General features: G+C 47.4%; 1 long non-coding RNA gene across 1 annotated transcript; it reads right to left on the reverse strand.

Moving 5' to 3' along the window:
• Positions 1-15504: 15504 nt before the first annotated feature.
• On the reverse strand, positions 15505-66559 carry LOC122551871 (uncharacterized). The gene is made up of 7 exons (XR_015752262.1): positions 66451-66559; positions 62913-62996; positions 59698-59767; positions 54742-54846; positions 46872-46954; positions 37745-37851; positions 15505-16051 (listed from the first exon to the last, which is right to left on the reverse strand). It is a non-coding gene; the product is annotated as an uncharacterized LOC122551871 (long non-coding RNA).
• Positions 66560-144179: the final 77620 nt, after the last annotated feature.

Raw genomic sequence — 144179 nt, forward strand, 5'->3', positions numbered from 1 at the left:
AAAATTAATCAGATGTTTTTTGTAATTATTTGAATGGGAATTAATTGCGTATTTCCTGTGTGTAATGAACTGACAAAACGAATTAATAATTTACAGTAATAATGTAACAAAGCAATAATGACTTTAATTAAATATGAATCTCGTGATTAATCATGATAAGAAAAAACCTAATAATTTGATCAGTGTACACTGATGAACGAAACTCAATCAATCAAATAGTTCCATATGTTCAATGCAGTTTGTCACAGAATGAAAAGAAAATTAATATGCATTTGCAACATAAATGATTAGGAAAATAAATGAATTAGTCACTCAATGCGACTATTCATCTGAAGAAAACTCCCCTTCTGTCCAGAAATGTTCAACTTCCCAAAGTTTAAAATGTACTGTGACTATTTCATGAAACAATAAAGAGATGTTAGTTCCTTTTGTTGTACTTCAAACAGTCATAAACATTTTAAATGATTTTGTTCCATGAAAAGTGATTAACTTGTATTGTGTTTATAAATACAGTAAATGTTAATATTGAAGTTGAACATAATTAAATCAATTCAACTGTTTCCACGGTTAAAATAAAAATTGATATTCACAATGCCCACTGCAAAATCTTTATTTTATTTAATTTATGAGGCATAATTTCGTAGTCATACCCTGAAATATATTGAGCAATGATTAGATAATAGCAACAATTGAATTGTCAAAATTATATAATTTCATTTAAGAATGCTGAGAAATCTCAGTTAATTATTTCACTGAGCAATGTGGAGAAACGACCAGGAATTATTCTAATGAAAAGAAATTACACTTCTCTGGATGCTTCAGGCTGAGATTACCGCGATCATTCAAATGAGCAATCAACAGATATTTACAATGAGGCATCGAATGAGAAGTCATTGGTTCCATTATGGGATCGTTGACCTGAACAGTAAATTGATTTTTATGTTGTAGTGTTCGTACTAAGAAACAATTGATGCAATTAAAATGCGAATAGCACTATATTTGTTAGAAAGACTAACTCCAATAATTGTGCAATTATTGTCATGGCAGTGACTGGAAAATTACGTTGTAATCTAAAAAAAATTCAATATTTTAAAAGCACTTTGTTGTGATGATGATTGGATATTCATTAAGATCGGTAAACTGATAAATATAATATGGTAGCTAGCTTTATGATTCACAAAAATGAGCCATTCAGTGATTATTCAGCAGAATTGCTTTTGGTTCAAAAATGCAGGATTACAAAAATTACATGTTTCCATCCATTGGTTTGTTTTTTGAGATGTAGCTTTAATTTACAACTTTTTGTTCATGACCAATGTTTAGACATTCATGCCAGACGTAGGAAGTAAATAAGTAGATAGTGAAAGTGCATATTGCGGTGAACATAAGATACAGGGATCTTCCATAATTTTGTGATTATTGCACATCGACAAATAACTCGGGAGTAAAAAATAATTAGAAATCAACATGGAAAGCAGTTTTTTTTCTTATAACAAATTGAAACAAATCCTTATGCGTTGCACATGGTTTGAAAACACATCAGTCACAAAAACACCAGTCAGAAATAAAATCAAGGTCATTAAAAGCATCTGTTTAAGACAATAAGACCCTTATGAAGAGTATTCTGCTCAACAGCAATTAGAGGACCTTGGTCCATATCCTTCCAAATTATCGAAATGAACATTAAAGAGCCTTAATATATCTGCTTCCACCACCAACCCTGGAAGTTCATTCCAGACACCTACCACTCCCTGTGTAAAAACAAATTGCCCCTTACATGCCCCTTGAACTTTCCCTCCTAACCTTAAACGCATGTCACATAGTTTTTGACGCTTCAACTCTGGAAAAAAACTTTCTGACCATCAACCCTATCTATTATGATTGTACAGACTTCCATCAAGTCTTCCCTCAGTCTCCGCTACTCCACAAAAAAGCAATCTGAGGTTTTCTCGCCTCTCCAAATCCAGGCAGCATCCTGGTAAACGCCCTCTGTACCCTCTCCAAAGCCTCCATACCCTTCCTGGAACATGGCGAACAAAAGTGAATACAATACTTTAAGTATGCCTTCACCAAAGTCTTAAAAAGTTACAACATGACTTCCTGACTCTTGTAACCAGTTCCCTGACCAATAAAGGCAAGATTGCCATTTGCCTTCCTAACCACCTAATTACTTGCATGGTCACTTTCAGGGAGCCATGGTCTTGAACGCCAAGATCCCTTTGAATAATAAAGCTGTTCGGGTCCTGCCATTAACTATCTACTTTTCCTTAACATTTGAGCTTCCAAAGTGAAACACCTCACACTTGTATGGATTAAACTTCACATTTAATTACTCTGCCCATATCTGCAATTTATCTTTTTCCTGCTGCATTATTTGACAACCCTCTACATTGTCCCCAACTGCACTGAATGTTATATCATCTGCAAACTTATTAACTCACCCAATTACATTTTAATCCATGTCACTTCTATATAATTGTATCGCAAACAGAAGGGTTCCAGTACAGATCCCTGTGGAAAAAAGACAGAAAATGAGGGGAATGCAGAATTCTTGAAGAAATGAGGTTTTTTCAATGACAGAACAATTCTGATGAATAATCTTCTAAGTGTGATTTTTTAAAAATTAACCCAATATTTTAATTCTGAGTTTACTGATCTTAATGAATATCCAGTACAAACTGCTTTGAAAATATTGAATCATTTAAGTGTTGCGTTCTCACATTAAATATTATTTAATTGTCATTTCAATTATCACACCATCATGAGATTTACATTTTAATTCAATCCATTATTTATTAGCGCCAGTATCATAATGAAATATTAACATTCTTTTCAGGTCAACACCTGCAATCAACCAAAGTTCTCTCACCCAACAATCATTTTAACTCTCTCATTCTCTTTCATTTGAATTCTCGTATTAATGGAAGGATCATTTATCAGTCTTATCAATTAAGAGATGGCGAACTATTTTTCACATAAATATTTCAGATTTTCCCAACGTATTGCACAATTACATTGCAATAAGGGTTTTCTCATCATTCTTAAATTTGTTATCAGCCATTTTAAAACTAATTATTACCAAAATCTAACCTGTAATCATTGTTGAAATCCAATATCTCCAGTTGTAGATGTGGAACTATGTCTCTTTACATCAACTGATACAAACAATATTGCACTCTACAATCTCTTAATCTTAGCAAAAATAATTTTAAGTATGGAATCTTAGCTGGATTGAATTGGTTGTGAGAAAAAGTGCAGTCTGAAGAAAGGTCACTGGGCCCAAGTATTAACACTGATTTCTCTCCACAGAGGCTGCCAGACCTGCTGAGTTATTTTCCAGCATTTACTGATTTTGTTTGTGATTTCCAGCATCCACAGTTTTGTTTACATTCTTGTATTGTTTGTATTTCACTTCAATTCTAACATTTCTACATTTCTGATTATTACAATAAGAGCCAAGTATTTTTCATGTTAAGCATTATTTAAATTTCACGTGTTCCTTGTGTAAATAAACCACAATTAACAAATGTTTGTTCTATGCTTTTACAATAGATCTTGAATTCTTAGAAATCGCATTTTTTTGAAAACGAGGGAAGTTGTCTTTCACTGAGTAGTCACATTGAATGACTAATGCTTTATTTCCAATTCATGTGCATTATAAAACAGGTTAAATTTAATTTATGCAGATGAATAACTGCTTCGAACAAATTGACTTACTTGATTAATCTGAGATTTATGTTTATTTAAGACCATTGTTGCTTCGTTCCATCATTAATCGAAATTACTAATTCTTTTTATCAGTCCATTACACACTGGAACTGTCTAATACAATCCTAGACCAAGTATAACAATAAATATCTGAGCAGTTTTCCCTGTGAATAAACAAGTAAGTATGTGATTATAGTCCTGCCCTTCCTGCATGGGAATATTATGGAGGGCTCTGGTAATGTGTGTACTAGTAGACCAGGAGCCATGGGTTCAATTCCCACCTTCAACAGAGATGTGTCAAAACACCTCAGAGTTGATTAGAAAATATCTAAGTGTCTATTGAATTGCTTTTCAACCAACATTGTCCCGCCTTGTAACTGTTGTTCATTATAATGATCACAACATCTTGAATTTATTTGCTTCACATCACTGATTAAAGTATGAATGTTATTACGCTGCTTCTAAATACCTCTCAACTTTTAATAACTTTGCAGTCTTAAAGATTCTACGGTGTAAATAATATTTAAGTTGAGGGGGAAAGATTTAAAAGGGGTCTGAGGGGCAACTTTTCCACGCAGTGTGTTTCACATATTGGGATGAGCTGTGAGAGAAAGGGCAGTGGCTGGTACAATTACAACATCTAAAAGACTGTTGGACAGTTTATTGGATAGAAAACGCCCAGAGGTATATGGGACAAACACAGGGAAATGGGACTAGTTTAGTTTAGGAAACTTGGCCGGAATGGCAAGTTAGGCTGGATGGCCTGTTTCTGTGCTGTATCAGTCTAGCATTCTACATTTCAAACTTCACTGTGATTGGTAAAGGAAAGAACAAAAGGGTGTTAATTCTATTTTGTGTCCATAAAAAACTGACATGAATTTAAAATATTTTTTTCGCATGAAATAGTTCGCTCTTATTGTGATTAGAAATACAATGAATGTGAGCATTGAAGTGAAATATAATTAAATCAATTCAACTGTGTTTCCATGGTTAAAATAAAAATTGATATTCACAATCATTGTGAGTTTGTACATTGCAATATCTTCACATTACTTCATGTACTGAGCCATTATTACAGATTTATACCCCCTACTGAACTGAACAATAATTAGATATTAGCAACACTTAGATTTTCGAAAATCTACCAGTACACTTAGAAGAAGGATAAATTTAATTTTGCTCAATGACTGTGCAATGTGCAGACATGAACAGGAATTATTGCAGTGAAAAGTAGTTATAGTTCTCTGAATTCATAAGGCTGAGATTACTGTGATTATTCAAATGAGCAAAAGTCAGTTTGCAAAGCATGTTGGATGCAAAATGTTGGTTCCACTGTGGGATAGTTGACCTGAAAACAATAGCATTGTTGCAATGGATTAAATTAAAATATGGATTAAAATAATATATGGATCTGACGATACATGTTAGAAAGACAAACAAATTATTCTGCAATTATTATAAGGATAATGAATTCCTAATAAATGTTGTATTCTGAACAAATAAATTGACTCAATATTTAAAAAATACTTTGCTCTGATGTTGATTAGACATACATTAAGATCGGTAAACTGAAGACTGAAATATAATACAATATACAATAGGTGCAGGAGTAGGCCATTCAGCCCTTCGAGCCTGCACCGCCATTCAATATGATCATGGCTGATCATTCCTAATCAGTATCCTGTTCCTGCGTTATCTCCATAACCCTTGATTCCTTTATCTTTGAGAGCACTATCCAACTCTTTCTTAAATTAATCCAAAGACTGGGCCTCCACTGCCCTCTGGGGCAGAGCATTCCACACAGCCATCACTCTCTGGGTGAAGAGGTTTCTCCTCATCTCTGTCCTAAATGGTCTACCCCGTATTTTTAAGCTATGTCCTCTGGTTCGGCACTCACCCATCAGCGGAAACATGTTTCCTGCTGCCAGAGTGTCCAATCCTTTCATAATCTTATACGTCTCAATCAGATCCACTCTCAGTCTTCTAAACTCAAGGGTATACAAGCCCAGTCGCTTCAGTCTTTCAGTGTAAGGTAATCCCGCCATTCCAGGAATTGACCTCGTGAACCTACGCTGCACTCCCTCAATAATCAGAATGTCTTTCTTCAAATTTGGAGACCAGAACTGCACGCAGTACTCCAGGTGTGGTCTCACCAGGGCCCTGTACAGCTGCAGCAGCACCTCTTTGCTTCTGTACTCAATTCCTCTTGTTATGAAGGCCAGCATGCTATTAGCCTTCTTCACTACCTGCTGTACCTGCATGCTTGCCTTCATTGACTGGTGTACTGCCCCTTTACCTAAATTGATTTCATTGAGGTAGTAATCTGCCTTCCTGTTCTTGCCACCAAAGTGGATAACCACACATTTATCCACATTAAACTGCATCTGCCATGCATCTGCCCACTCACCTAACTTGTCCAGGTCACCCTGTAATCTCCTAACATCCTCATCACATTTCACCCTGTCACCCAGCTTTGAATCATCAGCAAATTTGCTAATGTTATTGCTGATACCATCTTCTATATCATGAACAATACCTAGATTGATGGATTGAGGACAATAAATGAGCCATTCAATAGTTATTGAAAATAATTTATTTTTTTGTCAAAATGCAGACAATACAGAAGTAATGTATTTCATTCAATTAGTTTACTTGTAGAAACATGTGTTTTTAATTTATGTAATTTTATTCTGATCGATGTTCAAACATTTGTGTCTGAATTAAGAAGAAAATAAAAAGATAATGAAAGTGAATATGAGAGTGACCACAAGATACAGTCCATGACATTTGATAGAAAAAGGAATTTGCATAATTTCAAGACTATTTAATGTTAATAAATAATTGACTCCTCAGGTACTGAAGCAGTCCAAGTCCAAGTACAACAAGATCTGGACAATATCCAGGCTTGGGCTTACAGGAGGCAAGTAACATACATGCCACACAAATGCAGGCTATCACATATAAGTCATAACCTAACCACCATCCCTTGACATTCGATGGTGTTACCATCACTGAACACCCGATATCAGCATTATCCTGTGGATAATCATTGATCAGGAACAGAATTGGTCTCACCACATAAACACAGTGGCTACAAGAATAATTCAACTCCTGGCTCCTGAAATTCTGTCCAAACGCTACCAGGCACAAGTCAGGAGTGTGATGGAATACTCCCCAGTTGCCTAGATGAGTGCAGCCCTAACAACACTGAAGAAACTTGATACTTTCCGGAATTAAGCAGCCTGCTTGATTGGCACTGCTGCTACTGAGCATCAGTGGTGGTGAGGGTGGATGCTTGTGGATGTCCTAGCTGCAATCTCTGCATCTTCTTATTAACAAAGATAAAAGAATCTTACATTGCTCAACTTTCTCATCAAAACCGAGTACAGTATTCACCCCAGCCCTCTTTTATACCAACCAGCAGCATTTCTACCACCAAAAGCAGCTCCTCTTAAATATTTTGTCAGTAACTTGTAATTAACTGGTGACTACAATTACAACTGAAAATGTGTTGCTGGAAAAGCACAGCAGGTCAGGCAGCATCAAAGGAGCAGGTGAATCGACGTTTCGGGCATGAACCCTTCTTCAGGAAGGTCCTGAAGAAGCAGTGAACCAAATTTTGAAATGATCTTTCTGAGGGAATCAAGGAAGCTGGATGAAATAAACCTCTCCCGACGCAGATCACAGATATGGCAAAATATATTCAGATATGGGGGTGGGAAACTATGGAAGGGACCACTCTGAGAGTTGTCAGTTTAGAACAGTTAGGACCAACTATTGATGTAGAGACACAAACTGTAATATGGGAATAACCTGGTCAGGCCCGGGACAGGAAGCAAAGGAGAGGCGACATCTCCAGAGTAGTTACCTTGCAGGGAGACTGGAACAGTCAGGGAATCTGGGGAGTTATAGCTAGGACCCAAACAGCAGTGCGGGTAACTTAAACAGGAATGTGGGTTATTATCTGTAGATCCTGTAAAGATCGAGGGCCCTCTCACTCCCCACACAAACAGAATCCCATCAAAGCTGGGGCCAGGAGGCAGTAATTGTGACAGTAACAGATTGACAGAAGCAGGGAATAGTCAGACCGACAGTATGCCAGACTAACTCACAGAAGCCGGACGGCTCATCCCACCTCACTATTGAGTATACCTCGCTCAGGAAATCCGCCAAAAAAGAGTATCCTACGTTAGCGAACCACACCACTTTATTTAATGGATTGAAATCACAGCAGGATATAGCCTCAGCCCTTGATATTGTGAATGGGTTCTGGTCCATACCTGTGGACCTGGAATCCCAGAATAAGCTGGCATTTACTGTCTGAGGAAAACAGTACACCTGGATCCAGTTACCTCAGGGATCCCACAATATTCCACTATATCCCACCGATATATGGCTGATGGAGTTAGTCACATTGATCTTACCAACACCTCATTACCTCAGTTGGTGAGAAAGAACATATCCAGATGTTAAACAGAATATAGGGTCAGGTCAGGCAGGCCGGCTTAAAATTAACCCACAGAGAGTGGGAAGGTAGGGAGAGATGTTCCTGGGTCATCACATCAGGGAGATCAAATCAGGAAGGGAGAGGGGACATTCCCAGCAGAACGACAGACCATGATTTCAAAACTATTCACCCCCACACCGTGAAGGGGGTAAGGCAAACTTTAGGATTGTTTAATTACTGTCGGAGCTTTGTGGAGAATTCTCCAGAATTGTCAGAACCATCACAAGCCCTGACAGAAGCACTGACATTAGACAGGGGTCAGGGAGTCAGCATATACACAGACAGTCAGCATGCCTTTGGTATTGTTCATGACCATGTGTTCTGGCCTGTGCTCGGTGAGGGTACATCACCCTGTCTGGGGGCCACATAGAGCACGAAGTACAGGTCAGAGAGTTAGTGGGAGCAGCTAACTATCCCAGTGAAGCAACAATAATGAAGATTAGAGCTCACAGGGAAGTAGATACCCCAGACCAATGGGGCAGTAAGTATGTGGGTAAGGCAGGTGAAATACTGACTGAAACAGGGCAGGCATTTGGGGAAGTGGCAGTGGCAGTAGCTGCAGAAGTGAGTAAGGAAAGTTTAAAGACCTTCGCAGATACAGCCCCACAATTGAGATAATTTCATCAATAGGCTTATAATTCTAGATTTGTATTGAAATCAAATTCCACATCTGCGGTGATGGGATTCGAATCAAGGTCCCCAGAATATTACCGGGGTCTCTGGTTTAACAGTTCGGCAACAATACCACGAGGCTGTTACCGAGCTGCAAAGGGACGGTTTTAAGGGTGGAAACCAAAACCTTGATCAAACAGGTAGAAATTAAGCAAAGCTGATAGAATGGAAGAGGATTGAAGAAAATGGGGGAAGAGAATGACCAAGTTTAGGTTCAAGGCAGCTGAAACTAAAGCCACCAACAGGGAGGAGAATAAAAGAAGAAACACTCACACAGCTGGAATTGGATAAATGCAGATACCTCAGGGAGGTGTGGAACTACACAGGGAGGACAGGGTGAAGGCCCAGGTAGGTTTAAAAGCAGTGAACCAAATTTTGAAATGATCTTCCTGAACATAATATAGATCAGGTTAAAATTGAAATAGGTGTCTTACACAACTTGCTACAAGGACACAGACAGTAGAACCTGAAGTAATCATGAGTATATGGAGGTAGAATGTGGGAGACAAGCTGGGACTGTATTGGAGTAGTCACTGTGAGAGGGAACAAATGCTGGATGCAGGGTTTCAGCAGCTGATAGACTGACGCTCAGGTGAGCCATCGGAAACTGAGCAGGAGACCACCATCTAATAGGACAGAGAAACTGATCCATCAGCCTGAAACTGACTGACCACGTGGCTGTCAGTGACTCCAACACAAGTGAATGGAAACATTGCTCAGAGCCTGTTTCTGTAACCAGGAAATAGAAAGTGAATAATTAGCTGAAAACAAGGCCACTGCTCTGTTAGAGTCAAAACCATTCAATGTTCAGTTATTGAACATTATTGACTCTCAGAATATTCTAACCTGCAGAATCACAGCAAAAGGGGAAAGTAAACAACATTCTTGGCAAAGACTTAATGAACCAACTGCTTGTATAAAAACAGCTCAAAACAAAGAGGCTGAATCCTCCACAAACTGACAAACACAGGTACCATCAGTTTATAGATAGACAATGAAATTCTTCAGAAAAACACTTCCCTGCTTATGGTGTGTGGTAGCCACCATTCTCAGTGAGAACTGCCACTTATTTCCTTTGAAAAGAATCTGTTTCCCCTCAGGAAAGCAGGTGTGTTGGGCACTTCCAGACTGACTTACAGACAAAGGAAACCTGATCTAAGACTCGCAGGTTAATTAAGCTATTAGTGACAGTCCATTGCACACAACAAGAGCTTAGATCACAACAGATTCTAGTGAAACCAACAATGCAATGAAAAAGGTGAATTAGTCTTTATAACCATGCAGCCTCTCTCAAGCAAATAATCCCAGTCAACTTCCAAACATTTTTAAACTTTTAATACCAATGTATACATATTTATTTCCTTTCCTAATTTCCTGCAAAAAATATATCTGACTATTCTCTTCAAAATATATTTTAAATGGTCAATTCATAATCACAATTCATTTCCAATTATTCTTCGTACAAAACAACTTTCAAACTAAAATAGTTTTCATGTTAATAATGACACTGGAAACTTTGTTATGTAGTTTACCCATATTTCCAAATATTGTTTTGGTTCATTATTACAGTGAAGCTAAAATTAAAGTCTATTTATTTTCTCTGATATCCTTCCATTACTTTATTCCCTAATAACAAAGCCCATGGTGTAATGGGTGACAAGCATTAAATAAAATTGAATTTTCATTGCAAGAACTGGAACAAATAATCACATATTATTCAGTTCATTCATTGTCGTTGATTATCAGGGTTATTTTCACTGTATGATCACATTAAATGCACTTAAATAACCACAGTACAATTCTCACCTCTATAGATATGTCGAGTGAATGTCAAATTATTCTTATTTCAAGTAAAACCGAATTTACATTTTGTTCTGTTTTATTCCAGGAATGATGGAATGTGTTACATTATTATGGGAAACAGGAACAAGTGAAGGTGGTGCCTCTCAGACGTGGGGCCTTAAAGACAAAGGGCCAGGTGGTAGTTACAGTGGGGGAGGTACCTTGTGCCCCGCTCTCCTCAGAAGGCAGTGAGGATGGTGACAGTGACTGGAACAGGTTAGATGGTGAAGCGCCCACGTATGGACAGAGGGACGGCAATGGGTGGGATGACCCACCGCCCTGTAAGGCCCAGAAGGCCGTGTCTATGGCACCGCTCGGCATCAAAGCTCAACTTGGACAGACAGTAGGGAGCAACAAAGGGAACTGACAGAAACCAAACCTGAACCGTTCAACGGCTGAATGAAAGATGTTGGTGAATTAACACTCAGCCTGACAGAGAAATGGTAATAATGGGCCTTATTGGGACAATATGGATTAATTAGTTGAGGTACAGTCTCACCGATGACGAAGTCAGGTCAAGATCTTTCAGGCCAAGATGCCCCGACGTGTACAGCAGAACCTGTCCCTGCAATGAGAGGATGGGGGTGCGAGCCGGTTCCCCCCAGTGCACAGCCGATCGTGTCTCCAGGCATTTACAGATATTACAGGGACACACTGGGGAGGGGACAGGTTGAATGGGCTAAAATAACATTGGTGACTCAGGGACCCAAGGGTAATATAGAGGATCATACAGAGAGGAAGTCTGAGGTGTATAAGGACCACGGGGGATTACTAAACCCCAGCCTGTGATGATGAAATCGGTTTGATTTAAAAGATGACATGGGACCCTATTTCACTGTAATTATAAACTTGGGACTCCCAGCGGGACATAATTCTAACCACATTCTGAATTGGGCCATGAGAACTGAGGCAAACACAGAAACACAGGGGAATAGCTGCAATAGAGGGAGGGTAACCAGACCGGCAATGTTACAAGTGAAGCAGTAAAGGGCACATAGCCAAGGAACGTAGGCAGAGAGAGGGAGATAGATGTTCACAATGTGTGTGGCCTGTGTTCACGTAGGCACATTCATAGCCCATGAATATTTATTGATGCTGTGTTTGCTGTATTAATAAATATTAATACAGGAGCAGCTATATCAGTTACCGATATGGATTTGCGCCCACCCTCTCAATTACTAAAATGAGAGCAGTTGGAGAGGGAATCGAGGAAGGTGGATGAAATAAACCTGTCCCGATGCAGATCACCGATATGGCAAAATATATTCAGATATGGGAGTGTGAAACTGACGAAGGGACCATTCTGGGAGTTGCCAGTTTAGAACAGTTAGGAGCAACTATTGATGTCGAGACACAAACTGTAACATGAGAACAACCTGGCCAATCCCGGGACAGGAAGCAAATGAGAGGTGACATCTCCAGAGTAGTTACCTTGCAGGGAGACTGGAACAGTCAGGGAATCTGGGGAATTATAGCTAAGACCCACTCAGCGGTGTGAGTAACTCAAACAGGAATGTGGGTTATTACCTGTAGATCCTGTAAAGATCGAGGGCCCTCTCTCTCCCCACATAAACAGAATCCCATCAAAGCTGGGGCCAGGAGGCAGTAATTGTGACAGTAACAGATTGACAGAAGCAGGGAATAGTCAGACCGACAGTATCCCAGGCTCTTTCACAGAAGCCGGATGGCTCATCCCACCTCACAATTGATTATAACTCTCTAAGTAAATCCGCTACTAAAGAGTATCCTGCAGTAGCGAACCACATCACTGTATTTAATGGATTGAAATCGCAACAGGATATAGTCTCAGCCCTTGATATTGTGAATGGGGTCTGGTCCATGCCTTTCGATCTGGAATGACAGAATAAGCTGGTGTTTAAACAGTACATCTGGATCCAGTTACCTCAGGGATCCCATAAAATTCCAGTATATCCCACCGATGTATAGCTGGTGGAGTTAGTCACATTGATCTTACCAACACCTCATCACCTCAGTCGGTGAGAAAGAACATATCCAAATATTAAACAGAGGTCAGTCAGGCTGGACTTAAAATTAACCCACAGAGAGTGGGAAGGTAGGAAGGGACGTACCTGGGACATCATGTCTGGGAGATCAAATCAGGAAGTGAGAGGGGACAATCCCAACGGAACGAAACACCATGATTTTAAAACTATCCACCCGCACACCGTGAAGGGGGTAAGGCAAACTTTAGGATTGTTTAATTATTGGAGGACTTTTGTGGAGAATTATCCAGAATTGGCAGAACCATCATAAGCCCTGACAGAAGCATTGACATTAGCCAGGGGTCAGGGAGTCAGCATATACACAGACAGTCAGCATGCCTTTGGTATAGTTCATGACCATGTGTTGGTCTGTGCTCGCTGAGGGTACATCACCCTGTCTGGGGGCCACATTCAGCATGAAGTACAAGTCAGAGAGTTAGTGAAAGCAGCTAACCTTCCCAGTGAAATAGCAATAATGAAGTTTAGAGCTCACAGGAAAGTAGAAACCCCACAACAACGGGGTAGTGAGTATGCGTGTAAGGCAGGTAAAATACTGACTGAAACAGTGCAGACATTTGGGGAAGTGGCAGTGGCAGTAGCTACAGAAGAGAGAAAGGAAAGTTTGAAGACATTCCCAGAAATAGTCCCACAACAGGAGAAACAGGACTGGGAAAAGGGTGGGGCAGTAACAGGACAAGACAGCGTCTGGATGATCCAGCAGTGCCATCACACTGTATAAGACAAACATTATTAAAAACATATCATGGGCAGGCCCATATTGGGCAGGATACAATGCAATATCAGGTGATCCACTACAGGGGTGGCCTGGAACAGGGAGAGAGACACATCAAGATTTTGTCGAAGGTGTGTAGTCTGTACACAGTGTGAGCCAGGGAAAAAAATCAGGATAAAATAGAGGCAGCGGCAGCGACTCAGGGCCTCATGGGAACAAATACTGATCGATTTTACCCACACCCCCATCCCAATCCCAGGGAAGGAAATCCTGCTGGGTCTTAATAAACAGGCTTACTCAGTGGGTGGAAGCATTCCCCTGCAGATTCTGACCAAGGGAACGTAGTTTAACAGCTATTTTGTTTGTCCTGTTTAATACTGAACAGAAATACCATCCCCCATACCACCCCCAGAGCTCAGGTACAGTAGAAGGAATGAAGCAGACACTGAAAGCTAGTCTGACTAAAGCCCTGACAGAGACAGGCAGGGATGGGTTATGATTTGGAGATGCCGGTGTTGGACTGCGGTGTACAAAGTTAAAAATCACACAACACCAGTTTATAGTCCAAAAGGTTTAATTGGAAGCACACTAGCTTTCGGAGCGGCGCTCCTTCATCAAGTGATAGTGGAGGGCTCGATCGTAACACAGAATTTATAGCAAAAATTTACAGTGTGATGTAACTGAAATTATACATTGAAAAATTGATTGTCTGTTAAGCCTTTCATCTGTTAGAATACAGAAATGGTTTCACTTCTTTCATATGTAAATCACAAAACCCTTTCGTGATTTAGACATGAAGTGGTGGGTTAGTGTACTCCCCACCATCCTAATGAAACTAAGGTTCAATATAAATATATTTAGAAATATATTTATAAATTTCTAAATATGTTTGCAAATATTTTTATAAATCTATAAATACCTAACACTTGTTAGGTATTTCTGCATTTTTGAATTCTTGTTTCAAAGTGTTGTGCTTTTGACCTGTGTTCAGGTTTTGATGTATTTGTAAAACAATGGTCCCAATTCAGGAAGGATTTTAAGCTGAGAAGGAACAAAAACCCTGTTTTATTTATTCATTCTTGACATGCTTTGTTGCCTACTCTAGCATTTATTGCCGATCCTTAAAGGCCTGGACAAGGTGACAGTGAGGTGCCTTCTTAAACTACTGTCATCCTTGAGGTATAGACAAACCTACATTGCTGTGAAGCAATTCCAGGATTTTCACGCAGTGATATCCAAGTCAGGATATTGTGCAACTTGGAAGGGAACTCAGAGAATGATGTCTCCATGGTCCAGCTGCCATTGTCCTTCCAGGTGGCAGAGATTATAGTTTCGTGAATTGCTTTTGAAGGAGTGTGGGGAAGTTGCTGCAATGCATCGTGTTTTTCATACAAACTACTACCACTGTCCATCAATGATGAGTGAAGTGAATGTAGCAGGTGGCTGATGGAGAAAGATTCACATGTTGTGCAGTGCATAAGGAAGCCATTTGACCATTGTGTCTGCATCAGCTGGCACCCAGTGCAATCTCCTACCTCCTCTCTCTTAATCCGTACATTGTTTACTGTAAAGAAACAGTCTAATTCCCTGAGTGAATATCTTGATTCATGTACTCAGATTATAGGGTCTGCTTTGTGTTGGATGGAGTTGAGTTTCTTTAGTGTTTTGGAGCTGCACTCATTTAGGAAATATTCCATCACATTCCTGACTCATGTCTTGCGAATAGTGCAAAGGCACTGAGGAAAACTGTTAGGTTGTAATTGAACATGTTTGCTTGAAATCATAAACTTCCTGTGACTGTGTGCTTCCATCCACTTTACCTGATGAAGGGACAGCACTATGGAAATTTGTGATTTCAAATAAACCTGTTGGATTATAATCTTCTATCGTGTGTCTTTTAACATTGTCCAGCCCTGACCAGCCCTGGCATCTCCACAATCAAGCTTTGTGGAGTCACTGCAGATTTCCGAGCATCTGACCCCTTGTAATGACAGAGTTGAGATGGCTGGTCTGGTTCAGGTTAAAGGATAATGAAAACAACAAGATGTTGGCAGTGGTTGATGCAATGATGACAATGCCCTTGAATGTCAATGCGAGATTATTAGATTCTCTCCTGTTGTAGATGAACATTGCCTGGCAATTAAGCGCAATCAGTCCCAGGTTGAATCTTGTGAAGATCTTGCTCCACGTGGATATAGACCATTTCGGTGACTGAAGAGTAGTAAATTGTACTGGGCATTGTACAATGATCAGAAAATGTCCCCATCCCCAACCTTCTGATGTTGACAAGTTCAGTGATGAAGCAGCTGAAGATGTTTGGGTCTAAGACACCATCCTGAGGGATCCCTGCAGTGATGTTGCAGGGCTGAGATGATTGGACTCCAGTAACCACAATTATCAAGCTTCGTGTTAAGGATGGCTCCAACTATTGACACTGATTGCAATTTCGCTCCTTGATGCAATACTCCATCCAGTGCAGCCTTGATGTCACAGGCAGTTACTCCCCAGCTCTCTCCCAGTGTGACAAAACTGCTGTGCAGTGAGTTGAGATCAGTTTGAACCCAGTCCGACATTGTGCATCCTTTCCTGCAGTCAGAGGAATGTGAAGTCACTCTCGGCTGTGACAAGTCAGTGAATACCCAGTTCAGATAAGAAGACAAGTCTCTCCCATATTCCTCGTGTTTACAGGATTTCCCACCTTTGTCAGTGTATTTTGGTTCTGATAACACTGAATCATTGTCCATGTGACCGGTCTCTGCCCAATGGGAACAATGATTTTTCCCTGCATGTTCAAAATTCAGGTTACTATAAACTAGCTGACTGTCAGATTCTAATCTGCTATTTGGTTTGCAGTTGGGAAACACAAACCAAATCATCGATCCCCTATGTGCAGAAGGAGGTCACTCGGCCCGTAAGGTTTGCACCAACCTATTGAATAACATCCCAAACAGACACACAGCCCCCTACCCTCTTCCCATAACCCTGCATTTCCTCCTGACTAATGCATCTAACCTGCCCATCTTTGGACTGCGGGAGGAAACCCACACAGACACGGGGAGAATGTGCAAACTCCACACAGACAATGGTGGGTGGAATCGAACTGGGATTCCTGGTGCTGTGAGGGATTCCTGGTGCAAACTGCTGATGGAGTAACCCCTAAACCCTGTAAATATCCCATGCAGTTTGTTAATCAGATATCAAAAATATCATCAAAGGAATGTGGGGGAACATACAAAAGCCCAAAGTCATGTTGTGAAATGGAGCTGAATGAAACTGGAAATGTGTGGGGCTGGTTGGAGCAGGAAGTCCTCATGAAAGCTCCTGTATTGTCATTAAAACCCCGACCACCCATTCAATCACATTGGTTGGAAGACCAACCACACCCCTCATGTACTCCCAATGGCCCGAGGACCAGCTCCATCCTCGTTCGCTCCCATTGGATGGAGGACCTGCCACATCCCTTCAGTCCTCCCACCACACCACACATTCACTACCAAAGCCTGGACCAGGCCCCACCAGCTCAGTCCTCCAGGCCCACTCCTCATTCACTCTCATTGGCTGGAGGACCAGATCCCACCAACTTGGTTCTCTAGCCCTTACTCCCCCCCCCCTCCCAAATTCACTGCCAGTGACTAGAATTCCTAATTCATGGAAAGGATTTGGAGGTCATAGTGATGAGGGTGGACAAAATCACACAACAACAGGTTACAGTCCAATAGATTTATTAGGAAGCACAAGCTTCCAGGGCACTGCTCCTTTGTCAGGTGGATACCGGAAGCTAGTGCTTCCCAATTAACCTGTTAGACTATAACCTGGTGTTGTGTGATTTTTAACTTAAATTGAAGTTTGTCAGGTACTTGGGTGAGCTATGGGGGGGGGTGGGGTTGTTTTGACAACAAAGTGCTGAACTGACTTATGTAAAAACAAGGACTGCAGATGCTGGAAACCAGAGTCTGGATTAGAGTGGTGCTGGATAAGCACAGCAGATCAGGCAGCATCTGAGCAGCAGGAAAATCGACGTTTTGGGCAAAAGCTCTTCATCTGGAATAGAGTCTGGGTGCCTGCAGAGTGGAGAGATAAATGAGAGGGGGTGGGGTGGGGAGAAAGTAGCATAGAGTACAATAGGTGAATGGGGGTGGAGATGGAGGTGATAGGTCAGAGAGGAGGGTGGAGTGGATCGGTGCAAAGGAAGATAGGCAGGTAGGACGGGTCATGAGGGCAATGCTGAGCTGGAAGGTTGGAGCTGGGGTGAGGAGGGGGAAGGGGAAATGAGGAAACTGGTGAAATCCACATTGATACCATGGGATTGAAGTGTTCCGAGGTGGAAAATGAGGCGTTCTTCCTCCAGGCATCGGGTGGTGAGGGAGTGGCGGTGGAGGAGGCCCAGGACCTCCATGTCCTTGGCAGAGTGGGAGGGGGAGTTGAAATGTTGGGCCACAGGGCGGTGTGGTTGATTAGTGTGGGTGACCCGGAGATGTTGCCTAAAGCACTCTGCTAGGAGGCATCCAGTCTCCCAAATGTAGAGGAGACCACATCGGGAGCAACGGATACAATAAATGATATTGGTGGATGTGCATGTGAAACTTTGATGGATGTGGAAGGCTCCTTTGGGGCCTTGAATGGTGGTGAGGAGGGTGGTGTGGGCGCAGGTTTTGCAATTCCTGCGGTGGCAGGGGAAGGTGTCAGGATGGGAGGGTGGGTTGTTGGGGGTGTGGACCTGATCAGTAGTCATGGAGGGAACGGTCTTTGCGGAAAGTGGAAATGGATGGGGAGGGAAATATATCCCTGGTGGTGGGGTCCATTTTGAGGTGGCACAAATGTCTTCGGATGATATGGTTTTTGCGAAGGTTGGTAGGGTGGAAGATGAGCACCAGGGGGCCTCTGTCCTTGTTACGGTTGGAGGATTGGGGTGTGAGGGCGGAGGTGCGGGATGTGGGTGAGAATCGTTAGAGGGCATCTTTAACCACGTGGGAAGGGAAATTGTGGTCTCTAAAGAAGGAGGCCCATCTGGTGTGTTCTGTGGTGGAACTGGCCCTCCTGGGGGCAGATATGGCGGAGACAGAGGAATTGGGAATACGGGATGACATTTTTGCTGGAGATAGGGTGGGAAGAGGTGTAATCCAGGTAGCTGTGGGAGTCGGTGGGTTTCTAAAAATTGTGAGTGTCAAGTCGGTCGTCATTAATGGAGATGGAGAGGTGCAGGAAGGGGAGGGAGGTTCAGAGATGGTCCAGGTGAATTTAAGGTCGGGGTGGAATGTGTTGGTGAAGGTGATGAACAGCTCAACCTCCTCATGGGATCTCGAGATGGCACCAATGCAGTCATCAATATAGTGGAGGAACAGGTGGGGAGTGATGCCGGTGTAATTACGGAAGATGGACTGTTCTACGTAGCCAACAAAGAGTCAGGCATAGCTGGGGCCCATATGTTCTCCTATGGCTACCCCTTTGGTCTGGTGGAAGTGGGAGGATTCGAAGGAGAAATTGTGAAGTGTGAGGACCAGTTCAGCCAACCGAATGAGTGTCAGTGGAAGGGTACTGTTGGGGACGTCGGGAGAGGAAGAAACGGAGGGCTTGGAGGCCCTGGTCATGGTGGATGGCGGTGTAGATGGATTGAATATCCATGGTGAAGATGAGTCATTGGGGGCTGGGGAAACGGAAATTTTGGAGGAGGTAAAGGGCATGGGCGGTGTCTCGAATATATGTGGGGAGTTCCTGGACTGGGGGGGTAGTACAGTGTCAAGGTAGGTGGAGATGAGTTCGGTGGGGTAAGAGCATGCTGAGACAATGGTTCGGCCATGGTGGTCAGGCTTGTGGATCTTGGGAAGGAGGTAGAATCTGGCAGTGCGGGGTTCCCGGACTATGAGGTTAGAAGCTGTGGGTGGAAGATCTCTTGAGCTGATAAGGTTCTCTATGTTCTGGGAGATGACGGTTTGGTGATGGGGGATGGGTCATGGTCGAGGGGGAGGTAGGAGCAGGTGTCTTCGAGTTGGCATCTGGCTTCAGTAGTGTAGAGGTCAGTGCGACAAACTAACACTGCACCCCCTGTATCTGCTGGTTTGATGGTGAGGTTTGGATTGGAGCAGAGAGTGTGAAGGGTGAGAGTTGTGAGGGTGAGAGTTTGGAGTGGGGAAGGTGGTAGACAGGTTGAGGCAGTTAATGTTTCAGCGGCAGATGGCAATGAAGATATCTAGACTAGGTCATAGGCCAGCACATGGTGTCCAGGTGGATGGATTTTGTTGGAGGCCAGCAAAGGAGTCCTCGGAAGGTGGGCGGGAGTTCTGATTGGAAAAGTGAGCTCGGAGGTGGCGGAAGAAGTTTTTGACATCACGGCGTGTATTAAATTCATTGATGCATGAGGTGCTATTGTCATGGAGATAATCCTGATAGACAGCCACCATTCAAAGCCACAAACCACCGAGAACTTTTTCCAGTCACACTGACATTTGAAATATTGATCCACAGATGGAATGCACACCCTTCCTTCCACATGAAAAGGCCAATGATATTCAGATGGCACAAGAATTAAGATCAGATGTAAGGTTTTGAGACAGCGGGAGATGAGCAAGTTTTTCTGCTGACTGTATTGGCTAGAAATATGCACAATATGCTGCCTATTATGGTGGTGCAATGATTGATAAAACCAAGATCTGAGGGAAATAAACTTGTAGAGTGTAGGGGACATATGGAGAATGAGAATATGGGACTGTGCTACAGAGAGCCAGCTTGGATTTGATGGGTCCCTTTCTGTGGTACAATGCATTTTATTTGTACTTGCTTAACTTGCTCTGGTCACTTGCCTTCAGGAATTAAATTATCCTTGAGATAAATCTGCTCAGTGTGCCTACTCAGACCAACACAGGCTGTCTTTCCACAGCAGGAGATGATGTTTATTGCTTTATGCTGGGTTGTTGGGGGGGGGTCCCCAGTTAGGTTACAAAGAACTGAACACCTGCTCCAGGGTGGTCTAACCAGGATTGTTATTATCTCCGAACATTTCGACCCACACCAATACATGAAATGCTTTCTGACAGACTGAGGAAATAAACTATGTTCCTTCCACATACAGCAGGGCAGTGATATCCATATCCTGGTACACGGAGTGACTGCACAATGTCTGTTTGGGATTTACAAACCCTTCCCGTTTCATAGAGACATGCCTTGGACTGTCCCAATCCTGGGAAGGGCTGTGTCAAAGGATTCAGACAAAACCACATCCAGCTCTGACAGTCACTCTGTTTATCAGTGTCAAAAAGTGTGGTGCTGGAAAAGCACAGCAAGTCAGGCAGCATGTGAGGAGCAGGAGAATCGACGTTTCAGGCATAAATCCATCATCAGGAATGTGGGGAGGAGGGTCCCACGGTGGCTAAGAAATAATTGGGTTGTATGGTTTATTGGAACCTAATTATCAAAAGGTTTTCAACAAGAAATAGCAGCATTCAGACTGGGCAGTAACACACCTACACGGTGTGTGTAACTGTCTGCCAGCATTTATCTGAAATGGCAAAACACCAGTGCAGCCACACCAGGGAGAAGCTGGGGAAATATGGGGAATGTCAGAAGGGAATTCTTTACCTATCCCACCTGGAAACGGGCCAAACCAGTCGGACTGGGGAGAAGCTGTCACCTGCTCTGTGTGTGTGTGTGTGTGTGTGTGTGGGGGGGGTGGAGGGGGTGGGGGGAGGGATTCACTCAGGCATCCATCCTGCTGGGACACCAGTCAATTTACTGATAGCCACAGTTGAAGGATTTTTTTTCTCTTGTTCACACCAAGGAATGAACAATGGTTTTGGCAGTTATAATGTTAATAAAGTTACGTATGTGGAGAACTTAGTTTTGGAATTTGTTCTCACCATCGTTGAACATATCCCGATTCACACTGGGTAGAGACTTTTATTTTCCTTTATTCATTCACAGGATGAGGGTGTCACTGGCCCAGCAGCATTTACTGCCCATCCCTAATTGCCCAGAGGGCAGGTAAGAGTCAACCACATTGCTGTGGGTCTGAAGTCACAATGTAGGTCAGACCAGGTAAGGGATGGCAGCTTCCTTCCTGAAAGGGCGTTAGTGAACCAGATGGGTTTTTTCTGAAAATCGGTTAATGGTCATCATTAGACACTTAAATTCCAGAGCTTATTTTTATTGAATTCAAATTCCCCCATCTGCTGCAGCAGGCTTTGAACTCAGGTCTCTAGAACGTTATCGGGGGCTTTGGATTAACTGTCGAGTGACAATACCACTCGGTCAGTACTTCCCCACATCGCTGTCCATCTGCACAGAGTGAACAGTGATTTTCTGGGTCATCAAGACTAGTTAATCATGCGTAAGTTTGCTGAATGATTGCAGGAGTTGGATGTTGATTGGCTATTGACATCCATCTCTGAACCATGTATTCTGGGGTTTGTTTCTGATGATGATTGGAAACCAATCAGTCTTGTTATCTTTTGGGGATTAAAAACAGTTTCCGTTAGCTTTCTGTTAAATTCATGGCAATCAAGCCGATCCCATTACTCTCAGGCAGATTAGTTTCTGTAGAAGGACTCTCCATCTCCCCAACCTCCTCCATCCTCACCCCCAACAGTACAATAATCTCATAGAGTATCTTTATGACTATGAAGGAGACAATCTGATCAGCTGCTTCTTTCCTACTCCTATGTCACGTGGCTCTGAAACTCCCCTTGCTGCAGTTGTGATCCTGCATCATTGTACAGTGTTGCTCGTATTTCCTGTCTTGGCCTATCAGTGTTCATGATACTGCATATAGCTTCTTGTAAAGGGCCTAGAGTGTAAGAGTTTAGCACTTTCCTTCCAACAACAACAGTAGAGTTGTACTCCAACAAAGCTTACAGAATCACGGCCCAGCATGCCCCCAACTTACCTCTTACCATCAAACCACAGGATCAGCCCTCCTTCAACTGAGAGAATTCAGGAGGGCATGCCAGTAACAGCAGCATGAATACCTAAACATGAGGTGTTAACCTGATGAAGTTACCAAAGAAGACTACTTGTGTTCCAAACAGCATAAGCAGCAAGTGATAGACAGAGTGAAGCAATCCGGGAAACAACAGAACAGATCTAAGATCTGCAGTCCAGCCACATCCAGTTGTGAATGAAGTCAGAGCACAGCTGGAGTTCTGAGGACAGTTCTTTTCAATATAATAACCAGCAAGAATGTCAGACACATGGTGGGGAATCCCAGTCCCATGGAGTGCACATCCTGTTCCATGTGGGAAAACCAGGACACTTCTTGTGTCAGCAACAACCACAAGAACACAGAGGTCAGCAACACGGCCAACACACTGCACTCAATTCTGTTCCCCACAGTCCAGGGTGATGTGTTCTCACCAGAGAGGATTGATCAGAATGTTTCTCCAATTGGAGAATTTCTGCTCTGAAGAAGGCTGAACAGGCTGGGGATGATTTCCAAGGAGGATGAGCTGAGCTTTTATTGAAGTGATAAGATGCTGAGGAATCCAGATCGAGTGGATAGGAAGGAGCTATCCATTAACAGATGGATCAATAACTGGAGGTTTTAGATTGTAGCTAATTCTCAGAAAGAAGGGGAGGGGAGAATGTATTTCACTCAGAGATGGTGGGGAACAGAAACTCACTGATGGGGTGGTAGAGGCAGTAACACGCATCACATTAGTATAAAAGGACATGAATGTAACTGAAATGCTGGAACATGCAGGGCCAAGGATGAAGGTCTACATAATAGGATCATTATGATTTATTTGACATTTCTCCAGAATATTAAACTCCAGTTCAATTTGAGAATTTATGAACATAATCAGACCTGAGCTCCAAATGACAGAATAAATTTATCAGCAAGGTACAGCACAGATTAAGGCCACTTGGCACATCCTGCATGTATTGGATGTGATAGAACTACCCAGGCTTTACTTCGTTCTGTACTCACCAATGACAGCAACAATTTCAGACTGTGAACTCTGCCCTCTATGTTGTTATAATCTGTTTTTATAATATAAAACTTTGATAGCTGCACACTTTGTATCGTTGTTTCTTTCCCAGCCCTAACTCCATTCCCGTGGCCTTGAGGGACTATCATTCCTGCTGTTTAATCTCTCCTGCCTTCCCCGTGTGACAGACTGACTTTTTGTCCTTGTCGCACTCCACCTTTCTCACAACCTGTTACATTTCTGATGGTTCCCAGATCTCTGTAACTTTCACTGTGTCCCCTGGGTCAATGGCTCGAGTTTGGAATTCTCTTCCTTCAGAGATAATTGGAAATCTTTCTGGTTGCAGTTTCCCCCAGATTTTATTTTCTAAAACACAGCACTTGCGTCAGAGAAATGTATTTGTGAGCCTTCATCGACAATCCCAAGCATTTGGATGTAATTTGTGACCCTCCCACAGACGTGCAGCACTACTGGAATGGCCATGATAACATGGGCGGTGGTGTGCAAGTTAGGTAGTTTGGGTTAACCATGGCTAATGTGGGTTTATGTGGGTAGGGTGGGAGAGCAGGTCATTGCAGACTCTATGGGCCGAATTGCCTCGTTCTGCACCCATGGGATTCTGTGACTCTAACTAGGTTTGATTGTCGTCACGTTTTCCTCATGCCAGGTTCATTCAGCTCAGGTACACATGCTTCCTTTATGTTTCTGTGGGTGCTCACTCACTCCTTTCCTTCTGTTTTACAGCAATTTCACACTGTACATGAGGATAAGAATGAATTTGTAAATACAAATACTCCAACCAAATCCCCTCACAGATCAGGACCTGTTTCTGCTGTTGACATAACTCACAATGGACAGGAAAATAAAGGTTCAGTCACAAACCTTATCGGAACACAGAGGTTGTAATGACCAGGAAAGGCTAAACAGCTTAAAACTCTTTTCTTAAGAAAAAGAGGAGACTGAGAGACAAGCTGTCACAAGTAGGAAGCTTTGTGCCTGTGTTTTCAGAGAGTGATATTGAAATCATTGGGTTGGAAGCATGTTTCATTGCCCCAGGTCATCAAAGGTGCTATCCAAATATGCATCTTTCTTTCTGTCTATCTGTCTGAGTTAACAATCAGATGGACAGGTCAATGTCTGAGTGTTTTCCCAAATCCCCGATTGAATCTGCCTCCCCCACAATCTCAGGTGCCTCACCACTCACTGGATCACGGAGAAACTCTGCCGTTACAATGAGAACTGTCTTTGCTGTCGCCTCTCCTCGTGCTTCCGCCTAACCCCGACTTCCCTTCATTAAATCCCAGCTGCCTCTAGTCCACACACATGGGCATGTTGAAGAGCATGACAGGAGAATGGATTGAAACCGAGAATTCAATAGACAGAATGAGAGAGGAAGGAGGAAATAAACGGGTTTTGTGGATCCCAGGGGATACAGATCCCAGGGGATACAGACTCCAGGCTGAGTCCTTTGTGGGCATTCCCGCAGTAATACGAGAGAGAATTCCATGATGAGAGTTAAACCCGGGTGGCAAGACAGGGAGCCACTGAACATTAGCAGGTTTAGTTCAAACACAGGAGGTTTGTTCAGTCAGTAACAGTGTGTTTGACATGGAGGTGAAGTGAGCAGTGAGGGGAAATCTTGCCACAAGCTGCAGATGGACAACTTTCATTGGAACAGGAAGCGGCCATTCAGCCCCTCAACCCTGCTTTGCCATTCAATGGATCATGGCTGATTTGTGGCCTAACTTGCAGTGTTCAAACCTCTCCAAACTCATCAATAAACTCCTCTGCAACAGACAAGATCAATATTGAAAAATCTAACATCTGCAAATGCTGGGAAATCAGGAACGAAAAGAGACATTGCTGAAAAAATTCAGCAGATCTGGCAGCATCTGTGGAGAGTGAACCGTTGGGTCCAGTGACCGGTCAGGTGACCAGCTGCAGCTGACCTTTCTGCCTTTTCTGTAACACTCTCTGGAACAGGTTCTGGTGCGAGGGGAATGAGACTGTCAATAACAACTGATAAAACAGGAGGACGTGCTCAATCAGAATAAAACCCATTTTGGTCTTTCACTTTTAAATCAACTGCAAACATTATTCATTATCATTTCAGAAATAAGATAATAGGCCAGAAATCAATTCTTCGTGTCATTGGGTCTGGGAAACTGTATTAATTCTGACCTTGTCCAGCCGACATGTGAAGACACTGAATAATGGGGTTGATTCTGAACGATCTCTTGAGCAGTTAGAATGGATGGCAAATGCCCCAGCAAGTGATGCTGTGATCTCATGAACAAACAAAACAAATCTGATCGCTGTGGTTAGTTGTGAACTCGCCAGTGTTATTGGAAGAGGACGAATGGGAAGGTTTATGGGGTAAAGGCAGAAGAATAGCATTCGGTGAGGTGATCCTTTGGAGAGCTGATCAGCCAATCAGCCTCCTTTCGTGCAGTAACAATTCTGTGAATATTTCATTCTGAGCCCTCGAAGGAAATATCTGGGCAGAGTTTATAAAGAGGTCAGATTGCATGAGTGTCTCGGTGAGCACAAGTGAGACATAGGTTTTGGGATGGATTAAATTATATTTTATACATTTGCATAGTCATCAACATTACAGTAGTTAAAAGTGGGATTGATCAAGGGAGTGGAATTAGAGCAGCAAATAAATCTTAAACATTTATGCAGCTAAAGGGGATGCTGGGTAAAGATACCGTAGATAGTGCTTATTTTATTCCAGGCACTCCAGCCAGTGAGCACAACCTCCCTGTATCTGTCTTCTCGAGCTCTTGAAGGTTTTTGTTCATTTGAAGTGTTTCATGTTTAGATACTCCAGAGAAGACAGCTTCAAGCTCCTCAATCTCTCCTGCCAGGGCATGTTACTGGCTGCTTCATGGACTGGAACTGGCAATTGAGACTGAAAGGTTACTGTATAAAATATCTTCAATGGTATTGCCAGACGTGAGTGGTTTTAGGACAATGACCTTGACTTACGGGCATTGAGTGTCAGAGCACTTCCTGTTGTGGGGCATCCTGTTTAGATACAATCTATTGATAACTATTAGAACTGACTTGCACTGGCTCCGTCAAAGTGGTCGGATCATTATGGCTGTCATCGAAGCTGGTAACAAACTTCCCATGGGTTAAAAATCGTAAATAATAGAGTAGGTACGAGGTCTGATGGCACTGCTGGAGTATTGATGTTGCTGTTAATCACATTAACTCGGCTGGAGTTGACTGAATTTATATTGTCTCTTTATGAATCTCAGGATGTCTCTCTGGGCAGTAAGTCTCCACAAGTAGCAACGTGACAGTGAGCAGGGATAATCTGTTTTGATTTAAGTTGTGATTGTTGGAGTCCAGCCTTGGTCAACAGCCTGTGTGGAGTTCCCACATTCTCCCCATGATAGTGTGGGTCCCCTCCAGGTGCTCTGGTTTCCTTCCACAGGTCAAAGATTTGTGGGTTAGGTGGATCAGTTGTGCAAAATTGTCCACAGTGTCCAGGATTGTGCAGACTCGGTGGATCAGCCATGGGGAAATGCAGTGTTACAGGGATGGAGTGCTCCAGGTGGGATGCTCTTTGGATGGTTGGTGGGGTTTCATGGGCCAATGCTCTCCTGCCACACTGTCGGGATTCTATTCTATGATTGAGGATAAGGGCTATACTGCAGGGTGTCCTTGGCGAAGGAGCATGTGGTATGTATCAATGCTCTCGATGCCTTTAAATAGAGGTAGGCATCCCAGGGGATACCGTGCTTTATCTCCACTGCTGCCCCCTCACCCCTAACTCTACTTTGATTTGGTCCCTTCCCACTCTGTCATTTGTAATGGTTTGCTTTGCCCATAATGGGCTTTGTTTGTAAATATTCAATTGTTTACACGGGTGGTTTACTGCTGGTGATTGTATATTTACAAAAGCCAATATGGTGTAATGATGATTTTGATGGTGGGAAGGTTGCTGTGATAACACTTCTGGGAAGGAGAAATGGGGGGAAAAAGAACACTTCACAGCTCAAAGAAGGAGAACTGAAAAGCAGTTAAATCAAACCAAAGGTTCAGACAGGGAGGGAATATTTCCCTGGAGTGAGAGTAACTGGAAAGTGATGGTGTCCGGGAATAGACAGGATTTTGTTTTACAGGGCGTTTGAAATTTTTAAAAACTGTTATATTCAGATAGTTTCATTTATTTTCTTTTAGTTTTATTTATTGTGGAATAAATAGCTACAATATTTTAAAAGCAAATTCACAAACCTTGTGTTAAAGACAAATGTTAAATAAATCCATCAAATCATCCCTCACTGAAAACTGATGTGGAAGTGCATTCGCCTGCAGAATCCCTGCCCTGCCTACTTCTTCCTACCCGGGCTCCATGGCTATATACATACCTGGGAGATAGCAGCAGGAGGCCATTCGGCCTTTCAATCCTGCTCCACCATTCGATGGGAAACAGCTGACCATCTAGCTCAGTCTCCTGTTCGTGCGGTGTTCGAATCCCCTTTCATGACTACCTCAAAGAGCTATATCTAAGTCCTCCTTCGGCTTCACTGCCTTTTGTTCCAGTGGCGTTTCTGTGTAACTGTGTAGGTATAGGCAGGGGTAATGTGATGGTGCTGCCTCCTGGAGGATGCACTCAGCGTCCCTCGTCATCGTACAGTAACATCAATTGGGTTTCAGCAACTCGAGATAGAAACCGTTTCCAGGATATGGGCATCACTGGCTCAGTCAGCATTTATTCCCCATCTCTAGTTACCCTTGAGAAGATGGTACTGAGCTGCTGTCTTGAACCATTCACAGTCCATTTGGTGCAGATAGACCGACAATTTTGGGAGGGAGAGTGGTGCAGGATTTTATACGAGTGATTCTCCATCTTTGGTTCTTCAAATGTTGTTAATTTAATCACGATCTGCACATGATTTTGAGATTTTGGTCCGTAAATCTTCACCATCTAGCACCCAGTATAAATGAATATGTACAGATTAGAAATTCAGAGCAGACAATTCTAGTTTTGCTGGGATATCTTTTCCCCCTTTCTTCCCCAAAAACTTCCCCAGCCCACTTACTCTCTCCCACCATTCTGACTCTGCTACCCCTAATGTACACCCTTTCCATTCTCATAGAGTTACTGATAAACAGCTCCATGCCACCACTTCCCGTCCCTGGTTCGATTCTGCACCCTTTCTGGGCTCACTTCCTTTCCCTTCAGTGGCTGCAAGTCAATAATGTAACAGCAGAATGAGACAAATGGAAACAGACAGGGAGGTGACAGATCCTGGACAGAAGAGGAACCTTCAGTCTGGGAGAATGGGTCACATCCTTCTTTGTTTCTCATTGGTCGATTCCAGTGTTATGACAAGTTGGGAATGGAACTTGGTCCCATGTGGGTGTGGTGACACTTTGACCCTCTAACAGATCAATACAAGCAACTACGTTCCTCCTCCAGACAATCACAGTGTGAAATACTTTCCACTAGTTACCCCAAAGCACACGCTCCAAAACCCACCAACATTTTGTACGTGTGCAGTGCCGGGTTTCCCCACAGACGTGCGGTCCCTGCCTCGGAATTTGGGAGTTGCAGTCCCCATGCAGCCACTGGAGCTCTGTCTCTGGAACGTGAATGAAAAGTGTGGGGTGGAGAATGTTGTGCATTGGATTCCCATTCAGACACATGGGACATTTGGGCCGTCACTGGAATTTACTGAGACATCCACTTAAACAACCTGATTTCTGATGTAAGGAACATAGATTCAGCCAATTGGGGGATAGGGAGGTTAATAAGGCACAGTAGGTTTTAAGCAGAGGTGGCTCAGTGGCTAGCACTGCTGCCTCACAGTGTCAGGGACCTTAGGCGACTGTGTGGAGTTTACACATTCTCCCCATGTTTGCATGGTTTCGTGCAGTTCTCCAGTTTCCTCACACAGTGTAAAGATTTGCAGGTTAGATGGATTTCCCATGCTAAATTGCTGATAGTGTCCATGCACGTGCCGGTTAGACAATTAGCCATGGGAAATGCAATGTTACAGGAATGAGTGGGTCTGAATGGGATGCTCATCATAGGTTGGTGTGGACTCGATGGATGAATACCCTGTTTCTGCACTATAGGGACTCTATTCTATTCTCATGAGGAAGAATGTACTTGTCTCGATGTGTTGTGAATCTGTGGAATTCCCTATTCAAAATGCGGTGGATGCCAGGACAATGAGTCAATTTAATGAAGAGATACAGATGTTGGAGATAATGATTTTGCAATTTCAATATGAGGGGAGACTGATTTATGGTTTTAGATTGTGTCGTACATTCACAGCGTCCAGAATACTCTGTTGTGAATATCTATCCGGCACTTTATTACAAAGCCAAGGTCACTGACAATGAAAACCAAAACACCCAGGAAACATCGTCTCACCTCGTAATCTAATAAAAGACTTCTGATCAGTCTGGTTGAATTTAGAACACAGATGGAAAACTGGAAGATTAGATCCAATCCCAAGATCCTGTGCTTAAACAAAGGAGACTACAATAGGATGAGGCAGAAGTTGGCTAATATAAACTGAAAACAAAGACTTTATGGTGGGAACGTTAACGCACATTGGGGGAATACCAAAGCAATTTTTCGAAGTGCTCAGCAAAAGTATATATCAGGGAAAAGGAAGGACTGTAGGAAAAAGGAATAATCTGCCATGGGTGGCTCAGGAAATAAGGTAGTCTATCAAATTGAAATAGAAAACATACAAATTGGCAAAAGCCAAGGAGAAACTAGGAGATTAGAAAAAAAAATTAAAGATCAACAGAAAACAAGATGGGATTGGGGGAGAAAAGTGATAAGTAGCTATCCCACAGGGCCAGAATAGCTGTTTACACTGTTTGAGGGGAACTTATTGTGTGGGGAACATATGGCCTCTGTAATTGTTGAGGCATTTAACTGTTACCATAGAGATAATCCTGATCAAGTGAAAAATCACAGCACACCCCAAAAGCTTGTACTGCCAAATAAACCTGTTGGATAATAACCTGTTGTGTGATTTACAACTTTGTCCACCCCACCACCGGCTCCTCCACATCAGAATTCTGATAGATAACCCACTGAAACTGAAGCATCTGTCAGATACTTGAGGGAGCCACGGGGGCGTGGGGGAGGGGTGTGTCCTTTAACCACAAAATGCTGAACTGAACTAGACTTTCTAACTGACCGTTGCCATGGAGATAATACTGAGAGACAGTCTCTATTCAATGTCCCAAACCACAAAGGTATAAGAATGGGAGTGGCACATCGGACAGGCGGGGAGTTACCTGATGCTGCCTGGAGGTGTTCTGCATGTACATTATCCAGGTAACTGCCATGTCTCATCAATAAAGACTCAAAGAAGACCACTCAGAGTTCTGTGCCTAGTTATTCCTATCCAGCAGGGTTCAGGAATATGAGTGCACAGCAGTAGGTCTTCACCGTGGAGGATACGAAGAACATGGCAGTAATTGATAAGGAGACTAAAGAAGGTGAGGACCTAGATAATAACCATTATCGTGAAAGAGTTAGAACTGGGCAAGCTAATGGAGCTAAAGGTACACAAGTCTCATTGCCCTGATGGAATACATCCCAGGATACCAACAGAGTTAGTGGGAGAAATAGCAAATGCACTTAGAGTTTTAGAATCCTACAGCAGAGACAGGCCCTTTGGCCCACACTGGCCCATGCAGACCAGAATGTCCATCCACGCTAGCCCCAATTCCCTGCACTTGACCCATTTGCTTCTGACCCCTTCCTATCCATGTATTTGTCCAAATGTCTTTTATCTGTTGGGAGTGTTCCTGCCTGAACCACTTCCACTGGCAGCTCATTCCATATACATACCACCCTCTGTGTAAAACAGTTGCCCCTCAGCTTCCCTTTTATTCTTTCTCCTCTAACCTTAAACTGATGCAATCAAGCCGTCCAATCCTTGAGTTCCTGGGAAAAAGACTGAGTGCATTCACCTTATCCAGGCCTCTCATGGTCTTATACACTTCTAGCAAAGAAACCCCTCCGTTTCCTCTGCCCTAAACATCAAGTCCTCACTTGTCTAACCTCTCTCTATAACTCAGACCCCTGAGCCCTGGCAACATCCTTGTAAATTGTTCTGCACATTTTACAGTTTAATAACTGAAATCTACATTACATTCATCATATTTCCAGTATTTCCCCACAGCGCTGGAACCGACGTGACAATGGCAATGGATTACAATCCATGATCGAGAATGAACTCCTTTACAACAATCCCGTTTTCATAGTGTTTCCCATGGTGCAGGTATCCTTGTGTCTTTCTGGTTGCATGGTTAATAAAAGACTTGTCCTTCGACAAAGCAAAGTTGTGGCTTAATTGTTCGTGGGAAATGTGCCATGATTTTTCAGAATTTCAAAAACAAATGAAACCTCTCTCCCCAGTCACCATGCTGACATGGACTTGGCTGTGTCTCAGTACTTTTGCAGTCACACTGAGATTTGAAATATTCGCTCACGGACAGAATGCACACCTTTCCTTCCAGATGAAAAGGCCAATGATATTCAGATCGGCACGGATCAAGTAACTATCACATCTGAACATGAAGTTCAATTTGAATTTCACATTTGCAAATCCACCCTTTCAGTACCAAACAACATAGCACCCAAGTTACCACTGTTAATACAGGATGGAAATTCATAAGACAATTGTAGTATCAAACTGTAGTTTCCTTGTTCCCCCAAAGCTTTAAGCCTCAGTCTCACAATTTCTCTCTTCTGTGAACTAAAATCCAAACCAATCCCCTCACTCCTTTCCTCCACACCCGGTTCTCACACACTCTCTCATCGAATTCAGTTTCCCAGCTCCTGATGAGAACTATCCTGCATACACTGCTTCCTGCACATTGTGGCCATGACCCATCTTACTAAAATGAGCCAAATTAGAATTCTAATTGCAGGCCCATTCTTGTCCCTTTCCGAAACAACCCTGAGTCTTCACAAAAGAGTTTTGATAACTTTCTGCAAAATGCTGCACCACTGATAGTCTGATCACATGTCAGGGTAGCAAGAAAGGGGCCATTCCCCTGGGTCCTGCTCCCAGAGGGATGAAGCTGCTAATGATAGATTAATCCCTCACACCCACAGCCTCCTTCCCAGGCACTGACCGATACTGCGCATACTCCTACAGTTGCCAGCACTGCACCCATGCACTGGTCTCCCCTCCGACAGCACGTGCTCCCAATTATACAGGAGTCTGGTTGATTGACAGCAGCTACTGCCCAATATATCAGAATCCCTACAGTATAGAAACAGGCCCTTCGTCCAAACAAGTCCATACTGACCCTGCAAACAGTAACTTACACAGACCCATGCCCCCCTCCCCCCCACTAATGTAACTAATACTATGGGCAATTTAGAATGGCCAATTCACCTGCCCTGCACATCTTTGGATTGTGGGAGGAAACCCGCTCAGACACAGGGAGAATGCGCAAACTCCACACAGACTTCGCCCATGGCCAGAATCGAACCCGGGTACCTGGTGCTGTGAGGCAGCAGTGCTAACCACTGAGCCGTCTCTATAGGGTGGAGGTGGCTTGGCTGGAGGACTGGGACAATGGGATTGTGAACAATGAATGAATGTGGAGGACACTGGGGGATGGACAGGTCAGTGAGGGACAGGATCAGTGCAGCAGCAGGAGGGGATCCTTTACAAACTGAGCAATGGGAGAGTCTGACAGGAGAGAAACTACAGGAAGATTCTGTTTGGAGGCTCAGGCAGGGACAGCAGGGAGACAGCATGGCTTGGGCAGGTTTACTAATCAACCTCTTCAAAGATGCTGTTACTCAACTCTGAGCCCGATCCTCCTAGTCCAGAGGTAAGGACATTTATACTCTTTCTTGGTGGGCAAGGGACACAGGGACTAACTTTCAAAAGGAACTCACCTGTGTTGGTGACATTAGCAAGACTCAATACAGACTCACTGACAAAATGCTGGCGTACTTGAACTTCATTCAGAATATCAACACCTTTTACTGGGCAACGCAGACCCCGATCTACAGAGTTAAATATTGGATACTAATGATAGCTTTGTGCATGGGAAATCATATCTCATGAATTTAACTCCGTTTTCTTTTTGAAGAAGTAACAAAGAGGATTGCTGAGGTTAGAGCATGGACATGATCTACATGGACTTCAGTAATGTGTTTGACAAGGTTCCTCATGGGAGACTGATCAGCAAGGTTAGATCACATGGAGTACAAAACTGGCCCGAACTTAGAAGCAGAGGGTGCTTTTCAGGCTGGAGGCCTGTGACCAGTGGAGTGTCACAAGGATCGGTGCTGGATCTACAACTTTTCGCCATTTATATCCATGATTTGGAGATGAACATAAGAGGTATTGTAAGTAAGTTTGCAGATGACACCAAAATGGGAGGTGGAGTAGACAGTGAAAAAGATTACCTCAGAGTACAAGAGGATCTGGATCAGATAGGTGAATGAACTGAAGAGTTCAGTTTAGAAAAATGCGAGCTGCTGCATTTTGGAAAAGCAAACTTTAGCAGGACCTATCCAGTTAATAGTAAGTTCCTGGGGAGTGCTGCTAAACAAAGAGTCCTTGGAGTGCAGGTTCATAATTCCTTGAAAGTAGAGTAGCAAGTAGATAGGATAGTGAAGGCAGCAGTTGGTCTGCTTGTCTTTACTGGTCAGAGCATTGAGTGTAAGGGTTGGGAGGTTGTATTGTGGCTGTACAGGACATTGATTCGGCAACTTTTGTAATATTCCATGCAATTCTTGTCTGCTCCCGATCAGACTGATATTCTAAAACATGAAAGGGGCCCGAAAAGAAGTACAGGATGTTGCCAGGGTTGGATAGGCTGTTTTCCCTGGAGCGTCAGAGGCTGAACAGTGACCTGAAAGAGATGTTTAAAATCAGGCCGGTCATGGATAGAATAAATAGACAAGATATTTTCCCTGCGGATAGGGGAGTACAGACTAGGGGACTGGGAGGGGAGGGTAGACAGAGAAGGTGTGGGCGGAGGGTCAGAGATGGTGGCTGGATCGAGAGGGTTGGGACAGAAATGGGTGGGGACAGAGAGGAGGGATAGAGAGGGGAGGCACAGAAATGGATGGGGACAGAAAGCGGGATTTGAGAGGAGGGGAACAGTCGGGGGGATAGAGGGGGCGACCGATAAAGAGGGGGAACAAACTGAGGGGGGGGAACCGACGGAGGGGGGAAAGATACGGGTGTGTGACCGACAGGCGAGCGTTTGACAGAGGGGGGACAGAAAGAGGAGGTGACAGATGGGGGGACAGACCGACAGATTGTGGGATAGACCGACGAGGTGAGGGGGGCGACAAAGGACTGACAGACAGAGAGAGGGGAACCAGACAGAGTGGGGGGAGACGGGGGGGAACAGAGAGGGGGAAGATGGAGAGTTATTTTATAGATCTACAACTCAACCCTGTTCTCGCTTTCTCCTCCTCACCTTAATTCCCTCTGAAGGGCTCAGAACAACTGCATAGTTCCTGGAAAGTGGAGTTTCAGGGAGATCAGGTTCTGAATATGGCATTTGGGACACTGACCTTTAATAGAATGCACTGGTCAATAAATGGACACTGGTTTGATTCCACTGTCTGTGTGGTGTTTGCACATTCTTCCCGTGTGTCTGCGTGGGCTTCCTCTGGGTGCTCAATTTCCTCCCACAATTCCAAAGACATGCAGGTTAGATGGATTCGCTTTGGGTCATGGTAGGTTACAGAGTTAGGGTGGAATGCTGTTCCGATGGTTGGTATGGTCTCATGGGCCGAAAGGTCTACTTCCACACTGTGGGGATTCTGTCACTGAGTATAGGGATTAGGAGGTCACGTTGTGGCTGAGTAGGGCATTGGTGAGGCCAGTTTTAGAATACTGCATTCAATTGTGGTCTCCATGATTTCAGAAAGATGTTACCAGAATATGACTCAACCTATTAATGGCAAGTTCTTGGGAAGTGTTGACAAACAAACAGACCATGGAGTGTGGGTTGATAGTTCCTTGAAAGTGGGGGTGAAGTTAGATAGGTCAGTGAAGGTGGTGTTTGGTATGCTAGCTGTTATTGGGCAGTGCATTGAGGATAGGAGCTGGGAGATCATGTTTCGGTTGCACAGTTTATTGGCTTGGCCACTTTTGGAATCCCCAGACTGCTTTCAATTCCAGTCTCCCTGTTACAGGAAAGATGTTGGGAAACTTGCAAAAGTTCAGAAAAGTTTTACTAGGGTGCTGCCAGTATTGGAACATTTGAACCACAGGGAGAGGCTGAATAGGCTGAGGCTATTTCCCTGCAGCACTGGACAGTTTAGGTGGCTTTATCGAACTTTATAAAATTATGAGGAGCAATGAAAGGGTGACTAGTCATGGTTTCTTTTTTCCCAGGGTAGGGGAGACCAAACAAATATGAATCTTTATTCCAAAGTGGAAATGACAAATTCTAGAGGAGAGATGGCAAGTAAAGAGGATATGAAAACTGAAACAACTGAAGATGCTGTAAACCAGGAAGAGAAACAGAAGTTTCTGGAAAAGCTCAGCAGGTCTAGCAGCATCTGTGAAAAGAAATTAGAGTTAACGTATCTGAGGAAGGGTGACCAGACCAGAAACTTTAACTGATTTTTCTTCACAGATGCTGCATGACCTGCTGAGCATTTCCAACAACATCTGTGCAAGTTTAAAGGGAGTTGGTTGAAGTATATACCTGAGAGTAACTTTATAAAGTGCGAGTGAGACCACATCTGGAGTAATGACAGAAGTTTTGGTCCCTTTATTTTTGGTCCCTTTTTCGTCATTTCGTCAGATACATTTCACAAAAGAGTGACTGGGATGATCCCTGGTTTGCAGGGATTATTTTTTAAGAAATGACTGAAGAAAGTGGGATTCTATGCACTGGATTTGGGAAGAATGCGAGGGGATCTCATTGTAACATGCAGGATATTTAAGGAGTTTGACAGGGTAAATACTGAGAGGATGTTTCCCATCATGATGGAGTCTGGAACCAGATTCTGGGATAGTCGCGGAATCACGAGCTCTGTTGTGGATTCGACAAGTTTAAGGCAACACCGACATGAGTCAGGGGTTTCAGTAGCAATGGAGCTGGAATGAGGTGGAGATAAGCAACATTCCAAGAGATTGGAATTCCTAGTGTTTGTGATTGTGTAGATGTCTGATCAGAAGATCAGCTTGGGGTCAGATATGAGAGCAATATTGTGAAGAGTGTGGTTCTGCCTCAGACAGTTCCCAGGGAGAGGGAGGAGCTTAGCAGTAAGGGCAAGTGTTTTGTAATAGCAACTGAAGGCAATGGGTTTAATCATTGCAATGTTCCATTGCAGGAAATTGCAGCCAATCGCGTAGTGGCAGTGTGATGAGCAGCTTGATAACTGAGTAATGGAGAGGGATTATGGTAAGGGAGAGCTGGGCATTGTCAGTGTACATGTGAAATCAAACACGGTGCTTTTGGACAACGTCACCTCCTGGCAGTATATAGGTGAGAAACAGGAGGGACCAAGGAGAGATCCTTCAGGGACACCAGACACAAGGAATTCAGAAAGGAAAGCGAAAGTCGGGATGGAGCAGGTTTTTCCAACAACGGTGGGGTCAAATATTAGTTTGTAGCAGAATGTGAGAGAAGGACATAACCAGAAAAGACAGACGGGTAGAACAAGGAACAATATCTGTGAATTGGGGAGGGGGAGCCCAACTCCAAAAGCATTATTTCTATATTAGTGACATCACCCAACTCCATCCTAGCCTCAGCTCATTTACTGAAATAATCGTCCATCTCTGTGTTATCTCGAGACTTCCTTGTACAAACACACTTTTGGCCAGCCTCCCACATTCAACATACATGAAATCTCAAGAGTATCTAAAACCCTACTTCCCAAGTGCTCACTTGTACCAAAACTTGTTGATCCATCAAAAGGCTCCTATTAACAAGCAACAATTTAAAATTCTCAACCTTGATGTACTTCCTGGCTGTGAACATCCCTGTCTCCCTGCACCGCACAACTTGTGAGACCCCGACAACTCATTTTCTTTCAGACTCAACGATGACTTTATTCATTGCTTCACCTGTCGAGCTGTTTCTACTGTTGCCAAGGCAACACGGTCTGGAATCACCACCCCCCCCCCCCCCACCCCAACGCCCTCAGACCTGCTTTCCTCCTTTAAGGTCTTCCTGAAAACCTGCTTATTTGGCAATTCTTTTGAGCACCTGACATAATATCCCCATCTGTGGCCTTATGTCAGAAGTTCTCAATAGTATTTCTGTGGAATTATAAACATATAAAAATAAACAAACTGTCATTGATTTGCACGTAGATTGCCAACTCTTCAATGTTGCTGAGTGAATAATCTAAAACAGCTCTTACCCAAACACATTGTGGGAGCACCTTCACTACACGAACTGCAGCTGTACAACGAAGTCAAACATCACCTTCCCTATAGGCAATGGGGCTTTGGCACCGATCACTGGTATCTGTGGAGGTAGAAACAGACTGTTGATATTTCAGGGAGCGCAAAATGCATTATAGGGAGGGAAAATGGTGCAGAATTTGGATTTTCAAATTTGTGTTTTAAAATGTGCACTAAGTTCTGTAAAACCTCTCATCCCATACCGTGAAAATTTCCTCCTCTTCCTGATCTATGTCTTTCCTTTCCCCTGCCCTTTACCTTCACACATTTCCAATGCCTTGGCCACAACAACACTGTGCTGTCAGTGAAGTTTATCACGTGGTTGAGTATTGTCCCGCCCCACACTCACTCCGATTGGTTGAAGGACCAACTAGCACCTCTAGCCCCCGTTCCCCCACTCTTATTGGTCCGGCGCTGACATCAATAATCCGAGGCCCATTGTGGGCTGGAGCATGCTGTGCTTCCTGCTTTTGCTGCTGTTCATTTGGTATGAGAGAGAGAGGGCTCATCCCTGTTTCTCCTGATGTCAGACAATAACAACAACTACCTGCATTGTATGGAGCCTTTCACACTGAAAAATCTCTTAAAATGCTTCACGAATGATGGGAACGTTGATGAAAGAGAACGATTTTTAGATAAATCTTTAAGGCGTAGAGGGGGAGTTAGGGAGGATATTCCAAAGGTTTGTGTCCAATCGTGGAATGATATAGGTGTGGACCAGCTTATACTGGAGACAGTTAGTGGCTAACCATAGGTTAACAACCTCATGTCGTAGCCACCTACCCCACACACCAGACCTTGTTCTCACAGCCTGCCATTACACACTACCTATGGTTAGCCACTAACAGTCTCCATTAACAGCTAATCACCCTCCCCCAGCCAGAACATTATCTACTCCTTTACCCAACTGTTCTTCTCACTCTATCCCCACCCATCCTTTACTCCTTTTTTCCACCCCCCACACTAACTTCTGCACATAAACTGACTTTTTTTTCTCAGTAAGATCTGTCCTGAGGAAGGGACACTGGTTTGAATCTTTACCTGATTTCTCACCACAGATACTGCCAGACCAGCTGAGCTTTTCCAGAACCTCCTGGTTGTTGTTTCTGATTTACATCTTCCGCAGTTCTATTGGTTTTAATTTACCTGGAGCTTTTAATTCAGGTCCAACAGCCTCTGTCCCAGTCTCTGCTGTCTCTCCCAACCCTATCCAGTGACACTGCACCCGCACAGCTCATGGACATGTGTTGCCGTGCTGGCCGCACCCCTCACTCACTCCCATTGGCTGCAGGATCACACAGCCTCTCCTCCTATTGGTCTGGAGCTACCGTTAATTAAGCCGGCGCCGATTGAGAGGTGAGTGGTTGGCTCCTCCCTCTCTCTGCCCTGAGATGAGCTTCATCATTCACAGTGTGTGGGGCAGTATAACACAGCACAGGGCCTGGGGGCTATCAGCCCATTAGGGCTGTACTCTCTCCCTCTGGTGATGCTGCAAGTCTGTCCCAAGTCCCTTCCCATGTGCCCACAGCCCCCCAAATCTTGCCTTAAAAAGTAAAATTCTGTGTCTGTTTCAGAATACCTGCTGAATCTGTGTCATTCAGACTGTTCCAGATGCTCAGAACTTACTGAGTAAAATAGTGTTCACATTTTCACCTTGTATTATTTGCCAATTACTTGAAAGTAGTTACTAAACATTGTGACAGTGCTAACAATTCCTCTCTCTCTCTCTCTCTCTCTCTGCAATTTCAAGACTTTGGAACCAAATCTGCACCAGGTCGAAATCACTCCTTCACCTTCTCAGCTCCGAGGATAATTATCTGTGCTTCAGCTAGCTCTCCACACAATTTATTAAGATCAAAGAAACAGACCTTCGGTCCAATTCGTCTGTGCCAACAAGGAATCCTAAACTAATGGATTCCCAGTTACCAGCTATTGGCCTGTATCCATCAAAACACTTCCAATTCATGTACCCAAATGGAAGCTTTTTGAATGTTGTGATTTTTCAGCCTCCACTACATCATCTGGTAGCCCCTCCCATGCACACACTGCACTCAGCTTGAAAACGTTGCCATTTAGATCCCCTCCCTCTCAACTTAAACCCAGGTGCACTAGTTTTGGACCCACCTAATCTAAGGAAATCGGACCCCGGCTGCTCACCTTATTCACACCCCTCGTGATTTTATAAATCTCCATGAAGTCACCTCCCAGTCTTTGACTTACCAGAGAAAATAGTCCCAGCCTATTCCGCCTTTCCCAATAGCTCAAACCGTTCAACCCTGGCAAAGTCCTTGCAAATGTTTTCTGAACTCTTTCAAGTTTCTCAACATTATTCCAAGAACAGGGAGATTGGAAATGAAAATAGAATTCCAGAAAAGCTGTAATCAGCTCCTGTCCAGCCACAATATGACGTCCCAGCTTCTGTATTCAATGCATTGACCAATAACAGAGAGCGTTAGTGGAGTCCCATTTGCCAGCGTTCACCTTTATCGCTCTAAAACCTTCCTCTTCATATATGCAATCAGATGCCTTTTAAATGCAGCAATTGTACTAGCCTCCACTCCTTCCTCTGGCAGTTAATTCCATACTTGCAATGCCCTCAACATGAACAAGATGCCCCTTAGAACTCTTTTAAATCTTTCCCCTCTCACCTTAAGCCTGTACCCTCTAGTTCAGGACCTACCGAACTTGGGAAAAAGTCTCTGACTGCTCACCTTATCCATAACCTTCATGATTTTATAAGATCACCTCTCAATCTCCAACTCTCTAGGGAAAACAGTCCCAGCGTATTCAGCCTTCTCCAATAGCTCAAACCGTCCAACTCTGGCAAAGTCCTTGCAAATGTTTTCTGAACTCTTTCAAGTTTCTCAACATTATTCCAAGAACAGGGAGATTGGAACTGAAAACTGAATTCCAGAAAAGCTGTAATCAGCTCCTGTCCAGCCACAATATGACATCACAACAGCTGCATTCAATATATTGACCAATAACGGGGATCATACCAAAAACTGCATTCACTCCCCTGCCTCCCGGTGACTCTACTTTCAAGGAACTATGAACTGGCATTCCAAGGTCCCTTTGTTTAGAAATGTTCCCCAGGACTTTACCATTAAGTGTATACGTCCTGCCCTGATTTGCCTTTCCAAAATACAACAGCTCACATTTATCTAAATTGAACTCCGTCTGCCATTCCTTGCTCCAATGGCCCATCTGATCAAGATCCTGTTGTATTCTGAACTAACCCTCTTCACTTCTACTACACCTCCAATTTTGGTGTCTTATGTAAACTTACTGACCATACCTCATATATTCACATCCAAGTCATTTATTTAAGGGCCCAATATCTATTCTTGCAGCACACTGCTACTCACAGGCCTCCAGTCCGCAAAGCAACCCTCCATCATCATCCTCTGTCTACTACCTTCAAGGCAGTTTTGTAATGGCTTGCCCTCCCTGCGTTCCATGTTATCGAACCCTGCTAACCAGTCTGCTTTGTGGAACCTTGTCGAATGTCCATATAAACAACGTTCACCACCTGGATTAATCAATTTTCGTTGTCACTTCAAAACACTCACTCAAGTTAGTGAAACACGATTGACTATCCCTGGTCATTCCTTATCTTTCTAAATAGATGGATATCCTATCCCTCAGAATCCCTTCCCAACAACTTGCGTGCCACTGACTTCAGGCTCACTGTTTTCTTGTTCCATGGCCTCTTTTTATCACCTTTTATAAATAATGGTACCTCACCTGTCACTATTAACGATACAAATACCTCAGGAGAGGCCCAACAATTACTTCACTAGAATTCCAAAAAGCTCCAGGATAAACCTGATCAGATTCCAGGGCTTTATCCACCTTGATGCGATTTAAGATATCCGGTACCACCACCTCTGTAGCATGGACACTTTTCAAGTTATCACTGTTTATTTTTCCAAACTCTTGAGCTTCCATATACTTCTCAAGTAAAAATGATGTGAAATATTTGCATATCTTTCGCACCCCCTGTGGTTCCATAGACAGCCTTGTTGACCTTTAAGGGGTCCTATTCTCTGGTCCAGTTAATCTTTTGTCTGTGATATATTTGTTTAATCTCTTTGGGTCTACTCCAGGACATCCCAGAAAGGCCTACTTCACGGACCGTAATTTCCCTCTGACTTGCTCAACAATGCCCTCCAACACATGCTCTCTACGTCGCGCACCTCCGCCTTTACCCCACCCCTTCAGCCACAATAAATAATAAAACCCTGCAGTCTTCACTAATCTCCAGATAAAGCAAATTAACCTGTTATTTCTGCTGCCTAAAGTCAGACCCCACCACCAGAGACATATTTCCCTCCCCAACCCTATCTGTGTTCCGCAGAGACCATTCCCTCTGCAACCCCCATGTTCGGTCCACACTCTCTCACCAACCCACGCTTCACACACTTGACCCTCCCTTGCCGCCATGAGAAATGTAAAACGTGTGGCCACACCTCCCTCTGACCAAGACCTCAAAAGGATCTTTTCACATCAGGCAGAGATTTGCCTGCAAATCCCAAAACCTCATATACTGCATCTGGACACTATGGGAAATTTAACATGGTTCATCCAACTAACCTACACATCTTTGGACTATGGGAGGAAACTGGAACACCCGAAGGAAACCCTCACAAATACTGGGGAAAATGTGCCAACTTGAACACAGGTCAGGTTTTGTTCCTTCTCTAGTCGGTACATCCAACAAACAATCAGAAATGTTCTCGTACACACTGAACAAACACCTTTCCATCCAAGTCCTTAACACTACATCACTCCGAGGCTATGCTGGTAAAGTTAAAACCACTTATCATTGCATCCATATTATTCTTATAGATAACTGAGGTCTCCTGGTAAAATTGTGTCTCAATTCCCCGCTGACTATTGGCAGAGAGCCTATAATACAATCCCAGTAAGATGGTCATCCCTTTCTTATTTCTCAGTACCAACCAAATAACTTGCCTGGATGTACTCCCAGGAACATCCTCCCGAAGCCCAGCCATAATGTTATCTCTAATCAAAAACACCTCTCTGTTGGCCCCTTTCTATCCTTGCTATAGCATCTATACCCTGGAACATTAAGCTGCTAGTCCTATCCATCCCTAAATGATGCCTCTATAATTGTTGTAATATCCCAGTGCCATGTTCAAAACCATACCCTGAGTCCACCTCCCTGACCTGTCAGGACTATTGCACAGAAATAAATGCAGTGCAACTGGTCCATGGCACCTAATTCTGTGGCTTGGTCTTGCCTGCCTTGACAGTCTGACTGGTGAACAGTACCAGCCTCAGACTCACCTCTTTTCTCACTATCTCTTTAGGATTACCCCGACTCCCTCACTGATTAATGCCTCCCGAGTGGCACTAGCAAATCTCCCTGCTCGTCGGGACCCCATGCTTTCCCCTTCCTATGCCATTGGTACCAATGAATAATGTCCTCCCACTGGTTATTTTCCCTTTTGAGAATATTCTTCTCCCTCTGTGAGACATCCTTGACACTGGCACCAGGGAGGCACCACCCCATTCTGATGTCTCACTGTCAGCTGCAGAAATGGCAGACTGTGCCCCTGACTAGAGAGTGTCCTATCACCATCGATCGTGTGGAACTGGATATACTTCACATTATGTTAGAAGCCAGTCTCAGTACCAGTAACTTGGCTGTCAGTGCTACATTCCCCTGAAAGTCTATTACCACCTACATTTTCAAAAACAGTATACTTGTCCGAGATGGGGATAGCCACAGGAGACTCTTGCAGTTCCTGCCTACCCCTCCTAGCTTTCCTGGCGGTAATCCATCGACCTGACTGTGTCTGCAGTATCCTGATTCCTGACACTGCGACCTATCACAGCCCCCGGCTACTGTCAATTCCTCACTGCCTTTAATCACTCCTCCACCAATCCATGCGATCCAATAGGATTAGCAATCACACTTCCTGCAGACAATCAGCAGGATCATTGAACCTCTCCCTAATCTCCCACATCCGACAGGAACAGCACGCCACTCTACAACAGGCCATCTCTCCGCCTTAACAATCTACAGACCAAGACAAAGGCACAGTCTTACTGCTCGAAACATACTGCCCGAGAATAATTTAATGCTTACGTTTCATATCTTAAACATTTAATCAAGAGACCATAAGACATTAAAAATAAATCCTCACCTTACTCACTATTGTAGATTGAATACAATAAAACCGACTAAGAGTGATATTTGAAGAGACTGAAACTCACTGAGCTGATCCCCGGCTCGGAGTACTTCCAAGGGTGAGGTCTCTCTGAGGGCAGCTGTGAAATGTCACTGTTTCTCTTCTCTGCCCACTCCATTTCCAGAGAGGTTTTTAAACTTCATAGCAAGTCAGCTCAGAGAGGTCACTGCTTGGCTTTATTCACTGGAGGTTGCCTTTGCTGCCCAGACCAGTATTTCTTGGCCACCTTTACTTGTCTTGGAGAAAGTGGTGGTTAACCGCCTCCCTGAAATGCTGCAGTCCATGTACACCACAGTGATGTTTGGACAACAATCTCCCTCTGGCCCCACAATCCTCCCTGTCTCTGTAATCCCCCTCCAGCTTCAGAAATTACATGTCCGTGGCATAAGATTTTTATTTGGATTCATTTTTGTTCAATAAGCCCCCCCCCAAAAAGTGAAATATTTCCCCCCAAACAAATTTCTGTTGATTGACCTTTTGGAGAGGCTGACATATCGACGTTGCAGTATTTTATCTCACATTGTACACGTAGAATGAAGGAACTTTCTTTTAAACATTGCTAAAAAGGGAGGCAATAGCTTAATGGTATTCCTGCCAGATGAGTGACATGTGCATTGTTCCGAGGATTAGGGATAGAATCCCAACATGGCTGATGGCGGCATCGGAATTCAATACAATCAAGAATGAAAAGGAGATGATGACCATGAAACTATTGTCGATTGTTAGAAACCCACCTGGTTCACTAATGTCCTGCAGGGAAGGAAACTGTCATCCTCACCTGGTCTGGCCAACATGTGACTCCAGACCCACAGCAATGTGGTTAACTCTCAACTGCCCTCAGGAAAAATACTTTAAAAACTATTAACAAATACTTTGCAGGTATCACTTAAAAACTGGCTGTTCCCATTGGGACCATGTGAATTTCTGAAAGGCCTGGAGTGAAACTGGACCCCATTGTGAGGTCAGTGGTGGGATCCTCCCCCTTTTTCTGAATCAAACCTGGAAGGTGTATGGATGGTGTCAATCAGGAACAATAAACAGAAGGTGCTGGGAAAGCTCAGCAGGTCTGGCAGCATCTGGGAACAGAAATCTGTCCAGTGGCCCTGCCTCAGAACCGATGGGAGCTGGGAAAATTAGGATCCTGACAGTATGGAAACAGACCATTCGGCCCAAAAGGTCCCTCCGAAGGGTATCCCACCCAGACCCATTCCCCTACCCTATTTCTGTATATTTCACCTGACTAATGCACCTAACCTACGCATCCCTGAACACTATGGGAAATTTAGCTTGGCCAATTAAACTAACCTGCAGATCTTTGTATACAGGAGATAGGGGTTAAACAGTAAATAATAGGCAGGGACAGAACCCAGAGAGAGACTGAAACTTTTGGAAAGACAAAGGAGTGGATTACGTTCTGGCTGGGAGGGTTCATAGCTGTTAATGGAGGGGACAGGAACTGTGTCTGGCAGCATCTCAGTTGCCTTGGCGGAAATGGCGACAGATGATCTACGTTCTGCTGCAAAAACAGACCTCAAGCTTCCAGCTGCCTGCCACTTTAACACACGAGCCTGTTCCCTGGCCAACACCTCTGTCTCATGCTTACTTCAGTGTTCCAGTGAGGCCAGAACATACCAAATGGCACCGGACTTCAAGGACTGCAATTTCCCCTCCCATGTGGTCAATACCTTCCACTATATCTCCTCCACTTCCTGCACCTCTGCCTTTGAAACCCACACCTCCAACGAGGATAGGACACCCCCCACCAAGTCCTTAGCTTCCACCCTGATACAACACATCAGCCTCTGCCATTTCCACCAGCCACAATCAGACTGCACCACCAGATTCTTAAGGGGTTTGACAGAATAAATACTGATGTGTCTAAACCTAAATACTGAGAGGGGAGCCTGAAACCAAATTCTGAGCCAGTCAAAGAATTAAGGGTTCTGCTTTGGATTCGTCAAGTTTAAGGCAACACAGACACGGGTAAGGGGTTTCAGTCGCAATGGAGCTGGGGTGAGGAGGAGACAATCAATGTTTAAGAGATTGGAATTCCTGGTGTTTGGGATGTGTAGATGTCTGATCAGAAGGTCAGCTTCGCGTCAGATATAACTGCAATACTGTGAAGAGTGTAGTTCTGCTGCATAGTTCCCAGTGAGAGGAAGGGGCTCAGCAGTAAGGGAAAGGAATTTATCTGGCAACGGGTTTAACCACTACAATGTTTCATGGGAGGAAACTGCACCTAATCGAGTAGTGGGAATGTGGTAAGCAGTTTGATAACTGAGTAACAGTGGAGTAATGGAGAGGGACAGCCAGTGAACTTGTGAAACCCAACATGGTACTTTTGCACAATGTCATCTCCTGGTAGTATGTACGTAAAATCCAAAAGGGACCAAGGACACTAAATGCAAGGAATTCAGAAAGGAAAGAGAGAGTGGAGATGGAGCAGGATTTTGGGAGAGAAGGACATAACCAGAAAAGACAGAACAAGGAACAATATCTATGAATCGGTGAGGGAGACTGATGATGATGAGGAGGAGGAGGAGGAATGAGAGTTAGAAAGTTTATGGTTTAGTGAGATTGGGGGAAAAGGTTAAGATGAGCTCTGATAAGGCTTGACATGAGGTTGGAGAAAGATGCAAGTTTAGGACAAAAACCGGGAGCACCACGTGAGGCAGTTTGACTCACTGGGCTAGTGGGAGGGAGGGAAGCAGCAGATCAGATTATCTCAGTCTTAGTGACAGAGAAACTCCATGTGTTCCAAACTCTTGTTGTTGGAGAGAAGGATGGAGGAGACAGGATGATAGACAGTGTTTTACAAAGAAACAAAGCTTGGGTAAGTGATATTTAAAGTGAGTGAACAAACCTAATGTATTTAACTTTTATCCAAAATATTAAGACAAACGACTGAAGTCCTGGTTCGAATCCCGTCTTGGCAGATGGTGGAATCTGAATTCAAGAAAAAAATAGCTGGAATTAGGAATCTCCTGATCTCCATGGAACCATTGTCAATGGCGAAAAACATCCTGCCAAACCTGACAGTGTCCCAGCAAGCTAGTCACTGCAAAGTTTCAACAAAAGAATGAAACTGGATGGACCACTCGGCATCTAAGAAGGCACCAGGAAATACAACCACAGAATCAGCCCTCTTGATGGTGCAACGCCTTCCAGACTAACATCTGGATTTTGTTGCCAAAATGTGCAGAAATGTCTCACAGACCAATCAAGGAACAGCCTGACACAGTCATACTCATGAAATCAACCCTTACAGACAATGACCAGACACCACCATCAACATCCCAAGATATTACGTTTGTGTTGATGGAAAAGCGCAACAGGTCAGGCAGCATCCCAGGAGAAGGAGAATCGATGTTTCGAGCCTAAGCCCTTCGTCAGCCTGACCTGCTGTGCTTTTCCAGCACCAGACTCTTGACTCTGATCTCCAGCATCTGCAGGCTTCACTTTCTCCTGAAATCTCTGAATATGTCCGGTCCCACCGGCAGGACAAACCAGGCAGAGATGGTGGCACAGACAAGAGGATTTGCCCTTGGATTACTCAGCCTTGACTCCGGACACCAGGAAATCTTATGGCTCCTGCTAATTACCACGTATTGCCCTCCCTTGGCTAATTAATCACTTCTCCTCCATGTTGAACAACAATTGGAGGAAGCACTGAGGAAGTAAAATGGTGTCAAACGTACTCTGGGTACAGGATTTCAATGTCCACAATCGAGACTTGCACTGCAACAGGATCACTGACTGAGCTGCCCATGTCCTAAAGGACATAGCTGCTCAACTGAGTCTGCAGTGCGTGGTGAGGGAACTAACAAGAGGGAAAAACTTACTTGATCTCATTGTTATGAATTGACCAGTTGCAGACACATCTGGCCATGACAGTATCGGTAAGAGCGACCATCACACAATCCTTTTGGAGACAAATTCTTGGCTTAAAGTTGAGAAAAATCTCCATTGTGTGGAGTGACACTATCACCGTTCTAAAGGGGACAGACTTTGAAGAGTTGTAGGATCTCAAACTGGGTATCTATGAGGTATTGTGGGACATCAACAGCAGCAGAACTGTACTCCAGCACAATCTGTAATCTCATGCGTTTGTAAGTCTGGCACTCGCCCATCACAATGGACAGTAAAGGAGGGCATGCCAAGAGCAGCACCAGGCATACCTAAAAATGAAGTGCGAACCTGGTGAAGCTACCAAACGGGACCATCTGTATTTCAAACAGCATCAGCAGCAAGCAACAGAGCTAAACGTTCCCACAACCAATGGAACAGATCGGAACTCAGCAGTTCTGCCACACCCAGTTGTGAACGGTGATGGACAATTAAACAACTCACTGGAGGAAGCATCACAGAAATCCCCACCTTTACTGATGGAGGGGCCTCACACATCCATGCACCAGATAAGATGACAGCATTTGCAGCAATCTGCAGCCAGAAGGGCAAAGTGGGACGATCCATCTCCGCCTTGTCCAGTGGTTTCCAACATCACAGATGTGAGTTTTAAGCCAGTTCGATTCAGTTTTAACAACATCAAAAAATGGTTAAGTAGTGCAAAGGATACGGGCCCTGCCAACATTCTGGCAATAATACTGATGGCTTCGGCTCCAGAACTTGCTGCCCAACAAGCCAAGTACTGCTCCAGCACTGGCATCTACCGGTAACGTGGAACATTGCCCAGGGAGGTTCAACTCAAAAACACAGAGCAATCCAACCCAGGCAATTTCCATCTCTCAGTCTACACTCGATCAACAGTAAAGTGATGGAAGATGTCATCAACAGGGCTACCCAGCAGCAGCTGCTCAGCAACAGTCAGCTGAGTGACACTCATTTTAGGCTCCACCAGGGCCACTCTGCTCCCGATGGTGTTACCGCCCTGATTCACAATCTGGCAACCAGCTGTATCCCAGAGGTGAGGTGAGGGTGACAGGGCAGTCCCACTCCAAGATCCCTATTTCTAGCTGATTCCACCCTTGTCTCAGCTCATATACTCTCATCCACCTTGTGTTATCTCCAGACTTCATTTTCCAAACATACTCCTGGCCAGCTTCCCACATTCAACCTCCCTGTAATCTCAAGAAAAACTAAATCTCTGCTGCACAAGTACTCTCTCGTACCAAAACTTGTTGATCCATCAAAAGGCTCCTATTCATAATCAACAACATAGAGCCACAGCGATGAACAGCATGGAAACAGACCCTTCAATCCAACCTGTCCATTCTGACCAGATATCCCAACCCAATCTAGTCTCACCTACCAGCATCCGGCCCACATCCTTCAATTTAAAATTCTCACCCTTGATTTAATTCCTGGTTGTGATAATCCCTAGCTCCCTGCAGCACACACCCTTTGAGACCTCGACAAACCATTCTGTTCGAGACTCCCAATGATTTGTTAATTCATTACATCACCTGTGTGGCTGCTTTTACAGTTGCCAAAGCAACAAGGTCTGAAATTCGCAGCCAAAACCTCACAGGTCTGCTTTCCTCCTTTAAGACATTCCTCAAAACCTGCTTATTTGGCAATGCTTTTGGTCACCTGACCTAATATCATCCTTCTCTGGCCTTATATCTAAAGTTCCCAATAATATTTTTGTGAAATTATAAGCAGGATAATAAAACTACAAACTGTTGTTGATTTGGACATTATCTTCAGATCTTTACTGTTGCTGAATGAGTACTCTGTAATGTCTCGTACCCAACCACACTGTGGCAGCACCTTCACCACACAAACTGCAGCTGTACAAGAAAGTCAAACATCACCCTCTCCCCAGGCTACAGGGCTTTGGCATTAATCACTGGTATCTGTGGAAGGAGAAACACAGTTGATGTTTCAGGGAATGCAAAATGGATTACAGGGAATGAAAATGGTGCAGAATTTGATAGTCAGAAATGGAAGCAAAATACACTTGCTTGTTGGAAAAAAGAATTCTTGACTGTCAAAAATTTTCCAGACACAAAATTAATAAGCAGCACATGGTCAGGGGCTGGGCGAGAGTGAAAAATCAACTTACAAAAATGTCAGAAACAGTAATAGTAAAATACTAAACAGACCAAAAATACACCCATTGTTCGAGACTGAGGAAGCTAGATATTGACAAAGTGGTCATGAGGGAGCCCAGAGATGAAGAAGAGCAGTATAAGCTGTTATGATCCCACAGTAATAGAGATGTATAGCACCGACACAGACCCTTCCGTCTAACTCATCCATGCCAACCAGGTATCCGAACTTAATCTATTCCTATTTGCCAGCACTTGGCCCATAACCCTGTAAATGCTTCCTAATTACATCATGTGTCTATTTAGATGCCTTTAACATGTTTTAATTGTACCAGCCTCCACCACTTCCTCTGGCAGCTCATTCCACCCACTGCATGAAAGAGTTGTCCTTTCGGCCCCTTTGAAATTTTCTCCGTTCACCCGAACGCAATGCCCTCTACTTCTGGACACCAACACTCTAAGGAAAACACCTGGTTCATTTACTCTGTCCATGCCCCTCATGATTGTATAAACCTCCATAACATCACCTCTCAGCCGATGGCACTCCAGGGAAAACAGCCACAGCCTTCTATGCCTCACCCTGTAGCTCAAATCCTCCAACCCTAACAAAATCCTTGTAAGTCTTTTTTGAAACCTTTCTAGTTTCACATCACACTTCTGATAGGAGGCAGGCCAGAATTGCACCCACTATTCCAAAAGTGGCCTAACGAATGTCCTGTACAGCAACACGACCTCCCGCATCCTATACTCAATGCTCGAACCGATAAAGGAAAATACACTGAACACCTTCTTCATCATCCTATCTGCCTGCAACTTGACTTGCAAGGACTATGAATCTGCAGTACAAGTTCTCTTTGTTCCGCAAACGTCTGCAGGACTTTGCCATTCATTCAGTGTATAATGTCCTGCCCTGATTTGCTTTTCCAAAATGCAACACCTCACATTTATCTAAGTTAAACCCCATCTGATCAATATTTTATTGTAATCTGAGGTAACCTTCTTCATTATCCACAATACCTCCAATTTTGTATGATCTGCAAACTCATTTACGATACCAAATCATTTAAATGAATGACGAAACAAATCCAGAAATAAACATCCGTTTCTCTGAGTTTGAATGTGCTCTGTGTAAATCCTGCCTATTGACTCTGTACCAGAGAAATGCTGCACATGTGCCTGGCTGCACCTTCCCCCCTACAAAGCTGGCGGCTCCGCAGGTGTCCAATGAATTCTTGCCCCGAATAAAGATGGCGGCACGCACTCATGACTGCAGCCACACTGAGGCAATTCCCCGTTTACTGAAAACACGAGACTGGGACATTCAAATGTGTGTTTTCCGATGTGCACATTTTGTTTGTAAAACCTCTCCGCTCTTACAGAATAGCTCTCACCTCCTGCAGTTCCACAGACAGCCTTGAGTTTTGCTGGTATCTATTCTCTGCCCGGTTACTCGTTTGTCCTTAGTGTATTTGTACAATCACTTTGGATTTTCCTTAAACCTATTTCCTAAAGCTATTTCATGTCCCTTTTTTGCCCTCCTGGTTTACCTCGAGTATACTCCTACTGCTCCTATACTACTCCAGGGACTCACACAAACACAGCTCTCTGTACCTGCCATATGCCTCCTTCATTTTCTGGACCAGGCCCACAATTTCTTTCGTCAAGCAGCACTCTTTCCACCTACCACCCTTGGCCTTATCAGGAACATACTGTCTATATACTCTCATTGTCGCAGGCCTATGGAGGCAATGGCAGATGAGGATAAATACGCAATCATTCTCAGTTAAGAGGTAATGTTGGGAAAGATAACAGCCTAAAGGTAGATAGGTTTCCTGGCTTTGATGGAATGCATCCCAGGGACTATAAGAGATGGTGGAGGGTGGGGTGGGGGGGGATAACAAATAGACCTCGTCATAATTCACTAAAATTTGTTGGATTCTGGGATGGTTTTGACAGACTGGAAGCTGCAAATGTGGTGCCACTATTTTTCAAAAAGGACCCGTTAGCTTCACTTCTGTAGTGGAGAAAATGCTTGAATCTCTCAAGGAAGTAGTGGTGAGATATCTGGGTAGAAATTGTCTCATTGAGCAGACAAAGCATGGATTCATGAAAGGCAGGTCACATATAACACATTTACTGGAATTATTTGAGGATACGATGAGTGCGTTGGACAAGGGGGACTCGGTGGATGTGGTGTACCTGGATTTCCAGAAGGCATTCGGTAAGTTGCCACATAAAAGGCTGCTGAATAAGGAAAAGATGCACGGCATTATGGGTAATTATCATTGATACAGAATCGGTTAACCAACAAAAAATAAAGAATGGGGATAAATGAGTGTTTGGATTAGTGTTGGTACTACAACTGTTTGCAATTTACACCAATGGATTGGAGTTGAGGCCCAAGTGTACGGTGTCAGAAGAAGTCACATTTGATACAAAGATGAGGTAGAGCAATGTGTGCAGAGATCACTGTAAGTCTGCACAGGGATACAGATCACTTACGTGATTGGGTAAGGATCTGGCAGATGGAGTTCAATGTTAGGAAATGTGAGGTCATCCATTTTGGTCGAACTAACAGCAAACTGGATGATAAAATGGTGAAAACATGCACCATGCTGCTGTACAGAGGGAGCTGGGTGTCCTTGTGCATGAATCACAGGAAGTTAGTTTGTAGGTGCAGTAGGTAATTAACGCAGTGAAGGGAATATTGTCCTTCCTTACTAGAGGGATGGTTATGCTGCAGCTGTACAGAGTGCTGGTGAGGCCACACCTGGGGGATTGTGGAAAGGTTTGTTCTCCTTACTTCAGGTAGGATGTACTGACACTGGAGGGATTACAGAGGAGGGTCACTAGTTTGAGTCAGGAGTTGAGGGTTGGTGTATGTGCAGAGATTGAGAAAACTGGTTCTATAGTCATTGTAATTTAGAAGAATGGGAGGTTGGATAGGAAACAATAAAATTATGAAGGGAGTAGATAAGACAGAAACAGGGAGGCTATTTCCACTAAAGAGCATTACCTCAAAATAAGTGGGAGCAGATTTAGCTGAGGAGCTTCTTCAGCTAAAGGGTTGTGAATCTGTGGAATTCCCTGCTGAGTGCAGCATTTGACGTTATCAACTTGAATGCCTTTAAGGCAAAAGGTAGATTTGTGAACAGCAAAATAATTAAGGGTTATGGTGAGAGATCAGGAAAGTGGAGCGGACGCCATGAAAAGCTCAGGCCTGTTCTTATTGAATGGTAGAGCAGGCTTGAGGGGGCAGATGAAAGTTCTTACCTTGTGCCATCAAAATTGGGCTTTATCCAATTCAGAACCTTAACGTTTAGAGCTGGTCTATTATTTTCTGTAACTATTTTAAAACTAGTAGAATTATCAGAGACTCCCAACAGTGTGGAAGCAGGTCATTCAGCCCATCACATTGATACTGACCTGGAGAGCCTCTTAACCTCCCCCTGTAACATTGCATTTCCCAAGGCCAGCCAACCTGCACATCCCTGAACACTGTGGGCAATTCAGCCTGGATAATCCACCCAACCTGCACATCTTTGGACTGTGGGAGGAGACCAGAGCACCCGGACGAAATCCCTGCAGAAATCCCCAATAAGGTGATCATCCCTTTCTTATTTCCCAGTTCCATCTAATTAACTTCACTGGGCGTACTCCCAGGAATATCTTCCCTAAGCAAAAACAAAATGCTATCCCGAATCAAAAATGCCACTCCCCCTCCTCTCTTGTCCCCCTTTCTATTCTTCCTATCGTATCTATGCCCTGGAACATTAAGCTGCCAGTCCTATCCATCCCTGAGTGATGCCTCTAATTGCTATAATATCCCAATGCCATATTCAAAACCATACCCTGAGCTCATCTGCCTTGCCTGTCAGGCCTCTCCTATTGAAGCAAATGCAGTGCAACTGCTCAGTTCGTCTTCATTCTGTGCCTTGCCCTTGCCTGCCTTGACTATTCGACTTCTGAACTGTACCAGCCTCAGACATATCTCTTTCCTCACTATCTTCTTGGGTTTACACACACTCCCTCACTGGTTTAAGGCTTCCCGAGTATCACCAGAAAGTCTCCCTGCCTAGATATTAGACACTTTCCATTTCAGATACAATCCATCCTTCTTATGCAGGTCAACTCTACTCCAGAGGAGATCACAACGATCCAAAAAACGTGAATCCTTTTCCCCTGCACCAGCTCCTTAGCCACTCATTGAGCACCTCCTCCTCCTCTGTAATATGGATATTTTGCAAGATGTCACCATTTATTTCCCCACATTCTATATCTCCCATGTATTTATCCAGAGTAAACACTACTGCAAAATACTTGTTTCCTATCTCGCCCATCACCTGCAGCTCCACACAATGGCTGCCTTGCTGATCTTTGATGGTCTCTATTTTCTCCCTAGTTAGCCTTTTGTTCTTCATGTATTTACAAAAGCCCTTCGGATTATCCTTAACCCTATTCGCCAAAGCTATCTCACGTCCCTTTTTTGCCTCCTGGTTTCCCTCTTAATTATAGTCCTACTGCCTTTATACTCAAAGGAGTTTTGGATTGGAATAAATGCAAAATATAACATCCTGACAAAACAAACGAGGGTAGGACTTACACTCAATAAAAGTAGGGCCGTGAGTAGTGATATGGGAACAAAGACACCGACGGCTTCACGTGTTTGAAGTTTGTGTCACATGTAGACAGGGTGGTTAAGAAGGTGCTTAGCACACTTACCGTCATTGTTCAGACCTTTGAGTACAGGAGTTGGGACGTTATGTTGAGGTTGTACAGGACGTTAGGGAGGCCTCTTCTGGAATACTCTGTCCAGTTCTGGTTGTGCTGTTACAGGAAGGATATTATTAAATTGGAGCAGGTTCAGAAGAGATTTACCAGCATGTTGCCATGAATGGAGGGATTGTGTTCTCAGGAGAGGCTGGGTAGGCTGGCAATTTTTTTCACTGGCGTGCACGAGGTTGAGGGGTGACCTTATTGGAGGCTTATAAAATTAGAAAGAGTGCAGATAATTTGAATAGCTGGGGGAGAGGGGGTTTCAAAACTCGGGTGCAATAATTTTGAGAAGTAATTAGAAAGGTTTGAGAAAAGACGTGTGAAATGAACTTCCAGAAGAAGTGGTAGCTGTGAATACAATTACAATATTTAAAATACATTCAAATAAGTACATAAATAGGAAATATTTGGATGGATGTGGACCAAGCGGAGGCAGGTACAATTAGTTCAGTTTGTAATTATGGTTGGCATGGACGGGTTGGACCACAGGACCTGTTTCCTTGCTGGATAACATTATGACTCTAATCCTCACTAATTCTAAATTCCTCTATCCTCAACTCTCCTGATCACTGTCACCTCATCCAGCCTCACAACTCTTCCTTATTTATATAATTCCTCACCAGCCACAGAACGCTCCCTATCTCATGTTCTCCAGTTTCTCAGATCTCTGCGATATGTGCCTTTCTTTTGTTCCAGCCTTGAGGATGACCTCATTCACTCAGATTGGTTGGAGGACAAACTGGTACGACCTGGTCCTCCAGTATGGCTCTCTGCACCCTATTGGCCTGCGCTGACATCAATCATTGGGGCCCATTGTGAGGTGAGGTTTGGGATCCTCCCTCTCTCTGCCCTGGGATGAGCTTCAACATTCACAGTCAATGGGGCAGTATCAGATTACAGGGGCTGGGGCTATTCAGCCATTGGGGCTCTACTCTCTCCCTCTGGAGATGCTGCAAATCTGTCCCAATTCCCTTCCCATTTGCCCATAGCCCCCAAAATCGTCTCTTAAAAAGTAAAACTCCATATCTGTTTATGAATAACTGCTGAGTCTGTCCAGCTGCCATTCAGACTTTTCCAGATGCTCGGAACTTACCGAATAAAATAATGTTCACATATTCACATATCATTTGCCAATTACCTGAAAATAGTTACTAAAACTGTGACATTGTTAACAATTCCCGTCTCTCTGCAAATTAAATATCCTAGAAACAAATTTGCACCTGGTCAAAGTCACTGATTAACCTTCTCAGCTCCAAGGACATTTATCTGTGCTTCTGCTAGCTCTCCACAAAAGAGGAACACATCTTATTTTCATTTATTTGTGTCATAGAGATGTACAGCACAGAAACAGACCCTTGGTCCAATTTGTCCATGCCAACTAGGAATCCTCAACAAATGGAGCCCCATTTGCCAGCTATTGGTCCGTATCATTGGAAACACTTACTATTCATGTACCCAATTAGATGCCTTTCAAATGTTGTAATTGTATCAGCCTCCACTACTTCATCTGGCAGCTCATTCCACACATACACCACACACAGCTTGAAGACTTTGCCCCTTAGAACCGTTTTTAATCTTTGCCCACTCAAAGTAAGCCCATGTGATCTTATTTTGAACCCACCTAACCTGGGGGGAAAAGACCCTGGCTGTTCACCTTATCCATGCCTTTCATGATTTTATAAATCTCCATGAAGTCACCTTTGACTCTCCAGGGAAATTAACCCTGGCCTATTCAGCCTCTCCCTGTAACCCAAATCCTCCAACCCTAGCAAACCCTAGTAAATCTTGTGTGAACACTTTCAAGAATCACAACATCCTTTCCAGAACAGGGAATTTCGAACTTAAAACATAATTCCTGTAATGGCTTAATCAATGTCCTGTCTAACCACAATTTGACATCCCAGCTTCTGTACTCAATACATTGACCAATAAATATAAGCATTCCAAACCCCACCTTCACTAGTCTGCCTACCTGCGACTCTACTTTCAAGGAAGAATGAACCTGCACTCCATGGTCTCTATGTTCAGCAACATTCCCAAGGACTTTACCATTAAGTGTACAAGTCCTGCTCTGATTTGCCTTTCCAAAATCCAACAGCTTAAATTTGTCTAAATTGAACCCAGTGTGCCATTCCTCGGTCCAATGGCCCATCTGGTCAAGATCCTGTTGCATTCTGAACTAACCTTCTTCATTGTCCACTACACCTCCAATTTTGGTGTCTTCTGTAAACCCACTGATCATATCTCATATATTCACATCCAAGTAATTTATTTAAGGACCCAAAATCCATTCCTGCAGGACAATGCTGCTCACAGGCCTCCAGTCCGCAAAGCAACACTCCATCACCACCCTATGCCTCCTACCTTCAAGCCAGTTTTGTATCCAAATGGCGCGTTCTCCCGCCATTTCATGTTGTTATCTAACCTTGCTAACCAGTCTGCTTTGTGGAACATCATGCAGTGTCCATATAGACAACGTCCACAGTCTGCCTTCATTAATCATCTTTGTCACATCTTCCAAAAATCTCAATCAAGTTAGAGAGAGAGAATTTCCCACACACAAAGCCATGTTAACTATCCCTAATCAATCCTCGTCTTTCCAAATACATCTAAATTCTGTCCCTGAGAATCCCCTCCAACAACTTACCTATCACTGACGTTAGGTTAACTGTTCTCTTGTTCCCTGGCCTTTCCTTACCACCTTTTCCAAATAATAGCACCCATCTTCCAGCACCTCATCTGTCACAAACAATGATATAAATACCTCATGGAGAGGCACTGCCATCACCTTCCTAGCTTTCCATAAGTTTCTGGGATAGACCAGATCAGGTCCCAGGGATTTATCCACCTTGCTACTGTTTAAGACATCCAGTACTTCCTCCTCTGTAATATAGACACTTTTCAAGTTATCACTATTTATTTCTCCAAACTCTCTGGAACAGAATAGCATAGTATTTCTCCCACCTCCTGTTGTTCCATAGATGGTCTTGTTGATCTTTAAGGGGTACTATTCTCTGTCTGCTTATTATTTTATCCTAAATGTATTTGTAGAATCTCTTTGGATTCTCCTTAAACTATTTCCTAGAGATATTTCAAGTCCCCTTTTTGCTCTCCTGATTACCCTCGAGTATTCAAAGTTTGTGCGAAGATTTGTAGCTCGGGTGCTCGTTGCTGTGGTTCTGTTCGCCGAGCTGGAAGATTTTGTTGCAAACGTTTCGTCCCCTGGTTAGGCGACATCATCAGTGCTCGGGAGCCTCCTGCGAAGCGCTTCTTTGATGTTTCCTCCGGTGTTTATAGTGGTCTGTCCCTGCCGCTTCCGGTTGTCAGTTTCAGCTGTCGGCTGTAGTGGTTGGTATATTGGGTCCAGGTCGATGTGTTTGTTGATGGAGTTTGTGGATGAATGCCATGCCTCTAGGAATTCCCTGACTGTTCTCTGTCTGGCTTGCCCTATGATAGTAGTGTTGTCCCAATCGAATTCATGTTGCTTGTTGTCTGCGTGTGTGGCTACTAAGGATAGCTGGTCGTGTCGTTTCGTGGCTAGTTGATGTTCATGTATGCGGATTGTTAGCTGTCTTCCTGTTTGCCCTATATAGGGTTTAGTGCAGTCCTTGCATGGTATTTTGTACACTACATTCGTCTTGCTCATGTTGGGTATCAGGTCCTTCGTTCTGGTGAGTTGTTGTCTGAGCGTGGCTGTTGGTTTGTGTGCCGTTATGAGTCCTAGGGGTCGCAGTCGTCTGGCAGTCAGTTCCGAGATGCTCCTGATGTATGGTAGTGTGGCTAGTCCTTTTGGTTGTGGTATGTCCTCGTTCCATGTTCTTTCTCTTAGGCATCTGCTGATGAAGTTGTGCGGGTATCCGTTTTTGGCGAATACCTTGTATAGGTGTTCCTCTTCTTCTTTTTGCAGTCCTGGTGTACTGCAGTGTGTTGTGGCCCTTTTGAATAGTGTCCTGATGCAGCTTCGTTTGTGTGTGTTGGGGTCGTTACTTTCATAGTTTAGGACTTGGTCTGTGTGTGTGGCTTTCCTGTATATACACTCACAGACCAAGTCCTAAACTATGAAAGTAACCACATCGACCTGGACCCAATATACCAACCACTACAGCGGACAGCTGAAACTGACAACCGGAAGCGGCAGGGACAGACTAGTATAAGCACCTGAGGAAACATCAAAAAGCGCTTCGCAGGAGGCTCCCAAGCACTGATGATGTCGCCTAGCCAGGGGATGTAACATTTGCAAAAAAAACTTCCAGCTTGGCGAACAGAACTACCCTCGAGTATATTCCTGTAAAAGCGTGATCCTGTACTCCCAATTCCTTCGCCTCTGCCATATCTGCTCCCAGGAGAAGCAATTCCCCTCCAGGACATCCCAGAAAGGTTTCCTCTTTCAAGGACCGGATTTCCCTCCCACTTGATCAACAATGCACTCCAACGCATATCCGCCACTTCCTGTACCTCCGCCTTCCCCCCACCCCTCCAACCAAAATAAGAATATAATCCCCCGGTCCTCACCTGCCTCCAACTAATCTCCATTAACCTCTGCTACGTCCGCTACCGACAGTCAGACCCCACCACCAGGGATATATCTCCCTCCCCAGCCCTTTCTATCTTCCGCAGAGACCATGGGATCTTTGGTGCTGATGTGCTGCCCCACGGATATCTCAGTCACTCACGCTGCCAAATGGCCTAGTGAGATTATCACTAGATGGGTAATCCAGACACCCAGATAACGTTCTGGGGCCCAGGGTTTGGATCCCGTCACGGCAGACAGTGGAATGTGAATTCAATAAAAATTTGTAATTAAGAATCTATTAAAGACCATGAATCCATTGTGGGATATTGTGAAAATAAAGCTCATCAGATTCGCTAATATCCTTCAAGGAAGGAATCTGCCATCATTACCTGGTCTGGCCTACATGTGACTCCAGACGCACGTCACTCCCCTTTGGGTCCAGCCAGTGACACCCTCATCCTGTGAATGAATAACAAAGATGGTCAAGTCTTGTACACAATCATATCATTTTTACAGATAAGTGATCTCTTCGTAAATTTGCTTCTCAACTCCCTGCTGACTATCGTGGGAGTGGGGGGGGGGGATGCAATAGTACCATCCCAATAAGGAGATCATCCCTTTCTTATTTCTCAGTTCCAACTGTATAACCTGTCTCGATGTACTCCTAGGAATACCTCTTGAAGCCTTCCTGTAATGTTATCCCTAATCAAAAATACCTCTCCCCCTGCTCTGTTGCCCCCTTTCTATCTTTGCTATAGCATCTATACACTGGAACATTAAGCTGCTGGTCTTATCCATCATTAAGACATGCCTCTAAAATTGCTATAATATCCCAGTGCGATGTTCAATACTATATCCTGAGCTCCTGTGCCCGACCTATCGGGCCTCCTGCATTGAAATAAATGCAGTGTAACTGCTCATTCTGTGCCTTGCCCTTGTCTGCCTTGACTGTTTGACGTCTGAACTGTATCAGCGTCAGACTTAGCTCTTCCCTCACTCTCTCTCTGGGTTTACCCACATTCCTTCACTGGTTTAATGCCTCCTGAATAACACTAGCAACTGTTCCCTTCCAGTGCCAGTACAATCCATCCTTCTGATGGAGGTCAATACTATCCCACAAGAGATTCCAATGATCCAATAATGTGAAATCTTCTATTCCTATGTCATTGATACCAATAAACAACAGCCTCCCCTCAAAATGGTTATTCTCCCCTTTAAGAATATTCTGCTCCCTCTCTGAGACATCCTTATACAAAAATTACACATTCGAATAATAAACCTTACACTCATCAGGTCATCATAAAAGGATTACATGACACATTGAAGGTGTGTGGAGACTTTTTGAGAGAATGCGATGATTCAAAGAAGAATTTTTAAGCAGCAAATGGGATTAATCTGGAACACAATACTCTCACACACACACAATGCGAATATCCAGATCCTGATATACTGAGTAATTCAATCAGAGTTTAGCAGAATATTTACTGAGGTTACCATCTGAATGTCCACATGAAATACAAGTTTATAAAATCTGTCACTCTCAGTTCAAGTTAGAAACTCACACCATCCCCTCCTCCTGGCCCAGGATTACTGTCGATATTACCCTTGAGGACATCAGCAGTCAACTCAGACGGAAATCTGTGGGTTTCTAGGAGATTCCACCTTGCAATCCCATGTGACTGAACACAGCAGTTCATTGACACATTGGAGAAAATGATCCAAGCGTCAGTGAGATATGCCGAACAAGAATTACTTTCTTTTCTTTCATTCCGTGCTGCCGCTCTGCCTCATCAATAAGACATGGGTGTGAAAGGCTAATGCCTGACGATGGGAAAGTTGTCTCCATCCTGACCAATGGGTAGGAAGATCCTCTCAATCACTGCAAAGCGTATCCCAAAAAGATAGCAACTCTGTCTGCTTCCCACTGCCCAGTGCTCCCAGTAAATGTTTGGAAGAATGGGAAGGGGGAATATCCCCTAGAAAAGACATAACTGTAAAGGTCGAAAAGGATTATGAAAAGAGAGAGATGCACAGGAGAAGGGGGCAACAAGTTGCCAGATGGGGTGTACCTTGGGAAAATGGGAAGTTGCTCATTTTGGAGGAGATAATAAAAGAACAAAGTATTATTTAAATGGTGGAAACTGTAGAAAGCTGCACAACAAAGGGACCGGGGTAATTGTTCAGGAAACGCAGAAAGCTACCACACAGTTACAACAGGAAATCAGGAAGGGGAATCAAATGTTCTGTTTCAAAAGTTTTCAGTCTTTGAGTTTGGAGTATATACCTAAGAGTAACGTGTGAAAGTGCTGGTGAGACCACCATATCTGCAGTAATGAGAGCAGTTTTGGTCCCTTTAGATAAGGAAATGTGTCATTTTATTGGAGGCATTTCAGGGAAGATTCAATGAGATGATCCCTGGTTTGGAGGGATTATCTTTTAAATAAAGGCTGAAAAGGTTGGGACTCTACTCACTGGATTGTGGAGAAAGAGAGGTGATCTCATTGAGACAGATGGGATTCTTAAGGGGTTTGACAGGATAAATACTGAGAGGATGTGTCTGAGGGTAAATACTGAGAGGGGAGTCTGAAACCGGATTCTGAGTCACGGAATCAAGGGTTCTGTTTTGTATTCAAGTTTAAGGCGACACAGATGCGGGTAAGAGGTTTCAGTAGCAATGGAGCTGGGGTGAGGTGGAGAAAAGCAACGTTTAAGAGTTTGGAATTCCTGGTGTAGTGATTGTGTGGATGTCTGATCAGAAGGTCACCTTGGGGTCAGATATAACAGCAATATTGTGAAGAGTGTCGTTCTGCCTCAGAGAGTTCCCAGTGGGAGGAAGGGCTCAGCAGCAAGGTCAAGGTAAGGCAATGGGTTTAACCGTGACAATGTTTCATTGGAGGAAATTGCAGCTAATCAAGTAGTGGGAATGTGATAAGCAGTTTGATAACTGAGTAACAATGGAGTAACGGAGAGGGATGATGGGGAGGGAGAGCTGGGCATCGTCAGTGTACATGTCAAACCTAACACAGTGTTTTTGGATGATATCACCTCCTGGAACTATGTCAGTGAGATAGAGGAGAGACCAAGGATTGATATTTGAGGGACACCAAATGCAAGGAATTCAGAAAGGAAAGGGAGAGTGGAGATGGAGCAGGATTTTCCAACAATGGTGAGGTCAAATATTATTTTTCACAGAATGGGAGAGAAGGACATAACCAAAAAGGACCAACAGACAGAACAAGGAACAATATCTATGAGTTGGCGAGGGGGTGGTGATGATGCCGCAGCGGAGGAGAGAGAGTTGGGAAGTGATTTTAGCGAGATTAGGGTAAAGGGTCAAGGTGAGCTCTGATAAGGCTTGACAAGAGACTGGAGAAAGATGTAGGTTTAGTACAAAAACCAGGAACACCACGTGAGGCAGTTTGGCTCAGTGGGCTCGTGGGAGGGAGAGAAGCAGTAGATCGGATTATCTCAGTCTTAGTGACAGAGAAACTCCATGTGCCCCTCACTTGTTGTTGGAGGGGAAGATGGAGGAGACAGGATGATGGACAGCGTTTTACAAAGAAACAAATCCAGGGTTAGTGATGTTTAAAATGAGTGAACAAACCTGATGTATTTAGCTTTTATCCAGAATATTAAAAAAAAACGACTGAAGTCCTGGTTCGAATCCCGTCTTGGCAGATGGTGGAATCTGAATTCAAGAAAAAAAAATGTATTAGGAATCTCCTGATCTCCACGAAACCATCGTCAATGGCGAAAAAATCCTGCCAACCTGACAGCGGCCCAGCCAGCTACTCACTGTATTAATCACTGCAAAGTCTCAACACAGGAATGAAACAGGATGGACCAGTTGACAACTAACATGGCACCAGAAATTACAACCACAGAATCAGCCCTCTCGATGGTGCAACGTCCTCCTCACTAACATATGGTTTTTGGTGCCAAAATGTGGAGAGCTATATCACAGTCTAGTCAAGGAACAGCCTGACATAGTCATACTCACGGAATCAGCCCTTACAAACAGTGACCAGACACCACCATCACCATCCCTAGATATCGAGAGTGTGGGGGTGCTGAAAAAGCACGATAGTCAGGCAGCATCCGAGGAGCAGGAAAATCGGCGTTTCGAGCCTAAGCCCTTCATCAGCCTGACCTGCTGTGCTTTTCCAGCACCAGACTCTTGACTCTGATCTCCAGCATCTGCAGTCTTCACTTTCTCCTGAAATCTCTGAATTTGTCAGGTCCCACCGGCAGGACAGATCAGGCAGAGGTGGTGGCACAGTGGTGTACAGACAGGGAGGATTTGCCCTGGGAGTACACAGCAATGGCTCCGGAGACTAGGAAGTCTCATGGCTCCTGCTGATTACCACGTCCCATCCTCCCTTGGCTGATGAATCACTTGTCCTTCATGTTGCACAACATTTGGTGGAAGCACTGAGGCAATAAAATGGTGTCAAACGTACTCTGGGTACAGGATTTCAATGTCCACAATCGAGACTAGTTCTGCAACAGAATTACTGACAGAGCTGGCCATGTCCTAAAGGACATAACTGCTCAACTGAGTCTGCAGCGGGTGGTGAGGGAACCAACAAGAGGGAAAAACATACTTGATCTCATTGTTATGAATTGACCAGCTGCAGATACATCTGTCCATGACAGTATCGGTAACAGTGACCATCACACATTCCTTTTGGAGACAAATTCTTGGCTTAAATTTGAGAAAACCCCCCATTGTGTTGAGTGGCACTATCACCGTTCTAATGGGGACAGACTTTGAAGAGATGTAAGATCTCAGACTGGGTATCTCTGAGGCACTGTGGGACATCAACAGCAGCAGAGCTGTACTCCAGCACAATCTGTAGTCTCATGGGTTTGTAAATCCTGCTCTCACCCATCACAATGGACGTAAAGGAGTGCATGCCAAGAGCAGTACCAGGCAGACTTAAAAATGAAGTGTCAACCTGGTGAAGCTACCAAACAGAACGACCTGCATATCAAACAGCATCAGCAGCAAGCAACAGAGCTAAGTGATCCTACATCCACTGGAACAGATCGGAGCTCTGCAGTTCTGCCACATCCAGTTGTGAATGGTGATGGACAATTAAACAACTCACTGGAGGAAGCATCACAGAAATCCCCTCCTTTACTGATGGAGGAGCCTCACACATCCATGCACCAGATAAGATGACAGCATTTGCAGCAATCTTCAGCCAAAAGTGCAAAGTGGGATGATCCATCTCCGCCTTGTCCAGTGGTTTCTAACATCACAGATGTGAGTTTTAAGCCAGTTCTATTCAGTTTGAATAACATCAAGAAATGGTTAAGTAGTGCAAAGGATACGGGCCCTGCCAACATTCTGGCAATAATACTGATGGCTTGTGCTCCAGAACTTGCCACCCACCAAGCCACGTACCGCTCCAGCACTGGCATCTACCGACAATGTGGAACATTGCCCAGGGATGTTCAACACAAAAACACAGGGCAATCCAACCCAAGCAATTTCCATCTCTCAGTCCACACTCGATCAGCAGTAAGGTGATGGAAGATGTCATCAACAGGGATACCAAGTAGCAGCTGCTCAGCAACATTCAGCTGAGTGACACTCATTTTAGGCTCCACCAGGGCCACCCAGCTCCCGATTGTGTTACCGCCTGATTCACAACCTGACAACCAGCTGAATCCCAGAGTGAGGTGAGTGTGATAACTAAGACCCACTCCAAGACCACTATTTATAGCTGATTCCACCGTTGTCGCAGCTCATATACTTTCATCCACCTTGTGTTATCTCCAGACTTCATATTCCAAACACACTCAGGGCCAGATTCCCACATTGAACATCCCTGTAATCTCAAGAAATCTCTGCTGGTTGATTCATCAAAAGGCTCCTAAGTATAATCAACAGCATACAGTCATAGAGATGTACAGCAAGGAAACAGACCCTTACGTGAGAAACAAAGCTCACTCACTTCAATAATTGTAGTCCGACACAAAAATCTGAATCAGCAGTGTCCTTTATTTTACACTTGAACGTGGGTGTAATGTCCACAAGGCAGGGACAAAAACACACCAAATTCAACAAACTCTCGAAATTTATATAATTTGGGCCCCTACGTTTTTTTTTCTTATTTGATTGTTCCCCCCGCTTACATCATTCCCTTCCCTAAGACTGATCCCACCAATTCTGGCCTTGTCCGTGATAGAATGCTTAACTCTGGCCTCATATGGTCGTTTGACGTCATCCCACTGCAGGTCATCGTTAGGCATATTCTTTCTTTATCGGTATCTATTCTTTCCATCTGGACCTCTCCTGAAACCACTCTGTTCTCATGACCTCTTTAATTAGGATTTGTTCCTGTGTCTCCATACAAGTGGGAAACAGATGTTTTTACCTACTGTTATACAAACCGATTTCATCCCCTTACAACTTCTTATGTATTTGCCCATACATCTACCATTGTTTGGCAATCACGTCTCATGCTGACATACCATTTTTAATTGATATGAAAACAATTATATATTTCCTCTACATAGTTTCCATCCTTGTTGACTTAGCTCTTGGCTGAAACAATTACACACTGATGTGAGTTCATTTACTCTGTATTAGAAATTATAATTGCAGAAATAACATTAATTTACCTGGATCCCACACTAAGGTCCAACCCGTCCATGCCGACCAGAGGCCCAAACCCAATCTAGTCTCACTTGCCAGCACCTGGCCAATATCCCTCAATTTAAAATTCTCACACTTGATTTAATTCCTGGCTGTGGTAATCCCTAGCTCCCTGCACCACACACACTTTGAGACCTCGACAAACCATTTTCTTCGAGACTCCCAACCATTTGTTAATTTATTACTTCACCTGTGTGGCTGTTTCTACAGTTGCTGAAGCAGCATGGTCTGAAATTCGCAGCCAAAACCTCACAGGTCTGCTTTCTACCTTTAAGACATTCCTCAAAACCTGCTTTTTGGAAATGTTTTTGGTCACCTGCCCTAATATATCCATCTCTGGCCTTATTTATAAAGATCTCAATAGTATTCTTGTGAAATTATAAGCAGGATAATAAAACTACAAACTGTTCTTGATTTGGACATTATGTTCAAATAATCACTGTTGCTGTAATGAATACTCTGTAATGTCTCTTACCCAACCACACTGTGAGAGCACCTTCACCACACAAACTGCAGCTGTACAAGAAAGTCAAACATCACCCTCTCCCCAGACAACAGGGCTTTGGCATTGATCACTGGTATCTGTGGAAGGAGAAACACAGTTGATGTTTCAGGGAATGCAAAATGCATTACAGGGAATGAAAATGGTGCAGAATTTGATAGTCAGAAATGGAAGGAAAATACACTTGCTTGTTGGAAAAAAGAATTCTTGACTGTCAAAAATATTCAAGAAAAAAGTAATCTGATAATAGAGCAGCACATGGTCAGGGGATGGGCCGCAGTAAAAAAAAACTCTTTTACAAAGGGTCTATAAAAGTAATAATACAGTACGAAACAGACCAAAAATACACCAATGGTTCGAGAATGAGGAGGCTAGATATTGACAAAGTGGTGATGAGGGAGCCCAGAGGTGAATCAGAGCAGTATTGGCTGCTGTCATCCCAATACTCTATACTAGAGACAGGCTGCACATGCGCCTGGCTGCACCTTGCCCCCTACAAAGATGGCGGCTCCGCACGTCCCCAGTGAATCGTTGTCCCGAATAAAGATGGCGGCGCTCACTCAGGCCTGCAGCCGCGCTGAGGCCATTCCTCATTTACTGCAAACACGGGACTGGGACGTTCAAATTTGTGTTTTCCGACGTGCACAATTTGTTTGTAAAACCTCTCCGCTCATAGCAACACAGTTTTTCTCCCGATTTACTGTTTATTTCTTTCCTTATCATATCCTTTCTCTCCATAACTTCCCGAACATTCATTCCAGCGACTCTGCGCCGCGCGCGAGGGTGATCACATGGTTTGGTTTAGCTCCGCCCTTCATTCACTTTGATTAGTTGAAGGACCAACCTCCCGCTAGGTCATCCAGCTCCGCCCACTGTCCTTTCATTGGCCCGGTGCTGACATCAATCAACTGGCGTCACTTTGTTGCCTAGAGCATGCGCAGTGTGTCCTGATTTTACTAAAATGTTGGGTAATGTGATGGGAGAGTTTACTGAGGGTAAGAATTCCCTTTGTGTGAGCTCTGCAGTAGATTTCCTTTATTCATGGAGGGAATTGCGTTCCTGCTCATGACTATATATCTATGATTGATGAATCAATGCCATCTGAATCACTACTTGAACACCCCATTTTCACATCTGAGATCTTAAGCACATTGTATCACGCTCTTCTTTGGAAACAAAAAAACATGAAATGGAGCCTCAAGGAATCGGAGCATGAGTAGGGCATTCGTCAGATTAGATTCGATTACATACAGTGTGGAAACAGTCCCTTCGGCCCAACAGGTCCACACCGCCCCGCCGAAGCGCAACCCACCCATACCCCTACATTTACCCCTTAACTAACACTACGGGCAATTTAGCATAGCCAATTCACCTGTACATCTTTGGACTGTGGGAGGAAACCCACGCAGACACGGGGAGAACGTGCAAACTCCACACAGTCACCTGAGGCGGGAATTGGACCCGGGTCTCTGGCGCTGTGAAGCAGTAGTGCTAACCACTGTGCCACCGTGCCGCCCACCTACAACTTGTTCCCACCATTCTGTCAGATCATGGCCGGGCCAACCCAGACATCAACACCTCTTTTAAGCTTGATCCGCATAGCCCTCAACTGCTTAATATTTCAAAAATCTATCTGCACTCTTTTAGAATAATTTGAGATAGAATCATAAATTCCCTACTGTGTGGAAAGAGGCCCTTCGGCCCAACAAGCCACACTGACCCGCTGAAGAGTAACCCAACCAGATCCATTCCCCTACCACATTTAACTTTCACAATTGTTTGGGCAAGAAAATTCTAGCCATTCACTGAGACAAAAAAATTCTTTACATTTTTTACAAAATGAATGTTGCCTTATGTAATGTCTCCTGGTTTGAGAGTTCATTGGTGCTAGAAGATCTAGTCAATATCTACCCTGTCAAGCTCCTCAGAATCTTGTTTCCATATTATATGGGTGGCACAGTGGTTAACACTGATATCTCACAGTGCCAGAGACCTGGGTTAAATCCTGCCTCAGGTGACTCTCTGTGTGGAGTTTGCACGTTGTCTGCGTGGGTTTCCTCCTGGTGCTCCGGTATCCTCCCACAATCCAAAAAAAAGTGCAGGTTAGGTGAATTGGTAATGCTAAATTGCCTGTAGTGTTAGGTGAAGGGTTAAATGTAGGGGAATGTGTCTGAGTGGGTTGTGCTTCGGCGGATCGCTGTGGACTTGTTGGGCCAAAGGGCCTGTTTCCATACTGTATGTCGAGATTCTATTGAATAATGACCTAACCTGTTTAGCTATTCTTGATAGGTCAACCATTTTGTCCTCGAAGCAGCTAGCTGAATCATTTTTTTTTTAATGGTCTCCAATACTGGTTTATCCCTTATTAAATATGGGAGCTAACATTGTATACAGTACTCCAAGTGAGGTCTCAGCAACAGCCAGTGTGATTAACCAATCCTCACTCCATGCAAATGCGTTACCCTGACACAGTGAGCTCCTATATTGTGCAATTAACTTTTTCTGTAGCATCTTATCATTTGCATTTTTAAAATCCAAATACAAAACATCATTGGATTGCCCTTTATCAGCCCTGCTTGGTATCTCCACAATGAACTGTCGCAAATTTGTCATAGTGTCTCTTTCACAAAACCCAGTCTACCATGTTTAATGATAAGCTTTTCTAAATGTCCTGCTATTTATTACTTTAATATTCGACTCTGCCGTATTCCAAAAACAGATATTCAACTAATTAGTCTACAGTTTCCTAATTTCTGTCTCCCTTCCTTTCTTGAACAGGTGCATCAATCCACCGGATGGTTTCTGTTTCCTCTGATCCTGGAATATTCCAATCGATGCCTTGAATATCTTGCAGTCACTTGCCTTAAAAATGTTTGATTCAGGCCATGAGGTCCTGTCTGCCGTTAGTCCTATTAGTTGTTCAATACTTTGTCCCTTGTGACAAAGACTATTATAACATTTTTCTAGCCATGATTAACTTGCTTATCTGCTACCTTTAGGATGATAACGGTATCCTCCTTCATGAAGATCAATGTAAAATATAGGTTTAAATTATCTGCTGTTTCCCTGTACCTATTATCAATTCCACAGTCCGAATTGGGCGGCACGGTGGCACAGTGGTTAGCACTGCTACTTCACAGCGCCCGGGTTCAATTCCCGCCTCAGGCGACTGACTGTGCCGAGTTTGCACGTTCTCCCCGTTTCAGCGTGGGGTGCAGGTTTAGGTGAATTGGCCATACTAAATTGCCTGTAGTATTAGGTAAGGGGTAAATGTAGGGGTATGGGTGGGTTTCGCTGCGGCGGGTTGGTGTGGACTTGTTGTGCCGAAGGGCCTGTTTCCATACTGTAATCTAATCTAAAACCTCCAAGAGTTCGATGCTGACTTTAGAAACTCAATTTTTATATACCTGTACAACTCTTGCCATTCATTTTTGTTTCTTGTCAATTTAATTACATGATCAGTTTTCTCCCTTTTTAGTCATCCGCTGCTGTGTCATTTTTTTCCTTGTGGGTACTGCTCTTGACTGCCTTTGTTACCCACGGGTGGTTCACCTTTCTCTTCGAGTTCTCCTTTTTGCTTCAAATTAAATTTTGCTAAGAATTATGTAAAACAAAATTCATCATATTACAGTGACTGGGGTTGTGATTTTTTTTTAAAGCATTGGATGCCTTAATATTCTCCTTGGGTTTTGCTGTTTCAAAAAAGAGCTGAGATCATCTGCAACGGAGGTGGCAGCTGATACAATGTTAATTTCCAAAATTAATTTGAATACTTGCAAATACAAACTATTTGCATTAATGTGAGGGCAGGGATCTAACGAAATAGCTATTTTAAAAAGGAGGCACAGTTGTGATGGGTTGAATAGGGGCCTCTGATTTCAAAAGCAAAATGTGATCCAAGTCATCCTCTAATCTGTGCTGTACTAATTCTTTCTGATTGAGATGACTGGGTTGGCATGTGCGCAGGTTGTAGCAGGATCTCTGACTGCTACAAACCGATCTGGGGGAACAGCTTCTGTGTTAGTGACAGTGCTGTTGGACTAATAGAGGCAACAGCATTCAGACTTCATAAAGCAACTGCAAACCCACAATCCAAAGAACTGCAGGTTAGGTGAATTGGTCATGCTAAATTGCCCATTGTGTCCAGCGATGCACAGTTTCGGTGCATTTTTCAGGGGTAAACATTGAGGAATAGGTTTGGTTGGGATACTCTTTGGAGGGTTGGTGTGGATTTGTTGGGCTGAAGGACCTGTTTCCACACCGTAGGGATTTTATGTTCTGACATATTTTGGGGATCCAACAGAATTCTGGTATTCAGAGAGTTTTCTGTTAGTTAAAATAGCATTGTGCACTCAGCTTATGATACCTTCTGAAGCAGTTTGAGGTAGACTGCTCTGTGCAATTTCACAGAACAGATGCTCTGGAACTAATCATGGAACAGCTATTTTAGACCTGATAATATGATTGATTAATGAGCTCAAAGTAAAAGACCCTTTTGGTAAGATGCAATGCAGCATGATAGAATTTAGGGTGAGGAATTTGGTTCTTCAACTAGTATCTAAACTTAAAGGCAGTCACAAGGGGATAAGGTAGTAGTTAGCGAAACTGGTTAGGGACTCTAGTTGGAATGTTAAAACAGAAGAATATATTCAGTTATTTTATAATTCTCAACAATATATATTAACTTATAAAAGAAATGCCCGATGAACAGCGGTGCATAGCTGAGGGAATTATGAGTGACATTAAATTGAAAGAAAAGATGTACAAAACTGCAAAAATGATGGTAGACTAGAAAGTTTAAAAATTCCAAACTGTCGAAGGATGAACAAAACAACAGATGGAAGATATTTTGTCCCTTGTCAGAGAGACTGTTGTAACATCTTTACTCCCGTTAATACCTTGCTTATTTCCCAGCATTAGGGTGGTAACAGTATCTTCCGGATTAGTAAGATAATTGGGCAAATTAACCCACCAGTTACTCAGCCTAAAACACAGTGCTCTTGTTATGCTGTGGCAGTGTCTCCAACTTTGAGCCAGAAGGCCTGGAACTGTCTCACATGCTCCAGAGGTGTCATAATGCATTGAAATTGGTTGATTGGGAAAGCAATATGAGAAAAACTTCAATAATTGAATGGACAATCTTGATGGTCTCTGGACATTCCAAACTTGACTGTTTTGTATCCTCAGCTGAGGCCTCATCTCAATTAATCTGCCTCATTTAAATGGAATTGCCTTTTCTTGTGTTGAATATAATTGAAGTTTGTCCTGTCTGCATGCCCCATTATGCAAAACATGTTGCAATCTGTAAAAGAACAAGATTGAAAACTCAGATCAGCTGATAGCCTGTTCAAGGGCTTAAACCAGTGGCCTTTTCCACTGGGACAGTAGGCGCTACAGAGTTGATCCCATTTCCCATTAAATTGAGACAGGAGGTGGTGAGCTTGCTGAAATGTCTTCCACTGAAACATTTTTGAATTAAAATAAATTACTTTGGTTGCGGTGCAATTCAATTTAGAGACTTAGTGGGGAGTATCAACTGTCATTTTTTTTTGTTTGTTTCATCGCAGAAGGAATGAGAGCAGCCCAAGGCCAGCCGAACGTGCGGAGAAACTGCAGGATATTAAAATGCGTAACTCCGCTTCATTAGCTAGTCTGACTGAGTCATCCAGACTCAAACATCATGACTGGAGGTGGGCTTTTTGTGTTCACTTGGATGCTATTACAGAGTTCAAAATTAATGCAGAACATATTTCTTGAGAACTGAAAACAACAAATACTGAAGCTCACAGGAGGGAGCCGATGGCTGAGTGGTATTACTGCTATCCAAAGATCCAGGTTACATTCTGGAGAACCAGGTTTGAATGGTGCCACAGGAAATGGTGGAATGTGAATTCAGTGAATATCTGGAATTCAGAATTTCATCACCATGAATCCTTTGTCGGGTTATGGAAAACCCATCTGGTTCACTAACGTGCTTGAAGTAAGAAGCTACCATCCTTACCTAGTTTGTCCTACATGTGACTCCAGACACACAGCAATGAGCTTGACTCTTAACTGCCCATTGGGCAATTAGGGATGAGCAATGAATCCTGCCGAGCCAATGACTTCCTTTTAAAAATCGATGGAGAGAACAAGCTAACATTTTGAGTCCAGATGACTCTTCATAAGATCTCTGATCATGTCATTGAGACACACCGTTAACTTGCTTGGTCTCCCTGGATGCTGCCTGACCTTTTGTCAGCTCCAGTATTTGTTGTTTTCAGTGCAGGTTCCACAATCTACAGTAATTTCCCAATATATTTCTTCATTATTTTGTTTATTAAATACCCACTAAATTGCAGCTACTACTCAACACCTTACCTGCAGAATACTGTGGCCCTGGTGTCAAAAGCCTCCATTGACTTGTTCAATGACACCATAATTCAGGACAATTGCAAAATGCCACTGTGGCTGAAAAGAATAGAATCATAGTCATACAACATGGAAATGAACCCTTCGGTCCAACTCATCCATGTGAACCGAATTTTTCAAAATATGCGAGTGCAGTTTGCCTGCATTTAGCCCATATTCCTCAACCGTTCCTCTTCCTGTACCTCTCCAAATGCTTTTAAATGTTGTAACTATACTTGCATCTACCACTTCCTCTGGCCATTCATCCCGTGTAGCAACGAATCTCTTTGTGAAAATGTTGACAACTGATAGTTTCATTGTTGACTACGGTGTGTGAATCATTGGGGATGATTGTTCGTTCAGGACCACCCCTGTCTGATCAGCGCTTCAATGTAGCTTGGGCCTCCTTGTGGGTTACCACATGCTGCTCAAGGCTTTGTGTTTGCGCTGCGCAGCTGTCTATGGGTGCGGTGTTATGGATGGAAGGAGGAGGCATTAAGGAATTAATTAATTTATGGAATGTGGGTGCTATAGGCTGTGCAAACATTTATTGCCTCATTCTAATGCCCTTGAGAAGGTGGTTGTGAGCTCCCTTTTTGAATCACTGCAGTCCGTTTGGGTTGTAGGCCTATTGGTAGTGCTGTTGGGAGGGAGTTCCAGAAATATGGCTCAATGACACTTCAGGACTGCCGGAAGATTTTCAACTCCAGATGATAGTGGTCTGGTTGGGAACCTGCAGGAGGTGATGTTCCCATGAATTTGCTTCCCGTTTCCTTTTATTTGGTATTGGTCATAGGTTTGGAAGATGCTATTGAAGTGTGATGAATTGATGTAATGTATCTTGTAGATAGTAAATAGTGCTGCTCTGGGCATCAGTGGAGGAGGGAGTGAATGTGGTGCCAATCAAACAGTCTGCTTTTTCCTGACACAGTCAAGTTTCTTGAGTGTTCTTGGAGCTGCACCCAAACCTAGCCAAGTAGTGAATATCCTATTGCACTCCTGAGTTGATTCTTGTAGATGGTGGACAGGCTTCAGAGATTTGGAGGGTGGTTTACTTACTGTAGTTATATGGAAAGTCCACTTCAATTTCTAGTCAATAGTAAACCCCCAGAATGTTGATGGTGGGGGATCCGGTGATGGTGGGTTTGAAGAAAGAGGCTGCAAGGTTTTTGGTGAAGGGGCTTCAGGCTGAAAGCTAGGGAGGGGGGAATAAGGTAGAGACTAGAAACGGATAGGTGGGGAAAGATACTGCAAAGGAGACATCACAATCTTTTTTTTGTGCTGGGCCCACCTGGTCTGCTGACACTACTGTAGAGATATTGTGGCTCACCTCACCAAATCAAACAGCCTTTCACCATAGTCTTTCCATTACCATGCACATTAAACACCTTGTATTAGTCCATTCCTCTTACTTTCTCCTTTTGAAATAAGAACATAAGAGCATCATGATTAGGAGCAGGAGTATTATTCCAGCCCCTTGTACATCCTCTGCCATTTGATACAGTCATGGCTAATCTCATCTTCGCCTGAACACCACTTTCCTGTCAGCCCTCCTTAACTCTTCAACCCATTGCTAATTAAAAACCTGTGTGCCTGTTATTTAAATTTACTTCATGTCCCAGAATCCGCATTGTTCTGAGTAGTGAATTCCCAAGATTCACTGTCCACTGAGAGAAGTAATTCCACAACTTTCCCTTTATTGTAAACTTAGAACGACTCATTGTAGATTGAATCTTCTTCTCTGCATCTACTTGATCAATCCCTTGACCAGTTTATAGCCCCTCAATGATACCACCTCTCATTCTGGGACTCCAATGAATATGAATGCAAATAGTGGTTGTAGTTCAGCTTGTGACATTTTAATAACTGTGGCAGAGGATGGTTTGTTCAAAACTGAGCTGGAAAGTTCGTGCTTTTCAAATAAGAAATAGTTGATGAGAGTAAGTACATTAATATATTGAAGTTTTGTTTTTCGGAAGACTTACTGTTGAGAAGATTTGGTGAAGGGAATATTGCAGTCAAAGCTGTGGAAGATTAACCTCCACCCATGTGTGAGGTAGTACACTGTGGTCAAAAGAATAAAGAGACCACTTCCTCTTTGGAAATATATCCTTAAATAGGACAGAGGGATCTGGAGATAGGAATGAGTGACTGGCAGCAAATGGCATCGGTTAGTGAGGTTAGATAGAAAAGTAGATCATGGGTTTATTTCTGGAGCGACAGAATGGAAATGTGTGAGATATGTGTAGAACCATGGACAGATCACCCTTGGAACACTGCACACAATTCCATTTGGGAAGATAAAGAATAGTTATTTGAATTATATCCAAACTGAATTTGAATTCATCAAGTAAGATTGGGCAGTCTTGTCTCAATGAAAAAGAGTGACATGGCCCAGTTACGTTTGAGCGAGTAGACATGGAAAATATGTTTCTGCTTGCGAATGACAGAATCCACTGGATCTGTGGATATAATTGTTATCATTATTAAATCTAATGGGGAATTTGCAGAAGGCGACAAAGTCTTTTCCAAAAAGGGGTTTGAATGTAGAACTTACTTCATCAGGAATAATTGAAGCAAATAACAGATGAATTCAAGGAGGAGCTTAGAATACAAGAAATCGCAGAAAACTATGTTGATGGGTTTAGGTTGAGAAGGAGGCCTGTGTAAATCGCAAATACTGAGAACTGTTTTTGTGTCCTTAAACTATGCATCGGTGTTGTTCAGTGACATTTCTATAGGAGCAGCAGCGGCAGCAGTAAACAAGACAGCTCACCCTTACCATTCTTGGAGAAAATCAGAACCTCTGGCCACAGGAAAGGAAATAGCTCTATTGAGGAGGTGGTTCAAGCAGTGGCCAACGACTCGATCCGCAGAGACAATGTGCCTTCATTACCTGGCGAGAAAGGTGAATTCTTTAACCAGATGTTATGTTTTGTCCTTCCACTGATCTCATGACTTAAATGGGGAAATGTGTCTCTTGAGTTAGATGATTCGAATCAATCAAATCTATTGCTACCCTACCCTTCCCTACCCAAAGGATATGTGGGTCAAATAGGCACGTCTTGTACTTAATTATTTCAAGATTCATTTATTCAGCCAAGTGCTTAAGCTATTCAATCCAACTTCCTTGTGTTTCCCTTGGATCAGTGGTTGTGCATAAGGAAACCTAAACAATGTGTGATTCAATATCAAAGTTGTGTTGAATCAATAATTGTAACCCAAGTCTGCTCCTTGAGCAGGTAATTAATCCAAGGATTCTAGCCCAGGCCTTAACTTTAAGTTCAAGTTCTAAACCTTGCAGTGAGCAATGGAAAATAACAAAGAACAATGTAAATCATTTATTGTCTCTCCAGACTCTGCTTCTGTTGCCACTGAGTACTCCCATAAGTTCGACGAGTCAGTGACTAAAGATGAGATTGAAGAGAATTCCTTCCATTCCCTTCTGCCATCAGAGAGACATCACCGCTTTAACATGGGAAAGAAACACAGCCAGCAGGATGATTCAGAAGAGGACATAGTGCGGGACCAATCGGCTTCTCCTATGGATTAAGGTGAGTGGTGGTGCCAATTAGTGGGATGTCAGTGTTTAGAATAGTTGCTCCTCTCCATGTTCGAGGAATCTCTTGCCATGAGATTTAGATGGAGAGGATGAGGACCATATGGTGTAACGAGTGTGTGCCAACAGCTGGGCAGGGCCTGAGTTTTTGAAAGAAAATTGAGTACTACTCGGTAATAATGTGCCCAGAGTTTATAAATCTCGAAGAAGGATAAATATTTCACAGTGTTAATCTTTGTGATTGAGTTCCCATGCAGTAAAGACAAAGATTAATATTTGCTGGGATTCCTTGCTCACCCAATCAGGTAAACACAAGCTAAACTTGACTGCTCAGAATGTCCCTGAATTTACACCTTTCTACTGTCCATTAAAGGTGGTAATAAGATAGAAAAGAAAGGGGGTGTTTGCAGAGGAATTTGATTTGAACAAGAGACATGTGTGCAGATTATAAGACAGATTCTAATTGGAAGGATATGGTTAGTGATATCCTGCACGGATTGATGTTGGAGCCCTAATTGTTGGCTATTCATAATGAAAGGAAAACCACATTCAAAATTTGGGGCCACTCTACAGATTACAGCGATTTCAAGTGTAGGTAGATGAAGCATAGCAGTAGAAAGCAATCTTGATAGATTCAGTAAATGAAAAACACAATTGAGTTTGTGTCAGCAAGTGAGAGGTTGGATCAAAATAGGATATTTCTTGATTGTGAAAATTGAGAGAGAGTGGAGTCAAAAGAAACTTGGTGGGATTGATCCTGCTGTATAGTTGATGAAAATGGCACAGACAGGTTCAGAAAAGTGATCAGCAGGCCAATGGAATGTTGACATTGATCTCTACAGAAGACGAGAAACCAAAGGGTTAGAAGTCGTGCTTCAGCAAATCCGAACCTAGTTAGACCAAGCTGTCAGGCTTGGAAGAGTATCACTCTGAGTGGAAGTATAGTGTAGATTTGCTGAAGTGATATTTGGATTCCAAGGCTTAACTTAAGAAGAAAGATTAAACAGATAAAGTGTTAGAGTCAGAACATTGAGGTGTGATATCAGGGAATGGTTTTATACACAGAAATGGATAAAGTTTGATCAAGATCCACAAACAACGATTGATTGGAAGTCATTTGCAAATTTCAAATCTGAAGTTGGTAGATTTTGAATGAAAATGCTGTAGGATTGTGGGACAAAGACAGGGATTTGTCATGATGATGAAGATTACCATGGTTTGGGTGAATGGTGGAATAGGCTCAAGAAGCTAAATAGCCTCCTCATGTTCTGATGTTGATGTAACCATGGCACCCTTATTCTCGGCAAGTGCAACTCCTGTTGTGTTTCTGGTTATTTATCAGAACCTGGCAGCAAATTAGTGACTGGATTCCTGGCCAGACAATTATCAGGATAAGGGACTTTGCTGGTCTTAATGTGTTTCACAGATGATGAAATGACACAGCCAGCATTTACTAATCCTGATAAATATTGGGATAGTTTGATGGGATCACTTGTGATGCAGCATGATTAGCATGTCTGATGATACTCCAACTATCTTTAAGTTTGCTGTTGTCTGCACTCAAACCGGTGTTGCCGTGGATTACAGAGCAAGTTTTACTTGAGTCAGGGGAAGCAGCTCACTTAACTCTGTACTGTTTGTCTTCCTGTCTTTCACTGTCCACTATTACTTGAGCATGCCCTTCTCGGCTGCGGGGGGTGGGGGGGGGAGCAAGACAGTTCCTCTACTTTCAACATTGAGATGGAGCAACAGTACATGGAGGAAGAGGAGCTGCCTGGACAGCACCAGCTGTCACTCCCTAAACTGCGAGGACAAGCCTTGAAGGAAAGGCCCAAAACACAGCTGGCCTGGTTGGAGCCCCAGAAAAAGGGAGGAGCTGACCTATGCAGTGATGTTAAGCTTAATAGCCTCTCAAAAATGCGATGTTAGAATGTGCAGTTCCTTCCAGTAATCCTTCCCAGAGAAGGGAGGAAAACCGTTGACTTTTCTCATTGCAGTGGGGCTGTTGTCCAGAATTGAGGTATTCACACCGTTTTTCCCAATATTCCTGCTGTGGATTGAGGAGAATGAAGTCAGTTTTGATTTTTTTGTTTCAGATTTTTAAGTTCCTTACTTGAATTTGAATGTTTCCGGTAATGCTGGTATTTGTTACCTTTCCCTCGTTCTCAAAATGGTCACCGTGGTGAGCTGCCTTGAGCCACTGCAGTCTGCTGGGTAAACATGAACATATCAACCCTCATGTGCTGTTAGTTTTGGAGCTCAGGGTTCTGGAGCAGATTGATGGAAGACTGTTGTCCTAATCCACGTGTCAGGCTTATCAACATTTTTTTTCTATGGATATCAGCACTGCTGGCAAGGCCAGTGTTGTTGTCCCTTCTTCATTGCACTTGGGAAGTTGATAGTGAGTCATTTCCTTAAACATCTGCAGTTCATCTGTTACAAGTACAATAACAATGCTGATAGGAAAGAAGTATCTGGGATTGTGAACCTATAGCAGTGAAGGAACGATATATTCCTAAGTTAGGGCGGTGTGTGGCTTGGAGAGGAACTTACAGGTAGTGGTGTTACCATGTTACCTACTTGCCTTTGTCCTTTAGGTGGTAGAGGTCGCAGGCTTTGAAGATGCTGTTGAAGGAGTTTAGTGAGTTGCTGCTGTGCATCATATAGTGCACATAGCTTTCACTGTTTCCTGGTGAAGGGAATGAACGTATATATTGGTGAATGCGGTGCTGATTAAGCAGGTTGCTACATCCTATCTGGTGTTATGTTTCTTGGGCATATACTGGGGAGACAGAAAGTGAGTTACTTAGTGAAGAATTTTCATCCTCTGTCCTGTTTTTGTTGACATAATGTTATATAGCTGATCTGGTTCAGTTTCAGGTCGAGGTTAATTCTATTGTGTTAATCGTGATGAAATCAGTGATGGTAATACCACTTAATATCAAAAAGACTGAAAGAGATGGTCATTGCTTGATATGTATGGAGTGCATGCCAACAATGCTGCCATGATATTGTCGTCACATATGCCAGACTAGTTGTGGGCAGAAGATTTCCTTCTTCAAAGACCATCCATAAAGTAGTTGAATTTTTATGGCTGCTTAACATCTTTTTGGACTCTTTTACTGATACCACCTCTTTATTTCTAGATTTTCTTTTAAAGTACCATTTATAATTTTGTGAGCATAAACAATATCTAGTTGAAATAAATTTAGCAGTGGTGAAAATGTGTGAGCGCCTTGGGCAGATTTATTCAAATTTGTCTATAAATTAGAGCATCATTATATCATATGTAGGGAGCTGCGGTTTATTAAAGAATTTGAATCTCTTGTCAAGAGGAAGAAAATGTTTGTTAGGAAGGAACGTGAAGCTCAGTTCGGACTCTTGAGAGTTACAAGTTAACGAGGAAAGACCTAAAGAGAGAGCTAAGAAGAGCCAGGAGGAGACATGAGAAGTCCTTGTCAGATAGAATCAAGGAAAACCATTAAGCTTTCTATAGATCTATCAGGAATAACAGAATGACGAGATAAAGATTAGAGCTAATCAAGGATAGATTTGGGAAGTTGAGTGTGGAGTCCGAGGAGATGGGGAAGCACTAAACTATTTTTTTTGTCAGCATTCACACTGGGAAAAGGCAGTGTTGTCGAGGAGACTACTATGATTCAGGCTACGAGACGAGATGGGATTGAGGTTCGTAAAGTCTGTTAGCAATTCTGGAAAGTGTTAAAAGATACATGTCCCTGTGCTGGATGGGATTAATCCTGGGATTCTCTGGGAAGCCAGGGAAGACATTGCTGAGCCTTTGGCTTTGATCTTTATATCATCATTGTCTACAGGAATAGTACTAGAAGAATTGAGGATAGCAAATGTTGATTCCTTGTTCAAGAAGGGGAGTAGAGACAACCCTGCTAATGATAGACCAATGAGTCTTACTTTGGTTGTGGGAAAAGCATTTGTAAAGGTTATAAGAGATAGGATTTATTATCATCCAGAAAGGAATAAGTTGATGAGTAATAGTCAACACAGTTTCGTGAAGGTTAGGTCATGCCTCACAAACCTTATTGAGTTATTTTGAGAAAGTGATCAAAAAGATGGATGATTAAAGCAGTTGGTGTGGTGTCTGTGGATTTCAGTAAGGCATTTGATATGCATATCCATGGGAGGCTAGTCCACAAAATACGGAGGAATGGGATTGTGGGTGATTTAGTGGTTTTGATCGGTAATTGGCTAGCTGAAACAGGACAGAGACTGGTTGCTGATGGGAAATGTTCATGCTGGAGTCCAGTAACGAGTGATGTATCGCAAGGATCTGGTTTGGGTCCACTGCTGTCTGTCATTTTTATAAATGACCTTGATGATGGCATTGAAGGGGGAGTACATTTGCAGATTGCATTAAAGTTAGCAGAGTCGTGGAGAGTGCTGAAAGATGTTGTAGATTACAGAGGGATATAGATAAGCTGCAGATCTGGGCTGAGAGGTAGCAAACAGAGTTTAATGCAGAAAAATGTGAGGTGATTCACTTCGGAAGGAGCAACAGGTATAAAGAGTACTGGGCTAATGGTAACATCCTTGGCAATATAGATGATCAGGGAGATATCGGTGTCCATGTATATCGATCTTTTAAACATAGGTTGCTGGGGTTGTTAAGAAGGCATATGGTGTGTTATCTTTTATTGGTAGAGGGATTAAGTTTCGGAGCCCATGGGGTCATGTTGCAACTGTAGAATACCCACGTGCGGCTGCACTTGGAGTATTGGATACAGTTCTTGTCACTTCATTATAGAAAGGATGTGGAAGCTTTAGAAATGGTGCAGTGGAGATTTACTAGGATGTAAACTGTTATGGAGGGAAGGTCTTATGAGGAAAGGCTGAGGGACTTGAGGCTGTTTTCATTGGAGAGAAGAAGGTTGAGAGGTGACTTAATTGAGACATATAAGAAAGTCGGAGGGTTAGATTGGGTGGACAGAGAGAGCCTTTTTCCTCAGATGGAGATAGCTGGCACGCGGAGACATAGATTTAAATTCAGGGGTGACAGACATAGGACAGATGTCAGAGGTAGTTTCTTTACTGGGTGTTGAAGGGGTATGGAATGGACTGCCTGAAACAGAAGTGGACTCACCAACTTTAAGGGCATTTAAATGGTCATTGGATAAACATATGGTTGATAATGGAATAATGTAGGTTAGAAGGGCTTTAGATTGTTTTCACAGGTCATCGCAACACTGAGGGCCAAAGGGCCTATACTGTGCTGTGCTGTAATGTTCGATGGAAGTAGGGTTAATGTTCAAAGAAGATTGAGCTTACATTGTATATATTAATTTGATTTCCTTATACTTCATAAGAATTCTGTTAAAATTCTGTTAATCCATGCTTGCTCTTAGCATTGTTTCTCGTCTACATCGTCATTACAATATTTTTTTAGATTTTACAGAAAAGGTATAAGAATGGCTTGTCTGCTAGTGAAAAACATCAACTTGAGACTCAGTACTGTTATTTAGTTGATAATATGTGCATATGTTTATTTACGTAGAGGTGAAATCTCTGCAACCTAAACCTGTATATGCAGGAATACCTGCTGCTGCTGAGATTACTATCATTTGTAATCGTAGATATCGCGCTTTATTCTGCATTCTGTAGAAATGACAGAACAAGACATTGAGCTTTCAGCCGAATGTATCAGTGCTTCTGTTCTTTCGCTCCCTTTAATCTGGCTCCTACCTGTTATCAATATATCCGGCAAAGGGGTCAAAACATCTTTGCACTTGATCATGTGCATAGGAATGGGACTAGGTTGTTAAGCCACTCATCTGTTTGCAATTAGGAATAATACTTCCTTTAATAGTAATAATAATTATTTTATAATTGATCTACAGCTCTCTACCTCCGTCTGTTTCCCTGAATAATCATTCCCAGAAAACAAAACAAAGTCTCAATTTTGAACTTTTCAATTTATTCAAAGCCTAACATATTTTCTTTTTGAATGGGCCAAAGCAGGGAGGGGTAAGAAAGGGTAAGTATTGGGATTCGCACAACCCTATGTATGAAATAACTTCTTGAATGGTTTAGCATTGGTTTTAAAATTATGAACTCTTGTTCTGGTCTCCCACACCAGAAAAACCTCACTGCGACTGCTCTCCAAGTAGTGCAGTATTTTTCGTACCCCACCTCGTTTTTATTTACCCCCATTGCCCTGGTGTACCAGACTCAGAATTGAATTGCAATGTGAAAATGTTCACTAATGCCAAGCTTGCTTTGTCTTTCAGTGGTTGTGGTGGGAAACTGCAGGTGCATGCAAATGTTGCAGTAATTGTTCTTCCTGGTGGAATTATCAGCTTTACATCATTTTGTAAGCTTTTTATTCAAAGCCAATGATTGTATAAATCATAGAGGATGCAAACTGACTTTATTAAGGTGGCACTATGCACAATGGTCTCAATGTGCCAAGAACCCAGCACCATGCCTCACCTAGGTTTGATTCCACCTTCAGATGCCTGTGTGGAGTTTGCACATTCTCATCGTGTCTGCATAGGGTTCCTGCTGCAGTCCACAAATGTGCAGGTTAGATGGATTGGCCATACTAAATTGGTCATAGTGCCTCGAGATGTGCAGGCTGCGTGAATTAGCCATGGGAAATGCAGGGTTACAGGGAAAGCGTAGGGGAGTGAGTCTGGGTGGTTTGCTGTTCGAAGGGTCATTGCAGACTCAGTGGGCTAATTGGCCTGTTCCAGCACTGTAGGGATTCTATGACTTGTTCCAGTCAATTCACATCAGTGTTACTGCTCCACTCGAATCTCCTGTCACCTTTGCTCATCTATTACTCTAACCCCCTATTCCTCTAACCTTGTCTATCTTCCCCTTAAACACACGGGTGAGATTGGATTCAACCACTCCCTGTGCTTCATTTTTGTAATCGAATTCTGCAGAAATTTCAGATCTCCCTGTTGGATTTCTTGGTGATGACTTTGTGACCTCAAGGTATGCTCTTCCATTTGAAAAGAAACATCCTGTCTGTATCCAGTCTGTTAAATCCTCTCAACATTTTAAAGATCTCTATCACATCCGTTTTAGGCCTCCTTTCAGAGAAGATAGATAAAACTCTTTGCTGACATGGAAACCCACACATTTCTGTGATCCACCTTGTCAATCTTTTCTGGGTACCCACTTCGGTTTCTCTTTATGTATTGATTGTATGGTGATCAGCCTGCACACAGTATCCAAGAGTGGTTTAAGCAAGGTTTGGTTCAGGTTTAGCATATTTAATACATAATTAGATGGGGATGATGTGCTAAACTACTGTTGTTTTTTTTTCTGATCTAGTTAATTTAGATAAATGTGAGGTACTGCATTTTAGTAAAGCAGATCAGGCAGGATTCAATGGTAAGGTCCTGGACAGTGTTGCTAAAGAAAGAGACTGTGGGGTGCAGGTTCGTAGTTCCTTGAAAGCGGAGTTTCAGTCAGACAGAGTGGTGAGGAAGCCGTTTGGTATGCTTGCCTTTATTAGTCAGTGCATTTAGTAGAGGAGTTAGGGTGTCATGTTGCGGCTGTATAGGATATTAGTGAGGCCACGTTTGGAAGAATGCATTTAGTGCTGGTGTGTTGCGAATCTTGAAAGGGTTCCACTACATCTTTTAAATAATTGACATTGAATTGTATTGGGGTTTATATCAAATTCTGCATTGTTTTCAATCCTTTTAGATTTGGAAGTATTGTGGTATTCTTTAATTCCATGAACTCCCACTTGTTTCCGGCCCGGTTTTGGTTTTGTAAAATGAGTCATGTTTATGTAAACCTTACTATGTGAGCTGAATGCCACAGTTCCAACAACGAAAGAGTGAAAGATAATAATCTTCTTGTTGCTCAGTGAACTGCAGTCTTACATCTGCCTTGTCAAGTCTCTGCAGCCAGATCAGCAAAGATCAGAATCCCTGGGGCATTTCAGGAAAGTCCAGGAATACTGATAAAAGACAAAACTTTTCCCTCTTTTCCAAACATGCTGGTTGGTTAGAGATGAAGTATCTGTCCTCATTCACACGACTGAATCGTGTGTTTTTGAGGTTGGGTGTGAAGTGGGATAGTAAATCTCAGTGGTGTGAATTTGGAATATTGATGTAATTCACCCTCTTCTATTCCCTTTGCCGCATTCCAAAAGATTTGTCAACAGACCAACAGAATTTAACTTTGCTTGTGGGTGTACCATCGAGGAACATTTCTTCATTCTGTATCCCCATGCTGCTGACATGCTCACCCTTTTTCCGAGGGATGTGGAAGCTGTGGTTGTACCATTAGGAAGGTAGTGCTTGAGAATCTCCTACTATCCATGTCAGAAAGAGAAATGGAAGCTGGTTTGGCTTTACTGAGCTCTGTTACTGTTTGAAGTTAAGGAACCTTAGCAGAAGGAGTTGTGTTGAGTGACGTGTCGGGAGGTTGGATATAAATTGTTATATGGAATATTTGGAATTTTTGTTTAAAATGTGAGGTTTTCCTGAGTATCTAAAAGATAAAGCAATTTTGGGGTAATACTCAGCTGCCTCTTTTTTTCGTTTTGCTACTTTTTGTTGCAGACTCTGGTCTCCTATCCACTGCTTCTTTTCTGTCTTTATGTCTCATCACTGGGCTTCTCTCAGTGTCTGTTTTCCCAACCAGCATCCCGAATTCTAGCTGTACATCTACAACCAGCTGGGCAGGCACTGTGCAACCAATGCTTCTCACTGTTCGAGCATGCTCTGTTTCATCAGATGCACATGGATGATGTGGGAGACAGTGGAGGGTCAGAGGAAAAGAATTGTGTTGAGAAATGTGCATTCCTTTGTCTTAGTTGAGGCTTCACGTAGATGCAGCGAGCTGCTGGTTGGCAATATACTGCAGACCTCATAATTAATCTGGAATGTACTTTAAAAGGGATATTACTGTGAAAGCAAGAAGTTGAAGTTAGGCAAGCAATCTTGCGCTGTTCGTGCTAACAGGATACTGTTAAAGATTGACTTGTTTAACATTGAGTTGGACTTTCTCAAATAGACTGCCAGAGTTAGCAGTCCACTGGTCTTGATAAGTGTAGCTTTAAGAATTCTAAAATTCGATGTGTAAGCTTGAACTTTCCGATAGCAATGCCCCTTTAAGAGTGCAATGTATCTTTGATGAACATTTGAGGTATTCTGATGAATGTGGAAACTTAATTGATATGTAACTGTCACAGTAGACATGAGAACCTCCAACAACAACATTTGTTAATACCCCTGTCAGTTTAATAGTGCTTTCAGATTTTAGATCTTTGTTTAAAATTGAAAGTACCGATAACAAATATAATTCAAGGCTCAGTGCTGCATTTAGTGGCATACTGGACAAGCTCACAAGCATTTTGGATCATTTTCGCAAAGGCAGGAATTCTGTGTTGATTTCTAATTTGAATTTAATCTCGCTTCAGAGCTATTTAATTTCTCTTTTTTTATATATTGTTTTAAACTGCATTCAAAATGAAGTTTTTTACTTTAATGTTTTTCTGCAGCTTCTTCATAGATTCCCACAGAAAAAGCAATTACACCTCCCCCTTTTTGCTTTGGGATCAGTATTTTTGCAAGTTGACTGTTGGTATTTCTATCTGTAACTGGGTTGTTAATCTACGATTTTCTTTCTGTTCAGAGAAAAGGACATGGCATTGATTGAAGGATAACTTAACTGGGATTGTAACTGGATCAGCCACATAAATACTCTGACTGCAAGAGCAGCTCAGCGGCTGGATATTCTGCACTGAATAACTGTCCAAAGCCTGAGAGGCACTTTTTGGGAGTGTGATGGAAAAGTCTCCATGTGCTTGGATGAGTACTGCTCCAACAGCAAGGAAAATGCTTGACATTGTCCTGAGCAAAGCAGCCCACTTGGTTGACACCCCACCCATTGACTTCCTCCTCAACAGCACACATTTGCAGCAGTGTGCACAATACATAAGATGCACTATAGCAACTAATTGATTTTCCTACTGTGTTACACAGACAGCAACAAGTGATACTCTTAATTGTGAGTAACTTGGATAGTAGGAGAATCTCAAATAATATATTTTAAAAATGACATTCCAAAATGTTGCGTCATTATTGCGCAAGGAGAATTTTGCATTCAATAATTTGTAGATAAAATTGAACTGAAGATTACACCAAAGTGGCAACTCTGTACTCAAATTCTTACGTTGACACTGCCCAAGGCAATAGTGATGGGACTTCGCTTTGCCATTCTTGTTCATGAACTTTATTTCCAGGTTTAAACCTATAATCATTCTCGAGCTTGTAATTTTAGACAACTTCTCTTTTAGGTACATATTTAGATCATAATGAAATGTTGCACTGAGTGGTACAAAACCTGAGATTAGTCTCTAATCTGATAGTAACATTCTCTGACTCTTCTACGTGTGCATTGGCATAAGTCTATGCCTGTTATTTTTCTGAAGCCTGTGTTTCCTGTGATTCCTGATGAAGGGTTTATGCCCGAACCATCGACTCTCCTGCTTCTCGGATGCTGCCTGACTTGCTGTGCTTTTCCAGCACTACGCTTTTCGTCGCTAATGTCCAGCTTCTGCGGACCTCACTTTCTCCTTTGTGTAGATGAAGCCAAGAATAGTCTTTGTTTATCAAAGTGCAATAGGAACCAATACATTAAATTCAGATATCTCACATTTACTTTAACTATGTGAAGGCTAAGACATTCCTAAATTATTGTCAGTAATTGAAACTGTGCTGACAAACTTGTGCAGTATCAGTGATTTAGTAACCCTGAATTATCAGATCGCTGAAAGAGACATTTTTGCATCCACCTTCCCCATCTCCTCCTGTTGATTTGTTGTTCTTTTCAAATTACTTGTAGTACCATTCAACTATTGTTAGGTTACGTAAAACTGTGCCATGAGACATTATACATCGTTCATTATACGTTTGGGTCATTATACATCCTTCCAAATTCTGCTTTCCTTCTGCTTTGCCTGTATGCTGTTCTTAGCGAGAACAAAGTCATTGACCAGACAGATAAATACTGCCTGACCTTTAGAGCATTTCCAGAAATCGTGCAGCTGCAGTATTTTGTTTTGCACTCAGCCATTTATTGTTCTCACTTGTTTCTTTGTGAAAGATTACAAAATTAACTTGAGTGAATTAATTTATGACTTCCTTTACCAATGTTGGGAGAACAAAAGTCAGCGTTTCAAGTGCTGATAAAGTAAAATAAACTGATAATCAGGAGAAAAGCGTTAGAGGGATGTGGAACAAATGCTGGCAAATGGGACAAGATTAATTTAGGATATCTGGTCAGCATGGGCAAGTTGGACTGAAGGTTTTGTACAACTGTGAATTCATTCTCTCAATTATTCAAGAAGCTGAATACTTCGAGAAGGAAAAGGAGGATTTATGCATAAAATGCACCTGAAATGCTGAATGAGGTACATCAAACTCACATTATTTCATTACGTTTTCCTCTGGGTTCTTCAATGACCAAACTTGTTTTGTCATCTGAAGAACTATGTATCATGTGATTTGTTTCGCACAAAGTATTTTGTTAGGATCTAGTGAACTATTAAGAGGGGTCATTTTTAAAATTTAGGCAGCTTGATTGTTAAGCAAGAAAAGTTAAGCGTTTTACTCCCACTGAACCATTGCTCTATAAAAGGTAACGAGTTTTTTATCTGTTCTGGGCACTGAATACATGGAAGTCAATCTAAAGGAAAAAGTTCTTGTCGGTAATGTTCCCACGTATGTGGAGTAATTCCTTCTGGACAATCTTCAGGATATAGAGGCTAGGAAAGAAATGAGTTGGCCAAAGTTGGCAACATCATTTGGATAGACTGTGCTCATTGGGGAAACTTGCAGGATCTGTAGAAGAAACACGTGTTTCAGAGTGTATGCAATAAACCTGAGCATTGTTACTTTTTCATAGAGCTTGGGACCTGACTGGAGCAGCAATGAAGCGAGTATTGATTTTTAAATTTCCGAGCTTGCCAAATTATCGTTGCGAAATACAAGTGACATTATCAAATCACATTTCACATCCCCAGCTAGGAATTTGGTCCCAGTTTTATCAGTCCATCAATTCCTGCAGATAAGAGATATTTTAAATGTGAGCACTCCATTTAACTATTTGAATTAATCGCTGAGGTATTCAAGTCCTCTTGGATTCTTAATTTCAAATTACTCAGTGACTTTTTTGCCCCCCTGAATTTTCCAAGCATTGGGCAGTTCTGGAATATTCCAAATATTTACAATAGATGCATTTACACTATTGAAGGCAACCTGGCAGATTTGAATACCATTCAGGTAGTCAAAAACAATACATAAATATCTTTATGAATTGCTTACTGTACACCAACAACGCAAGCCAAGTACTATTGAAACCACAGGTTGTCTCCCAAGGATTCCCAAATCCAAACAGTGCATTCTCGATGTGCTCACTATCACCATCTGGGAGCAGTCTCCCAAAGTGCTCCCAGAATTTAGAAAGTGCACATACTGCCCTCCAAAGATAAATCTCTGTCACAGGCTTCACTCTTATTGTATACAACGGTATTTATTGTCCAGTTCTTCAACGTGACAAATGATTTTACAAACAATTTATAAAATTCTTTCAATCTTAAAGAAATGTGATGTCAGCCCTAAGTAGAACTGAATGGAAAGTGTGATGTTTGCTTGACCTTTGGCTCTGTGAATCAGACCGAACTGAACTTTTGGCAATATATGGGCTTTTTCCCACACACTTTGTTTAAAAAAGCAAAGATTATGCTCTGACGTTTAAATGTTCAATCAGGTTTAATAAAAATCCTTCCAAACATTGAGAGTTTGATTTCAGCCCCTTTAAAGAGACATGCTCTTGGCCTTCAATTTTGTGACGTGTGGTTATTCTTTGGTAAAGATGGCTGTGTGCAACGCTGCGAGAGGCAGCGACTGTGATCAACTAGGATAAAACTCACTAACCATGGGAAAAAAACCACAGTTCTTTATACTTTGCAAAACACCACTCTAAATAAGAAATGCAATTACGCTAAATGCAAGAAGGCATACCACCGGCCATGTCTCAAACTTGTTGCAGGATGTTGTGCTGAAATGCCTAATTGGGTAGATGAGCTTTATTACTGGTGTAACTTGGCTAGTTTTGAGATGGAATGTTACTTTGAGTTAAATCTTGTTTTTAAACTGAGGCGTGCTTGTGTAACTCAAGTGTGGACACTGCGCTCATGTTTGCAATGAACCTTTCACATTTGGAGATTAGTATTTTTCCGTTATGTTTTGCAAATAAAGTTCAATACAAAAAGCACAGTGCTGGAGAACCGCAGGTCCAGCAGTATCTCTGAGGGGAACAAAACATTGTAAGTTCCAAGTCCAGTGACCTTTTGTCCGTTCAGATGAAGAGTCACTGAAATTGAAAAGTAACATTTTTTCTGTGCACCGATGCCCTCAGAACTGCTGAGGTTCTCCAGCACTTTGTTTCTGGGGTTCAGATCTCCAGCACCTACAGTTTATTGTTTTGTTATCGATCTTATGATTTGACTTGGGGAGAGAGAGGCAGCAACTGTGATCAACTAGGATAAAACACACTAACCACGGAAAAAAAAAAACACAGTTCTTTATACTTTGCAAAACACCACTGTAAATAAGAAATGCAATTACGCTAAATTCAAGAAGGCATACCATCGGCCTTGTCTCAAACTTGCTACTCATCTTTAAGGACTAATCTGTCAGAATTGTGTTTGCTCACTTCCTTTGAGATCACAGTCCACAAATGTCCCAGTTCCAATTCCTGGACCGGGCCCAGTTCCCACATTGCAGTGGGGTGGGGAGCTTTGTGGCAGCCTGAAGTTTTTTTATTAAGAGCAACACTGCAGGTTGATGTTGACGGTTTTGACTAATATTGCGTCATCAAACTTGGAGAAAATACTTCCGAATGTATTGATTAACTCGACTGAGTCTGTTTACATGCAGCCCTGTTAGTAGTGCTGTAATATTCTAAGTTAAGAATCACACAACACCAGGATATAGTACAACAGGTTTAATTGAAAGCACACTAGATTTCGGAGCGCCGATCCTTCATCAGGTGATTGTGGAGGGCACAATTCTAAGGCATGGAATCTATAGCAAACATTTACAGTGTGATACAACTGAAATTATACATTGCAAAATACCTTGATTGTCTGTTGAGTCTTTCAACTGATTGAATACCATAATAGTTTTACTTCGTTCATGTGTAAATCACAAAACCTGCGTTTAAAAGTTGCATTCCTGACAGTGGCCCAATAAATCACTCATTGTATTAATCACTGCACAGTCTCAACAAAGGAATGAAACTGGATTGACCACATCACATCTACCAATGCACCGGAAAGCACACTACAGCATCAGTCCTCTTGACCCTGCAACGTCTGCCTCACTGTGGGCCAACTACAGCAACAGAACTGTACTCCAGCCCAATCTGAAATTTCGTGACTTTGTATATCCCCCACTCAATCATTAATAATCATGCCGGGGACCAACTCTGGCTCAATGGAGAATACAGGAGGGCATGCCAGGAGCAATTCCAGGCATATCTAAAAATGAGATGCCAACCTGGTGAAGCTAACCAACGTGCGTGCCAAACAGCGCAAGCAACACTAAATAGAACAGACAATAGATCAGATCTGAGCTCTGCAGTTCTGCCACACCTAGTCATTAAGGGTGATGGACAACTAAACAACTCACTGGAGGAAGCATCACATATATCCCCACCCTTACTGATGGAGGAGCCTCACACATTCATGCAACAGATAAAACAACAGCATTTGCAGCAACCTTCAGCCAGCAATGCCAAGTGGATGAGCCTTCGCCATTGGTCCAGAACATCACAGATATGAATCGAATTGGTTGAAAACTCATTTCAAACCAGATCAAGAAATGGACAAGTAGTGTAAAGGCTATGGGCCCTGCCAATATCGTGGCACTAATACTGATGGCTGTGCTCCAAAACTTGCGATACACCAAGACAATTACTCCTCCAGCACTGGCACCGACGGACATTGTGGAACATTTTCCAGTGTTGTTCAACACAAAAATGCGGGACACATCCAACCCAGCCAATATCCTTCTATCAGTCCACACTGGCTCAGCAGCGAAGTGATGGAAGGTGTCATCAACAGTGCTGTCAAGCACATGCCCAGCTATAACCTGCTCAGTGATGCTCAATTTGGGTTCTGCCAGGGCCACTCAGTTCCTGAGCTTGTTACAGACTTGATTCACAAGCTGACAAACAGCTGAATCACAGAGATGAGGGTGATAGCCCAGTCCCACTCCAAGACCACTATTTCGACTTCAGTGATTTCACCTGAACTCACCACAGTCTCAGCCCATTTACTGAAACTCTCATTCCTTCCTTTTGTTAACTCTAGATTTCATTATCTAAACCCTGGCCAGCATCTGACAATCACCCTCCCTATAATCTCCAGAATATTGAAAACTCTCCCGCCCAAGTGCTCACTTGCACCAGAACTTGCTGATCCATCAAAAGGCTCCCATTTATAAGCAACATCAATTTACTTTCACACAATTGATTTAATTCCTGGCTGTAATCATTCCTATCTACCTGCACCACACACCCTTTCATATCTCAATAACTCATTTTAGTTTAGACTCCCAACGATGTGTTTATTTTTGAGTTCAGCTGTGTGACTGTTTCTATAGATTCCAAGGCAACACGGTCTGGAATTCCCACCCCAACCCTCTAAGAACTGTTTTCTTCCTTTAAGGCATTCTTGAAAAACTGCTTATTTGGCAATGGTTTTGGTCACTGGACACAGTATTCTCCATCTGTAGCCTTATGTCAAAAGTTCTCAATAATATTTTTGTGAAATTAAAAACATGTCGATTTGTACAGATATCTTTTACTCTTCACTATGGCTGAGTGAATAATCTGTAATGTCTATTACCCAACCAAATTGTCGCAGCACCTTCATCATTCAAACTGCAGCCGTACAAGGAAAACAAACATCGTCCTCTCCACAGGCAACAGGGCTTTGGCAATGATCACTGGTATCTGTGGAAGGAGAAATACACATGATGTTTCAGGGAGTGCAATATGAATTATAGGGAATGAAAATGGTGCAGCATTTGACTGTCAGAAATGGAAAGATAATCCACTCACTTATTGGAAAAAAGAATTCTTAACTGTCAAAGATATTGTGGAAAAAATAAACCGATAATGGAGCAGCATACGGTCAGGAGCCGGGCAGCAGTGGACAATCCAGTTACAAAAAGGTCTGTGAACGTTGTAGTAAAATACTAAACAGAGCAAAAATACACTCATGAGAGACTGAGGAAGCTAGATAACGAACAAGTGGACATCAAGGAGCCCAGAGGTGATTCAGAGCAGTGTTCACTTTTATGATCCCAGTCAGAGACGTCTAGCACAGAAACATACTCTTCGGTCCAACCCATCTATGCCAACCAGATATTCTAACCTAATCTATTCCCATTTGCCAGCACTTGGCCGACATCCCTCTGAACCCTTCCTATTCAAATGCCTCTTAAATGTTACAATTTTAGTTGCCCTTTAGGCACCTTTTGAATTTTCCCCTCTCACCCTAAATCTATATCCTCTAGTTCTGGGCTCCACCACCCCAGGGTAAACACCTTGTCTATTTACGCTATCCATGCCCCTCACGATTTTATAAACCTCTTCAACATCACACTTCAGCCTATGACACTCCAGGGAAAATGACCCCAGCCTATTATGTCTCTCCCTGCAACTTAAATTCTCCAACCCTGGCAACATCCTTGAAAATCAATTCTCAAACCTTTCAAGTTTCAGTGCCTCCTTCTGAAAGGAGGGAGACTACAATCGTACACAACATTCCAAAAGTGGCCTAACTAATATCCTGTCCAGCTCGTTTATTCAATGCTCGGACCAATAAAAGAAAACATATCAAACACCTTCTTCACTATCCTATCTCCCTGTGACCCTACTTTCAAGGAACTATGAACCTGCACTCCAAGGTCTCTTTGTTCAGCAAGACTCTCCAAGAGTTTACAATTCAGTGTGTGAGTCCTGCTCTGATTTGCTTTTCTAAAATGCAGCACCTCACATTTATCTAAATTAAACCCTATCTGCCACTCCTCATCCTATTGGCCCATCTGATCAATATCCCATTGTATTCTGAGACAACCTGTATCACGGCCACAATATCAACAATTTTGGTGTCACCTGCAAACTTACTAAATGTATCACCTCTATTCACATCCAAGACATTTAAATGAATGACGAAACAAATCCAGAAAAACATCCATTTCTCTGGGTGTGAATGTGCTCTGTGTAAATCCTGCCCCATGACAACCAGGGAGGGTTGCACATACACCCCTATGAACTTTGCCCCCTACAAAGCTGGTGGCCGCGCCCCTATCCAGTGAATCTTTGCCCCGAATAAAGATGGCCGCGCTTACTCAGACCGATCATTCGATGAGGCATTTTCCCGTTTGCTGCAAAAACGGGAGTGCAAGTTTCAAATTTGTATTTTTCCATGTGCACCAAATGTTTGTAAAACCTCTCAGCCCATACCAACACCATTTCCCTCCCACTTCTTGATGTTTATTTCTTTCCTTACTGTGGGATATAGGTAAATTAATGTTATTTCTGCAATTATAATTTCTGATACAGAGTAAATGAACTCAGATCAGTGTGTAATTGTTTCAGCCAAGGGCTGAGTGAACAAGAATGGACACTATGTGGAGGAAATATATATTTGTTTTTGTATTAGCTTTAATTGTATGTCAGCATGAAACGTGATTGCAAAACAATGGTGGATATTATGGGCAAAAAGATAAGATGTTTTGAGGGGATAACGTCAAGCTAGTAAAGCCTGTATAAACAGTAGGTATGAACATCTGTTTACCACTTTTACAGAGACACAGGAAGAAGCCCTAATTAAAGAGGTCATAGAGATCAGAATGGCTTCGGGAGAAGCCCAGATGGAAAGAGTAGATACTGATGAAGAAAGAATATGCCTAACAATGACCTGCAGTGGGATGGGGTCAAACGGCCTTGTGAGGCCAGAAAGAGCATTTTGTCACAGACAAGGCTGGATAAGCAGGAGTGGTGGGATCAGTCTTAGGGAAGTGGAGGATGTAAACGGGGGGTGGGTGGGGAACAATGAAGTAAGAAAAAATACGTAGGAACCAAATTATATAAATATCGAGAGTTTGTTGAAGTGGGTGTGTATGTCCTCTGCCTTGCCTGGCACTGGACATCCCACTTGCAAGTATAAAAATAAAGGGCACTGCTGATTCAGATTTTGTCTCGGTCTACAATTTTCTTCCATCGCCGGGGGGAGTGGCTGGCCTTGGACACTGGGAAGACGCGTCCCATTCCTCATTGAGGAGCGGTCTCGTGTCCCGGTTTGGTCCGCTCCCTTGGGCGACTGGTACGAATCCCACAAGAGAGACATCTGAATCAGACAGTGACGGGAGGTCGATAGAAACAACGGCAAAAAGGGGCCAGGTAACTCTGTTGCCAGACCAAGGGAAGAAAATTGACTTTTAAGTACTGCCTTTGTGGCCAGGATTGGGTTTTAGTAGTTAATAAGGGACTAACGAAGGAACTCAATATGGATTGTGCCGTGGGTAAGGAAAAAGCCTCCAGGAAAACAAAACAAAAGAGAAAAAGGGAATGGAAATGAAGATGGCGTCCCTTACAACATACCTTCAGAAAGTCCTTTGGGCAGGGTGTTGTGGAATTGGAGAAATAATACTTGTACAAGAGAGAAAGATTATTAAATATTGTTGCTTTGTATGGACTAAGGAATCCATTCTTCATCCCCCCGTCTTCTGGCTAAAGTACGGGTCGGAAGGAGACTGGGTTTGTAAATATCTGAATTTATATGTCAATGAGTGAGAGAGAGAGAATGAAAAGAGCTGTACAGCTGGTAGAAAGTGTAACCCTTTGTGATTTGGTTTGAATGCACATTTGTTTGTTGGTGATTGAATGTTTGCGTTTTATTCCTTGGAGCTTGAGTTTCAGGACTGTTTTGAATCTGATTTTTATTATGGAAACTTAACATGATTTCTTTTAAGGTTAAGGATTCTATAGAGATTATGAAAAAAAAGCATGTTAACTCCTGTTCTTTTTAGAGGTCATGACTGCCTTACTATCAGTTTCTAACTAATCTCTTTTATCTTTACATAAAAGCGATTTATGGAGGACAGTTGAAGTTTCAGTTCAACATTAGATTGTAGTAAAAACAAAATTCTATGGTTAATATCTGTGACCTTGGATTCGACCATTGTTCATGCATTAGAAGTTTTTTTTTACTTGTATAGACAAATTCTTTTAAGGCAGCTCTGATTATTTTACGACCTATAGTATTGTAATTGAGCAATGATTGGTCAGGACTACTGAAGAAAACTAATTTTGGATTTAAATTAAGGGACTAAAACTGGGTGATTACAGTGGATTTCAAAATTGGGAACTGCATGCATTTTACATTTTAAATATTAAATACTGAATAAATGAACGTAAATGTATAAATATATTTACAAGTTAGGAACAGGCTTTAAAGTTAGTCAAGCATGAATTGATGAATTGGAGTTTGAAGTTATGAGGAGCTAGAAATATTGCAATATTTCTTTAAAGAAAGAAAAAGGGGAAGAACGTAAAGACTTATCCCCTTCGGGAGGTACCAATAGGGGACAAAGAGATTGGGTTTGTAAGTGCCCCCCTCACCAGTGGGGAGATCAGAACATTTAACAAGGAAATGAAGATCCTGGTTGAAGATCCAGTAGGGTTGTCTGAACAAATTGATCATTTTTTGGGGCCCAGTCTGTATACCTGGGCTGAGGTAATGTCTATTTTGAATATATTATTTACTGGGGAGGAAAGGGGACTTATACGAGGAGCTTCCATTAAAATATGGGACAGGAAATACCCGATTGGAGATGGGAATGCTGGACAGGGAGAGGTGAAGTTTCCCCTCAGAGACCCTAGTGGGAAAACCAAAACCCGGAGCATAGAGAAGAAATGAGGGAATCGAAAGACCTGATTCTAAAAGGAATAAGAGAGGCAGTTCCAAAGTCACAGAATTTGATTAAAGCCTTTGAAGTTAGATAGGAGAAAGATGAGACTCCCTCAGCTTTCTTGCAAAGATTAAGGGACTCAGTGCGGAAATATTCTGGAATGAACCCTGAGGACCCATGGCACAGGGTCTTTTGAAAGTACATTTTGTGACAAAGGCATGGCCAGACATACAGAGAAAGATACAGAAGATAGAAGGGTGGAGTGAAAAACCATGAGATGAATTGTTAAGAGAGGCACAGAAAGTGTTTGTAAAGAGAGACGATGAGAGACAAAAACAGAAGGTGAAAATGATGGTAGCTACGGTTGATGAGGTTTTTAAGAAAAGAATGGAACCAATAGTGAGCAACCGGAGCGGCGGGTGGCAACATGTAGGACAGACAGGAAAGGGGAGAGGGAGAGGACAAGGGGGAGCATTTGATAGAGGGTTTGAGCGACAGGGGCAGAAATGGAGGTCTCCACAGGCAGGATGTTATTATTGTGGGAAGATAGGGCATTTTAAGCGGGAGTGCCCTGATCTACAAAGGGAAGAAAGGACAATTCCGCTTATGAACTTGATGAAGAATAGTGGTGTCAGGGGTTCCTGTCCCCGGGGACCCACCAGGATCCCTTGATAAACCTGAAGTTGGGACCCTATAGGGAAGAGGTAGTCTTCCTCGTAGATACGGGGGCAGCACGATCATCGCTGAATTTTAAACCAAAGAAAGTAGTAATGTCAACGCGTTCAATTACACTTTCGTGGGTAAAACGGGAAGGTTTCAATATTCCAGCATTTGAACCTATGATGATAGAAGATCGTAAAGATAGGGTCACAGGGGAATTGTTGTATATGTCTGATATAGGAAGTAACACACTAGGGAGATACTTAATTATCCTCTTAGGACTGGAGATTATAATTCAGGACAAAGAATTATTTGTACAAATGGCAATGTTGACAGAGGATGTGGAGAGAGAGATAGACCCTATTGTATGGGCTAGAGAAGGGAATCATGGAAAACTACAGATCCCTCCCCTTCTAATAAACTTAAAAAGGAAAGGGGACATTGTCTTTGAGTGAGAATATCCCATGTCCATAGAAGGTACACGAGGACTGCAGCCAGTAATTGAGGGACTGATTAGAGATTAAGTAAGATCCCCAGAGGGGAAAATAATGACATAAGAAAAAAAATGTAGGAACCAAACCAGTGTTGGGCAGGGATCAGTCAGGGAAGGGGGGATTGCAGTGTTGTTTAGGGATCGGTCAGGGAGGGGTGAGTGCATTGTTGGGTAGGGATCAGTCAGGGAAGGAGAGATTGCAGTGTTGGGTAGGGATCAGCAAGGAGGGGGTGCGTGCAGTGTTGGGTAGGGGTCAGTCATGGAGGGGGTGATGCAGTGTTGGGTAGGGATCAGTCAGGGAGGGGGTGAGTGCCGTGTTGGGTAGCTATCAGTCAGGGAGGGGGTGAGTGCAGTGTTGGGTAGGGATCAGACAAGGAGGGGGAGATTGCAGTGTTGGGTAGGGATCAGTCGATGAGGGGGAGATTGAATTGTTGGGTAGAGATCGGTCAGGGAGGGGACGATTGCGGTGTTGTGTAGGGAGCAGTCAGGGAGGGCGAGAATGCATTGCTGGATAGGGATCAGTCAGGGAGGGGGAGATTGTTGTGTTGTGTAGGGATCAGTCAGGGAGGGGGAGGTTGCAGTGTTGGGTAGGGATCAGTCAGGGAGGGGTGATTGCAGTGTTGGGAAGGGATCAGTCAGGGAGGGGGAGGTTGCAGTGTTGGGAAGGGATCAGTCAGGGAGGGGTGATTGCAGTGTTGGGAAGGGATCAGTCAGGGAGGGGGAGGTTGCAGTGTTGGGAAGGGATCAGTCAGGGAGGGGTGATTGCAGTGTTGGGGAGGGATCAGTCAGGGAGGGGGTGAGTGCAGTGTTGGGTAGGGATCAGTCAGGGAGGGGTGATTACAGTGTTGTGTAGGGATCAGTCAGGGAGGGGGTGAGTGCAGTGTTGGGTAGGGATCAGTCAGGGAGGGGTGATTGCAGTGTTGGGTGGGGATCAGTCAGGGAGGGGGTGAGTGCAGTGTTGGGTAGGGATCAGTCAGGGAGGGGGTGAGTGCAGTGTTGGGTAGGGATCAGTCAGGGAGGGGGATTACAGTGTTGGGTGGGGATCAGTCAGGAAGGGAGTTTGCAATATTGGGCAGGAATCAGACAGTGAGGGGAAGATTGAGTTTTGTGTAGGGATCAGTCAGGGAGGGGGAGGTTGCAATGTTGGGCAGGAATCAGACAGGGAGGGTGAGATTGTAGTGGTTGGGTAGGGATCAGTCAGGGAGGGGGCGATTGCCGTGTTGTGTAGGGATCAGTCAGGAAGGGGTGAGTACAGTGTTGGGAAGGGATCAGTCAGGGAGGTTGATTGCAGTGTTGGGTGGGGATCAGTCAGGAAGGGGAGGTTGCAATGTTGGGCAGGAATCAGACAGTTGAGGGGATGATTGCAGTGTTGGGTAGGGATCAGTCAGGGAGGGTGAGGTTGCAATGTTGTGCAGGAATCAGACAGTTGAGGGGAAGATTGCAGTGTTGTGTAGGGATCAGTCAGGAAGGGGAGGTTGCAATGTTGGGCAGGAATCAGACAGTTGAGGGGATGATTGCAGTGTTGGGTAGGGATCAGTCAGGGAGGGTGAGGTTGCAATGTTGGGTAGGAATCAGACAGGGAGGGGGAGATTGCTGTGTTGGGTAGGGATCAGTCAGGGAGGGAGAAATTGCAGTTTTGGGGAGGGATCTGTCAGGGAGAGGGAGATTGCAGAGTTGGATAGGGATCAGTCAGGGAGCGGTGATTGCAGTGTTGGGTAGGGATCAGTCAGGGAGGGGGTGAGTGCAGTGTTGGGTAGGGATCAGTCAGGAATGGGAAGTTGCAATGTTGGGCAGGAATCAGACAGTGAGGGGAAGATTACAATGTAGTGTAGGGATCAGTCTGGGAGGGAGAGGTGGCAGTGTTGTGTAGGGATAAGTCAGGCAGGGGGTGAATGCAGTGTTGGGTAGGGATCAGTCAGCGACGTGGAGATTGCAGTATTGGGAAGGCGTCAGTCAGGTAGAGTGTGATTGCAGTGTTGGGCGGTGATCTGTAGGGAGAGGGGGATTGCAGTGTTGGGTAGGGATCAGTCAGGGAGAGGGAGATTGCAGTGTTGTGTAGGGATCAATCAGGGAGGGGGTGAGTGCAGTGTTGGGTAGAGATCAGTTACGGAGGGGGAGAGTGCAGTGTTGGGTAGGGATCAGTCATGGGTGGGGTGATTACAGTGTGGGATAAGGGTTCAGTCAGTGAGGGGAAGATTGCAATGTTGGGTAGGGATCAGTCAGGGAGGTGAAGGTTGCAATGTTGGGTAGGGATCAGTAAGGGAGGGGGAAATTGCAGTTTTGGGTATGGATCTGTCAGGGAGAGGGAGATTGCAGAGTTGGGTAGGGATCACTCAGGGAGGGGGTGCGTGCAGTGTTGAGTAGTGGTCAGTCTGGCAGGGGTGAGTGCAGTTTTGGGTACGGATCAGTTAGGGAGGGGTGATTGCAGTGTTGGGTAGGGATCAGTCATGGGTGGGGTGATTGCAGTCAGGGAGAGGAAGGTTGCAGTGTTGGGTAGGGATCACTCAGGGAGCGGGTGCGCGCAGTGTTGGGTAGTGGTCAGTCAGGCAGGGGTGAGTGCAGTTCTGGGTACGGATCAGTCAGTGAGGGAGAGGTTGCAGTGCTGTGTAGGGATCAGACAGGGAGGGGGAGATTGTAGTGGTTAGGTAGGGATCAGTCAGGGAGGGGGAGGTTGCAATGTTCGGTATGAATCAGACAGGGAAGGGGAGATTGCAGTGGAGGGTAGGGATCAGTAAGTGAGGGGGAGATTGCAGTTTTGGTTATGAATCTGTCAGGGAGAGGGAGATTGCAGAGTTGGGTAGGGATCAGTCAGGGAGGGAGAGGTGGCAATGTTGTGTAGGGATCAGTCAGGGAGGGTGTAATTGCAGTGTTGGGCAGGGTTCCGTACGCAGAGGGAGATTGCAGTTTTGTATAGGGATCAGTCAGGATGCGGGAGAGTGCAGTGTTGGGTAGGGATCATTCATGGAGGGATGATTGCAGTGTGGGGTAATGATCAGTCAGCGAGGGGGAGATTGCAATGTTGCGTAGGGATCAGTCAGGGAGGGGTGATTGCAGTTTTGTGTAGGGTACAGTCAGGGAGGGGCTGAGTGCTGTGTTCGGTAGGGATCAGTCAAGGAGCGGAATGTGGCAACGTTGGGTAGGGATCAGTCAGGGAGGGGGTGAGTGCAGTGTTTGGTAGGGATCAGTCAGGGAGGGGGAGATTGTTGTTTTGTGTAGGGATCAGTCAGGGAGGGGAAGGTTGCAGTGTTGGGTAGGGATCATTCAGGGAGGGGGTGAGCGCAGTGTTGGGTAGGGATCAGTCAGGGAGCGGTGATTGCAATGTTGTATCGGGGTCAGTCAGGGAGGGGAGGTTGCAATGTTTTGCAAGAATTAGACAGTGAGGGGAAGATTGCAGTGTTGTGTAGGGATCAGTCACGGAGGGGGAGGTTGCAATGTTGGGTAGGGATCTGTCAGGGGAAGGGAGATTGCAGAGTTGGGCAGGAATCAGACAGTGAGGGGAAGTTTACAGTGTGGTGTAGGGATAAGTCAGGGAGGGGGTGATTGCAGTATTGGGAAGGGATCAGTCAGGTAGTTGGTGATTGCAGTGTTGGGCAGGGATCTGTAAGGAGAGAGAGAGTGCAGTGTTGTGTAGGGATCAGTCAGGGAGGGGGTGAGTGCAGTGTTGGGTAGAGATCAGTCAGGGAGGGGGTGAGTGCAGTGTTGGGTAGGGATCAGTCAGGGAGGGGGTGAGTGCAGTGTTGGGTAGGGATCAGTCAGGGAGGGGGTGAGTGCAGTGTTGGGTAGGGATCAGTCAGGGAGGGGGTGAGTGCAGTGCTGGGTAGGGGTCAGTCAGGGAGGGGATGAGTGCAGTGTTGGGGAGGGATCAGTCAGGGAGGGGGTGAGTTCAGTGTTGGGGAGGGATCAGTCAGGGAGGGGGAGAGTGCAGTGTTGTGTAGGGATCAGTCAGGGAGGGGGTGAGTTCAGTGTTGGGAAGGGATCAGTCATGGGAGGGTGGTTGAAGTTTTGTTTAGGTATGAGTCAGGGAACTGTGACTGCAGTGTGGGGTCGGGATCAGTCAGTGAGGGAGAGATTGCAGTGTTGTGTAGGGATCGGTCATGGAAGGGGAGATTGCAGTGTTGGGTAGGGATCAGTCAGGGAGGGGGTGAGTGCAGTGTTGGGTAGGGATCAGTCAGGGAGGGGGTGATTGCAGTGTTGGTTAGGAATCAGTCAGGAAGGGGAGGTTGCAATGTTGGGTAGGAATCAGACAGGGAGGGTGAGATTGTAGTGGTTGGGTAGGGATCAGTCAGGGAGGGCGTGAGTGCAGTGTTGGGTAGGGATCAGTCAGGGAGGGGGTGAGTGCAGTGTTGGGTAGGGATCAGTCAGGGAGGGGGTGAGTGCAGTGTTCGGTAGGGATCAGTCAGGGAGTGGGAGATTGTTATGTTGTGTAAGGGTCTGTCAGGGCGGAGGTGAGTGCAGTGTTGTGTAGGGATCAGTAAGGGAGGGGGAGATTGCAGTGTTGGGTAGGGATCAGTCAGTGAGGTATGAGTGCTGTGTTGGAGAGGGATCAGTTTGGGAGGGGTGATTGCAGTGTTGGGCGGAAATCGTACTGTGAGGGGAAGATTGAAGTGTTGTGTAGAGATCAGTAAGGGAGGGGAGGTTGCAGTTTTGGGTATGGATCTGTCAGAGAGAGGGAGATTGCAGAGTTGTGTAGGGATAAGTCAGGGAGGGTGTGAATGCAGTTTTGGGTCGGGATCAGTCATGGACGTGGAGATTGCAGTACTGGGAAGGGATCAGTCAGGTAGTTGGTGATTGCAGTGTTGGGTAGAGATCAGTTAGGGAGGGGGAGAGTGCAGTGTTGGGAAGGAATCAGTCATGGGGGGTGATTGCAGGGTTGTTTAGGTATCAGTCAGGGTGGTGTGACTGCAGTGTGGGGTAGGGATCAGTCAGTGAGGGAGAGATTGCAGTGTTGTGCAGGGATCAATTATGGAGGGGGAGATTGCTGTGTTGGGTAGGGATCACTCAGGGAGGGGTGCGTGCAGTGTTGGGTTGTGGTCAGTCAAGCAGGGGTGAGTGCAGTTTTGGGTAGGGATCAGTTAGGGAGGGATGATTGCAGTGTTGGTTAGGAATCAGTCAGGGAGCGGAAAGTTGCAATGTTGGGTAGGGATCAGTCAGGGGGGGTGAGTGCAGTGTTGGGTAGGGATCAGTCATGGGGGGTGAGTGCAGTGTTGTGTAGGGATCAGTCAGGGAGGGGGTGAGTGCAGTATTGGGTAGGGATCAGTCAGGGAGGGGGTGAGTGCAGTGTTGTGTAGGGATCAGTTAGGGAGGGGGTGATTGCAGTGTTGGGTAGGTATTAGTCAGGAAGGGGAGGTTGTAATTTTGGGTAGGAATCAGACAGGGAGGGTGAGATTGTAGTGGTTGGGTACGGATCAGTCAGGGAGGGGGAGATTACAGTTTTGAGTATGTATCTGTCAGGGCGAGGGAGATTGCAGAGTTGGGTAGGGATCAGTCCGGGAGGGAGAGGTGGCAATGATGTGTAGGGATCAGTCAGGTTGGATGTGATTGCAGTGTTGGGTAGGCATCAGTCAGGGAGGGGTGAGTGCAGTTTTGTGTAGGGTTCAGTCAGGGAGGGGGAGATTGCAATGTTGGGTAGGGATCACTCAGGGAGGGGGTGAGTGCAGTGTTGGGTAGGGATCAATCAGGGATGTGTGATTGCATTGTGGTGTAACGATCAGTCAGGGAGGGGGAAATTGCCTTGTTGGGTAGGGATCAGGAAGGAAGGAGAGGTTGCAAAGTTGGGTAGGGATCAGTCAGGGAGGGAGAGGTGTCAATGTTGTGTAGGGATCAGTCATGGAGGGGGTGATTGCAGGCTTGGGTTGGGATCAGTCAGGGAGTGGGGGAGAGTGCAGTGTTGGGGAGTGATAAGTCATGGAGGGGTGATTGCAGTGTTGTGGAGGTATCAGTCAGGGATGTGTGATTGCAGTGTGGGGTAACGATCAGTCAGGGAGGTGGAGATTGCAATGTTGCGTAGGGATCAGTCAGAGAGGGGAAAGATGCAAAGTTGGGTAGGGATCAGTCAGGGAGGGGGTGAGCACGGTGTTCGGTAGGGGTCAGTCAGGGAGGGGGAGATTGTTGTATTGTGTAAGGATCAGTCAGGAAAGGGTGATTGCAGTGTTGGGTAGGGTTCAGTCAGGGAAGGGGAGAGTGCAGTGTTGATGAGGGATCAGTCATGGAGGGGTGATTGCAGTGTTATGTAGTTATCAGTCAGGGAGGGTTAATTGCAGTGTTGTGTAGGGATCAGTCAAGGAGGGGTGAGTGCAGTTATGGGAAGGGATCAGTCAGGGAGGGGGTGATTGCAATGTTGTTTAGGGATCAGCCAGGGAGGGTGTGCGTGCAGTGTGGGGTATGGATCAGTCAGCGGGGGGGGGATTGCACTGTTGGGTACGGATCAGTCAGGGAGGGGGAGATTGTTGTGTTGTGTAGGGATCAGTCAGGGAGGGGAGATTACAGTGTTGGGTAGGGATCAGTCAGGGAGGGGAGATTACAGTGTTGGGTAGGTATCAGTCCGCGAGGGGGTGCGTACATTGTTGTGTCGGGATCAGTCGGCGGCGGGGGGGAGGATGTGCTGTGTTGGGTAGAGATCAGTCAGGGAGGTGGTGATTGCAGTGTTGTGTAGGGATCTGTAAGGGATGGGGAGATTGCAGTTTTGGGTAGGGATCAGTCAGAGACGGGCAGATTGCAGTGTTGGGCAGGGATCTGTAGGGATCAGTCAGGGAGATTACAGTGTTGGTTTGGGATCCATCAGGGAGGGTGTGCGTGCAGTGTGGGGTTGTGATCATTCAGAGAGGGGTGATTACAGTGTTGGTAGGTATCAGTCAGGGAGGGGGTGCGTACATTGTTGTGTCGGGATCAGTCAGGGAGGGGGTGTGCAGTGTTGGGTAGAGATCAGTCAGGGAGGGGGTGATTGCAGTGTTGTTTAGGGATCAGTCAGAGAGGGTGTGCGCGCAGTGTTGGGTCGGAATCAGTCAGGGAGGTGTTACTGCAGTGTGGGGTAGTGATCAGTCTGGGAGGGGGAGATTGCAGTGTAGGGTACGGATCAGTCAGGGAGGGGGAGATTGTTGTATTGTGTAGGGATCAGTCAGGGAGGGGTGAGTGCAGTGATGGGTAGGGATCAGTCAGGGAGGGGGTGAGTGCAGTGATGGGTAGGGATCAGTCAGGGGGGGATTATTGCATGGTTTTTTAGGAATCAGTCAGGGAGGTGTAACTGCAGTGTGGGGTAGTGATCAGTCCGGGAGGGGGAGATTGCAGTGCTGAGTACGGATCAGTCTGGGAGGGGAGATTGTTGTGTGGTGTAGGGATCAGTCAGGGATGGGAGATTGCAGTGTTGGTTTGGGATCAGTCAGGGAGGGTGTGCGTGCAGTGTTGGATAGGGGTCCGTCAGGGAGCGGTGATTGTAGTGTTGGGCAGGGATCCATCTGGGAGTGGGTGAGTGCAGTGTGGGGTAGTGATCAGTCAGGGAGGGGTGTTTGCAGTGTTGTGTCTGGATCAGTCAGGGAGGGGGTGAGTGCAGTGTTGGGTAGAGATGAGTCGGAGGGGAAAATTGCAGTGTTGTGTTGGGATCAGTAAGGGAAGGGGAGATTGCAGTGTCGGGTAGGGTTCAGTCAGGGAGGGGGATTTGCTGTGCTGGATAGGGTTCAGTCAGGGAGGGGGAGATTGTTGTGTTGTGTAGGGATCAGTCAGGGAGGGGGTGATTGCAATGTTGGGTCGGGATCAGTCAGCGAGGGGAAGGTTCCAATGTTGGGTAGGGATCAGTCAGGGTGGGGGTGATTGCAATGTTGGGTCGGGATCAGTCAGCGAGGGGAAGGTTCCAATGTTGGGTAGGGATCAGTCAGGGTGGGGGTGATTGCAGTGTTGTACAGGGATCAGTCAGAGAGGGGGAGATAGCTGTGATGGGTAGGGGTCAGTCAGGGAGGTGTAGAGTGCAGTGTTTGGAAGGGATCAGTCATGGAGCAGTGATTGCAGTGTTGTTTAGTTATCAGTCAGGCAGGTGGTGAGTACAGTGTTGAATAGGGATCAATCAGGGAGAGGGAGAGTGCAGTGTTGAGTAGGTATCAGTTATGGAGGGTTGATTGCAGTGTTGTGTAGGTATCAGTCAGGGAGGTGTGACTGCAGTGTGGAGTAGGGATCGGTCAGGGAGGGGATGATTGCAGTGTTGTTTAAGATCTGTCATTGAGGGGTGAGTGCATTGTTGATTAGCGTTCAGTCAGGGAGGGGAAGTTTGCAATGTTGTGCAGGGATCAGTCAGGGAGGGGTAGATTGTTGTGGTGTGTAGGGATCAGTCGGGGAGTTGGAGATTGCAGTGTTGGTTCGGGGTCAGTCAGGGAGGGGGTGAATGCAGTGTTGGGAAGGGATCAGTCAGGGAGGGGGAGAGTGTAGTGTTGGGTAGGGATCGTCTTGGAGGGAGAGATTGTTGTGTTGTGTAGTGATCAGTCAGGGAGGGGTGATTGCAGTGTTGGGTAGTGAAAAGTCAGGGAGGGGTTGCGTGCAGTGCTGGGTAGGGGTCACTCAGGAAGGGAGAGATTGCAGTGTTTTGCAGGGATCAGTCAGGGAGGGGGAGATTGCAGTGTTGGGTAGGGATCAGTCAGGGAGGGGGAGATTGCAGTGTTGTTTAGGGATCAGTCAGGGAGGGGGTGAGTGCAGTGTTAGGTAGGGGTCAGTCAGGGAGGGGTGACTGCAGTGTTGGGCAGTGATCAGTCGGGGAGGGGGAGATTGCAGTTTTGGGTAGGGGTAAGTCAGGGAGGGGGTGTGAGTACAGTGTTGGGTAGGGATCAGTTATGGAGGGTTGATTGCAGTGTTGTCTAGGTATCAGTCAGGGATGTGTGACTGCAGTGTGGAGTAGGGATCAGTCAGGGAGGGGATGAGTGTAGTGTTGTTTAGGATCAGTCAGTAAGGGGTCAGTGCATTATTGCGTAGGGATCAGTCATGGAGGGGAAGGTTGCAATTTTGGGTAGGGATCAGTCAGGGAGGGGGAGATCGCAGTGTTGGGAAGGGATCAGTCAGGGAGGGGGAGATTGCAGTGTTGTGTAGGGATCAGTCAGGGAGGGAGAGATTGCAGTGTTGGGTAGTGATCAGTGAGGGAGGGGGAGGTTGTTGTGGTGTGTAGTGATCAGTCGGGGAGGGGGAGATTGCAGTGTTGGGTCGGGGTAAGTCAGGGAGGGGGTGAGTGCAGAGTTGGTTAGGGATCAGTCTTGGATGGGGAGACTGTTACGTTGTGCAGGGATCAGTCAGGGAGGGGGTGAGTGCAGTGTTGTGTAGGGGTCAGTCAGGGAGGGGGAGATTGCACTGTTGGTATAGGTCAGTCAGGGAGTAGGAGATTGTAGTGTTGGGCCGGGATCAGTCAGGGAGTATTTGCAGTGCTGGGTAGGGATCTGTCAGGGAGGGCGTGCGTGCAGTGTTGGGTAGGGGTCACTCAGGAAGGGGGGATTGCAATGTTTTCTAGGGATAATTCAGGGAAGGGGAGATTGCAGTGTTGGGTAGGGGTCACTCAGGAAGGGGGGATTGCAGTGTTTTCTCGGGATAATTCAGGGAAGGGGAGATTGCAGTGTTGTTTCGGGATCAGTCAGGGAGGGTGTGCGTGCAGTATTGGGTAGGGATCAGTCAGGGACGGTGTGCGTGCAGAGTTGGGTAGGGGTCAGTCAGGGAGCGGTGATTGCAGTGTTGGGTAGTGATCAGTCAGGGAGGGGTGTTTGCAGTGTTGGGTAGAGATCAGTCAGGGAGGGGGAGATTGCAATGTTGTGTAGGGTTCAGTAAGGGAAAGGGAGAATGCAGTTTTAGGTAGGGATCAGTCAGGGACGGGCAGATTGCAGTGTTGGGTTGAGATCAGTCAGTGAGGGGTGATTGCAGTGTTATGTCGGGATTAGTCAGGGAGGGGCTGTGTGCCGTGTTGGGTAGGGATCAGTCAGGGAGTGGGAGATTGCAGTGTTGGGTAGGGATCAGTCAGGGAGGTGGTGAGTACAGTGTTGAGTAGGGATCAGTCAGAGAGAGGGAGAGTGCAGTATTGGGTAGGGATCAATTATGGAGGGTTGATTGCAGTGTTGTTTAGATATCAGTTAGGGAGGTGTGACTGCAGTGTGGAGTAGACATCAGTCAGGGAGTGGATGATTGCAGTGTTGTTTAGGATCTGTCAGTGAGGGGTGAGTGCATGGTTGGGTAGTGTTCAGTCAGGAGGGGGAGATTGTTGTGGTGTGCAGGGATCAGTCGGGGAGTTGGAGATTGCAGTGTTGGGTAGGGGTCAGTCAGGGAGTGTGTGCGTGAATTGTTGGGTAGGGGTCAGTCAGGGAGCGTTCATTGCAGTGTTGGGTAGGGATCTGTCAGGGAGTGGGTGACTGCAATGTTAGGTAGTGATCAGTAAGGGAGGGGTGATTGCAGTGTTGGGTAGTTATCAGTCAGGGAGGAAGTGCGTACATTGTTGTGTTGGGATCAGTAAGGGAGGGGGTGAGTGCAGTGTTGGTTAGAGATCAGTCAGGGACGGGAAGGTTGCAGTGTTGTGAAGGGATCCGTAAGGGAGGGGGAGATTGCAGTTTTGGGTAGGGACCAGTCAGGGACGGGCAGATTGCAGTTGTGGTTTGGGATCAGTCAGGGAGGTGGTGATTGCAGTGTTGGGCAGGAATCTGTAGGGAGAGGGAGATTGCAATGTTGGGTAGGGATCAGTCAGGAAGGGGAAGGTTGCAATGTTGAGTAGGGATCAGTCAGGGTTGGTGGTTGCAGTGTTGTGTCGGGATCAGTCATGGAGGGGTGATTGCAGTGGTGTGTAGGTGTCAGTCCAGGAGATGTGACTGCAGTGTGGTGTAGGTATCAGTCATGGACGAGGAGATTGCAATGTTTGGTAGGGATCAGTCAGGGAGGGGTGTTTGCAGTGTTGTGTATGGATCACTCGGGTAGGGGGTGAGTGCAGTGTTGGGTAGGGATCCGTCAGGGAGGGGGAGATTGCAGTGTTGGGTAGGGGTCAGTCAGGGAGGGGGAGATTGCAGTGTTGTGCCGGGATCAGTCAGAGAGGGGGAGATTACTGTGCTGGATAGTGATCAGTCAGGGAGGGGGAGATTGTCGTGTTTGGTAGGGATCAGTCTGGGAAGAGTTGATTGCAGTGATGGGTAGGGGTCAGTCAGGGAGGTGTAGAATGCAGTGTTTGGTAGGGATCAGTCATTGAGGCATGATTGCAGTGTTGCTTCGGCATCAGTCAGGGAGGTGTGACTGCAGTGCTGGGTAGGGATCAGTCAGGGACGGGAAGATTGCACTGTTGTGTAGGGATCCGAAAGGGATGGGGAGATTGCAGTGTTGGGTAGGGATCCGAAAGGGATGGGGAGATTGCAGTGTTGGGTAGGGATCAGTCAAAGAGGGGTGATAGCATTGTTGTGTAGGGTTCAGTCAGGGAGGAGGTGAGTGCAGTGTTCGGTAGGGATCAGTCAGGGAGTGGGAGATTGTTGTGTTGTGTAAGGATCAGTCAGGGAGGGGGTGAGTGCAGTGTTGTTTAGGGATCAGTCATGGAGGGCGAGTATGCAGTGTTGGGTATGGATCACTCAGGGAGGGGGTGCGTGCAGTGTTCGGTAGTGGTCAGTCAGACAGGGGTGAGTGAAGTGTTGTGTCGTGATCAGTCAGGGATGTGTGATTGCAGTGTTGTGTACGGATCAGTCAGGGAGGGGGTGAGTGCAGTGTTGGGTAGGGTTCAGTCACTGAGGGAGAGATTGCAATGTTGGGTAGGAACCAGGCAGGGAGGGGCAGATTGCAGTGTTGGGGTGTGGATCAGTCAGGGAGGGGGAGAGTGCAGTTTTGAGTATGGATCTGTCAGGGAGAGGGAGATTGCAGAGTTGGGTAGGGATCAGTCAGGGAGGGAGAGGAGTCAATGTTGTGTAGGGATCAGTCAGGGAGGGGAGATTGCAGTGTTAGGTTGAGATCAGTCAGGGAGGGGGTGAGTGCAGTGTTGGGTAGGGATCAGTCAGGGAGGGGGAGAGTGCAGTGTTGGGGAGGGATCAGTCTGGGATGTGTGATTGCAGTGTGGGGTAACGATGAGACAGGGAGGGTGTGGTGAAACGGTTAAAAATTATGTCCCAATACATGTGTGAATCTAACCGGAATGGAGGTGTTGCTTAGTCCCGTGTGAATCTTATTACACACCTCCCCGTGTGAATCTTCTTATCTGTATGTAACCAGAATGGAAAGTGTTTTTTAGCCTTGCTCTGCTGTTCACATGAATGTTTATATCTGGAAAAGAGTATATCAGCTGGAAAAGTCTCCAGTTCGGTGAGTCTGCTCCGGGGTTACGTTTAACCGCCGAGCGTGGGTTGTTGGCAACCGCTCTACGAGAACTGACGGCTCCCAGTTCCGGTAACATGTAGAGTGAGTATAAGCCAGACCCGGGAGTCTGCTCCGGGGTTACGTTTAACCGCCGAGCGTGGGTTGTTGGCAACCGCTCTACGAGAACTGACGGCTCCCAGTTCCGGTAACATGTAGAGTGAGTATAAGCCAGACCCGTTGTAAGTATGAGACCTGGTTGTGGCCACGCTGCGGGGAATAAAATGCTCATATTCTAGCAGACTCGCCTCTTGGTCGTTTGTTCTGTGTCAGACTACTCTCCTACGAACCTGACCTTGAGAATTTTTTAAAACATTTTGGCGCTGCGAGCAGGATCAATCGCAATTGAGGAGAGATTTTGATACAGAACAATGTTTTGGAAAAAGACTAAGAAACCAGAAGAACAAACTGTGGAGGTCCCGACCGTCCCGGGATGGCATGGACCGTGGCATGACGTGGCAGTTTGTTTGAGAAATGGTGGGGGGCGACCGGAGGAACCCCAGGGTCGCTGCTGTCCACCCTTGAGAGGATCCCAGTCCTGCCGAAGAACCCCTTGCCTGGGGTACAGCGGAGGATGTGGGCATGTCCAAAAAGCTGAAGCGGAGTTAACAGAATTGAATGGGATTGAACTGAACTGAACTGAGTGGAACTGAACTGAATTGTACTGAAGTGAATCAAATTGAACGGAACAAAATGGAACTGAGCTAAATTGAATTGAAATGGACGGAACTGAATTGAACACAATTGAATTGAACTGAACAGACCTGAACTGAGCTGAATTGAACTACACTGAATTGACTGAACTGAAATTAACTGAAACGAATTGAACTGAATTAAGCATAATGTAACACATGTATTGGGCCAAGCAGTGGAATGTGGTGAAACGATTAAAAATTATGTCCCAATACATGTGTGAATCTAACCGGAATGGAGGTGTTGCTTAGTCCCGTGTGAATCTTATTACACACCTCCCCGTGTGAATCTTCTTATCTGTATGTAACCAGAATGGAATGTGTTTTTTAGCCTTGCTCTGCTGTTCACATGAATGTTTATATCTGGAAAAGAGTATATCAGCTGGAAAAGTCTCCAGTTCGGTGAGTCTGCTCCGGGGTTACGTTTAACCGCCGAGCGTGGGTTGTTGGCAACCGCTCTACGAGAACTGACGGCTCCCAGTTCCGGTAACATGTAGAGTGAGTATAAGCCAGACCCGGGAGTCTGCTCCGGGGTTATGTTTAACCGCCGAGCGTGGGTTGTTGGCAACCGCTCTACGAGAACTGACGGCTCCCAGTTCCGGTAACATGTGGAGTGAGTATAAGCCAGACCCGGGAGTCTGCTCCGGGGTTACGTTTAACCGCCGAGCGTGGGTTGTTGGCAACCGCTCTACGAGAACTGACGGCTCCCAGTTCCGGTAACATGTAGAGTGAGTATAAGCCAGACCCGTTGTAAGTATGAGACCTGGTTGTGGCGACGCTGCGGGGAATAAAATGCTCATATTCTAGCAGACTCGCCTCTTGGTCGTTTGTTCTGTGTCAGACTACTCTCCTACGAACCTGACCTTGAGAATTTTTTAAAACAGAGGGGTAGATTGCAATGTTGCGTAGGGATCAGTCAGGGAGGGGAATGTTGTAATGTTGGGTAGGGATCAGTCAGGGAGGGGTGATTGCAAATTGGGGGAGGAATCATTCAGGGAGGGGGAGATTGCAATGTTGGGTAGGGATCAGTCAGGGAGCGCGTGAGTGCAGTGTTGGGTAGGGGTCACTCAGGGAGGGGGAGAGTGCAGTGTTGATTGGGAATCAGTCATGGAGGGGTCATTGTACTGTTGTGTAGGTATCAGTCAGGGAGGGATAATTGCAGTGTTGTGTTGGGATCAGTCAGGGAGGGTGTGCGTGCAGTGTTGGGTAGGGGTCAGTCAGGGAGGGTGTGCGTGTAGTGTTTTGAAGGGATCAGTAAGGGAGGGGGTGATTGCATTGTTGTTTAGGGATCAGTCTGGGAGGGTGTGCGTGCAGTGTTGTTTAGTGATCAGTCAGGGAGGGTGTGCGTGCAGTGTTGGGTAGGGGTCAGTCAGGGAGGGGTGACTGCAGTGTTGGTTGGGGGTCATTCAAGGGTGTGTGACTGGAGTGTGGGGTAGGGATCTGTCAGGGAGGTGTGACTGCAGTGTGGTGTAGGGATCAGTCAGGGACGGGGAGATTGCGGTGTTGTGTAGGGATCAGTCAGGGAGGGGAGATTACAGTGTTGATTAGGGATCAGTCGGGAGGTTGTGCGTGCAGTATTGGGTCGGGGTCAGTCAGGGAGCGGTGATTGCAGTGTTGGGCAGAGATCAGTCAGGGAGGTTGTGCGTGCAGTGTTGGGTAGTGATCAGTCAGTGAGGGGGAGATTGTTGTGTTGTGTACGGATCAGTCAGGGAGGGGGTGATTGCAGTGATGGGTAGGTGTCAGTCAGGGAGGTGTAGAGTGCAGTGTTGGGTAGGGATCACTCATGGAGGCGTGATTGCAGTGTTGGGTAGGGATCAGTCAGGGAGGTTTGAATGCAGTATGGAGTTTAGATCAGTCAGGAAGGGGGTGATTGCAGTGTGGTGTAGGGATCAGTCAGGGAGGGGGAGATTGTAATGTTGGGTAGGGATCAGTCAGGGAGGGGGTGAGTACAGTGTTGAGTAGGGATCTGTCAGGGAGGGGGAGAGTGCAGTGTTGGGTAGGGATCAGTTATGAAGGGTTGATTGCAGTGTTGTGTAGGTATCAGTCAGGGATGTGTGAATGCAGTATGGAGTTTAGATCAGTCAGGGAGGGGGTGATTGCAGTGTTGTTTAGGATCAGCCAGTGAGGGGTGAGTTCATTATTGGGCAGGGATCAGTCAGGGAGGGGAATGTTGCAATGTTGGGCAGGGATCAGTCAGGGAGGGCGTGATTGCAGTGTTGGGTAGGGACAAGTCAGGGACGGGGAAATTGCTGTGTTGGTTAGGAATCAATCAGGTAGATGGTGATTGCAGTGTTTGGCAGGGTTCCGTAGCAGAGGGAGATTGCAGTTTTGTGTAGGGATCAGTCAGGGAGGGGGAGATTGCAGTGTTGTGTAGGTATCAGTCAGGGAGGTGTGAATGCAGTATGGAGTTTAGATCAGTCAGGGAGGGGGTGATTGCAGTGTTTCGTAGGGATCACTCAGGGAGGGGGAGATTGCAATGTTGGGTATGGATCAGTCTGGGAAGGGGAGGTTGCAATGTTGGATCCAGATCAGACAGGGAGGGTGAGATTGCAGTGCTGCATAGGGATCAGTCTGGGAAGGGGAGATTTAGTGTTGGGTCAGGATCAGTCAGCTAAGAGGAGATTGCTGTGTTGGGTAGGGATCAGTCAGGAAGGTGGAGATTGGAATGCTGGATAGAGATCAGTCAGGGAGAGCGAGATTGTAGTATTGGGTTAGTTTCAGTCAGGGAGGGGGAGATTGCAGTTTTGTGTTGGGATCAGTCACGGACGGGGAGATTGCTGTGTTCTGTAGGGATCAGTCAAGGAGGGGGTGAGTGCAGTGTTGGTTAGGGATCAGTCAGGGAGTGGGTGATTGTAGTGTTGTGTCGGGATCCGCCAGGGCGCGGATGAGTGCAGTGTTGTGTAGGAATCAGTCATTGAGTGGGAGATTGCAGTGTTGTGTAGGGATCAGTCAGTAAGGGGTAAGATTGCAGTGTTGTGTTGGGATCAGTCAGGGAGGGGGAGAATGCAGTGTTGGGTAGGGATCAGTCAGGGAGGGGGAGAATGCAGTGTTGGGTAGGGATCAGTCAGGGAGGGGGAGAATGCAGTGTTGGGTAGGGATCAGTCAGGGAGGGGGAGAATGCAGTGTTGGGTAGGGATCAGTCAGGTAGAGGGTGAGTGCAGTATTGGGTAGGGATAAGTCAGGGAGTGGGTGATTGCAATTTTGTGTAAGGCTAGAGGGAAATCAGTAGGGCAAAAGGGGGGCATGTGATTGCTTTGGCAAGTAGGTTTTTGGAGAATCCAAAATGTTTTTACAAATCCATAAAGGACTAAAGGGTCACTGGGGAGAGAATATGGCCCCTCAAAGATCATGGCAGCCTGCACGTGGTGCTGCAGGAGATGGTGGAGACACTGAACAAGTATTTCTTGTAGAGAAGGACATGGAAGTTATAGAATAGAATGATGGTTTGGGAAATAACATTGGGAAGTAAATGATGTCATCTTGCTAAATGTCCACATTACAGAGGAGTAAGTGCTGGATGTCTTGAAATGTATAAAGGTGGATAAATCCCCAGGACCTTATCAGGTGTACTCTCGATCTCTGTGGGAATCTAAAGAAGTGATTGTTGTGCCCCGTGCTGAAATATTTGTATCATCGATATTCACAGGTGAGGTGCCAAAAGACTGGAGGTTGGCTGACGTGGTGTCACTGTTAAAGACGGGTGGTAAGGACAAGCCAGGGAACTGCAAACTGTTTTGCCTGATGTCAGTCGTGGGCACGTTGAAAGACGAATACATGCGGGACAGGAATTACATGTGTTTAGAAAGGCAATGTCTAATTGGGGATAGTCAGCATTGCTTTGTGCGGGGGAAATCATGTCTCAAGATATTGAGTTTTTTGAAGAAGTAACAAAAGGATTGATGAGGGTAGAGCGGTGGATGTGAGTGATATGGACTTCTGTAAGGCATTCAAAAGGTTTCCACATGGGAGATTGTAGAGCAAGGATAGATCTCACGGAATACAGGGAAAAACCAGCCATTTGGATACAGAACTGGCACGAAGGTAGAAGACAGAAGGTGGTTGTGGAGGATTGTTTTTTCAGACTGGAGAGCTGTGACCAGTGGAGTGCCACAAGCATCGGTGTTGCGTTCACTACTTTCCAGTAATTATATAAATGATTTGAATGTGAACATAGCGGTATAGTTATTAAGTTTGCAGATGACACCAAAATTGGAGGTGTAGTGGACAGTGAAGAATGTTACTTCACATTACAACGGGATGGTGAACTGATGGGCTAATGGGCTGACGAGTGGCAGATGGAGCTTAATTCAGATAAATGGGTGGTGCTGCATTTTGGCAAAGCAACTCTTCGCAGGATTTATAAACTTAATGTTAAGGTCCCAGGGAGTGTTTCTGAACAAAGAGACCTTGGAGAGCGGTTCATTGTTCCTTGAAATCAGAATTGTGGGTCGATAGGATAGTGAAGAAAGTGTTTGGTGTGCTTGCGTTTATTGATCAGTGCATTGAGTAGAGGAGTTGGGAGGTCATGTTGGGGCAGTACAGGACATTGGATAAGCCATTTTTCGAATATTGCGTGCAATTCTTGTCTCCTCCCTATCGGAAGTATATTGTGTAAATTGAAAGGGTTCAGAAAAGATTTACAAAGCTGCTGACAGGATTGGAGGATTTGAGCTAAAGGGAGAGGTTAAATGGGCTGGGGCTGTTTTCCATGGAATGTCTGAGGCTGAGGGGCAACCATATGGAGGTTTATAAAACCATGAGAGGCATGGATAGGTTTAACAGACAAGGTCTTTTCCCTGGGGTGGGGTAGTCCAGAACTGGAGGGCCTAGGGTGAGGGTGAGAGGGGAAAGATATAAAAGGAACGTAAGTGACAACGTTTTGATGTGGAGCGTGTTGCGTGTATGGAATGACCTGCCAGATGAAGTGGTGGAGACTGGTACGATTACTGCATTTAAAAGGCATTTGGGTGGGTATACCAACAGGAAGGGTTGAGAGGGATTTGGGCCAAGTGCTGGCAAATGTGACGAGATTATGTTAGGATATGTGGGTGGCATGGATGAGTTGGACACCGAAGGGTCTGTTTCTGTGCTGTACATCTCTATGACTGTAAATGTTTTCCACTGTCCATTACCAGACATACACTTCACTGTTTCCCCTGTTTACCTTGGTCAGTTCTCCTCCCAAACACATGTCAATGGCTTTGGTTGTGATTGTTGGGCGTGCTTTATGGTCACTTTATAAATCCATCATCTCGCTGTATTCCACTCTGCTGCAATTTCCCCGAGGATATCTCTGTGTGACATTCCTCCTTCACTCAGCGTCATCACCCAAAGGTCGATCTGATATAGTCACGTCCCTGGCCATTTGCACAACGTGTTATTCAAGGAAACACTGACACAAACATTCAAAGAGGAGTTCGGAGAACATCACTTTTGCCAATGTGACTGTCCCAGATTATACAAAGACTGAAGTCTCTCAAAATGATCACAGTGCCTTTGCATTACACAGGAATTCAATGGAAAGTGTAACAGGACTGAGCAATGATATGCTGTTAGGCAGCCTCAAAACTCTTCTGCTTGTGTTTTTGACACGTGTTACCCAGAATCTGCATTCAGGCTGATTCAGCTTCATCATCTGAGGCCAGATGCTTTCTCTGTAATGCCTTTGTTATCCATTACTGTCAGGGTTACCCATCCTGCACTCCCTGACACCCCGCAATGAGGTGTACAATAGAATACTCATGTTCCACCTTTTGTTCACCCTGTCACCACTAAATCTCTATTTATCTCTGTGCCACAGTCTATCCACCTTATTGCAGAGACTTTATCCAGTCCAAAAAACGAACATTACGACTGACTCTTTCCACAATTTATTTTCATAGTCCAATTCACTGATGTACAGTTTCATTTAAACTCTCTCCCTCCCTGTTCCTTTCTGCTTGTCTTCAGCTACATTGCCATTTCTGTTTGGATTTGGAAAGCTCCTTTCACATGATCCCTGGCCCTGCAAACTCTCTGTCAGCTTAAAGTCCTGTCCATAAGCCTACCGACATGATTGGCCAGGACACTGCACACAGCAATGTTATGTATAATTCACTCATGGGATATTGCTGTCTCTGGCTGGCCAGCATCACATGCCCACCCCGAGCTGCCCTTGAGCTGAGTGCCTTGCTGGATCATTACACAGAGCTGTTTCGAGTCAACCCCACTGCTCTGGATCTGGATCATGTGTAGGCCAGACCCGCTGCCTATAACAGATTTCCTTCCTGAAAGGATATTAAGCAGTTAGATGGGTTATACTGGACACTGGCATTAACTTCTGGATGAACACTCAGGTGAGAATAGCACGAGGCCATCACCTGTCCCACTCGTAGTTCACCCGCCAGTGAATACTGATCCCCGTGCATCATGAATCACAACCGTTTCATCATGACCATTGTGTGATCCTGATACCGTCCTGCACTCTAGTGATATCACTCAGTCTCTCTCAACCCTCTCTCTCACCCCCTCACACTCTCACCCCCTCTTGCTCACACCGCCTCTCACTCTCAACCCCCATCTCTCTCTCACCCTCTCTACTCCCACCTCTCTCTCTCTCTTCCCCTCTCTCTCTGCCCCTCTTGTGCTCTCTTCTCCACTCTCACTCCACCTCTCTCACTCCCCCCCTCTCTCACCCCTCTCTCCCCCTCTCTCTCCTCCATCTCTCTCCCCCCACTCTCCCCTATCTCTCACCTCTCTCTCGCCCACCAATCTCCCCCCACCACTATGTGGGTCTAATTGCTGCCTCTGTCAACATCTCTCGCTCTTGCAGCTCCTCCAGATCCTGAGCCAACAGAATTCTCCACTCCAGAGAGATGCAGCAGCACAGGCCAGGGATGGAAACTGGGATTTTCCAGGTCACTGTGGTATTCAGTGCCATTCTTCATGTGTAACCCTGACTGCATCAGTCTAATTTCCCATTCTGCCTGTTTCTCTGTCTCCTGTAGGTACTCAGGATGTTCCTGTCTCAGCCGAATTCCTAACTCCTGTCTCGTCCATAACCGCATCAAAGACGGTTGGTCTGTCACAGAGAGGTGGAGAGTGAGATCTGGAGCCTTCAGTAAATCCTGCAGCCGGTAAGATCACTCACAGTAAACAGCACAGGGAGGAGTTAGTGGCCTTCTGTATTCAGTCCCGGAAGACAGGACATAGATACAGAGCTGAGTAAGGAACAGCAACATTCTAGGCTTCATGCCCACCATCTTGTCAGGGTCCTGCTCTCACCTCTGCTGTACTGGTCCTCACTGAGACATCTCTCTCTCTCCCTCGCTCTCACCCACTCACTCGTATTCTCTCTTTGTCACCCCCTCTCTCTCTCTCTCCCCCTCCCTTCCCCATCACTCATTCTCCACTCAAACCTCACTCTCAGCCGACTCTCTCTCTCTCCCTCGCGTCCCTCTCTCCCTCATCTCTCCGTCTCTGGCTTGCCCTCTATCTCTCCCTATCATGCTCTGCCCCCTCTCTATCTCTCTCTCTCTCTCTCTCTCGTCCCCTTCTCCTGCGCTCTTTCGCTCTCTCAGACTCTCTCTCGTATTTCCATCCCCTCCCTCCCACTCACTTGTACCTCTCTCTCTCTTGCCCCCTCTCTCTCACTCGCCCCCACTCTCGCCCCACTCTCTTGCTCGCCCCTCTCTCTACTAAACTCTCTCACCCCTCTCTCTCACCCCCTCACACTCTCACCCCCTCTCGCTCACACCCCCTCTCACTCTCAACCCATCTCTCTCTCACCCTCTCTACCCCTGCCTCTTTCTCTCTCTTCCTCTCTCTCTGTCCCTCTTGTGCTCTCTACTCCACTCTCACTCCACCTCTCTCACTCCCACCTCTCTCTCCCTCCCTCCCCCTCTCTCTCCTCCCTCTCTCTCCCCCCACTCTCCCCTATCTCTCATCCCTCTCTCTCGCCCACCAATCTCCCACCACCACTCTCCCACTCTCCGCACTCTCCCCCCTCTCTCTCTCCCCTCTCTCTCACCCCTTTCCCTAACCCCTCTCTTTCACCCCTCGCTCACACCCTCTCTCACTCTCAACCCATCTCTCTCTCACCCTCTCTCTCTCCCGGCCTCTCTCACTCTATCTCCCCCCTCTCTCTGCCCCTCTTGTGCTCTCTTCCCCCTCTCTCGCTCCACCTCTCTCACTCCCCCCTCTCTCCACCTCTCTCCCTCCCTCACCCTCTCTCCCCTCCCTCTCTCTCACCCCTCTCTCTCGCCCGCCACTCTGCCCCCTCCCCTCTGTCTCACCCCTCTGCCTCACCCCTCTGTCTCACCCCTCTCTCTCACACCACTCTCTCACCACTCACTCTCCACCATCTCTCGCCCACCTCACTCCCCTTCTCCACTCTCTCTCACCACTCTCTCATTCCTCTCTCTCACCCCTCTCTCTCGCCCGCCACTCTGCCCCCTCCCCTCTGTCTCACCCCTCTGCCTCACCCCTCTGTCTCACCCCTCTCTCTCACACCACTCTCTCACCACTCACATTCCACCATCTCTCGCCCACCTCACTCCCCTTCTCCACTCTCTCTCACCCCTCTCTCATTCCTCTCTCTCACCCCCTCTCTCCCCCATCTCCCCCTCTCTCTCCCCTTCTCTCTCCCTCTCACTCCCCCTCTCTCTCCCCCACCACTCCCCTCTCTCTCCCCTCTCTCCCCTCTCTCCACCCATCTCATCCCATTTCTCTCACATCGTCTCTCCCCTCCCCCTCTCTCCCTCCCCTCTCTCTCACCACTCTCTCACCCCTCTCTCTGCCACCGTCTCCCTCTACTCCTCTCTCTACCCCTTCTCTCCCCCCTCTTCCCATCCTCTTCCTCATCTCTCTCCCGCGCTCTCTCACCCCTCTCAACCCCCTCTCTCTCACCCCTCTCAACCCCCTCTCTCTCCCCCCTCTCTCACCCTCCCTCCCCTTCTCTCCCCCTCTGTCTCCCCCTCTCTGCCCACACTCTCTCGCCCACATCTTTCCCCACTCCCTCACCCGTCCCTCTCTCCTCCTCTCTCTGCCCCCCGCTCTCCCCGTCTGTCTCCCCCGCCTCTCCAGCTCTCTCTCTCCCTCTCTCTCCTCCTCTCTCTTCCCACCTCTCCCCTCTCTCCCCTCTCTTTCCCCACTCTCTCCCCCCTCTCTCCCCGCTCTCTCCCCACTCTCTCCACCCATCTCACCCCATTCCTCTCACACTCCTCTCTCCCCCTTGTCTTGCCCCCTTGTCTCTCCCCGTCTCTCACTCCCCTCGCTCTCATCCCTCTCTGTTACCCCTGTCTCCCCATCCCATCCACTCTCTCTCTCATGCGCGCTCTCTCACCCCTCTCAAACCCCTCTCTCTCCCCCTCTCTCCCCTCTCTCATACCCTCTTTCTCACCCCCTTTCTCTCACCCCCTCTCTCTCACCCCCACTCTCAGAACCTCTCCCTGTCACACCCCTCCCCCTCTCACCAGCTCTCTTCCTCACTCCCTCCGTCTCTTGCCCACTCTCTCTCTCGCCCACGTTCTCTCTCTCACTCCCACACACTCTCTCGCACCCCTCTCTCTCTGCCTCACGCCCCTCTCTCTCACCCCTCTCTCTCCTCACTCTCTCTCACCCTTCTCTCTCCCCACTCTCTCTCACCCACTCTCTCTCACCCATCTCCCTCTCGCCCCTCTCTCTCTCTCTCGCTCTCACTCCTCTCTCCCTTGCCTCTCTCTCTCGCCCCTCTCTCACCCATTTCTCTCTCACCCGTCTCTCACCCCTCTCTCCCACCTCTCTCTCTCACCCCTCTCTCACCCATTTCTCTCTCACCCGTCTCTCACCCCTCTCTCCCACCTCTCTCTCTCACCCCTCTCTCACCCATTTCTCTCTCAGCCGTCTCTCAACCCTCTCTCTCACCTCTTTCTCTTACCTCTCACCTTCTCTCTCAACCCCTGTCTGTCTCACCTCCTCTCTCACACCCCTCTCTCTCTCTCACCGCCTCTCTCTCAACACCCTCTCTCACTCAACCCTTCTCTCTCTGCTTCCTCTTCCCCCCTCTACCCCATCTATCTCTCCCCATTCTCTCGAACCCTCTCTTTCTAAACCTCTAACTCACCCCGTCACTCTCTCGCCCCCCTCTCTCTCACCGCCTTTCTCTATCGCTCTCACCCCTCTCTCTCGCTCTCACCCCTCTCTCTCTCACCCTCTCTCTCTCTCACCCCTCTCATTCTCACCCTCTCTCTCTCTTTCACCCCCTCTCTCACACACTCCCTCTATCTCGCCCCCTCTCTCTCATCCCCCTCTCTCTCTCACCCCCTTCTCTCTCACACCCCTCTCTCACGCCCCGTCTCTCACCCCTCTCTCTCTCTCACCCCCTCTCTCACCCCCTTTCTCACCCCATGCTCTCGCTCACCACTGTCTGACCCTCTCTCTCTTTCACCCCGTCTCTCACACACTCCCTCTGACTCTCCCCATCTTTCACACATTCCTTCTCTCTCGCCTCCTTGTCTTTGTCACCCCCTTTCTCTCTCGCCTCATCTCTCTCGCCCCTCTCTCTCCCCCACGCACTCTCCACCTTCTCTCTCCACCCCGTCTCTCACCCCCTGACTCTCACCGCATCACACTCTCTGCCCCTCTCTCCCTCACCACTCTCTCTCTCTCTCACCCCCACTCTCTCATCACTCTCTCTCACCACCTATCCTTTCGCTCACCCCGTCTCTCACACACTCACTCGATCTCGCCCACTGTCTCCATCGCCGTCTCTCTCTCTCGCTCACCCCTCTCTCACCCCCTCTCTCTCCCTCTCTCAACCTATTCTCTTGCTCATCCCTCTCCCTCACCCTCTCTGTCGTTCACCCCGCCTCTCTAGCCGTCTCTGTCTCTCGCTTACCCCTCTCTCACCCCCTCTCTCTCCCACCCTCTCACCCCATTCTCTGGCTCACTCCTCTCTCCTGCCCCCGTCTCTCTTGCCATCTCTCTCTCGCTCCCACTCTCTATCCCTGTCTCTAAGCCCTTCTCTCTCTCTCTCACCCCATCACTAACTCACCCCGTCACTGTCTCTCCCCTCTCTTTCTCTCATCGCCTCGCTCTCAACACCCTCTCTCACTCATCCCCCTCTCTCTCACCACCTGTCTGTCTCACCTCCTCTCTCTCCCATCCCTCTCTCCCACATCTCTCTATCTCTCACCCACTCTCTCCCAAGCCTCTCCATCTCTCACCCCCTCTCTCCCACCCCTCTCTATCTCTCACCCCCTCTCTCTCTCACCCCTCTCTCTCACACCCTCTCTCCCACCCCTCTCTATCTCTCACCCCCTCTCTCTCACACCTCCTCTCTCTCATACACCTCTCTCTCAGGCACATCTCTCTCACTGCATCTCTCGCTCACCCCTCTCTCTTTCTCAAACCGCGCTCTCATCACACTATCTCTCTCTCTCTTTCTCACTCCTCTCTCTCACCGTACTCTCTTTCTCTTTCTCACCTCTATCTCTCTCAACCCTCTCTCTCCGCCCTCTCTCCCAACCCACCTCTCACACACTCCCTCTCTCAATACCTCTCTCTCTCCCTCGCCCCTCTCTCTCACCCCTCTCTCTCTCCCTCTCTCTCCCTCTCTCTCCCTCTCTCTCCCTGTCCCTCTCTCCCTCCCACTCTCTCTCTCCCTCCCACTCTCTCTCACTTGCACTCTCTCTCCCTCTATCCCACACACCTCTTTCTCTCACCCACCCCTCTCACTCGCTCTCCCACACCCCTCTCTCTCTCACTCACACCTCTCTCTCCCACTCTCGCGCTCTCCCAACCCTCTCACTCTCTCCCACCCCTCTCTCTCTATCTCCCACCCCTCACTCTCTCATACCTCTCTCTGTCCCACCCCTTTCTCTCTCTCTCCCACCTCTCTCTCTCTCACACCTCTATCACCCTCTGTCCCACACCTCTTTCCCACACGTCTCTCCCACCCCTCTCTCCCATCCCTCTCTCACCCCTCTCTCTCGCTCAACCCTCTCTCTCTCCCACCCATTTCTCTCTTCTCACCCTCTCTCTCTATCTCCCACCACTCTCTCACCCCTCTTTCAACCCTCTCTATCCCTCCCCTCTCTAACCCCTCTCAACCCTCTCTCTCCCAACGCTGTCTCTCTCTCTCACCCCTCTCTCTCCCACCTCTCTCTCCACCCCTCTCTCACCCACCCTCTCTCACCAACCCCTCTCTCACACTCTCTCTCTCCCACCACTCTCTCTCCCACCCGACTCTCTCCCCACACTCTCTCCCACCCCTCTCACTCCCCACTCTCTCTTTCTCCCACCCCTCTATTTCCCCTCTCTCTCCGCTCTCTCACCCCTCGCTCTCCTCTCTCTCTCTCTCCCCTCTCTCTCCCACCCCACTCTCTCCACCCTCTCACTCTCCCACCCCTCTCTCTCTCCCACCCCTCTCTCTCCCCTCTCCCAGCCCTCTCTCTCTCCCACCCCATCTATCTTACACCCCTCTCTCTCTCACTCCCACCCCCTCTCTCTCTCCCACACACCCCTCTCTCTCTCCCACCTACTCCTCTCTCTCTCTCCCAACCATCTGTCTCTCTCTCTCCCAACCATCTCTCTCCCACCGCTCTCTCCCACCCTTCTCTCTCTCTCCCACTCCTCACTCTCCCTCCCACACCTCTCTCTCTCTCCCGCCTACCCCTCTCTCTCCCACCCTTCACTCTCTCTCCCACCCCTCTCTCTCTACCTCTCTCTCTCTCTCACCGTCTCTCTCTTTCTCCCACCCCTCTCTCTCTCTCCCACTCCTCTCTCTCTCTCCCCCACCCCTCACTCTCTCTCTCCCACCCCTCTCTCTCTCTCTCCCACCCTCTCCCTCTCTTACACTCTCCCTCTCTCCCACCCTCACATCTCTCTCTCTCCAACCACTCACTCTCTCTCCCACCCCTCTCTCTCTCCCATCCCTCTCTCTCCCTCCCTCTCTCTCTCCCACCCCTCTCTCTCCCTCCCTCCCACCCCTCTCTCTCCCTCCCCACCCCACCTCTCTCTCCCACCTCTCTATCTCTTTCTCTCTCCCACCCCTCTCTCTCCCTCTCCCACCTCTCTCTCTCTCCCACCCATCTCTCTCCCACCCACCGCCTCTCTCTCTCCCTTCCACCCCTCTCTCTCCCTCTCACCACTTTTTCTCAATCACACCCATCTCTCTCCCTCTCTCTCTGCCTCCTACCCCTCTCTCTCCCACCCCCTCTCTCTCCCAAACCCCTCGCTATCTCTCTCCCAGCCCGCTTTCTCTCTACCACCCATCTCTCTCTCTCTCTACCCAGCCCGCTTTCTCTCTACCACCCATCTCTCTCTCTCTCCCACCCTCTCTCACTCTCCCCCACCCCTCTCTCTCTCCCTCCCCACCCGTCTCCCTCTCTCCAACCCCTCTCTCCATTCCACCCCTCTCTCGCTCTCACTCCCACCCCTCTCTCTTCCACCCCTCTTTCTCTCCCACCCTCTCTCTCTCACACCCTCTCTCTCTCCCTCCCATCCTCTCTCTCTCCCACGCCTCTCTCCCTCTCTCGCTCTCCCTCCCACCATCTTTCTCCCTCTCTCCCACCGCTCTCTCTCTCACACACACCCCTCTCTCTCTCCCTATTTCTCCCACCCCTCTCTCCCAACCCTCTCTCCCACCCGACTCTCTCTCTCCCACACCTCTCTCTCTCCCCTCTCTCTCTCCCCTCTCTATCCCCCCTCTCTATCCCCTCTCTCTTCCCCCTTTCTCCCCTCTCTCTCCCATCCCTTTCTCTCTTCCAACCCTCTCTCTCCCCCACCCCTCTCTCTCCCCAACACCCCTCTCTCTCACCCCACCCTCTCTCTCAACAACACCCCTCTCTCTCTCCCACCCCTCTCTCTCCCCTCTCTCTACATTCTCTCACCCCACTCTCTCTCCCTCGCCGCTCGCTGCCCTCTCTCTCTCTCTCTCTCCCACCCCTCTCTCTCTGTCTCCCACCCCTCTCTCTCTCTCTCCCTCCCCCACCCTTCCTCTCTCTCCCACCTCTCTCTCCCTGCCAGCCCTTTCTCTCTCTCCCTCCCCCACCCCTCCTCTCTCTCACACATCTCGCACCCTCTCTCTCACCCCTCTCTCCCACCCCTTTCTCTCTCTCTCACCCGTCTCTCACCCGTCTCTCTCTCTCAACCCTGACTCTCTCTCACCCATTTCTCTCTTCCGACCCCTCTCTCTCTCGCTCCCACCACTCTCTCACCCCTCTTTCACCCCTCTCTCTCCCACCCCTCTCTCACCCCTCTCTCAACCCTCTCTCTCTCCTAAAGCTGTCTCTCTCTCCCACCCCTCTATCTCCCACCTCTCTCTCTCCACCCCTCTCTCTCCCACCCCTATCTCACCAACCCCTCTCTCACACCTCTCTCTCCCATCACTCTCTCTCTCCCACCCCACTCTCTCCCCACTCTCTCTCCCACCCCTCTCACTCCCCACTCTCTCTACCTCTCTCTCTCCTCCCTCTCTCGCACCCCTCTCTCAGTCACAGCTCTCTCTCCCCTCTCTGTCTCCCCTCTCTCTCTCCCACCCAATTCTCTCCCACCTCTCTCTCTCCCACCCCTCTCTCTCTCCCACCCTTCTCTCTCCCCTCTCCCAGCCCTCTCTCCCTCCCACCCCTCTCTCACTCCCACCCCTCTCTCTCTCACTCCCACCCCTCTCTCTCTCCCATCCACCCCTCTCTCCCAACCATCTCTCTCTCTTTCCCAAACCTCTCTCTCTCTCCCACCGCTCTCTCTCTCTCCCACTCCTCCCTCTCCCTCCCACACCTCTCTCTCTCCCGCCTACCCCTCTCTCTCTCCCACCCTCTCTCTCTATCTCCCACCCCTCACTCTCTCACACCTCTCTCACCCTCTCTCCCACCCCTCTCTCTCCCACCCCTTTCTCTCTCTCCCACCGCTCTCTCTCACACCTCTATCACCCTCTGTCCCACCTCTCTTTCCCACACGTCTCTCCCACCCCTCTCTCCCATTCCTCTCTCAAATTCTCTCCCACCCCTCTCTCTCTCGCCCACCCCTCTCTCATCCCTCTCTCTCTCGCTCAACCCTCTCTCTCTCCCACCCATTTCTCTCTTCTGACCCCTCTCTCTCTATCTCCCACCACTCTCTCACCCCTCTTTCAACCCAAACCTCTCTCTCTCCCACCGCTCTCTCTCTCCCACCCTTCTCTCTCTCCCACTCCTCACTCTCCCTCCCACACCTCTCTCTCCTGCCTACCCCTCTCTCTCTCTCCCACCCCTCACTCTCTCTCCCACCGCTCTCTCTCCCACCCATCTCTCTATCTAGCTCCCTCTCTCTCTCTCTCCCACCGTCTCTCTTTCTCCCACCATTCTCACTCTCTCCCATCCCTCACTCTCTCTCCCACATCTCTCTCTCTCCCATCCCCTCTCTCTCTTACACCCTCTCTCTCTCTCTCCCTCCTACCCTCTCTCTCTCCCACCCTCCCTTCTCTCTCTCTCCCACCGCTCTCTCTCTCCCACCCATCTCTCTATCTAGCTCCCTCTCTCTCTCTCCCACCGTCTCTCTCTTTCTCCCACCATTCTCTCTCTCTCCCACCCCTCTCACTCTCTCCCATCCCTCACTCTCTCTCCCACATCTCTCTCTCTCTCCCATCCCCTCTCTCTCTTACACCCTCTCTCTCTCTCTCCCTCCTACCCTCTCTCTCTCCCACCCTCCCTTCTCTCTCTCTCCCACCACTCACTCTCTCTCTCTCCCACCCAACTTTCTCTCTCCCATCCCTCTCTCTCCCTCCCTCTCTCTCTCTCCCACCCCTCTCTCCCTCCCCCACCCCCTCTCTCCCACCTCTTTGCTCTCTCTCCCACCCGTCTCTCTCTCTCTCTCTCTCTCCCACCTCTCTCTCTCTCTCCCACCCATCTCTCTCCCACACACCTCCTCTCTCTCGATCTTCAACCTATCTCACTCTCCCGGCTATCCCTCACTCTCCCTCCCACCCCTTTCTCTCAATCGCACCCCTCTCTCTCTGCCTCCCACCCCTCTCTATCCCACCCCGCTTTCTCTCTACCACCCATCTCTCTCTCTCTCTCCCACCCTCCTATCTCTCACTTTCTCCCACCCCTCTCTCTCTCTCTCCCTCCCACACCTCTCTCTCTTTCTCCCATCCCTCTCTCTCTCCCTCTCTCTCGCTTCCACCCCTCCCTCTCTCCCTCCCTCCCACCCCTCTCTCTCTCTCTCCCTCCCCCACCCTTCCTCTCTCTCCCACCTCTCTCTCCCTGCCACCCCTTTCTCTCTCTCCCTCCCCCACCCCTCCTCTCTCTCACACATCTCGCACCCCTCTCACTCCCCACTCTCTCTCTCTATCCCACCCCTCTATTTCTCCTCTCTCTCCCTTCTCTCTACCTCTCTCTCTCCTCCCTCTCTCGCACCCCTCTCTCAGTCACAGCTCTCTCTCCCCTCTCTGTCTCCCCTCTCTCTCTCCCAACCAATTCTCTCCCACCGCTCTCTCTCCCACCCCTCTCTCTCTCCCACCCTTCTCTCTCCCCTCTCCCAGCCCTCTCTCCCTCCCACCCCTGTCTCTCTTACACCCCTCTCTCTCTCACTCCCACCCCTCTCTCTCTCCCATTCACCCCTCTCTCTCTCCCAACCATCTCTCTCTCTTTCCCAAACCTCTCTCCCTCCCACCGCCCTCTCTCTCTCCCACTCCTCACTCTCCCTCCCACACCTCTCTCTCTCCCGCCTACCCCTCTCTCTCTCTCTCCCACCCCTCACTCTCTCTCCCACCGCTCTCTCTCTCTCCCACCCCTCTCTCTCTATCTCCCACCCCTCACTCTCTCACACCTCTCTCACCCTCTCTCCCACCCCTCTCTCTCCCGCCTACCCCTCTCTCTCTCCCACCCCTCACTCTCTCTCCCACCGCTCTCTCACCCCTCTTTCAACTCAAACCTCTCTCTCTCCCACCGCTCTTCTGACCCCTGTCTCTCTCTATCTGCCACCACTCTCTCACCCCTCTTTCAACCCAAACCTCTCTCTCTCCCACCGCTCTCTCTCCCACCCTTCTCTCTCTCTCTCCCACTCCTCACTCTCCCTCCCACACCTCTCTCTCCCGCCTACCCCTCTCTCTCTCTCCCACCCCTCACTCTCTCTCCCACCGCTCTATCTCTCTCCCACCCCTCTCTCTATCTACCTCCCTCTCTCTCTCCCACCATCTCTCTTTCTGCCACCATTCTCTCTCTCTCCCACCCATCTCACTCTCTCCCATCCCTCACTCTCTGTCCCACATCTCTCTCTCTCTCCCATCCCCCTCTCTCTCTTACACCCTCTCTCTCTCCCTCCTACCCTCTCTCTCTCCCACCCTCCCTTCTCTCTCTCTTCCACCACTCTCTCTCTCCCACCCCACTTTCTCTCTCCCATCCCTCTCTCTCCCTCCCTCTCTCTCTCTCCCACCCCTCTCTCTCCCTCCCCCACCCCCCCTCTCTCCCACCTCTTTCTCTCTCTCCCACCCGTCTCTCTCTCTCTCCCACCCGTCTCTCTCTCTCTCCCACCCATCTCTCTCCCACACAACCCCTCTCTCTCTATCTTCAACCTATCTCACTCTCCCGGCTACCCCTCACTCTCCCTCCCACCCCTTTCTCTCAATCGCACCCCTCTCTCTCTCTCTGCCTCCCACCCCTTTCTCTCCCACCCCGCTTTCTCTCTACCACCCATCTCTCTCTCTCTCTCCCACCCTCCTCTCTCTCACTTTCTCCCACCCCCTCTCTCTCTCTCCCTCCCACCCCTCTCCCTCTCTCCCACCCTCTCTCTCTCTCTCTCCATTCCCACCCCTCTCTCTCTCTCCCACCCCTCTCTCTCTTCCACCCCTCTCTCTCTTCCACCCCTCTCTCTCTTCCACCCCTCTCTCTCTCCCACCCTCTCTCTCTCCCACCCCTCTCTCTCTCTCTCTCTCTCTCCCTCCCACCATCTCTCTCTCTCCCACCCCTCTCTCACTCACACAAACCCCTCTCTCTCCCTCCTTCTGCCACCCCTCACTCCCACCTCTCTCTCTCTTCCACCACTCTCTCTCCACCCTCTCTCTCACCACCACCCCTCTCTATCTCCCACCCCTCTCTCTCCCCTCTCTCTCACACACCCATCTCTACCCTCTCTCCACCTTCTCTCAACCCCTCTCTCTCCCACGCCGCTCCCACCCCTCTTCCTCTCTCCCTCCCACCCCTCTCTCTCACCCCTCTCTCTCTGTCTTCCACCCCTCTCTCTCTCCCTCCCCCACCCCTCCTCTCCATCCCACCGCTCTCTCTCTCTCCCAACCCTCTCTCTCCCTTCCACCCTCTCTCTCTCCCTGGCACCCCTCTCTCACTCTCCCTCCCCCACCCCTCCTCTCTCTCACCCACCTCTCTCTCTCTGTTCCACCCCTCTCTCTCCCTCCCTCCCACCCCTCTCTCTCTCTCGCTCCCTCCCCCACGCCTCCACTCTCTCCCACCTCTCTCTCTCTCCCACCCCCTCTCTCTCCCCCACCCTCTCTCTCTCCCCCACCCCTCTCTCTCTCTCTCCCACCAACCCCTCTCCCTCTCTCACCACTCTCTCTCCCACCCATTCCTCTCTCTCACCGCACTCTCTCTCTCCCACCACTCTCTCACTCCCTCTTTCACCCACCTCACTCCCACCCCTCTCTCACCCCTCTCTCATCCCTCTCTATCTCTCTCCCACCCCTCACTCTCTCCTACCCCTCTCACCCACCCCTCTTTCTCCACCCCTCTCACTCCCACCCCTCTCTCACCAATCCCACTCTCACCCCTCTCTCTCCAACCCATCTCTCTCCAACACCTCTCTCTCCCCTCTCTCTCTCTCCCACCCATCTGTCTCTCGCCTGTCTCTCTCACACCCCTCTCTCCCCCCTCTCTCACTCCCAACTCTCTTTCTCCCCTCTCTCTCACCCCTCTATCTGCTCTCTGTCTCTCCCCAAACCCTCTCTCTACCACCACTCTCTCTCCCCTGACTCTCTGCCCTCTCTCGCTCCCTCCCCACTCTCTCTCTCCCACACCCCCCTCTCTCTCCCACCCCCTCTCTCTCGCTCCCACCCCAATCTGTCTGTCTCTCTCTCTCTCTCTCCCAACATTCTTTCTCTGTCTCCCACCCCTCTCTCCCTACCACACCTCTCTCTCTCTCCCGCCCACACCTTTCTCTCTCTCCCACCCCTTTCTCTCTCTCCCACCCCTCAATTTCTCTATCCTACCCCTCTCGCTCTCTCTCTCCCACACCTCTCTCAAACCCTCCCTCCCACCCCCTCTCTCTCCCACCTCTCTCTCTCGCACACCTTTCTCTCTCTCTCTCTCCCACCTCTCTCCCCCTCTCTCTCCCACCCCTCACTCTCCCTCCCACGCCCCTCTCTCTCTCCCTTCCACCTCTCTCTCTCCCCTCCCACCGCTCTCTCACCCTCACACCCCTCTATCTCTCTGCCTCTCACCCCTCTCTCTCTCCCACCCCTCACTCTCTCTATCCCACCCCTCTCTCCCTCTCTCCCATCCCTCTCACTCACTCCCACCCTCTCTCTCTCCCTCCCTCCCACCTCTCTCTCTCTCTCTCTCCCCACCCCTCTCACTCTCTCTCCCGCCTCTCTCTCGCCCACCCTCTCTCTCTGTCTCTCTCCCACCTCTCTCCCTCTCTCTCTCTACCAACCCTCTCTCTCCCTCCCAGCCCTCTCTCTCTCCACTCCCACCCCTCTCTCTCCCTCACACCACTCTATCTCTCTGCCTCCCACCCCCTCTCTCTCTCTCTCATCCCTCTCTCTCTCCCACCCCTCTCTCTATCTTCCATCCCTCTCTCTCTCTCTCCCACCCATCTCTCTCTCTCCCACCCCTCTCTCTCCCTCCCACCCGCTCTCTCTCCCACCCACTCCTCTCTCTCTCTCGAATCCATCATTCTCTCTCTCTCCCAACCCCACTCTCTCCCATCCCTCTCTCTCTCCCACACTCTCTCTCCCAACGCTCTCTCTCTCCTACCCCTCTCTCTCTCTCTTCCACCCCTCTCTCTCTCCTACCCTTCTCTCTCTCACACACACCACTCTCTCGCCCTCCCACACCTCTCTTTCTCTCTCCCACCCCTCACGATCTCTCACTCCATCTCTCTCTCTCAATCTCTCTCCCACCCCTCTCTCTCTCTCGCTCGCTCCCACCATTCTCTCTCTCTCCCCTACCCAACTTTCTCTCTCCCACCCCTCTCTCACTCTCCCACCCCTCGCTCTCCCACCCCTCCCTTTCTCTCTCTCTCCCACCCCACTGTCCCACCCCTTTCTTTCTCTCTCTCTCCCACCCCACACTCCCACCCCTCTCTCTCCGCTCTCTCCCTCTCTCCCATCCCTCTCTCTCTCTCTCTCTCTCCCTCCCCCCTCTCTCTTTCCCACCCTCTCTCGCTCACACCCCTCACTCTCTCCCCACTCTCTCTCCCCTCTCTCTCTCCAACCCCTCTCTGTCCCCTCTCTTTCCCCTCTCCCTCTCTCACCACTCTCTCTCCCACCCATTCCTCTCTCTCACCCCACTCTCTCTCTCTCCCACAACTCTCTCACGCCCTCTTTCCCCCACCTCACTCCCACCCCTCTCTCACCCCTCTCTCATCCCTCTCTCTCTCCCACCCCTCACTCTCTCCTACCTCTCTCACCCACCCCTCTCTCTCCACCCCTCTCACTCCCACCCCTCTCTCACCAATCCCTCTCTCACCCCACTCTCTCCAACCCATCTCTCTCTCCAACACCTCTCTCTCCCCTCTCTCTCTCCCAGCCCTCTATCTCTCACCTGTCTCTCTCCCACCCCTCTCTCTCCCCTCTCTCACTCCCACCTCTCTTTCTCCCCTCTCTCTCACCCCTCTATCTGCTCTGTGTCTCTCCCCAAACCCTCTCTCTACCACCACTCTCTCTCCCCTGACTCTCTGCCCTCTCTCTCTCCCTCCCCACTCTCTCTCCCACACCCCCCTCTCTCTCCCACCCCTCACTCTCTCTCTCCCAATCCCCCTCTCTCTCTCCCACCCCAATCTGTCTCTCTCTCTCTCTCCCAACATTCTTTCTCTGTCTCCCACCCCTCTCTCCCTACCACCCCTATCTCTCTCTCCCGCACACCCCTTTCTCTCTCTCCCACCCCTCAATTTCTCTCTCCTACCCCTCTCTCTCTCTCTCCCATCCCCCTCTCTCTCTCCCACACCTCTCTCAATCCCTCCCTCCCACCACACTCTCTCTCTCCCTCCCACCCCCTCTCTCTCTCCCACCCCCCTCTCTCTCTCCAACCACTCTCTCTCTCTCCCAACCCTCTCTCTCTCCCTTGCCTCTCTCTCTCTCGTTCCCACCCACCCCCTCTCTGTCTCCCTTCCACCCTCTCTCTCCCTGCCACCCCTCTCTCACTCTCCCTCCCCCACCACTCCTCTCTCACCCACCTCTCTCTCTCTCTGTTCCACCCCTCTCTCTCCCTCCCTCCCACCCCTCTCTCTCCAGCTCCCTCCCCCACGCCTCCTCTCTCTCCCACCTCTCTCTCTCTCGCACCCTCTCTGTCTCCCCCACCCTCTCTCTCTCTCTCTCCCACCATCACCCTCTCTCTCTCTCCCTCCAACCACTTTCTCTCACTCGCACCCTCTCTCTCTCTCTCCATCCCACCCCTCTCTCTCTTCCACCCTCTCTCTCCCACCCTCTCCCTCTCTCACACCCTCTCTCTCCCTCTCCCTCCCACCCTCTCTCTCTCCCACCCCTCTCTCTCCCTCTCCCACCCCTCTCTCTCTCCCTCTTTCTTCCACCGCGCTCTCCCACACCTCTCTCCCACCCCTATCTCTCTCTCTCCCACCCCTCTCTCTCTCCCACCCCTCTCTCTCCCCTCTCTCTCTGTCCCGCCCCTCTCTATCCCCTTTCTCTACCTTCACTCACCCCTCTCTCTCCCACGCCTCTCCTACCCCTCTCTCTCCCCTCTCCCCTCTCTCCCTCTCCCACCCCTCTCTCTCCCTCTTTCGTCCACAGCTCTCTCCCACACCTCTCTCCAACCCCTCTCTCTCTCTCTCTCCCATCCCTCTCTCTCCTCTCTCTCTCCCCTCTCTTTCTCCCCGACCCCTCTCTCTCTTCCACCCCTCTCTCTCCCCCACCCCTCTCTCTCCACCACCCCTCCCTCTCCCCCACCCTCTCTCTCTCTCCAGCACCCTTCTCTCTCTCCCACCCCTCTCTCTCGCTCTCCCACCCCTCCCTCTCTCCCACCCGTCACTCTCTCCCACACCTCTAACTCCCTCCCACTCCTCTCTCACTCTCCCACTCCTCTCTCTCTCCCACCCCTCTCTTTCTGTCTCTCTGCCACCCCACTGTCCCACGCCTCCCTCTCCCCTCTCTCTCTCTCCTCTCTCTACCCTCTCTCCCCCTGACCCCTCTCGCTTCCACCCCTCTCTCTCCACCACCCCTCTCTCTCTCCCGCCCCTCTCTATCCCCCCTCTCTACCTTCACTCACCCCTCTCTCTCTCCCACGCCTCTCGCTCCCCTCTCTCTCCCTCCCACCCCTCTCCCTTTCTCCCTCCCAACCCTCACTCTCTCCCACCACTTCCTCTATCGGTCCCACCCCTCTCACTCTCTCCCATCCCTCTCTCTCTCTCCGAACCCTTTCTCTCTCCCATCTCTCTCTTTCTCCCACCCTCTCTCTCTCCCACCATTCTCTCTCTCTCTCCCACCCCTCTCTCTCTCCCACCCTTCTCTCTCTCCCACCCTCTCTCTCGCTCTCCCACCCCTCTCTCTCTCTCCCACCCGTCACTCTCTCCCACACCTCTAACTCTCTCTCACCCCTCTCTCACTCTCCCACCCCTCTCTCTCCCACCCTTCTCTTTCTCTCTCTCTCCCACCCCACTGCCCCCTCTCTTTCTCTCTCTCTCCCACCCCACACTCCCACCCCTCTCTCTCCGCTCTCACCCTCTCTCCCATCCTTCTCTCTCTCTCTCCCTCCCCCCTCTCTCTCTCCCACCCTCTCTCACTCACACCCCTCACTCTCTCCCCACTCTCTCTCCCCTCTCTCTGTCCCACCCCTCTCTCTCCCACCCATTCCTCTCTCTCACCCCACTCTCTCTCTCTCAAACCACTCTCTCACGCCCTCTTTCACCCATCTCATTCCCACCCCTCTCTCACCCATCTCTCATCCCTCTCTCTCTCCCACCCCTCACTCTCTCCTACCCTCTGACCCAGCCCTCTCTCTCCACCCCTCTCACTCCCACCCCTCTCTCACCAATCCCTCTCTCACCCCTCTCTCTCCAACCCATCTCTCTCTCCAACACCTCTCTCTCCCCTCTCTCTCTCTCTGCCACCCCTCTGTCTCTCGCCTGTCTCTCTCACAACCCTCTCTCTCCCCTCTCTCACTCCCACCTCTCTTTCTCCCCTCTCTCTCACCCCTCTATCTGCTCTTTGTCTCTCCCCAAACCCTCTCTCTACCACCACTCTCTCTCCCCTGACTCTCTGCCCTCTCTCGCTCCCTCTCTCTCTCTCCCACACCCCCCTCTCTCTCCCACCTCTCATTCTCTCTCTCCCACCCCCCCCACTCTCTCTCTCCCACCCCTCTCTCCCTACCAACCTCTCTCTCTCTCCTGCCCGCCCCTTTCTCTCTCTCCCACCCCTCAATTTCTCTCTCCTAACCCTCTCTCTCTCTCTCTCCCATCCCTCTCTCTCTCCCACACCTCTCTCAATCCCTCGCTCCCACCACACTCTCTCTCTCTCCCTCACTCCCCCCCTCTCTCTCTCCCACCCCCTCTCTCTCTCCCACCTCTCTCTCTCGCACACCTTACTCTCTCTCTCTCCCACCTCTCTCCCCCTCTCTCTCCCACCCCTCACTCTCCCTCACACCCCTCTATCTCTCTGCCACTCACCCCTCTCTCTCTCTCTCCCACCCCTCACTCTCTCTATTCCACCCCTCTCTCCCTCTCTCCCATCCCTCTCACTCTCTCCCACCCTCTCTCTCTCCCTCCCTCCCACCTCTCTCTCTCTCTCTCCCCACCCCTCTCACTCCCTCTCCCACCTCTCTCTCGCCCACCCTTTCTCTCTGTCTCTCTCCCATCTCTCTCCCTCTCTCTCTACCACCCCTCTCTCTCCCTCCCAGCCCTCTCTCTCTCCACTCCCACCCCTCTCTCTCCCACACACCCCTCTATCTCTCTGCCTCCCACCCTCTCTCTCTCATCCCTCTCTCTCTCCCACCCCTCTCTCTATCTTCCATCCCTCTCTCTCTCTCCCACCCATCTCTCTCTCCCCCACCCCTCTCTCTCCCTCCCACCCCCTCTCTCTCCCACCCACTCCTCTCTCTCTCTCGAATCCATCATTCTCTCTCTCCCAACCCCACTCTCTTCCATCTCTCTCTCTCACACCCTCTCTCTCCCAACGCTCTCTCTCTCCTACCTCTCTCTCTCTCTCTTCCACCCTCTCTCTCTCCTACCCTTCTCTCTCTCACACATACCCCTCTCTCGCCCTCCCACACCTCTCTTTCTCTCTCCCACCCCTCACGCTCTCCCTCCATCTCTCTCTCTCTCCCACCCCTTTCTCTCTCTCGCTCGCTCCCACCATTCTCTCTCTCTCCCCTACCCAACTCTCTCTCTCCCACCCATCTCTCTCTCACTGCCCCTCTCACTCTCCTCTCTCTCCCTCCCACGCCTCTCTCTCCCCTCACTCTCTCCCTCCCCTCTCTCACTCCCACTCTCCCATCTCTCTCCCATCTCTCTCACCCACCCCTCTCTCTCTCACTCCCTCCCACACCTCTCTCTCTCCCTCCCTCCCATTCCTCTCTCTCTTCTACCCCTCTCTCTCTCCACCACCTCTCTCTCTCCCCTCTCTTATTCTCCCATCTCTCTCTGTCTCCCCACACTCTCTCTCTCTCCCCCACTGCTCTCCCTCCCACCCTCTCTCTGTCTTCCCACCATCTCTCTCTCCCTCCCTCTCTCTCTCTCTCTCTCTCCCACCCCTCTCTCTCTCCCACCATTCTCCCTCTCTCTCGCACCCCTCTCTTTCCCGCCTACCCTTCTCTCTCTCACCCACCCCTCTCTCCCTCTCCCACCCTCCCACCACTCACTCTCTCTCTCTCTGACCCCTCTCTCTCTCCCCCCACCTCTCTCTCCCCCCCTCTCTCTTTCTCCCATCTCTCTCTCTCCCACCCCTCTCTCTCTGCCTCCCACCCCTCTCTCTCTCTCCCCCTCTCTCTTTCTCCCATCTCTCTCTCTCCGACCCCTCTCTCTCTCCCAGCCCTCTCGCTCTCTCCCACCCATCTCTCACTCACACACTCCTGTCTCTCTCTCCCACCCATCTCTCTCTCACACACCCGTCTCTCTCTCTCCCAACCCCCTCTCTCTTTCCCACAACTCTCTGTCTCCCCACCCTTCTCTCTCTCCCACCCCTCTCTCTCCCTCCCCCACACATCTCTCTCTCTCTCCCTCCCTCCCACGTCTCTCTCTCCCTCCCTCCCACCCCTCTCTCTCTCTTTCTCCGACCCCTCTCTCACTCTCCCCCACCTCTCTCTCTGTCTCCCCCTCTCTTATTCTCCCAGCTCTCTCTCTCTCTCTCCCACCCCTCTCTCTCCCTCCAGCCCCCTTTCTCTCCCTCCCACCTCTCTCTCTGCCTCCCACCCCCCCTTCTCTCTCACCGCTCTCTCTGTCTCTCCCACCCCTCTTTCTCTCTCACCCCTCTCTCTCTTCCATCCATCTCTCTCTCACACCCCCCTCTCTCGCTCCCACCCCTCTCTCGCTCCCACCCTCCACGTCTCTCTCTCTCCCTCCCCTCATTCTGTCTCTTCCCACCCCTCGCTCTCTCTGTCTCTCCCACCCCTCTCTCTCCCTCCCACACCTCTCTCTCTCTCCCTCCCAACTCTCTCTCCCTCCCTCCCACCCCTCTCTCTCTCCCACCCCTCTTTCACCCCATCTCTCCCACCCTCTCTCCCCCTCTCTCTCTTCCACCCGTCTCTCTCTCTCTCCCCCGCTCCTCTCTCTCCCACCCTCTCTCTCTTCCCTACCCCTCTCTCTCTCTCCCACCCCTCTTTCACCCCATCTCTCCCACCCTCTCTCTCCCCACTCTCTCCCACCCTCTCTACCCCCTCTCTCTTCCACCCCTCTCTCTCTCTCGCCCCCACTCCTCTCTCTCCCACCCTCTCTCTTCCCTACCCCTCTCTCTCTCCCACCCCTCTCTCTCTCCCCTACCCTCTCTCTCTTACATCCCTCTCTCTCTCCCACCCTTCTCTCTCGCATACACTCCTCTCTCGCCCTCCCACCCCTCTCTCTCGCCCTCCAACCCCTCACTCTCTCTCCCACCCGTATGTCTCCCTTCCAACCCTCTCTCTCTCTCTCCCACCCTCCATGTCTCTCTCTCCCACACCTCACTCTCTCTCTCCCACCCCTCTGTCTATCTCCCATCCCTCTCTCTCTATCACCCACCTTCTCTCTCTCTGCCATCCCTCTCGCTCTCCCCCACCCCTCTTCTCTCCCACCCTCTCTCCCCATCCAACTCTCTCTCCCACCCCTCTCTCTCCCCTACCCCTCTCTCTCTCTCCAACCCTCTCTCTCTCTCCCCAACCCCACTCTCTCTCTCCCAATCCTCTCTCTCTCCCCCCACCCCTCTTCTCTCCCACCCTCTCTCTCTCCCCTACCCAACTCTCTCTCTCCCACCCCTCTCTCTCCCCTACCCCCCACTCTCTCTCCCACCCCTCTCTCTCACCCCAACCCCTCTCTCTCTCCCACTTCTCTCTCTCAATCACCTGTCTCTCACCACTCCCCCTCCCCCTCCCCTTCCCGCAATCTCCCCCTCCCCTCCTTTCCCCTCCCACTACCCCTCCCCTGCCACTCCCCCACTCTCCCCTCCTCTCCCCCACTCTAACCCCTCTCCCACGTTCCCCCTCTCTACCCCTCCGCCCTTCTCTCCCCTCCCCTCCCTCCTCTCCCTCCTTCTCCACCTTCCCCTCTCTCCCTCTCCCGATCTCCCTCTCACACTCTCCCACCCTCTCTCTCCCCCCTCTCTCTCCTACCCCTCTCTCTCTCCCACCCCTCTCTCTCTCTCTCCCATCCATCTCTCTCTCTCCCCATTGCTCTCCCTCCCACCCCTCTCAGTCCCACCCTCCACGTCTCTCTCTCTCCCTCCCCTCATTCTGTCTCTTCCCACCCCTCGCTCTCTCTGTCTCTCCCACCCCTCTCTCCCTCACCCACCCCTCTCTCTCTCTCTCCCTCCCACACCTCTCTCTCTCTCCCTCCCAACTCTCTCTCCCTCCCTCCCACCCCTCTCTCTCTCCCACCCCTCTTTCACCCCATCTCTCCCACCCTCTCTCCCCCTCTCTCTCTTCCACCCCTCTCTCTCTCTCTCCCCCGCTCCTCTCTCTCCCACCCTCTCTCTCTTCCCTACCCCTCTCTCTCTCTCCCACCCCTCTTTCACCCCATCTCTCCCACTCTCTCTCTCCCCACTCTCTCCCACCCTCTCTACCCCCTCTCTCTTCCACCCCTCTCTCTCTCTCGCCCCCACTCCTCTCTCTCCCACCCTCTCTCTCTTCCCTACCCCTCTCTCTCTCCCACCCCTCTCTCTCTCCCCTACCCTCTCTCTCTTACATCCCTCTCTCTCTCCCACCCTTCTCTCTCGCATACACTCCTCTCTCGCCCTCCCACCCCTCTCTCTCGCCCTCCAACCCCTCACTCTCTCTCCCACCCGTATGTCTCCCTTCCAACCCTCTCTCTCTCTCTCCCACCCTCCATGTCTCTCTCTCCCACACCTCACTCTCTCTCTCCCACCCCTCTGTCTATCTCCCATCCCTCTCTCTCTATCACCCACCTTCTCTCTCTCTGCCATCCCTCTCGCTCTCCCCCACCCCTCTTCTCTCCCACCCTCTCTCCCCATCCAACTCTCTCTCCCACCCCTCTCTCTCCCCTACCCCTCTCTCTCTCTCCAACCCTCTCTCTCTCTCCCCAACCCCACTCTCTCTCTCCCAATCCTCTCTCTCTCCCCCCACCCCTCTTCTCTCCCACCCTCTCTCTCTCCCCTACCCAACTCTCTCTCTCCCACCCCTCTCTCTCCCCTACCCCCCACTCTCTCTCCCACCCCTCTCTCTCACCCCAACCCCTCTCTCTCTCCCACTTCTCTCTCTCAATCACCTGTCTCTCACCACTCCCCCTCCCCCTCCCCTTCCCGCAATCTCCCCCTCCCCTCCTTTCCCCTCCCACTACCCCTCCCCTGCCACTCCCCCACTCTCCCCTCCTCTCCCCCACTCTAACCCCTCTCCCACGTTCCCCCTCTCTACCCCTCCGCCCTTCTCTCCCCTCCCCTCCCTCCTCTCCCTCCTTCTCCACCTTCCCCTCTCTCCCTCTCCCGCTCTCCCTCTCACACTCTCCCACCCTCTCTCTCCCCCCTCTCTCTCCTACCCCTCTCTCTCTCCCACCCCTCTCTCTCTCTCTCCCATCCATCTCTCTCTCTCCCCATTGCTCTCCCTCCCACCCCTCTCAGTCCCACCCTCCACGTCTCTCTCTCTCCCTCCCATCATTCTGTCTCTTCCCACCCCTCGCTCTCTCTGTCTCTCCCACCCCTCTCTCCCTCACCCACCCCTCTCTCTCTCTCTCCCTCCCACACCTCTCTCTCTCTCCCTCCCAACTCTCTCTCCCTCCCTCCCACCCCTCTCTCTCTCCCACCCCTCTTTCACCCCATCTCTCCCACCCTCTCTCCCCCTCTCTCTCTCTTCCACCCCCTCTCTCTCTCTCCCCCGCTCCTCTCTCTCCCACCCTCTCTCTCTTCCCTACCCCTCTCTCTCTCTCCCACCCCTCTTTCACCCCATCTCTCCCACCCTCTCTCTCCCCACTCTCTCCCACCCTCTCTACCCCCTCTCTCTTCCACCCCTCTCTCTCTCTCGCCCCCACTCCTCTCTCTCCCCCCCTCTCTCTCTTCCCTACCCCTCTCTCTCTCCCACCCCTCTCTCTCTCCCCTACCCTCTCTCTCTTACATCCCTCTCTCTCTCCCACCCTTCTCTCTCGCATACACTCCTCTCTCGCCCTCCCACCCCTCTCTCTCGCCCTCCAACCCCTCACTCTCTCTCCCACCCGTATGTCTCCCTTCCAACCCTCTCTCTCTCTCTCCCACCCTCCATGTCTCTCTCTCCCACACCTCACTCTCTCTCTCCCACCCCTCTGTCTATCTCCCATCCCTCTCTCTCTATCACCCACCTTCTCTCTCTCTGCCATCCCTCTCGCTCTCCCCCACCCCTCTTCTCTCCCACCCTCTCTCCCCATCCAACTCTCTCTCCCACCCCTCTCTCTCCCCTACCCCTCTCTCTCTCTCCAACCCTCTCTCTCTCTCCCCAACCCCACTCTCTCTCTCCCAATCCTCTCTCTCTCCCCCCACCCCTCTTCTCTCCCACCCTCTCTCTCTCCCCTACCCAACTCTCTCTCTCCCACCCCTCTCTCTCCCCTACCCCCCACTCTCTCTCCCACCCCTCTCTCTCACCCCAACCCCTCTCTCTCTCCCACTTCTCTCTCTCAATCACCTGTCTCTCACCACTCCCCCTCCCCCTCCCCTTCCCGCAATCTCCCCCTCCCCTCCTTTCCCCTCCCACTACCCCTCCCCTGCCACTCCCCCACTCTCCCCTCCTCTCCCCCACTCTAACCCCTCTCCCACGTTCCCCCTCTCTACCCCTCCGCCCTTCTCTCCCCTCCCCTCCCTCCTCTCCCTCCTTCTCCACCTTCCCCTCTCTCCCTCTCCCGCTCTCCCTCTCACACTCTCCCACCCTCTCTCTCCCCCCTCTCTCTCCTACCCCTCTCTCTCTCCCACCACTCTCTCTTCCCTCTCCCACCCCTCTCTATCCCACCCCGCTCTCTCTCTCCCATCCCTCTGTCTCTCTCTCCCACCCTCTCTCTCTCCCTCCCACCCCTCTCTCTCTCTCTCCCACCCCTCACACTCTCTCTCCCACCCCTCTCGCTCTCCCAACCCCCTCTCTCTCCCACACCTCTCTGTCTCCCCACCTCCTCTCTCTCCCCCTCTCTCTCTCTCCCCCTCTCCTCTCTCTCCCACCCTCTCTCTCTCCCCTAGACCTCTCTCTCCCCTACCCCTCTCTTTCTCTTACACCCCCCTCTCTCTCTCCCACCCTTCTCTCTCTCTCACTCCTCTCTCACCCTCCCACCCCTCTCTCTCGCCCTCCCAACCCTCTCTCTCTCTCCCCTCCCTCTGTCTCCCTCCCACCCCTCTCTCTCTCTCTCCCACCCTCGACGTCTCTCTCTCTCCCACACCTCATTCTCTCTCTCCCACCCCCCTCTCTATCTCCCATCCCTCTCTCTCTATCTCCCACCTTCTCTCTCTCTCCCATCCCTCTCTCTCTCCCCCCACCCCTCTTCTCTCCCACCCTCTCTCTCTCCCCTACCCAACTCTCTCTCTCCCACCCCTCTCTCTCACCTACCCCCTCTCTCTCTCCCACCACTCTCTCTCACCCCAACCCCTCTCTCTCTCCCACTCCTCTCTCTCAATCACCTGTCTCTCACCACTCCCCCTCCCCTCCCCCTCCTTCCCCCTCCCACTACCCCTCCCCTGCCCCTTTCCCTCTTTCCCCCTCCGCCCTTCACTTCCCTCCCCCCTCACTCCTCTCTCCCCTCTCCCCCTCCCCCTCTCTCCCTCTCCCGCTCTCACTCTCACTCTCTCCCACTCCTCACTCTCTCCCTCCCACCCCTCCCTCTCTCTCCCACCCACCCCTCTCTCTCCCTCTCCCTCCCCTCATTCTCTAGCTCCCACCCCTCTCTCTCTCCCTCCCATCCCTCTCTCTCTCTCCCACCATTCTCTCTCTCTCTCGCTCCCCTCTCTCTCCCTCCCACACCCTCTCTCTCTCCCACCAACTCCTCTCTCTCTCGAATCCATCAATTTCTCTCCCACCCCCACTCTCTCCCATCCCTCTCTCTCTCCCACCCTCTCTCTCCCAATGCTCTCTCTCCCTCCTACCACTCTCTCTCTCTTTCACCCCTCTCTCTCTCTCTCTCCCAACCTTCTCTCTCTCACACACACACCCCTCTCTCACCCTACCACACCTCTCTCTCTCCCACACATCACTCTCTCTCCCTCGCTCTCTCTCTCTCCCACCCCTCCCTCTCTCTCGCTCTCTCCCACCATTCTCTCTCTCTCCCCTACCCAATTCTCTCTCCCACCCCTCCCTCTCCCCTACCCCTCTCACTCTCCTCTCTGTCCCTCCCACGCCTCTCTCTCCCTCCCACGCCTCTCTCTCCTCTCACTCTCTCCCACGCCTCTCTCTCCCACTCTCCCATCTCTCTCCCCCTCTCTCTCTCACCCACCTCTCTCTCTCTCTCTCCCCCACCCTCCCACACCTCTCTCTCTCCCTCCCTCCCACATCTCTCTCTCCCTCCCTCCCACTCTCCCTCTCTCTCCGACCCCTCTCTCTATCCCCACCTCTCTCTCTCTCTCACCCCTCTCTTATTCTCCCATCTCTCTCTCTCCCACCCCTCTCTCTCCCTCCAGCCCCCTCTCTCTCCCTCACACCACTCCCTCTTTCACTCCCACCGCTCTCTCCCACCAACTCTCTCTCTCTCTTCCTCCCACGCCCACTCCCTCAGCACTCCCTCTCTGTCTCTCCCACCCCTCTTTCTCTCCCACGCCTCTCTCTCTCTCCCATCCATCTCTCTCTCACATCCCCCTCTCTCTCGCACCCACCCATCTCTCTCTCCCACCCTCTCTCTCTCACCCAATCCTCACTCACTCTCTCCCACCCCTCTCTCTCACTCCCAACACCCCTCTCTCTCTCTCCCACACCTCTCTGTCTCCCCACCCTCTCACTCTCTCCCATCCCTCTCTCTCTCTCCCCCACTGCTCTCCCTCCCACTCATCTCTCTCTCCCACCCAACCCTCTATCACCCCACACCCTCCCCCTCCCCTTCCCGCAAACTCCCCCTCCCCTCCCCTCCTTTCCCCTCCCACTACCCCTCCCCTGCCCCTCCCCCACTCTCCCCTCACCCTCACCCTCATCTTCCCCACTCTACCCCCTCTCCCACGTTCCCCCTCACTACCCCTCCGCCCTTCTCTCCCCTCCCCCCTCCCTCCTCTTCCTCCTTCTACACCTTCCCCTCTCTCCCTCTCCCGCTCTCCCTCTCACACTCTCCCACTACTCTCTCCCACCTCTCTCACTCCCACCTTTCTCCCTCCCCACTCTCTCCCGCCCTCTCTCTCCCCCCTCTCTCCCACCCCTCTCTCTCCCACCACTCTCTCTCCCCTCTCCCACCCCTCTCTATCCCACTCCTCTCTCTCTCTCCCACCCCTCTCTCTCTCTCCATCCCACGCCTCTCTCTCTCCCTCCCACCCCTCTCTCTCTCTCCCTCCCCTCACACTCTCTCTCCCACCCCTCTCCCTCTCCAAACCCCTCTCTCTCTCCCACACCTCTCTGTCTCCCCACCTCCTCTCTCTCCCCCTCTCTCTCTCCCCCACTCCTCTCTCTCCCACCCTCTCTCTCTCCCCTAGACCTCTCTCTCTCCCCTACCCCTCTCTTTCTCATCCACCCCCCCTATCTCTCCCACCCTTCTCTCTCTCTCACTCCTCTCTCGCCCTCCCACCCCTCTCTCTCGCCCTCACACCCCTCTCTCTCTCTCCCCTCCCTCTGACTCCCTCCCACCCCTCTCTCTCTCTTCCCCACCCTCCACGTCTCTCTCTCTCCCCCGCACCTCATTCTCTCTCTCCCACCCCTCTCTCTATTTCCCATCCCTCTCTCTCTCTATCTCCCACCTTCTCTCTCTATCCCATCCCACTCTCTCCCCCACCCCTCTTCTCTCCCACCCTCTCTCTATCCCCTACCCGACTCTCTCTCTCCCACCCCTCTCTCCCCTACCCTCTCTCTCTCCCACCCCTCTCTCTCACCCCAACCCCTCTCTCTCTCCCACTCCTCTCTCTCTCTCTATCACCTCTCTCTCACCACTCCCCCTCCCCTCCCCCTCCTTCCCCCTCCCACTACCCCTCCCCTGCCCCTTCCCCTCTCTCCCCCTCCGCCCTTCTCTCCCCTCCCCTCACTCCTCTCTCCCCCTCTCCCCCTCCCCCTCCCCCTCTCTCCCTCTCCCGATCTCACTCTCACTCTCTCCCACTCCTCATTCTCTCCCTCCCACCCCTCCCTCTCTCTCCCACCCACCCCTCTCTCTCCCTCTCCCTCCCCTCATTCTCTCTCTCTCCCACCCTCTCTCTCTCCCTCCCATCCCTCACTCACTCTCCCACCATTCTCTCTCTCTCTCGCATCCCTCTCTCTCCCTCCCACCACCTCTCTCTCTCCCACCCACTCCTCTCTCTCTCTCGAATCCATCATTCTCTCTCTCCCACCCCCCACTCTCTCCCATCCCTCTCTCTCCCACCCTCTCTCTCCCAATGCTCTCTCTCCCTCCTACCACTCTCTCTCTCTTCCACCCCTCTCTCTCTCACACCCTTCTCTCTCTCTCACACACACCCCTCTCTCGCCCTCCCATACCTCTCTCTCTCCCACACATCTCTCTCTCTCGCTCTCTCCCACCATTCTCTCTCTCTCCCCTACCCAACTCTCTCTCTCCCACCCCTCTCTCTCTCCCCTACCCCTCTCACTCGCCTCTCTCTCCCTCCCACGCCTCTCTCTCCTCTCACTGTCTCCCACCCCTCTCTCTCTCCCACTCTCCCATCTCTCTCCCTCTCTCTCTCTCTCCCACCCCTCTCTCTCCCTCCAGCACCCTCTCTCTCCCTC

Source organism: Chiloscyllium plagiosum, unplaced genomic scaffold, assembly GCF_037043375.1.
Source record: "Chiloscyllium plagiosum isolate Xiang-an unplaced genomic scaffold, Cpla_swu_hap1 HiC_scaffold_31, whole genome shotgun sequence".
NCBI classification, from domain to species: domain Eukaryota; kingdom Metazoa; phylum Chordata; class Chondrichthyes; order Orectolobiformes; family Hemiscylliidae; genus Chiloscyllium; species Chiloscyllium plagiosum.